At 54.9% G+C, this 142,031-nt stretch overlaps 5 protein-coding genes and 1 non-coding gene across 10 annotated transcripts in view; 5 read left to right on the plus strand and 1 right to left on the minus strand.

Moving 5' to 3' along the window:
- Positions 1 to 14,248: 14,248 nt before the first annotated feature.
- MYO19 (myosin XIX) lies at positions 14,249 to 55,749 on the plus strand (the record flags this gene model as incomplete). Its single annotated transcript, XM_078873963.1, has 23 exons — positions 14,249 to 14,406; positions 15,031 to 15,179; positions 22,738 to 22,851; positions 25,645 to 25,683; positions 25,786 to 25,876; positions 35,210 to 35,279; positions 35,713 to 35,815; positions 36,880 to 36,976; positions 37,405 to 37,481; positions 37,957 to 38,044; positions 39,280 to 39,457; positions 39,969 to 40,042; positions 45,751 to 45,872; positions 46,749 to 46,889; positions 48,270 to 48,446; positions 49,025 to 49,195; positions 49,566 to 49,673; positions 50,223 to 50,293; positions 50,971 to 51,152; positions 51,943 to 52,109; positions 52,353 to 53,097; positions 54,205 to 54,290; positions 55,189 to 55,749. Coding segments are annotated over exons 1-23 (3,744 nt in total), but the record flags the coding sequence as incomplete, so codon positions are not given.
- Positions 55,750 to 56,152: 403 nt separating this feature from the next.
- On the plus strand, positions 56,153 to 59,739 carry LOC144945398 (uncharacterized). Its single transcript, XM_078873918.1, has 2 exons — positions 56,153 to 57,444; positions 58,515 to 59,739. Exons 1-2 carry the CDS (start codon positions 56,401 to 56,403, stop codon positions 58,626 to 58,628), a joined length of 1,158 nt encoding a protein of 385 aa, XP_078730044.1. The 5' UTR covers positions 56,153 to 56,400; the 3' UTR covers positions 58,629 to 59,739.
- A 13,519-nt stretch (positions 59,740 to 73,258) lies between these two features.
- TRNAL-CAG (transfer RNA leucine (anticodon CAG)) lies at positions 73,259 to 73,341 on the plus strand. Its single transcript has one exon. It is a non-coding gene; the product is annotated as a tRNA-Leu (tRNA).
- Positions 73,342 to 73,661: 320 nt separating this feature from the next.
- Positions 73,662 to 80,393, plus strand: MTFP1 (mitochondrial fission process 1). Its single transcript, XM_078873515.1, has 4 exons — positions 73,662 to 73,845; positions 78,381 to 78,508; positions 79,023 to 79,252; positions 80,276 to 80,393. The coding sequence occupies exons 1-4, from the start codon at positions 73,704 to 73,706 to the stop codon at positions 80,367 to 80,369; spliced, it is 594 nt and encodes a 197-aa protein (XP_078729641.1). The 5' UTR covers positions 73,662 to 73,703; the 3' UTR covers positions 80,370 to 80,393.
- Positions 80,394 to 90,754: 10,361 nt separating this feature from the next.
- On the plus strand, positions 90,755 to 106,039 carry LOC144945208 (dual specificity protein kinase shkA-like). Of its 5 annotated transcripts, none has more exons than XM_078873520.1 (10): positions 90,755 to 91,124; positions 92,179 to 92,267; positions 97,280 to 97,319; positions 97,662 to 97,749; positions 100,004 to 100,092; positions 100,364 to 100,463; positions 100,610 to 100,722; positions 101,321 to 101,373; positions 102,178 to 102,343; positions 104,007 to 106,039. In XM_078873520.1, the coding sequence occupies exons 3-10, from the start codon at positions 97,281 to 97,283 to the stop codon at positions 104,238 to 104,240; spliced, it is 882 nt and encodes a 293-aa protein (XP_078729646.1). In that variant the 5' UTR covers positions 90,755 to 91,124; positions 92,179 to 92,267; position 97,280; the 3' UTR covers positions 104,241 to 106,039. The 5 variants fall into 5 exon arrangements, with proteins under 5 accessions (XP_078729646.1, XP_078729645.1, XP_078729647.1 ...); XM_078873519.1 differs by having other exon boundaries at positions 90,755 to 91,112; XM_078873521.1 differs by lacking the exon at positions 92,179 to 92,267.
- A 22,223-nt stretch (positions 106,040 to 128,262) lies between these two features.
- Positions 128,263 to 142,031, minus strand: part of LOC144945207 (uncharacterized) — a 17,568-nt gene continuing 3,799 nt past the window's right edge. The window contains exons 4-9 of the mRNA XM_078873517.1: positions 140,988 to 141,076; positions 140,329 to 140,428; positions 138,406 to 138,518; positions 137,737 to 137,789; positions 136,192 to 136,357; positions 128,263 to 133,508 (exon numbers count right to left, since the gene is read on the minus strand). Of these exons, the coding sequence (XP_078729643.1) occupies positions 133,275 to 133,508; positions 136,192 to 136,357; positions 137,737 to 137,789; positions 138,406 to 138,518; positions 140,329 to 140,428; positions 140,988 to 141,076 (755 nt within the window). The 3' untranslated portion in view covers positions 128,263 to 133,274. The remainder of the gene's footprint in view (positions 133,509 to 136,191; positions 136,358 to 137,736; positions 137,790 to 138,405; positions 138,519 to 140,328; positions 140,429 to 140,987; positions 141,077 to 142,031) is intronic.

A 142,031-nucleotide genomic window follows, 5' to 3' on the forward strand; every position in this document is an offset into this window, starting at 1 on the left:
GACATTTTAGTGAATTATATACAAAATATAAAACATTTATTTATCATCTTCCGAATGTTGTAAACCGAATTGCGAGATGAAGATGAAATCGTTCGGGTCGCCAGCACAGCAGTGGAACGCGTAACCAGCCTCGCGACTGACCAGAGCGGTGAAGTATGGTCAAACTAACAACCCCACCCGTCTCCCCCCCCCCCCATTATAATCAGGCGTTCGCTGCTGTTGGCAGGAACCTCATCCAGCAGTGGATTGACAAAGGGCTGTGCGCAGAGTACGCGTGCAAATGCGGGCGGGTTGTGGGCGATGAACAGATTAGCGGCGAGGGCGAGGGTGGGTGGGCAGGAACTTCGTCCGAGTCTCGAGGCAGGTAACAGGTCAGTCTGGTACCGGGTGCTGATATATGTCTGTGTGTGTCTGTCTGTGTGTGTCTATGTGTCTGTGTGTGTGTGTCTGTGTGTGTCTATGTGTCTGTGTGTCTGTGTGTGTCTACGTGTCTGTGTGTGTGTGTCTGTGTGTGTCTGTCTGTGTGTGTCTATGTGTCTGTGTGTGTGTGTCTGTGTATGTCTATGTGTCTGTGTGTGTCTGTCTGTGTGTTTCTATGTGTCTGTGTGTGGGGGGGGGGGGGAGCGGTGGCGCAGTGGTTGACGCGCTGCGCCGCGATGCGAACCCGGCGACCCGAGTTCGATTTCCGATCATTGCAAACAGTGACGATTACCGAACGTGCTGCTGCCTGGCTACCCCCCCCCCCCTCTCGCGTGCCACAGTGCCGGCCTTCATAGGTGCTCCTCACTCCTCACGGAACTTGCCCCATGAGTCTGGCCAGGCTATACGGGGGACCTTTGGATGGCAGCGCTGCTGCGCCTGCCTGCTCCGTGACAGCAATGGACGCGCGTCGAGTTTCTCGTCACGAGTCCTCAGCCTCCACGTGTGAGGGAGCTGTAGCCAAGGGCTCGCGTCTGCAATCATCATTATTGATGATCTCAATACTTCAGCGTCAGCGGTCGCCGTGCTCAGTCCACTGCTGGATGAAGGCATCAAACTCGAGTCGTCACCCCCCCCCCCCACACCGCATCTCGCGCCCCCCCCCGTTCGTGTCGCGCCCACGTGGTCTTAGTGGGGTTAATTGGCGTGAATATTCAATGTTGTGTCGTTAGACCCGCCACCACCCGGCACAGGCAATTCGTCACGGGTGTGTCTCGTGAACAAAAAAGCGTTCCAATTCGTTACTAGTTCGTCACTAGCCGGTACTCGGATTGTAAATGTGTGTGGGTATCCCTCTCCCACACACCTTGTGTGCCGAACCAGTGACGAATTGTCACGTTTCGTTGACGTGACGAACCTTACGAACTGGCTGCATCGAGTGCTGGCGGGTGTAACGACACCACATTGATATTTTTACGCGATCTAACTCAACAAAACCCCCTCTATGATGGATATTGGTCGCGAAAGCCTCCTGTTACTTCGTGTTAAACTGACGGCCGATTCTGCGAACATCAGACGCGGGGGGTGGGGGTAAAGGCGCAGCCCTGCAATTGCGTGTTCACGCCACTGCTGCCAGACGCACTTTCACGAGAGGGAGCCCTTCCCTACTCGCGGGCCCTTGGCCTCGCCTTCCACGCTGAGCCAGACGTCTCGGAATCAGAAGATTGATTTCATACTGGAGGAATCCGATGAGCTATAAAGCTCTTGTTCACAGATGCCCAGTGGGGGCACGGGGTCAGGACGTGACAGCGACGAAGCAACACAAAAACACGACAGGAGGGCAAAGCGTAGGAGTAGTGTGAGTGTCCACACTTTACCCCACGACGCGCAGCCGACCGATTGATTCACGGTGGTGGACACTTTTATAGTGCTGGGTAGAGGAAGGTTTGTGTATGTGTGGAGGGTGATTTGGGGAAATTGCCGCGCCGGGAGATCGAATGGAACCGGTGCCGTCTGGATCGCAAGTCCAGTTCGCGGACAATTCCACCACGGGGATGTTGAGTGGGCGGTGAATTATGGCCAACCCAACCCCCACCCCCCATACCCCCCCCCCCACCGACACGGCGTGGAAGAGGGAGGCCCTTCGTCTAGCAGTGGATAGAGGAAGGTTGTCGCCGTGCCGCTGCTGCTACCTGTGCGCGCCGGGGGTCACGTGGTGGGGCTGAGTCGCGCTCCCATTGGCTGAGCCCGCGAGTGTTGATCGGAGCAGATTCGAGCGTGAGAAACAATGACCTTCACGTGTTCCTCCATCCAAGGTCACGACCCCCCCCCCCAAACCCCCCCCCCCACAGTGGGCGGGTGGGTGGGTGGGAGGGAGTTGTGGTTCGCGCAGGTGATCAGGTGAGCAGCTGTCGCTGAGTCATTCACATCACCTGTCCCTCTCACCGTCTTTAGATTTAGAGGGGGGAGGAGGGGGGGCATTGTTGGGGAGGGGGGCGGGTGTCAGCTGGTCCAGACCGGTGAATACCAAACTGTGTGTTGGTGTGCGCGAGTAGCACTTGGCCCAGCAGCCCGTGTGGCCTTTACGGGGGATCTTTGTTTTGTTTGTCTGTAGTACAGCGTTCGCGCGCTGTGTTGCGGCTGCACCGCGCACAGGTGAGCGAGTGGGTGAGCTAGTGAGTGAGTGGGTGAGCGAGTGAGTGGGTGGGTGAGTAGGTGGGTAAGTGAGTGAGTGGGTGAGTGAGTAGGTGGGTGAGTGAGTGGGTGGGTGAGTGGGTTAGGTGAGTGGGTGAGCTAGTGAGTGCGTGGGTGAGTGAGTGGGTTAGGTGAGTGGTTGAGCTCGTGAGTGCGTGGGTGAGGGAGTGGGTTAGCTGAGTGGGTGAGTAAGTAGGTGAGTGGGTTCGGTGAGTAGGTGAGTGAGTGAGTGGGCAGGTGAGTGGGCTAGGTGAGTAGGTGAGTGAGTGGGTGAGTGGGTGGGTGAGTAAATCGGTTAGGTGAGTGGGTGAGTGAGTGGGTGAGTGGGTTAAATGAGTTTGTGAGGTAGTGAGTGCGTGATTGAGTGGACGAGTGGGTTAGGTGAGTGAGTGGGTGGGTGATGGAGTGAGTGAGTGAGTGGGTGAGTGGGTTAGGTGAGTGGGTGAGCTAGTGATTGAGTGGGGGATTGAGTGGGTGAGTGGGTTAGGTGAGTTTGTAACTAGTGAGTGGGTGATGGAGTGAGTGAGTGAGTGGGTGGGTGGTGGAGTGAGTGAGTAGTTGGGTGATGAAGTGAGTGAGTGTGTGAGTGTGTGAGTGAGTGTGTGGGTAGGTGATGGAGTGAGTGAGTGGGTGGGTGATGGAGTGAGTGAGTGTGTGAGTGTGTGAGTGAGTGAGTGGGTGGGTGATGGAGTGAGTGAGTGGGTGAGTGTGTGAGTGTGTGGGTAGGTGATGGAGTGAGTGAGTGGGTGGGTGATGGAGTGAGTGAGTGGGTGAGTGTGTGAGTGAGTGGGTGAGTGGGTTAGGTGAGTGGGTGAGTGTGTGAGTGATTGGATGAGTGTGTGAGTGAGTGAGTGAGTGGGTGAGTGTGTGAGTGAGTGTGTGAGTGTGTGAATGAGTGAGTGGGTGAGTGTGTGAGTGAGTGGGTGGGTGATGGAGTGAGTGAGTGACTGAGTGGGTGATTGTGTGAGTGAGTGGGTGATTGTGTGAGTCAGTGGTTGAGTGGGTTAAGTGAGTGAGTGGGTGGGTGATGGAGTGAATAAGTGAGTGTGTGAGTGAATGAGTGGGTGATGGAGTGAGTGAGTGGGTGGGTGATGGAGTGAGTGGGTGAGTGGGTTAGGTGAGTGAGTGGGTGGGTGATGGAGTGAGTGTGTGTGTGAGTGAGTGGGTGAGTAATGAAGTGAGTGAGTGGGTGAGTGAGTGAGTGGGTGAGTGTGCGAGTGAGTGGGTGGGTGATGGAGTGAGTGAGTGGGTGGGTGATGGAGTGAGTGGGTTAGGTGAGTGAGTGGGTGAGTGAGTGTGTGAGTGAGTGGGTGATGGAGTGAGTGAGTGTGTGAGTGAGTGAGTGGGTGATGGAGTGAGTGAGTGGGTGAGTGGGTTAGGTGAGTGAGTGGGTGGGTGATGGAGTGAGTGAGTGAGTGTGTGAGTGGGTGGGTGATAAAATGAGTGAGTGGGTGGGTGAGTGAGTGAGTGGGTGAGTGTGTGAGTGGGTGGGTGATGGAGTGAGTGAGTGTATGAGTGAGTGAGTGGGTGGGTGATGAAGTGAGTGAGTGGGTGGGTGAGTGGGTGAGTGTGAGTGAGTGGGTGGGTGATGGAGTGTGTGAGTGAGTGAGTGGGTGAGTGAGTGGGTGAGTGAGTGGGTGGGTGATGGAGTGAGTGAGTGAGTGTGTGAGTGAGTGAGTGGGTGGGTGGGTGGGTGATGGAGTGTGTGAGTGAGTGAGTGGGTGAGTCGATGAGTGAGTGGGTGATGGAATGAGTGAGTGGGTGAGTGGGTGAGTGAGTGGGTGGGTGATGGAGTGGGTGAGTGAGTGTGTGAGTGAGTGAGTGGGTGGGTGATGGAGTGTGTGAGTGAGTGAGTGGGTGAGTCGATGAGTGAGTGGGTGATGGAATGAGTGAGTGGGTGAGTGGGTGAGTGAGTGGGTGGGTGATGGAGTGGGTGAGTGAGTGTGTGAGTGAGTGAGTGGGTGGGTGATGGAGTGGGTGAGTGGGTGGGTGATGGAGTGAGTGAGTGGGTGAGTCGATGAGTGGGTGGGTGATGGAGTGAGTGGGTGGGTGATGGAGTGGGTGAGTGAGTGTGTGAGTGAGTGAGTGAGTGGGTGGGTGATGGAGTGGGTGAGTGGGTGAGTCGATGAGTGACCGCTATTCACTGTCCTTATTTATTGCTTCATGCATCTCGTGTTCGAGAAGCACTTTGGTCCTAGCCGGTAAACGATGAGTAAGGGCCACTGCCCGAAACGTCGCCTCTTGTATGTATTCCTTTGAAGTTCACACACGGTGTGGTTATTGGCATGGGACGTGTTGAGTTTGTTGTAACGTATCGAGCTCAGCATACGCAGCACTGCCGAATTAGTTCAACACGCAAAGTGCATCCGCAACTCCGATTAGCACGGTTGGCTACGTACGGTGCGAAAGAAGTTCAACATACTTAGGTAGAGGACGTACATGCACAGCGAGGGGGAGCGGTGGCGCAGTGGTTAGCGCACTGCGCTACACAACCCCGGTTAAACCTGAGTTCGATCACGGGTCACGGCTAACATCAGTGGTGAGTGATATTTGAACTGTCTCTGGCTACCACCCACTCGGCCCCAGTCCCTTCACCAACCCGCACTCACCAACGCGGTGAAGTATGGTCAAACAACCCCAGTGAACGATACGGCGTGGGGGGAACTCATCCAGCAGTGGATGAAGAGTCTGCAGGTTGTTGTTGTGAAAGTACAGAGTGTCTGGACGTCGGGCTCGGCTGTGTTTGTGTTGGCGCGTGCGTGTCCGTGTGGACACGCACGCGCGTGGGTGTGGGTGGTGCTGGTCCATAGGCGCTACTCGCTCACAGCTCTTGCCCTACACAGTCTGTTAAGGCTATACGGGGGATCTTTGTCTTTGTGTAGCTGGCCACCCACCCCTCGTGTGCCGTGCCGGCATTCATAGGTGATCGTTAACAACACTTGCCCCAAAAGTATATTAAGGCTGTACGGGGGATCTTTGCCTTTATTTGTGTTGCCACGTGCGTTGTTGTTGTTAATGATGAGCGCTCGACGCGACCCACGCGCCTCCGCGTTCGCCTGGAGAGCAGTGAGGGCCTCGTTCAGAGCACGAGGCACATTGCCACGTGCTACGAACCCGGCGACCTCGGCTCGATTCCCAGCCTAACATCAGTGGCGAGTGATATCTGAACTAGCCCCCCCCCCACCTGTCTGGAACTCTCGGGGGGGGGGCTCTTAGAGGCCGTCCATAAATGACGTCACGCACCTCTGGGTGGGGGTCAGACATTTGTGACGATGTGTGACGAGGGGGGGGGGTGTTGAGAAATGTGACGTCACATCAAAATGCGCAACTTTTAATAAATATAGAATTGTTATAACAACACTAATTTTAATAACAACACTGCTATAACATCAGAGTGCAGCACCACTTACGGCAGCTGTCTCTGTGCGGCGCAAGCTGCACACAGCCTGCACGTGGACATTAGTCTGCCAGTTTCCACTCCTCACTCAAATATCCCTCATTGTTCCCTAGCCCCCCTCCCCATCAATCTCACCCCTCGTAACCACCACCAACACCACCACCACCACCAAAAGAATGGACGATGCAGCTCCGATGACTTGTCTTGTAACTCCCCTCTGCCTCTGGCGCGACTTCTTCAGCGGCCCTCACGGTCGCCTGCAGAGCTTGCCGTGGGCTCCACTCGCACGACTGGGCCGTCTTGGTCTCCCTCCGACTCTCAACTCCCTTGTTGACTCCCTCCGTTCTCTCTCCGAGATGTTTTTATTTAGCTTCGTTCAACTCGCTCCGTGCCTTTGACGTGACCCCAAATAATACCAATTGATAATATAATTCCCAGTTCCTTGGCCGCGCGTGAAATTGCGCGAAGCACGCTCCGACCACAGAGCCGCACGTGGCGACACCCGCGATGGCATTCGCACGCTTGGATTGCGTTCGGGTGCGAAATATGTTCGACTTACACGCAGACATCCACACCGACACACAGACACCCACACAGACACACAGACACTCACACAGACACACAGACACACAGACACACATACACACAGACACTCACACCGACACACAGACATCCACAACGACACACACAGACACACACACAGACACACAGATACACACACAGACACACAGACACTCACATAGACACACAGATACTCACACAGACACACATACACACAGACACTCACACATACACTCAGACACTCACACAGACACTCACACAGACAGACACTCACACATACACACAGACACTCACACAGACACTCACACAGACAGACAGACACTCACACATACACACAGACAACAACAACAACAACCGCCATTCGCCACTAAATGGCGGTGACGTCACCACGACGCTTGTGCCAGGCCAAGTGCACCTTGAGGCCACGTGAAGTGTCGAACGCCCGCTGGCAGGAGGTCACGGGGCAGACCCAGCAGGTGCCACGGGTCGACTGACCGAGATGACCGAGATGACTGGCTGACAGACACACACAGACACACACACAGACGTCCACTCCGACACGCAGACATCCACACCGACACACAGACACTCACACAGACACACACACAGACACTCACACACTCACACAGATACTCACACAGACACACAGACACTCACACAGACACTCACACAGACACTCACACAGACACACACACAGACACACACACACCTACACACAGACACACAAACCTACACACAGACACACACACAGACACACACACTTACACACAGACACACACACCTACACACAGACACACACACCTACACACAGACACTCACACAGACACACACACAGACACTCACACAGACACAAAGACACACACACAGACACTCACACACCTACACACAGACACACACATCTACACACAGACACACAGACACACACATACACACTGACGTTCACACCGACACACATACACTCACACAGACACTCACACAGACACACAGACACACACACACCTACACACAGACGTTCACACCGACACACAGACACACACACACCTACACACAGACACACACACCTAAACACAGACACTCACACACACACAGGCACTCACACAGACACACACAGACACACACACAGACACACACAGACACACAGACACAAACACACACCTACACACAGACACACTCACACACACACAGACACTCACACAGACACACACAGACACACACAGACACACAGACACACACACCTACACACAGACACACTCACACACACACAGACACACACAGACACACACAGACACACAGACACACACACACACCTACACAAGACACACACACAGACACACACACCTACACACATACATACACACAGACACACAGACACTCACACACACAGACACACACACAGACACACAGACACACACACAGACACACACAGACACACAGACACACACACACACCTACACACAGACACACTCACACACACACAGACTCACACAGACACACACAGATACACACACAGACACACACACCTACACACATACATACACACAGACACACAGACACTCACACACACAGACACACACACAGACACACACAGACACACACACAGACACACAGAGAGACACACACACACACCTACACACAGACATTCACACCGACACACGGGACGCCGGCTCAGAGTCGTCGTCAATCTGCCCGGGGACTCGGCAGAACGGCGAGGGGCGAGGTTGACGTCGGACGCCGCGCGTGACGATCGCAACGGCGAAGTTCGTGCCGGTGCCATCACCGCTGCAGCGAGCCGAGACCGCGAGATGGATGTTACTGTACGTTGAACTTCTTTTGCGCCGTACGTCACCAAGCGTGCTCATCGTAGATGCCGGGTGGGGTGGGGGGTAAACGACAGCAAACCATACTTTTTGGGGGTTTTCGGTAAAGTGACGTAGGTAAAAAAACTAAATAAATAAAAATGAAAACAACTAAATTAAATCACGACGTGTCGGAAGCAACACAAGCCTTCGTCTTCATGTGGAACCGCCACAGCAAAATTACTGTCGTGAATAATGAGAGCAAACCAACCACAAAAACAGCGATAAAGAGATAAATGTTCAATGTAGATGTTTTAAAATGCACAGATACATTGGCTTCCCAATAGCGGAATGAGGAAGAGCGTTCCAGACGGCCGCAGGAGCGCGTCTGGTTCATTCGAGGCAAGCACTGTGTGCGACGATGACGACAATAACTCAAACGAAACTGGACCACCACTCCTCTTTCGTTCTTTCGGTAAAGTCACGTAGGTAACAAATACAATAAATCACGACGTTTCGATTGCAACACAAGCAATCATCATCAGGTGGGAAGACCACAGCAAGAACATTTTCTTGAGTCGTGGTGTTCCAGATTCGTTTGAGTTATTGTCGTCATCGCCGTAATAAACCACAGCAAGAAAAACGTTCTTGCTGTGGTTTTCCCACCTGATGATGATTGCTTGATCGTCGTGATTTGATTTATTTTATTTTCTACCCACGTGACTTTACCGAAAGAACCAAAGAGGAGTGGTGGTCCAGTTTCGTTTGAGTTATTGTCGTCATCGTCGTAATAAACCACAGCAAGACAAACGTTCTTGCTGTGGTTTTCCCACCTGATGATGATTGCTTGATCGTCGTGATTTGATTAATTTTATTTTCTACCCACGTCACTTTACCGAAAGAACCAAGAGGAGTGGTGTTCCAGCTTCGTTTGAGTTATTGTCGTCATCGTCGCACACAGTGCTTGCCTCGAATGAACCAGAATAGCTCGCTGATCTCGTCAAGGAGAATAATCCCTGCAGTCACGAAAGCTTCAAATCGAGATTGGACCACCACTCTTGAAGCCCAGCGGTGGCGATGTCGGTACGTCATTCCGGCGCTTCTCGGAATGCCTTCCAACTCCAACACCGTGGCGTTTCCGAGAAGGGAAACGTCCGCGGTCGTGGGGACTCCCTGAGGTCAATTCAGCCTTCAAACGAGTACCTGGTGCGGTGCGTAGTGAACATCGCCGCGAGGGAGACCGCCGGCGGCCCGGCGTGGTGCTGGCCACCCACCTCGCTCGTGTTGCCGTGCCGGCCTTCACAGGTGCCGCTCGCCTACAGCACTTGCCCCAACAGTCTGCTCAGGCTATACGGGGGATCTTTGTCTTTGTTGTGGGGAGCTGTGTTAGAGCGCTGCGCTACGAACCCGGCAACACCGGTGACGATTATCTGAGCCGGTCGTGGGCCTCCCCTAGGTCGACTCAGCCTTAAAAGTAATGCCTGGCACGGTGTGTATACATCAACACTGGGGATAAAGATGCGGATGGGTGTGGTGCTCACCACCCCAGCCCCTCGTGCTGCGTGCCGGCCTTCATAGGCGCTACTCGCTGGCAATGCTGCGTTCCGTCAAATCACTGTTGGATGATAACCTCCCCAAGTGTGTGGGTCATGTGAGTACATTTGACCATACTTCGCCACGCTCGTGCGGGTCGTTGAATGAATAGGTCGAGGGTTCACAGGACCGGTTCAGGCATCACACGCCATTGATGTTAGCCGTGCCTGGGAATCGAACTTTGGCAGCCAGGCTCATCGCTCCGTACCAGGCTGGCGTTTACGATACCGTAGAAGCGAGGGTTGATGGATCACACACAGAGCGATGTTGGGTGAAATTCACTTCACGTGGGCGTTGATGAGGTGCCATACCCTGGATCGCCAGAAGGCAGTACAGCAAATGGACTAATCTGTAATGTCGCCATGTGTTTCCATCTGTGCGGGGATAGAGCGTTGCTCCCTCGCGCAAAGCGTGCATGGAGCATTCTCCGGGTGCTCCGGTTTTCCTCCCACACACTCGTCATTCATTGGCTGACAACGTATTTCACTTAAATACCCAAATGTGGCAGCGGCATCACCTGAAAAGGAGTCCCGTGACTCGGCTTGGCTGTCCCGGGTAGATGGGTAAACAGGTGAACAGGTGAACGGGTGAGCAGGTAAACAGGTAAACAGGTGAACAGGTAAACAGGTGAACAGGTGATCAGGTAAACAGGTGAGCAGGTGAGCAGGTAAACAAGTGAACAGGTGAGCAGGTGATCAGGTGATCAGGTAAACAGGTAAACATGTAAACAGGTAAACAGGTGAGCAGGTGAACAGGTAAACAGGTGAGCAGGTGAACAGGTAACAGGTGAACAGGTGAGCAGGTAAACAGGTGAACAGGTGAGCAGGTGAGCAGGTGAACAGGTGAACATGTGAACAGTTGAGCAGGTAAACAGGTAAACAGGTGAAAAGGTAAACAGGTGAGCAGGTGAACAGGTGAACAGGTGAACAGTTGAGCAGGTGAGCAGGTGAGCAGGTGAGCAGGTGAGCAGGTGAACAGGTGAACAGGTGAGCAGGTGAACAGGTGAACAGTTGAGCAGGTGAACAGGTAAACAGGTAAACAGGTGAGCAGGTGAGCAGGTAAACAGGTGAACAGGTGAGCAGGTGAACAAGTGAACAGGTGAACAGGTGAGCAGGTAAACAGGTGAACAGTTGAACAGGTGAACAGGTAAACAGGTGAGCAGGTGAACAGGTAAACAGGTGAGCAGGTGAACAGGTGAACAGTTGAGCAGGTGAACAGGTAAACAGGTGAGCAGGTGAGCAGGTAAACAGGTAAACAGGTGAGCAGGTGAGCAGGTGAACAGGTGAGCAGGTGAACAGGTGAGCAGGTGAACAGGTGAGCAGGTGAACAGGTGAGCAGGTGAACAGGTGAGCAGGTGAACAGGTGAGCAGGTGAACAGGTGAGCAGGTGAACAGGTGAGCAGGTGAACAGGTGAGCAGGTGAACAGGTGAGCAGGTGAACAGGTGAGCAGGTGAACAGGTGAGCAGGTGAACAGGTGAGCAGGTGAACAGGTGAGCAGGTGAAGTGTCACGCAGGGCCGGCAATCGGCGCACGGTGGTGACTCCGGTCTGGGTCGGGCCGGGTTCAGCAGGAGGAGGAGGAAATGACGCCGGGTGGCGAATTTCCTCGTTCATTGTTGACATGCTAGCAGGTAAAGCCTGCCGAGCCGTGAGTTCTTGTTCAGAGGCGACCTTGCCACACGTGACGATGGCTCATTGTCGCAGTGACTGCTAATATCATCATCATCACGACACGTGGGAATGTATAGGCTCAGGCGCGTCATCTTAACGCGTGTTGATTTCAAATGTGGAAGAGGAGGAGGAGGGTAAAACACGAAGGAATAACCCGGGGAAAGATCCACGCTCCGACCGCCGCGGGAGAGAGAGAGAACACGCGGCCGTACAGTCAGCGGCAGCAACGAATCGAGGTGGCCATTAGCCTCGGGTCATAGTCATGATACATTGCCAACCGCCTCACCGCTGGCGCAGAGGGAGATCTGTCGACGCGGATCTGGTCACATCGCCCTCGAACGGCCACGAGTCGACGCGTGGAGGAAGTGCGGCGACTCTCGCGACCCTGACGCGCCTCGAAGCACGGAGCCTCGCTCGAGTCTGTGTGCGCCTGTCGGGGACGGCGCCAGGGCTACAGGCCGGGCCACTTCACCACCACCACGGGCCATGGTCTATCCACTGCTGGCCACACCATCATCACCATCATCACCATCATCACCATCACGTGCCCGATAGTGGATACGCACGTGACTGTGGTAGCAGCTCACGAGAAGAGGATTGAGAGGCCTGCCGAGGGGGGATTGGGGCCCTGGTACCGTGGCCTGGTGGCCCAGTCCCGACTCACCACCCCGCATCTCCGTTGGTTGATGTGGGAGCTCTGCCCAGGCCCGGATGGTGCAGCCAGTGCTGTTGGCGCACAGTTTTAGAGAGAAAAAAATTGCCGGGGGGGGGGGGAGGCGAGATTGAAAATGTATGTTTTCGTAAACGAAACGGGGTGGCCTCGATATCAACAGCAAAATCACACGGCCACGCGCTCATATTCACTCAGCAAACTATCAAGTAACATTAAACTATACTCTTTGGTTAGACTGGTAGGAACCTCCTGGTTACACCAGCCCACAAGGGATTATTGTGTCCGTCCGTCCGTTCGTCGTGCATCCAAAAATGGGAGGGGTGGGGCTTGGTGGAGAGGGGAAGGTGGGGAGGGACTGGGTGGGGAGGGGCTGGTGGGGAGGGGAGGGTGGGGAGGGGCTGGGTGGGGAGGGTGGGGCTGGGTGGGGGGTGGGAGGGGTGGGGCTGGGTGGGGAGGGGCTGGTCACCCCGTGGTGCCCTTATAAAACTCAACGTTTAACCTACTCACGCCGGCTTGTGCCCGCCCTCACAGTCGGCTATTTGCGGAATACACCACGCCGCCGTTGACCCTGGCCAGTGACATAGCAACCCAACGTTCCTACCAGCTCCCTCCACATGAATGTGTTTTCGGTAAAGTCACGTAGGTAGAAAAATAATAGATCACGACGTTTCGATCGCAACACAAGCAATCGTCATCAGGTGGGACAACCACAGCAAGAAAAACTGCTAAACTAAACAATTTTATTTTGATTTACGAAGCAAGGACCATTGAGCTTTTTTCTCTTTTTCAGAAGCTACCTGGTCACACGTGATGATAGCTCAACGAAGTGGCTTCTTGCGTGGAAATGTGTTGCAGCCGAAATACTCGAAATGAATTTTTCTCGATGTGGAGGGGAAAACCCGGGCGACCCGGAGACAAATCTACGTGACCAGAGGGAGACAGAGACACGCAAACTCCAAATATACAGCAGCAGCAGCAGGCGTCAGGGTCGGGATCGAACCCACAACCTCCTGTATACCAGGCAAGGAAGTTAATATATCCTAGCCACCGTGATAATGATGAGAGAGAGACACACACACAAACTCCAAATATAAAGCAGCAGGCGTCAGGGTTGGGATCGATACCCACAACCTCCTGTAGACCAGGTGAGGTAGTTAACATCCCCTAGCCACCGTGATGATAATGAGAGAGAGACACGCAAACTCCAAATATACAACAGCAGGCGTCAGGGTCAGGATCGAACCCACAACCTCCTGTAGACCAGGCGAGGTAGTTAACATCCCCTAGCCACCGTGATGATAATGAGAGAGAGACACGCAAACTCCAAATATACAGCAGCAGGCGTCAGGGTCAGGATCGAACCCACAACCTCCTGTAGACCAGGCGAGGTAGTTAACATCTCCTAGCCACCGTGATGACGATGAGGGAGACACGCAAACTCCAAATATACAGCAGTAGGCGTCAGGGTTGGGATCGATACCCACAACTTCCTGTAGACCAGGCGAGGTAGTTGACTTCTTGAGGCACCTGGTAGTTATTTTTATTTACCCAGGAAAGCCTCGTTGAGTCTCAATGCAAATTTTCCGCAGTGTTCCTGCCAAGTTTTCGCAGTCGTGGGGGCGATGGCGCGATGCTGCCACTGCGTGTGATCCCAATCGAGTAATTTGCAGCTAATGGTACAGCAGTGGGATGTGGTTTTGGCCAACACCAGTTCCGTTGTGCGGGCTTTTGTCTATGGGAGGAAATCGGAGGACAGGAGGACAACATACAAACTCCTCACATCGAAGCGCCCGAGTCGGGAATCGAACCCAGGTGCTTGTTGCTGGGAAATCACAGCACTGCTTTCCCGTTGTAGCCCCTACATGCAGCCTTGATGTATTTGTCACATCTATGCCCGACGTTGCATTATCCGCTCGCTTGCTGCGTCTGCTGCCTTCTGCCCAAGGGTTGGCAGTCTCCCAGGGGCTGCCATGGCGTCGCACGGACACGGGCCCTCCTCGGGGGCCGCCTCGTCCCCCGAGGTGGCCGCCTTCCTCTCGGGGAGCGACTCCCTCGAGGACATCACGGACCTCGTCAAGGTCAATCCCGTCACCACGGAGACCGGTAAGTGCCCTCGCGGTCAGGATGCCTCGTCAAGGCCCGCCTACTTTTACATAGCCACGCCCACACACCCACTGGCCCCGCCCACTACTCAAGTAGCCCCGCCCACCGCTCAAGTAGCCACGCCCACTCACCCACTAGCCCCGCCCACTGCTTAAGTAGCCCCGCCCACTGCGCAGGTAGCCACGCCCACTGCTCAAGTAGCCCCGTCCACTACTCAAGTAGCTCCGCCCACTCACCCACTGGCCCCGCCCACTGCTCAAGTAGCCCCGCCCACTACTCGGGCCGTTTCCGGTGGCTTGTCATCCTCACCTCTCTGGATCTCGTCCCTGGACCCCATGACCTAATTTCTGACCCTTGACCTTCACGCTCTCGTCAGAGAAGCTCAGCAGGAGCAGCACCGCCCGATGCGCGTGTGCGAGCGCCGGGACTCCGCACGCGGTCAGACTGGACATGGGCTTGCGCACAGAGCTTCTTAGCTCATCGGATTCGTCCAGTATCAATACACATCGTGATTGCCGGCGTCGAGCGCTGGGACGACTCACCCACCCCGACGATTGCGTTCACTGTCACGATTTGGTCCCCCCCCCCACCCCCTGACCGCCCCCCGCCCCCCCCCCCCGGCAGTGCTGCGCTGCCTGTGCTTGCGCTACGAGCGAGGAGCGTTCTACACGCGCGCGGGCTGCACCCTGGTGGCGCTGAACCCCTTCCAGGCGGTGCCGCTCCTCTACGCCAGCCCCACCGTGCACGCCTACCACACCTGCCCTCGCCTGCAGGTGCCCACACACACCCCGTGGGGGGTGGGGGGGGAGTCGTGGGACCTGGCACGGAGTTTGTAGGCGCTGGTGGTGTCTGGTAGCGGCGACACGAAACTAAATTTAGACGTAAAACTTCCGTGACGGCAGGAATTCATATTCTTGGTTCTTTCGGTAAAGTCACGTAGATGGACAAGATAAATCTGAATTAAAAGCAAAAAACCCACGACGTTTGGACCGCAACCCACGACTCAACTATTTAGATGTCACCAGGGAAGGCGCCACTGAGCTGTGTAGTTCTTTTTTTTCAGAAGCGTCCTGGTCCCACAAATGATAGCTGCTCGACGGAGTGCGCTCATCACCGCGTGGACATTTACAGCAGCAGCCACCACATCCTCTCAGCGCGTGGTGATGTTGATTCTAAATTTGGAGGGAAAAAACCCGGAGGACCCGGAGAAAAATCCTCGCGACCACGGAGAGAGAGAGACACCGCAGACTTCACATATACAGCAGCAGGCGTCAGGGTTAAAATCGAACCCACGACCTCCTGTAGACCAGGCGAGGTAGTTAACATCTCCTAGCCACCGTGATGATAATGAGAGAGAGAGAGACACGCAAACTCCAAATATACAGCAGCAGGCGTCAGGGTCAGGATCGAACCCACGACCTCCTGCATACCAGGCGAGGTAGTTAACATCTCCTAGCCACCGTGATGATAATGAGAGAGAGAGAGAGACACGCAAACTCCAAATATACAGCAGCAGGCGTCAGGGTCAGGATCGAACCCACGACCTCCTGCATACCAGGCGAGGTAGTTAACATATCCTAGCCACCGTGATGATGAGAGAGAGAGAAACACGCAAACTCCAAATATACAGCAGCAGGCGTCAGGGTTGGAATCAAACCCACGACTTCCTGCATACCAGGCGAGGTAGTTAACATATCCTAGCCACCGTGATGATGATGAGAGAGAGAGAGACACGCAAACTCCAAATATACAGCAGCAGGCGTCAGAGTCGGGATCGAACCCAACAGCTGCTATAGACCATGCAAGGTACGAAGTGGCACTAGTGAGGGGTCTGTGAGTGCACGCATGTGCCTCTTCATTATTCAGGAGTATTCGTTCGTACGCGTGTGTTTACTATTCATGATTACACACCTGCGTGTTTAATATTCATGAGTAACCCTGAGTATGTGGGATCGAGTGGTGGCACTGTGGTTAGCACACCACGCGATAAACTCAGTCATCATCATCAGCATTATTTACGCGATCGAACCCAAAATCCTCGATTATGCATATTGGTCGCGAAAACCTACTACTGCGTGTTAAACTGATTGTCGGCCGCTACCCACAACATCAACCCGCATTGACCAGTACGGTGAAGTATGGTCAAACATGCCCTGTGACCGACACGGCGCGGGCTAGGCCCTGGATCGAGAATGCGCTGCAAACCCTGGTACCGTGTTCAGAAATCGAGAATCTTAATTCATCCCGGTGGAATCCGATGAGTTATGAAGCTCTTTTATACCACAGATGTTCAGGGGGGGGGAGGGGTCAGCGAGGCGCTGTCACCGAGAGCCGCTACGCGCGAGCGGCGCCACGATTCGTCAGTTTGCGTGAACATTCACCAACGAGGTGCGAGCAATAAAACAGTGACAGAAAGCTAAAGGGGGGGGGGGTCAGTGCCCCCCGCACCCCCCACGACGTTACGCAATCTTTAAACAGACACAGAGCCAAGCATCGAACCGAGAGAGTGCTTTCGCAAGCCGTGTCCGAGATTCCACCGTGGAGTTGAGTCCCATTCGCCATTCCCGTGACGGCTCGCGGGCTCTACCCGCTACTGAGTGAGAGTCTGATGGCTCTACCCGCTACTGAGTGAGAGTCTGATGGCTCTACCCGCTACTGAGTGAGAGTCTGAGGGCTCTACCCGCTACTGAGTGAGAGACTGCGGGCTCTACCCGCTACTGACTGAGAGTCTGATGGCTCTACCCGCTACTGAGTGAGAGTCTGTGGGCTCTACCCGCTGCTGAGTGAGAGTCTGATGGCTCTATCCGCTACTGAGTGAGAGTCTGATGGCTCTACCTGCTGCTGAGTGAGAGTCTGATGGCTCTACCCGCTACTGAGTGAGAGTCTGAGGGCTCTACCCGCTGCTGAGTGAGAGTCTGATGGCCCTACCCGCTACTGAGTGAGAGTCTGAGGGCTCTACCTGCTGCTGAGTGAGAGTCTGAGGGCTCTACCCGCTACTGAGTGAGAGTCTGAGGGCTCTACCCGCTACTGAGTGAGAGTCTGAGGGCTCTACCCGCTACTGAGTGAGAGTCTGATGGCTCTACCCGCTACTGAGTGAGAGTCTGAGGGCTCTACCCGCTACTGAGTGAGAGTCTGATGGCTCTACCCGCTACTGAGTGAGAGTCTGAGGGCTCTATCCGCTACTGAGTGAGAGTCTGAGGGCTCTACCCGCTACTGAGTGAGAGTCTGAGGGCTCTACCCGCTACTGAGTGAGAGTCTGATGGCTCTACCCGCTACTGAGTGAGAGTCTGAGGGCTCTACCCGCTACTGAGTGAGAGTCTGATGGCTCTACCCGCTACTGAGTGAGAGTCTGAGGGCTCTACCTGCTGCTGAGTGAGAGTCTGAGGGCTCTACCCGCTACTGAGTGAGAGTCTGAGGGCTCTACCCGCTACTGAGTGAGAGTCTGAGGGCTCTACCCGCTACTGAGTGAGAGTCTGATGGCTCTACCCGCTACTGAGTGAGAGTCTGAGGGCTCTACCCGCTACTGAGTGAGAGTCTGATGGCTCTACCCGCTACTGAGTGAGAGTCTGAGGGCTCTACCCGCTACTGAGTGAGAGTCTGAGGGCTCTACCCGCTACTGAGTGAGAGTCTGAGGGCTCTACCTGCTACTGAGTGAGAGTCTGAGGGCTCTACCCGCTACTGAGTGAGAGTCTGAGGGCTCTACCCGCTGCTGAGTGAGAGTCTGAGGGCTCTACCCGCTACTGAGTGAGAGTCTGAGGGCTCTACCCGCTACTGAGTGAGAGTCTGAGGGCTCTACCCGCTGCTGAGTGAGAGTCTGAGGGCTCTACCCGCTACTGAGTGAGAGTCTGAGGGCTCTACCCGCTACTGAGTGAGAGTCTGAGGGCTCTACCCGCTACTGAGTGAGAGTCTGAGGGCTCTACCCGCTACTGAGTGAGAGTCTGAGGGCTCTACCCGCTACTGAGTGAGGGTCTGAGGGCTCTACCCGCTACTGAGTGAGAGTCTGAGGGCTCTACCCGCTACTGAGTGAGAGTCTGATGGCTCTACCCGCTACTGAGTGAGAGTCTGATGGCTCTACCCGCTACTGAGTGAGAGTCTGAGGGCTCTACCCGCTACTGAGTGAGAGTCTGATGGCTCTACCCGCTACTGAGTGAGAGTCTGATGGCTCTACCCGCTACTGAGTGAGAGTCTGATGGCTCTACCCGCTACTGAGTGAGAGTCTGAGGGCTCTACCCGCTACTGAGTGAGAGACTGCGGGCTCTACCCGCTACTGACTGAGAGTCTGATGGCTCTACCCGCTACTGAGTGAGAGTCTGTGGGCTCTACCCGCTGCTGAGTGAGAGTCTGATGGCTCTACCCGCTACTGAGTGAGAGTCTGATGGCTCTACCCGCTACTGAGTGAGAGTCTGAGGGCTCTACCCGCTGCTGAGTGAGAGTCTGTGGGCTCTACCCGCTACTGAGTGAGAGTCTGAGGGCTCTACCCGCTGCTGAGTGAGAGTCTGAGGGCTCTACCCGCTACTGAGTGAGAGTCTGAGGGCTCTACCCGCTACTGAGTGAGAGTCTGTGGGCTCTACCCGCTACTGAGTGAGAGTCTGAGGGCTCTACCCGCTACTGAGTGAGAGTCTGAGGGCTCTACCCGCTACTGAGTGAGAGTCTGAGGGCTCTACCCGCTACTGAGTGAGAGTCTGAGGGCTCTACCTGCTACTGAGTGAGAGTCTGAGGGCTCTACCCGCTACTGAGTGAGAGTCTGAGGGCTCTACCCGCTACTGAGTGAGAGTCTGAGGGCTCTACCCGCTGCTGAGTGAGAGTCTGAGGGCTCTACCCGCTACTGAGTGAGAGTCTGAGGGCTCTACCCGCTGCTGAGTGAGAGTCTGAGGGCTCTACCCGCTACTGAGTGAGAGTCTGAGGGCTCTACCCGCTACTGAGTGAGAGTCTGAGGGCTCTACCCGCTACTGAGTGAGAGTCTGAGGGCTCTACCCGCTACTGAGTGAGAGTCTGAGGGCTCTACCCGCTACTGAGTGAGAGTCTGAGGGCTCTACCCGCTGCTGAGTGAGAGTCTGAGGGCTCTACCCGCTACTGAGTGAGAGTCTGAGGGCTCTACCTGCTACTGAGTGAGAGTCTGAGGGCTCTACCCGCTACTGAGTGAGAGTCTGAGGGCTCTACCTGCTACTGAGTGAGAGTCTGATGGCTCTACCTGCTGCTGAGTGAGAGTCTGATGCCTCTACCCGCTACTGAGTGAGAGTCTGATGGCTCTACCCGCTGCTGAGTGAGAGTCTGTGGGCTCTACCCGCTACTGAGTGAGAGTCTGAGGGCTCTACCCGCTACTGAGTGAGAGTCTGAGGGCTCTACCCGCTACTGAGTGAGAGTCTGAGGGCTCTACCCGCTACTGAGTGAGAGTCTGAGGGCTCTACCCGCTACTGAGTGAGAGACTGCGGGCTCTACCCGCTACTGAGTGAGAGTCTGATGGCTCTACCCGCTACTGAGTGAGAGTCTGATGGCTCTACCCGCTACTGAGTGAGAGTCTGAGGGCTCTACCCGCTACTGAGTGAGAGTCTGATGGCTCTACCCGCTACTGAGTGAGAGTCTGATGGCTCTACCCGCTGCTGAGTGAGAGTCTGATGGCTCTACCCGCTACTGAGTGAGAGTCTGAGGGCTCTACCCGCTACTGAGTGAGAGTCTGAGGGCTCTACCCGCTACTGAGTGAGAGTCTGAGGGCTCTACCCGCTACTGAGTGAGAGTCTGATGGCTCTACCCGCTACTGAGTGAGAGTCTGAGGGCTCTACCCGCTACTGAGTGAGAGTCTGAGGGCTCTACCCGCTACTGAGTGAGGGTCTGAGGGCTCTACCCGCTACTGAGTGAGAGTCTGAGGGCTCTACCCGCTACTGAGTGAGAGTCTGATGGCTCTACCCGCTACTGAGTGAGAGTCTGATGGCTCTACCCGCTACTGAGTGAGAGTCTGAGGGCTCTACCCGCTACTGAGTGAGAGTCTGATGGCTCTACCCGCTACTGAGTGAGAGTCTGATGGCTCTACCCGCTACTGAGTGAGAGTCTGATGGCTCTACCCGCTACTGAGTGAGAGTCTGAGGGCTCTACCCGCTACTGAGTGAGAGACTGCGGGCTCTACCCGCTACTGACTGAGAGTCTGATGGCTCTACCCGCTACTGAGTGAGAGTCTGTGGGCTCTACCCGCTGCTGAGTGAGAGTCTGATGGCTCTACCCGCTACTGAGTGAGAGTCTGATGGCTCTACCCGCTACTGAGTGAGAGTCTGAGGGCTCTACCCGCTGCTGAGTGAGAGTCTGTGGGCTCTACCCGCTACTGAGTGAGAGTCTGAGGGCTCTACCCGCTGCTGAGTGAGAGTCTGAGGGCTCTACCCGCTACTGAGTGAGAGTCTGAGGGCTCTACCCGCTACTGAGTGAGAGTCTGTGGGCTCTACCCGCTACTGAGTGAGAGTCTGAGGGCTCTACCCGCTACTGAGTGAGAGTCTGAGGGCTCTACCCGCTACTGAGTGAGAGTCTGAGGGCTCTACCCGCTACTGAGTGAGAGTCTGAGGGCTCTACCTGCTACTGAGTGAGAGTCTGAGGGCTCTACCCGCTACTGAGTGAGAGTCTGAGGGCTCTACCCGCTACTGAGTGAGAGTCTGAGGGCTCTACCCGCTGCTGAGTGAGAGTCTGAGGGCTCTACCCGCTACTGAGTGAGAGTCTGAGGGCTCTACCCGCTGCTGAGTGAGAGTCTGAGGGCTCTACCCGCTACTGAGTGAGAGTCTGAGGGCTCTACCCGCTACTGAGTGAGAGTCTGAGGGCTCTACCCGCTACTGAGTGAGAGTCTGAGGGCTCTACCCGCTACTGAGTGAGAGTCTGAGGGCTCTACCCGCTACTGAGTGAGAGTCTGAGGGCTCTACCCGCTGCTGAGTGAGAGTCTGAGGGCTCTACCCGCTACTGAGTGAGAGTCTGAGGGCTCTACCTGCTACTGAGTGAGAGTCTGAGGGCTCTACCCGCTACTGAGTGAGAGTCTGAGGGCTCTACCTGCTACTGAGTGAGAGTCTGATGGCTCTACCTGCTGCTGAGTGAGAGTCTGATGCCTCTACCCGCTACTGAGTGAGAGTCTGATGGCTCTACCCGCTGCTGAGTGAGAGTCTGTGGGCTCTACCCGCTACTGAGTGAGAGTCTGAGGGCTCTACCCGCTACTGAGTGAGAGTCTGAGGGCTCTACCCGCTACTGAGTGAGAGTCTGAGGGCTCTACCCGCTACTGAGTGAGAGTCTGAGGGCTCTACCCGCTACTGAGTGAGAGACTGCGGGCTCTACCCGCTACTGAGTGAGAGTCTGATGGCTCTACCCGCTACTGAGTGAGAGTCTGATGGCTCTACCCGCTACTGAGTGAGAGTCTGAGGGCTCTACCCGCTACTGAGTGAGAGTCTGATGGCTCTACCCGCTACTGAGTGAGAGTCTGATGGCTCTACCCGCTGCTGAGTGAGAGTCTGATGGCTCTACCCGCTACTGAGTGAGAGTCTGAGGGCTCTACCCGCTACTGAGTGAGAGTCTGAGGGCTCTACCCGCTACTGAGTGAGAGTCTGAGGGCTCTACCCGCTACTGAGTGAGAGTCTGATGGCTCTACCCGCTACTGAGTGAGAGTCTGAGGGCTCTACCCGCTACTGAGTGAGAGTCTGATGGCTCTACCCGCTACTGAGTGAGAGTCTGAGGGCTCTACCCGCTACTGAGTGAGAGTCTGAGGGCTCTACCCGCTACTGAGTGAGAGTCTGAGGGCTCTACCCGCTACTGAGTGAGAGTCTGAGGGCTCTACCCGCTACTGAGTGAGAGTCTGAGGGCTCTACCCGCTACTGAGTGAGAGTCTGAGGGCTCTACCCGCTACTGAGTGAGAGTCTGATGGCTCTACCCGCTACTGAGTGAGAGTCTGAGGGCTCTACCCGCTACTGAGTGAGAGTCTGAGAGCTCTGCCCGCTGCTGAGTGAGAGTCTGAGAGCTCTGCCCGCTACTGAGTGAGAGTCTGAGGGCTCTACCCGCTACTGAGTGAGAGTCTGAGGGCTCTACCCGCTACTGAGTGAGAGTCTGAGGGCTCTACCCGCTACTGAGTGAGAGTCTGAGGGCTCTACCCGCTACTGAGTGAGAGTCTGATGGCTCTACCCGCTACTGAGTGAGAGTCTGAGGGCTCTACCCGCTACTGAGTGAGAGTCTGAGAGCTCTACCCGCTGCTGAGTGAGAGTCTGAGAGCTCTGCCCGCTACTGAGTGAGAGTCTGAGGGCTCTACCCGCTACTGAGTGAGAGTCTGAGAGCTCTGCCCGCTGCTGAGTGAGAGCCGTCGGCGTGCTGCCCCCGCAGGAGCTGGGGCCGCACCTGTTTGCCGTGGCCGAGCTGGCGTTTCGCAGCGCCACCAGCGGGCCCGACCCCAGGGACCAGTCCGTGGTGGTCAGCGGGGAGAGCGGCGCTGGCAAGGTGCCGCACGCCGCCACGCGCAGCCGCACAGGCACCGGGAAACGGCACAACCGCACAACTTCCCAGCCGCACAGACACACGGCTGGGAAGGCACACAGCTACAGATCACAACAAATGGGAAACCGCACAACCACACAACCACACAGCCAAACAACTGGGAAACCACATAACCACATAACCACACACCTGGGAAACCACATAACCATACAACTAGGAAACCACACAACCACACAGCCAAACAACTGGGAAACCACAAAACCACATAACCACACAACTGGGAAACCACATAACCATACAACTAGGAAACCACACAACCACATAACCACACAACCGGGAAACCACATAACCACACAACTAGGAAACCACACAACCACATAACCACACAACCGGTAAACCACATAACCACACACCTGGGAAACCAGATAACCACACACCTGGGAAACCACACAACTAGGGAACCAGATAACCACAGACCACACAACCGGGAAAGCACACAACCACACAACTGGGAAACCACATAACCGCCACCACTTTGACCTCAGCAACTATCACGTGACCCAACCGCTACCCAATTACCACCCTCTCCACCATCACACTACCAGTATTTCACCACCACACCCAGCACCACCACCACCTGAGCACTCGAGTAAGATGGGAGGAGAGAGGAAGGAGGCGAGATCGTTGCAGGCAGGGATCAGCAACGAGAATAACAAGAACAGACATTTGTTTCTAATTCGGTAAAAAAAGAAGCGGTATTTTAAGAGCTGCAATGCACTGTGGTGAACACGAGACGGTGGTCCTGAATAAAAACTTTTTTTCACAAAACAGTCCCTAATGAGCCGCAGGCTGCCGACCCCTTCCCATAGTAAACTAGACTCCCATGGTAAACTGGACTTCGATGGTAAACTGAACTCCCATGGTAAACTGGACTTCCATGGTAAACTGGACTTCCATGGTAAACTGAACTTCCATGATAAACTGGGCTTGCATGGTAAACTGGACTTCCATGGTAAACTGGACTTCTATGGTAAACTGGGCTTCCATGGTAAACTAGGCTTCCATGGTAAACTGGACGTCCATGGTAAACTGGGCTTCCATGGTAAACTGGACTTCCATGGTAAATTCGACTTCCATGGTAAACTGGACTTCCATGGTAAACTGAACTTCCATGGTAAACTGGGCTTGCATGGTAAACTGGACTTCCATGGTAAACTGAACTTCTATGGTAAACTGGGCTTCCATGGTAAACTGGACTTCCATGGTAAACTGGACTACCATGGTAAACTGAACTTCCATGGTAAACTGGACTTCCATGGTAAACTGGACTTCCATGGTAAACTGGACTTCCATGGTAAACTGCACTTCCATGGTAAATGGGCTTGCATGGTAAACTGGACTTCCATGGTAAACTGGACTTTTATGGTAAACTGGGCTTCCATGGTGAACTGGACTTCCATGGTAAACTGGACTTCCATGGTGAACTGGACTTCCATGGTAAACTGGACTTCCATGGTGAACTGGACTTCCATGGTAAACTGAACTTCCATGGTAAACTGGACTTCCATGGTAAACTGGACTTCTATGGTAAACTGGACTTCCATGGTAAACTGGACTTCCACGGTGAACTGGACTTCCATGGTAAACTGGACTTCCATGGTGAACTGGACTTCCATGGTAAATTGGACTTCCATGGTGAACTGGACTTCCATGGTAAACTGGACTTCCATGGTAAACTGGGCTTCCATGGTAAACTGGACTTCCATGGTAAATTCGACTTCCATGGTAAACTGAACTTCCATGGTAAACTAGACTTCCATGGTAAACTGGACTTCCATGGTAAACTGGACTTCCATGGTAAACTGGACTTCCATGGTAAATTCTACTTCCATGGTAAACTGAACTTCCATGGTAAACTAGACTTCCATGGTAAACTGAACTCCCATGGTAAACTGAACTCCCATGGTAAACTGGACTCCTATGGTAAACTGGACTTCCATGGTAAACTGAACTTCCATAGTAAACTGGGCTTGTATGGTAAACTGGACTTCCATGGTAAACTGGACTTCTATGGTAAACTGGGCTTCCATGGTAAACTGGACTTCCATGGTAAATTCGACTTCCATGGTAAACTGAACTTCCATGGTAGACTGGACTTCTATGGTCAGGGGTCGGCAACCAAAATAACAAGAAGAAGATAACATTTTTTGTTCGATTTTGGTTTTGAAAATAAAATCCCCTCAATATATCAAGCGCCGCAATGCCGCTCCTTAAAGAGTCGCATGCGCCTCCGGAGCCGCCTGGTCGCAGGGGGAGTAGAACCGGGGGTGATGGGTGATGGGGGTTGGTGATGGGGGTGGGTGATGGGGGTGGGTGGCAGGGGGTGGGCGATGGGGGTGGGTGATGGGGGTGGGTGATGGGGGTGGGTGGTAGGGGGTGGGTGGCAGGGGGTGGGTGATGGGGGTGGGTGATGGGGGTGGGTGATGGGGGTGGGCGATGGGGGTGGGTGATGGGGGTGGGTGATGGGGGTGGGTGGTAGGGGGTGGGTGGCAGGGGGTGGGTGATGGGGGTGGGTGATGGGGGTGGGTGGCAGGGGGTGGGTGGTAGGGGGTGGGTGGCAGGGGGTGGGTGATGGGGGTGGGTGATGGGGGTGGGTGATGGGGGTGGGTGGCAGGGGGTGGGTGATGGGGGTGGGTGATGGGGGTGGGTGATGGGGGTGGGTGGCAGGGGGTGGACAGCCCAGCGGCTGGGGGCGTCAGGACCGGCCTCACGCGTGGTGCCCCCCCCCCCCCCTAGACGTGGTCGTCTCGCTGCCTCATGCGCTACCTCGCACTCGCCTCGCGCCCCGGCGGCGGCGGCGGCGGCTCGGCGCCTGGAGACGCCGGAGGAGCGATCAGTGACGTCAACGACCCCCACCAGCAGCTCCACCCCCAGCAGCTCCACCACCAGCAGCTCCACCAACAGCAGCTCCACCCCCAGGAGCACATCGAGCGCGTGCTCCACTCCAACCCCCTCATGGAGGCCTTCGGTGCGCACTCCCCTCCCCCCCGCTCCCCCGCCCCTCTCCCCCCACCGGTTGCACCCCTCCCCCCCCTCTCCATCACCTCCTCCGCCCCCTCTTCCTCCATCATCTTTCACCAACCCACCCCCTCCTACCCCTTCTGCCCCCCCCCGCCTCCTCTCCTATCCCCATAATCTGCCACCACCTCCTTAATCATATCGACCCCCCCATCCCCCACCAACTCCCCCTCTTCCCCCACCCCCCCAATCTCCCACCACCTCCCCTCCACGCTCCATTATAGTGCAGTGCACTGCACGTACGTAAGTGGGAAATACGTTCCCTTAACGTATTACATTTATCTGAAATGAAATGAGATGTCAAAAATATAAAAACATAAAGGCGCAGCCCTACAATTGCTCGCTCACGGCGCTGCTGGCGGAAGAGTCTGAGCCCGGGGGAGTTGTGGCGAGCCCCCGGCTGGCCAGGCGACATGAAAGACGTGGGAGTGCCCACACACTTTACGCCACCGGCGATGACCTGCCTGGTCGACAGCGGAGGCGGGAGTGGGGGGGGGGGATGTAAGAAACACGTCTCATTGTTTCAATAACCGGGACGGGAGATCGAACCGGCGACCTCTTGGTTCGCAAGTCGGCGGCGCGAGGCTGAACCCTTCGCGCCCGCGGCAGCGCCACCTCCAGGGGCCATCGTGGCCCGGCAGCTTCGCGAGCAGAGGGGCGCACGGCTCACGCGGCAGCTGCCCTCCGTGCGTGTCACATGTCCCCCATCATGCGTGTCACTTGTCCATAGGCCTCGGCAAGGTAAGGTAATTTACCCTTTTTACCGGGTAAAAGGGAAAAGGTGTCGACATGCCAAGGGGTAAGGTAAAGGGTAGGGTAAAGGTAGCTCGGAAGAATTACCCGGTAGGGTAAAGGAAGCGTGAAGTATTACCCGGTAAATACGGTGCCTTGTTTACCGCTAGAAGCTCCGTGGCGCAGTCTGTGGCTTCCATTTAATAAGTAATATTGAAAAAAATAATTAAACATGCTTTTATTAAATGTGTAGTGGTGATACGCGCTGGGTGTATATGTCGTGTGCCAGCGCGTATGTACGGGTGTGTGTGTGGTGACGCGCGCTGACGGGGAGGAGCAGGCGTCAGTGCGCGGGTGGGGGTAGTGCTGCTGATTGGCTGTGTGCCGGTGACGCGCCCAGAGGGAGTGATCGGGTAGCAGCGCGGTGTGATTGGTCGGGGAGTGGAAACACGCGCTGAGCGGAACCGGATCGTAGGGATAGCGCGTGGGGATTGGGTAACTGAGGAGCGGTGCCGACGTTGAGGTCCGCATCCGCTCCGTCTCCCGGGAAGAAGGGGTATATAAGGTGATGCACAGAGGAGCAGGGGGCAGAAGTGGAACCATCTAAGAATGAAGACGAAGGTGCAGAGATAGAGCCCGGAGAGGAGAGTAATGGAGAGTAGAGGAGAGTAAGGTATAGTGTGTAGCCAGCGAGAGAGAAAGGTCTACACGAGCTGAGTAATGTATAGTGTGTAGCCAGCGAGAGAGAAAGGTCTACACGAGCTGAGTAATGTATAGTGTGTAGCCAGCGAGAGAGAAAGGTCTACACGAGCTGAGTAATGTATAGTGTGTAGCCAGCGAGAGAGAAAGGTCTACACGAGCTGAGTAATGTATAGTGTGTAGCCAGCGAGAGAGAAAGGTCTACACGAGCTGAGTAATGTATAGTGTGTAGCCAGCGAGAGAGAAAGGTCTACACGAGCCGAGTATGCATACGGTGTAGCCAGCGAGAGAGAAAGGTCTACACGAGCCGAGTATGCATACGGTGTAGCCAGAGGGAGATGCAAAGTCTACACGAGGCGAGTGGAGAGTGTAGCAGAGGCGCAGAGTCTACACGAGGCGAGAGAGGAGTGTAGCCGAGGCGCGGAGTCTACACGAGGCACAGAGAGCCGGCAGCACAGAATCCAGAGTCAAGAGAAGCGCATTGTGAGAAGAGAGGCCACGCGTTGTATTGTTACGAGTCAAGATTTAATAAAAGAAGTGTGTTCCCGTCAAGGAGTTTCCTGCCGTCATTTTCCAATACTTCATCTGGCGTCAGAAGTGAAACGGGCTTCCAAGTATGGAGACGAGGAAGACCCGTAGGACCCACGGGATTGACCGCGAGGAAGACCTGGACGACTCGGGGCCGCTGGTGGCGGGGGGTGAGGAAGAGGACTTGCCCACGCTGCAGGGTCCGTCGACGGCGCCGGCCGAGCGACCGGGGACAGACGCCGGGCTTCGTGAGGCGCACTCCCGACTGGCGGAGCTGCTGCTCGCCGCCGCGTCCATCTTGGCGGAGATCAGCTCGTCGCGAGGAGCGGGGACGGTGGGGGACATTTTACAAGGTCGCCCCGCAGATTCCCGCCAAAACGAATGGGGGATTCCCGCCATTGCGCCTGGGCCTACTTTTGGCGGGAACGGCGAGCGCCACGTGGTGGTGGGTTCCCAAGCGCGCGCATCGACGTCATCAGCGCGCGAGGGGGTCCGCCATCTTACGTCTGCTGCTGGAGCCGCCATCTTAGACACCGACGGACAGGCGGAGAGGAACCACGAGGCGGATGACTTCATTTTTCAGCAGCGCCTGCCCACGTTGTCAGCCTTCAAGGCGGAAGGCGGAGACTGGGGCCAATTTCAGCGAAGGTTTTTGGCCCATCAAGAGATGTCAGCGTGGTCCGATGCTACGGCGCTGCGGGCATTGCCCGCCATGCTGGACGACGATGCGCTCGCGGCCTTCAGGGCTGCACGGAAGTCGGACCGCTCCACGCTGAAGGATGCGCTGGGGTTGTTGGCCAGGGTCTACGGGCCTCCCTCTACGTGCCGCCATCAGTTCTACGCAAGACGGAAAGCGGCCACGGAGACCGCGCTGGCCTATCGCATGGCGTTGCTGGCTCTTGCTGATGCTGCGTTCCCTCGGATGGACGAGGAGGGCCAAGACGCGATGGTTTTGGAGCAGCTGCTCAAGTTGGCGCAGGACCTGGGGGTCCCTATCAACACAGCTGACGAGATTGATATTTCTTCTTTGAGAGTCGCCACGAGTATTCAAGCGCACGAGGCCCTACAACGGAAGCAAGGCGTTGGTTGCAACGCTGCTGTCGTCGCAGCCCCGGGTTTGGTGGTCGCCGAACCCCAAGTCGTCAGCCCACGAGAGGAGGCGTTCGCCACGGGACGACCAGGGGACTGGAGGCCGGGGGCCCGGTCGCCTCTGCGATCGGGCCGAAAGTCGGAGCAACCAAGATCTACTCCGACCCTCGTCACGTGCTATAACTGCGGCCTCCGGGGCCACGTGGCGTCCGGGTGCCGCGCTCCGCGGCAGCGCGCCATGGGAGCTCGGCTGGACGACGACCGAGAGCCCAAGTCATCTCTACAATCCCCGGCAAGTCGCGGCACCTCACACGCTCGGCCTGTTTATTCGGCACACATGGGACGCCGCGTTGCGGCGGAGGAGGGCCGGTTAAGGTTCGGGGATTCGGTTCGGCGAGGGGGGTTCGGCCGGGACCAGGGAGACATTGAATGGGCGGAATTGGGGCATAGAATTGTGGCTGCTTCGGCGGGTTCGTCCGTTGTTACGGGATCTATTGATGGGGTTGAGATTAGGGTGTTAGTGGACACGGGGGCATCGGCAACTATTATATCGGACCTCATTTATAATATTCTTCCGGTCCAATGTCGTCCGCTGCTTCCAGTGGATGTGCCATTTTACGCCGCTAATGGGGGATCGTTGGGCATTATCGGTCAGGTTAGGGCGTCCATTTGCATTGGAGATATCAAATTGTCGGGACCCGTTTTCGTTTCGTCTTCTTTGGCAGTTCCGTGTCTTTTGGGCACTGACTTTTTGGCCAAAATGCCCATTAAAATTCTTATCGATCAACGATGCATTGAACTGCCATCGGGTCGCCGGATTTCATTTTTGACGGGCCCTACTGACATTCGGACGGCGTGCGCTACGATACAAGCGGTGGCGACGCAGACAGTGCAAGTGCCCCCGGGTTCACAGATGTTGATTCCCCTCCGGTTGCGGAAACCATGGGTGAGGGAGGCTTCGGGACAGAGTATGCTTTTGGGTCCTTCTAACAAGGCTGTCGGGGGTCTTGATTTATCGGTGGCTCACACTTTGGTGCGGGCTGACAGGGATCCGTTTGTGATGGTTTTGAACGCGGGGTCGCGACCAGCTGTCATTCCGCAGGGCACCGTGCTGGCTCACGCGGCGCAGGTCCCTGGGGATGATGGGTTGGTTGCGCAGGTGGGCTCGAGCCCCGCGCGGAACGTTGAGCCAAGGGAAGACCTTGAGTGGGTCCATTCGTTATGTGCCGCCTCGGACGATTTGTCGGCGGCGCAGTTGGGTGCGCTGCGCGAGTTGCTCATTGAATTCTCTGATGTATTCAGTAAACATAAGTATGACATTGGGTGCACGGATTTGTTGCACCATCACATTGAAACGGGCGATGCGGCGCCGGTCAGGCTAAATCCCTTCCGACTGAGTCCCGTGGAGAAGGAACATGTTCAGTCGGCTGTTAACGATATGCTAGAAGCCGATATTATTTCGCCCTCCTCTAGCCCGTGGGGAGCGCCTATTGTGCTGGTTAAGAAGCAGGACGGGTCCCTGCGATTCTGCGTTGATTTCCGTCGCCTGAATAAGATCTCTGTGGCTGACGCGTATCCGCTCCCCAGGATGGATGAGTCCCTCGATGCATTGTCTGGTGCGCGATATTTTTCGACTCTTGATTTGTTATCGGGGTTTTGGCAGTTGCCGCTCGACGAAGAGTCGAAACCTAAGACAGCATTTCGGACTCCAGGGGGGCTGTTCCAGTTTAACCGGTTACCCATGGGACTTCACTCCTCTCCAGCGACGTTTCAGCGACTTATGGAGCTGGTTTTGTCGGGCTTGCAGTGGGATACATGCTTGATTTATATGGACGATGTCATTGTTTTCAGTAAAACGTTTGAGGAACACCTCCGGCGATTGAGAGGGGTGTTCTTGCGAATGCGATCGGCTAAGTTGAAATTTAAACCGGCCAAATGTCACCTCCTTCGTAGGTCCGTTAGATACTTGGGTCACATTGTCGATTCTTCGGGGATCTCCACCGATCCCGCGAAGACGGATTGTGTCGGTTCGTGGCCGACACCTACGTCCGTTTCTGACGTGCGTAGTTTCATCGGGTTTGCTTCTTATTATCGGCGGTTCGTTGAGCACTTCGCCACTATTGCAAAACCCTTGCACGCTCTAACGGCGAAGGGAGGGAAGTTCAAATGGGGACCGGAGGAGGAGGCCGCGTTTCGCTCCCTCCGGGACGCCTTGGTGGGTGCCCCACCCTTGTGTTATCCCGATTTTGCCAGTCCCTTTTTGCTGGACACGGATGCTAGCAACACGGGCATTGGGGGGGTGCTATCCCAAGTCGTTGGGGGTGTCGAAAGAGTTGTCGCCTACGGTAGTAGGGTGTTGTCTCCGGCGGAGCAGCGCTACTGTGTCACCCGTCGCGAGCTGCTTGCCATTGTTTTTTTTGTGCAGCAGTTTAGGCCATATCTTTATGGTCGTCACTTTACAGTCCGAACGGACCACGCGGCGCTACAGTATTCATTGAGGGTCGCCCAGCCCTCCGGCCAGTTGTCGCGTTGGTTGGAAGTCCTCCAGGACTATCAGTTTACGACTACGTACCGTAAGGGGTTGCGACACACGAATGCCGATTGCTTGTCGCGGTTGTTGCCTTGTGATGAATGCGCGTGTTTGTCGGGATCGGCGCGCTGTAAACCGACGCTTGCGGGGGAGATGGGGGCACTGGCTGCGACAGCGGGCGCACCGATCGGGGATGATTCCACTGCCTCTCAGGGTCGGGACTCGCTGCTCTCGCTGTCGCTCAGCGAATGGGGCCGCCTCCAGATGGCGGACAGCTCGCTGCTAGCATTGCGCCGCAAGGTTGGGGGTCCCGAGGGGGACCAGGAGCGTACCGGCTCCTATGTACTTGAGCGGGGCGTGTTATTGAAATGGGACAGTTTGTCCCGGCGGAACGCACTCGTGGTGCCTTCCGCTGTGAGGGGGAGGGTTGTCTTGGCGGCACACGAACGCCTCTTGCACTTGGGGGTTAACAAGACGCTTGCCCTGCTTCAGCGTGACTATTACTGGCCGGGAATGGGAAGTGATGTGGTGCATATTCTGAAGGGGTGCGTTGAGTGCGCCAGGCGTAAACCACCGGCCGTGGCAGCTAATCCACCGCTGCAATCTATTCAGGTCTCGCGTACCAACGAGCTCGTTGCACTCGATATTTTGGGGCCCTTCCCAGTCACGCCGAGAGGGAATAAATATTTGTTAGTGGGGGTCGAATACTTTACCCGATGGCCTATGGCGTGGCCTCTCGCTAACCAGTCGGCAGCGGCTGTGACGGATGCCTTCGTCCAGGGCTATGTCCTGGACAAGGGGTCTCCCGAACGCCTGCTGACCGACCAAGGTAAAAATTTTTCGAGTAAATTGTTGCAAGAGGTGTGCGATCTGTTGGGTACCAAGAAGGTGCGTACCTCCCCGTACCACCCGCAGACTGACGGGATGGTGGAGAGACTCCACAAAACCTTGACTTCCATGCTGTGCCAGCAGGTGTGCGAGGCACATGTAGATTGGGACCTGCAGGTCCCGGGAGTCCTTGCCGCGTATAGAATGGCCCCCCATGCAGCTACGGGGTTTTCCCCATTCTATTTGATGTACGGTCGGGAAGCTGACCCGCCAATAGAAACGCAACTTGGCCTGTCCGCTCCACGAACTAATTCTAATTTGGCAGAACATATTAAGTTTAATATTCACAAGCTGACAGAGGCAAGGGAGGCCGCGCGGCTTAATTCGCGGGCTCGCCAAATTGCTAATGAACGGTTGCGGGCACGGAAGGTGTCCATGCACGAATGGAAACCAGGTGACAGGGCCTGGCTGCATTGCCCTCAGGCACCCTTGGCTACGTCGCCTAAATTGTTGAGACCGTGGAGGGGACCCGTGGAGGTCGTGCGCGTTGCACGGCCCCAGTGCGTTCAGATAAAGTGGGGAAAGCGCCGGTGGTACGTTCACCCCTCCCGACTGAAACCGTTCTCGCCTCCATATGGCCTCCCCTTGTGTCGTGATGGCCGGGCGTGTGACGTGACCGGCGACCCCGAGGGGGAAATGTCTCTGCCTGATCCACACGTATTTTCGCCTGATCTGCTCCCAGGTGTCTCGGAACTGACAGCTGCCGATCACCGGCGGCCGGATCTCCGCGGCGGGGCCGGCCCTTTCAGGCCCGTTCCGCGCCGTCTGGAGCAGCCGGAACCGCCGGACGGTCGTCAGTGTCCCGCCCCATATGATGGACCAGCCAGACGGACTCGCGCCAGGTCGTGCTACTTTGCATGACCTGCCTCGTGAGGAGTCGGGGCAGTTGGAGCGCCTCGTCACTGCGTGTAGTCGCAGGGACGTGGGGCGCGTTCGTTTCGAATTTGCTCGTATCGTGTTATTGTTGACTTTTCGGGTTCATTGTCAATCTGTACATAGTTATTCTTGTTGTTGTTGTTGTTGTGTTATGTTACGGGGCACACTCGGGGGGTTACGGGGTTTTTTTTTGTTGGTTGTCGTTTTATCGTCGCGGTTGGTTGTTGTTAGCAGCCGGGCCGGCTGCGAGCTATGTGGGAGGGGGTGATGTAGTGGTGATACGCGCTGGGTGTATATGTCGTGTGCCAGCGCGTATGTACGGGTGTGTGTGTGGTGACGCGCGCTGACGGGGAGGAGCAGGCGTCAGTGCGCGGGTGGGGGTAGTGCTGCTGATTGGCTGTGTGCCGGTGACGCGCCCAGAGGGAGTGATCGGGTAGCAGCGCGGTGTGATTGGTCGGGGAGTGGAAACACGCGCTGAGCGGAACCGGATCGTAGGGATAGCGCGTGGGGATTGGGTAACTGAGGAGCGGTGCCGACGTTGAGGTCCGCATCCGCTCCGTCTCCCGGGAAGAAGGGGTATATAAGGTGATGCACAGAGGAGCAGGGGGCAGAAGTGGAACCATCTAAGAATGAAGACGAAGGTGCAGAGATAGAGCCCGGAGAGGAGAGTAATGGAGAGTAGAGGAGAGTAAGGTATAGTGTGTAGCCAGCGAGAGAGAAAGGTCTACACGAGCTGAGTAATGTATAGTGTGTAGCCAGCGAGAGAGAAAGGTCTACACGAGCTGAGTAATGTATAGTGTGTAGCCAGCGAGAGAGAAAGGTCTACACGAGCTGAGTAATGTATAGTGTGTAGCCAGCGAGAGAGAAAGGTCTACACGAGCTGAGTAATGTATAGTGTGTAGCCAGCGAGAGAGAAAGGTCTACACGAGCTGAGTAATGTATAGTGTGTAGCCAGCGAGAGAGAAAGGTCTACACGAGCCGAGTATGCATACGGTGTAGCCAGCGAGAGAGAAAGGTCTACACGAGCCGAGTATGCATACGGTGTAGCCAGAGGGAGATGCAAAGTCTACACGAGGCGAGTGGAGAGTGTAGCAGAGGCGCAGAGTCTACACGAGGCGAGAGAGGAGTGTAGCCGAGGCGCGGAGTCTACACGAGGCACAGAGAGCCGGCAGCACAGAATCCAGAGTCAAGAGAAGCGCATTGTGAGAAGAGAGGCCACGCGTTGTATTGTTACGAGTCAAGATTTAATAAAAGAAGTGTGTTCCCGTCAAGGAGTTTCCTGCCGTCATTTTCCAATACTTCAAATGTACTAGTAATGACAGAACTCCACGACTCCAGGAATTGGCACCGAAGCTTGCCATAACATAAGGGGCCGTGGTCATTTTACAGCCAACGTGAGTTGACCGTGGACAATTAGACCCAAGCCGAAACATAACATATAAAAAATAATGTTTAAAATATATATATTTTAATGATAGAATATAGTATTGTCATCAGTATGACATAATTATGCCAGGTTTGCAGTCGATACCACATTGGGAAGTGGGTTAAAATTGAGTTACAAGATTTGAGGATACAACAACGATGACAACAACGACAACAACAAGCTTGTAACATTGTAATCATCAAGAGTATTCTATATGTATGAAGCGTTCTACCTATAGAATTTACCGTTATAAACCTTTTTCATGTGTAGTAGTACCCCAGTAATTACCCTGTAATCGGGTAATTTGTATGGACAAGTTGTCCATGTGTGTCACGTGTCCCCTGTGTGTGTCACGTGTCCATCCGTGTACCCCGTGCGTGTCACGTGTCCATCATGCGCGTTACGTGTCCATGCGTGTACCCCGCGCGTCACGTGTCCATCATGCGTGTCACGTGTCCCCCGTGCGTGTCACGTGTCAATCATGCGTGCCACGTGTCCCCCGTGCGTGTGCGTAGGTAACGCGTGCACGCTTCGCAACAACAACAGCTCGCGCTTCGGCAAATATGTGCAGCTGCAGTTGAACAGGTACACACAGACATGCAGCTGCAGTTGAACAGGTACACACAGACGTGAGCTGCACGTGAACAGTTGGTTGAGGATTCTGTTAATGATGAGTTTGGTAATACTGATGATTACCATCAGACTGGCGGTGATGAGTCTGGTAATGAAAATAATGGTGATGTTTATTCTGGTGATGATAACTCTGGTGATGATGCCGATTACTGTTGAAGACGAATCTGGTGATGATTCTGATGATGATCATGATGCACATTCGAGTGATGATGATGATTCTGGTGATGATGCTCGTTATTTTTGGTACTTGTTGTTGTAACTCGCTGACCCAGCCCTACTGGACACCTGTGTAAAAGAGCTTGATAGCTCATCGGATTTCTCCAGTCTGATTCGAATTGGAGTGACGGCGACGACGATGGTGACCATGATGACGATGTGCCTGCAGTGATCACGAGCTGGTGGGCGCCTCCATACAGACGTACCTGCTGGAGAAGACCCGCGTGGTCTTCCAGGCACCCCACGAGAGGAACTTCCACATTTTCTACCAGGTGCCACTTCACGCCGCCAGGGCCATCCACCACCTGCCCGCCAAGCCTCCCACTCTTCATCTGACCCAAGACCCCCCCCCACGCACCACAATGCTGACCTGACTGCCACCCTCGACATTAACCCTTGACCGCACCAGGACCCTGGCCGTATCCTACCGGGCGATAAACTAAACTATGTTCATTTTAACAGGTAAGGCCCACCGGGCTATGTAGCTCTTTTCTCGGAAGCGACCTGAACAGCACAAAGTACAGCTCCACCAAGTGGCTCGTCTTGTAGGAATGTACAGCAGCCAAATACAGGAAAGCTTTGAACATCGAGGGTTTATCGTTCGCGGTTTCGAAGTATCACGGGCAGCCTCTTTGTATGCCAATTTAGCTACAGCGGGGGTTAGTTGTGGCCTTTCGCGGGTTGCTGTAACCAGAAGTAGTGTCTCGTTGGCTGGAACCGTGGAGCGGGTCGAGTAGGGGACGCGAGGCATCTCGGGAACAAAGACCCCCCGTGTAGCCTGAACAGACTGTTGGGACGAGTGCTGTTAGCGATCACCTATGAAGGCCAGCACAGCACACGAGGGGGTGGGTTGCCAGCACCATGCCTGGACGCCTTTGTCTCCCCAGTGGCGATGTTTACACACCGCACCAGGATCTCATTTGAGGCTGAGTCTACCTATGGGAGACCCAGAAACTGTTCAGATAATCGTCACTGGTGTTGGCCGCGAGCGGGAATCGAACTCGGGTCGCCGGGTTCGTAGCGCAGCGTGCTAAACGCTGCACTACCGCTCCCCACTGGTCACACACACACACATAAGCACATGCACACAACTACCGAATTATAAGACGCACTCCCAACATTTTCTTTAAGCTTCGGTAGGGAGTGCCTCTTGTAATCCAGAGAATACGGTGCCATTAACCCTAGACCTGACCATGACCCCGAACACTAATCCCGGACCCTCATCAAAATCCCCGAATGATCAGCACTGACCTCACCGTGCATCGCGATCCTGCCCACGAGCATCGGCGAAAAGTTGACCACTGACCTGTGCACCACCCTCGCCCTTCCTCCCCAGATGGTGAAGGGTGCTAGCGAGCAGGAGAGGGAGGCGTGGGGCCTCCCCGTGGAGGCAACGTTCCCGTGGCTGCCCAACGCCGAGCAGCACCTCGAAGGTTCGACTCCCGATCCTGGTGGATCCAGCCAGCGGTGGCAGCGCCACTGCTGGGCTGGATTCTGAGTTGAATGTTCAAGTTCGTTTTGTGCAGCCAGGAGATAACTGAGCAGCGTCAGGGTCTCACCTGCATGGGCGACCTGGGTCACCACAATGACAATGAGATGAGGGTTCTGTATCAGATGAAATGAGGGTTTTGTACCGGATGGGACCAGGGTTTTGTACAGGGTGGCATGAGGGTTCTGTACCAGATGGGACAAGGGTTCTATATCGGATGGGACGAGGGTTTTGTACAGGGTGGCATGAGGGTTCTGTACCGGATGGGACGAGGGTTTTGTGTCAGATGAAATGAGGGTTCTGTCCCGTCTCGAGACGTCATCGTCGAGTCCATGCGTCCTTCTACCCCTCCCTCTCCCGCCCGTCACCCAGAGGACGACTTCGAGGTGACGAAGGTGGCCATGGTGAACCTGGGCATGGAGCCTGGCGAGCGAGACCTCGTCTTCCAGGTGAGGGCCCTGCGTCCCTCACGCCCCCCCCACCCACCGTTCCTCCCTCCGCTCCCCCGGTGCCCGCCCCCCCCAGTTCCTCCCTCCAGCTCCTCGCTCCGCGTCACCCCGCGGGAGTCCCTCGGGGTTCCCCGTCTTGTTTTCAGGAGAGGCATTGGACCCGAAGTCGCCACGACTATCGCGGCTTTCCCATCGGCCAAGACATTGTTACGAATGTTGATTTGAGTTATTTTCTGGGTGTGCTGTGTGCGCGCCGCTTGCATGCTGCGTGTGTGCGGCGTGCTGTGTGTGTGCTGCTTGCGTGTGTGCTGCGTGTGTCTGTGCTGCGTGTGTGCTGCATGCGTGCTGCTGCGTGTGTGCTGCGTTTGTGTGTGCTGCATGCGTGTGTACTGCGTTTGTGTGTGCTGCATGCGTGTGTACTGCGTGCGTGTGTGCGTGCTGCATGTGTGCTGCGTGCGTGCTGCGCATGCCGCAGGTGCTGTCGGCGCTGCTGCACCTGGGCACCGTGAGCTTCACGCAGCACGACGAGGCGAAGCCGTGCAGTGTGCAGCCTGCGGGCCACGGTGCGTGCTGCTGCACAAGCGTGTGTGTGCGTGTGTGCGCGTGTGAGCGCGTGTGTGCGCGTGTGTGCGCGTGTGAGCGCGTGTGAGCGCGTGTGAGCGCGTGTGTGCGCGTGTGTGCGCGTGTGAACGCGTGTGTGCGCGTGTGTGAGCGCGTGTGAGCGCGTGTGTGCGCGTGTGAGCGCGTGTGTGCGCGTGTGTGAGCGCGTGTATGCGCGTGTGAGCGCGTGTGTGTGCGTGTGTGCGCGTGTGAGCGCGTGTGTGCGCGTGTGTGCGCGTGTGAACGCGTGTGTGCGCGTGTGTGAGCGCGTGTGTGCGCGTGTGAGCGCGTGTGTGCGCGTGTGTGCGCGTGTGAACGCGTGTGTGCGCGTGTGAGCGCGTGTGTGCGCGTGTGAGCGCGTGTGTGTGCGTGTGTGCGCGTGTGAACGCGTGTGTGCGCGTGTGTGCGCGTGTGAACGCGTGTGTGCGCGTGTGTGTGCGTGTGAGCGCGTGTGTGTGCGTGTGTGCGCGTGTGAACGCGTGTGTGCGCGTGTGTGCGCGTGTGAACGCGTGTGTGTGCGTGTGTGCGTGTGAGCGCGTGCGTGCGTGTGTTCGCGTGAACATAGGGAGCGGAGGCACCACGATTCGCGCGGTGCGACTCAACCAAAGATCAAAGTAAAATTCACGTTCATGGCCACCAACACCAGTGACGACAATTTGAGGCGGCCCTGGGCCTCCACTAGGTCGACTGAGCCTCAAATTAATGCCTGGTGTGTTGTGCAGTAAACATCGCCACCGGGGAGACAAAGGCGGTCGGGCGGGGTGCCGGCTGACCACCCACCCCCTCGTGTGCCGTGTCGGTATTCATAGGCGCTTGCTAACAGCACTTGCCCCAACAGTCTGTTATAGGCTACATGGGGGATCTCTGTCCGTGTGTGCGCGTGGGGAGAGGTGATGTAGCGGTTAGCGTGCTACACTTTGAACCCGGCGACCCGAGTTCGATTCCCGCTCACGGCCACCAACACCAGTGACGATTATGGGAACTGGTACTGAGCCTCCACTAGGTCGACTCAGCCTCAAATGAGTACCTGGTGCGGTGTGTAAACATCGCCACCGGGGAGACAAAAGCAGCCGGGCGTGGTGCTGGCCAGTCACCCCCTCGTGTGCCGTTGCGGCCTTCATAGGCGCTCGCTAACAGCACTTGCCCCTACAGTCTGTCAAGGCTACACGGGGTATCTTTGTCTGTGCGTGGTGGGCAGGGAGCCTAGCGACGGCGTGCCGCCTGCTGCGGCTCTCGGAGGAGGCGGTGCGCGCGCGCCTCGCGCTGCGCGAGATCGCCACGACGCAGGGCGGGCGGCGCTCCGTGCTGCTCACGCCCTGCGCCCGGCGCGAGTGCAGCACGCGGCGCGACTGCCTCGCCAAGCTCGTGTACACGCGGTGAGCACGCGGGGTCACGGGGGGTCACGCGGGAGGGCTCAGGGTCGCGTGGGGTTAGGGTCGTGGGGCTTGAGTCGTGTGGGTGGGGTTAGGGTCGTGGGGTCAGGGTCGTGGGGTCAGGGTCGTGGGGTTAGGGTCGTGGGGTCAGGGTCGTGGGGTTAGGGCAGAGGTCGCAATCGGGTACCCGATACCCGGCTACTCGTACCCGGCTGGGTACGGGTACCCGTTTGCGACCCTGGTGCGGCCGGGTACGGGTAAGGAATCAAAACCCGTTTGCGACCTCTGGGTTAGGGTCGTGGGTTCAGGGTCATGGGGTTAGGCTCGTGGGGTTAGGGTCGTGGGGCTCAGCCTTAAATGAGTAACACTAGGGAGACAAAGGCGGCAGGGCGTGGTGCTGGCCACCCACCCCCTCGTGCGCCGGCCTTAACAAAGTGCTGCTCGCTGACAGCACTTCCCCAACAGGCTGTCAAAGGCTACACGGGGGACCTTTGCCTCGTGTCCGTGTGTGCAGGCTCTTTGAGTGGCTCGTGGCGCTGGTGAACACGAGGATTGGCGCCGGCTCCAGCACGTGGAGCCGGTTCATCGGTAAGAGTTGCCCAACGCGGAGTCGCCCCCCCCCCCATCCCCGGGGCTCGCTCCCTCCCCACGGGGGACTCGTACCTCCTCCTCCTCCCCCCTGCTCCCTCCTCCCACCCCCTCCCTCCGCCTCCCTCCGCCTCCCTCCGCCTCCCTCCTCCTCATACCCCTATCCCCCTCCCCCCTACCCCGTCCTCCCTCCCCCTGCTCCCTCCTCCTCCCGTCCACTCTTTCCCTCCCCCTTCCCCCTCCCTCCTCCTCCCCCCTCCCCCCTCCCTCCTCCCCCCTCCCCCTGCTCTACGTCTTATCTCCCCCGCCAACTCCCCTCGGGAGCCTCCCGTGTCGCCGGACAACGGCCCGCTGAAGCGGACGTCACAGAGCTACCTCGGAGATCCCCTCGAGCGGCCTGGCCCACGCGGTCGAGGGCGGCACTCTGCCAGCCGCTCCGCCGAACGAGAGCAAATGTTCGGCGCGCGGCGCTCCAGCCGATAATATTGGATACTCAGAGCTGGACCCTTAGGCAAATGAAGTGCCGAGCCAGATTGAATGAGACCGCGGTGTTTTTGTGTGTGGGGTCATCGGTGATCCGGCCATGAACTCACTGCATCTGAGAAGCCGGTTTCATCATAACCTTGTCCATGTGAGTCTCTGGGTCTCTGTGTGAGGCTATGGGTCTCTGTGTGAGTCTATGGGTCTCTGTGTGAGTCTATGGGTCTCTGTGTGAGTCTTTGGGTCTCTGTGTGAGTCTATGGGTCTCTGTGTGAGTCTATGGGTCTCTGTGTGAGTCTATGGGTCTATGTGTGAGTCTGTGGGTCTCTGTGTGAGTCTGTGGGTCTCTGTGTGAGTTTGTTGGTCTCTGTGCGAGTCTATGGGTCTCTGTGTGAGTCTGTGGGTCTCTGTGTGAGTCAATGGGTCTCTGTTTGAGTCTATGGGTCTCTGTGTGAGTCTATGAGTCTCTGTGTTAGTCTATGGGTGTCTGTGTGAGTCTATGGTACTCTGTGTGAGTCTATGGGTATCTGTGTGAGTCTATGGGTCTCTGTGTGAGTCTGTGGGTCTCTGTGTGAGTCTATGGGTCTCTGTGTGAGTCTACGGGTCTCTGTGTGAGTCTATGGGTCTCTGTGTGAGTCTATGTGTCTCTGTGTGAGTCTGTGGGTCTCTGTGTGAGTCTTTGGGTCTCTGTGTGAGCCTATGGGTCTCTGTGTGAGTCTATGAGTCTCTGTGTGAGTCTATGGGTCTCTGTGTGAGTCTATGGGTCTCTGTGTGAGTCTATGGGTGTCTGTGTGAGTCTATGGTACTCTGTGTGAGTCTATGGGTCTCTGTGTGAGTCTATGGGTCTCTGTGTGAGTCTATGGTTCTCTGTGTGAGTCTATGGGTCTCTGTGTGAGTCTATGGGTCTCTGTGTGAGTCTATGGGTCTCTGTGTGAGTCTGTCGGTCTCTGTGTGAGTCTATGGTTCTCTGTGGGAGTATATGGGTCTCTGTGTGAGTCTATGGGTCTCTGTGTGAGTCTATGGTTCTCTGTGTGAGTCTATGGGTCTCTGTGTGAGTCTATGGGTCTCTGTGTGAGTCTATCGGTCTCTGTGTGAGTCTATGGGTCTCTGTGTGAGTCTATGGGTCTCTGTGTGAGTCTGTGGGTCTCTGTGTGAGTCTATGGGTCTCTGTGTGAGTTTATGGGTCTCTGTGTGAGTCTATGAGTCTCTGTGTGAGTCTATGGGTCTCTGTGTGAGTCTATGGGTCTCTGTGTGAGTCTATGGTTCTCTGTGTGAGTCTATGGGTCTCTGTGTGAGTCTATGGGTCTCTGTGTGAGTCTATGGGTCTCTGTGTGAGTCTATGGGTCTCTATGTGAGTCTGTGGGTCTCTGTGTGAGTCTATGGGTCTCTATGTGAGTCTATGGGTCTCTGTGTGAGTCTATGGGTCTCTGTGTGAGTCTATGGTTCTCTGTGTGAGTCTATGGGTCTCTGTGTGAGTCTATGGGTCTCTGTGTGAGTCTATGGGTCTCTGTGTGAGTCTGTGGGTCTCTGTGTGAGTCTATGGGTCTCTGTGTGAGTCTATGGGTCTCTGTGTGAGTCTGTGGGTCTCTGTGTGAGTCTGTGGGTCTCTGTGTGAGTCTATGGGTCTCTGTGTGAGTCTATGGGTCTCTGTGTGAGTATATGAGTCTCTGTGTGAGTCTATGGGTCTCTGTGTGAGTCTATGGGTCTCTGTGTGAGTCTATGGGTCTCAGTGTGAGTCTATGGGTCTCTGTGTGAGTCTATGGGTCTCTGTGTGAGTCTATGGGTCTCTGTGTGAGTCTGTGGGTCTCTGTGTGAGTCTATATATCTCTATGTGAGTCTATGGGTCTCTGTGTGAGACTATGGGTCTCTGTGTGAGTCTATGGGTCTCTGTGTGAGTCTGTGGGTCTCTGTGTGAGTCTGTGGGTCTCTGTGTGAGTCTATGGGTCTCTGTGTGAGTCTATGGGTCTCTGTGTGAGTATATGAGTCTCTGTGTGAGTCTATGGGTCTCTGTGTGAGTCTATGGGTCTCTGTGTGAGTCTATGGGTCTCAGTGTGAGTCTATGGGTCTCTGTGTGAGTCTATGGGTCTCTGTGTGAGTCTATGGGTCTCTGTGTGAGTCTGTGGGTCTCTGTGTGAGTATATAGATCTTTATGTGAGTCTATGGGTCTCTGTGTGAGACTATGGGTCTCTGTGTGAGTATATGGGTCTCTGTGTGAGTCTATGAGGCTCTGTGTGAGTCTATGGGTCTCTGTGTGAGTCTATTGGTCTCTGTGTGAGTCAATGGGTCTCTGTGTGAGTCTATGGGTCTCTGTGTGAGTCTATGGGTCTCTGTGTGAGTCTATGGGTCTCTGTGTGAGTCTATGAGTCTCTTTGTGAGTCTATGAGTCTCTGTGTGAGTCTATGGGTCTCTGTGTGAGTCTATGGGTCTCTGTGTGAGTCTATGGGTCTCTGTGTGAGTCTATGGTACTCTGTGTGAGTCTATGGGTCTCTGTGTGAGTCTATGGGTCTCTGTGTGAGTCTATGGTTCTCTGTGTGAGTCTATGGGTCTCTGTGTGAGTCTATGGGTCTCTGTGTGAGTCTATGGGTCTATGTGTGAGTCTGTGGGTCTCTGTGTGAGTCTATGGTTCTTTGTGGGAGTATATGGGTCTCTGTGTGAGTCTATGGGTCTCTGTGTGAGTCTATGGTTCTCTGTGTGAGTCTATGGGTCTCTGTGTGAGTCTATGGGTCTCTGTGTGAGTCTATCGGTCTCTGTGTGAGTCTATGGGTCTCTGTGTGAGTCTATGGGTCTCTGTGTGAGTCTGTGGGTCTCTGTGTGAGTCTATGGGTCTCTGTGTGAGTTTATGGGTCTCTGTGTGAGTCTATGAGTCTCTGTGTGAGTCTATGGGTCTCTGTGTGAGTCTATGGGTCTCTGTGTGAGTCTATGGTTCTCTGTGTGAGTCTATGGGTCTCTGTGTGAGTCTATGGGTCTCTGTGTGAGTCTATGGGTCTCTGTGTGAGTCTATGGGTCTCTATGTGAGTCTGTGGGTCTCTGTGTGAGTCTATGGGTCTCTATGTGAGTCTATGGGTCTCTGTGTGAGTCTATGGGTCTCTGTGTGAGTCTATGGTTCTCTGTGTGAGTCTATGGGTCTCTGTGTGAGTCTATGGGTCTCTGTGTGAGTCTATGGGTCTCTGTGTGAGTCTGTGGGTCTCTGTGTGAGTCTATGGGTCTCTGTGTGAGTCTATGGGTCTCTGTGTGAGTCTGTGGGTCTCTGTGTGAGTCTGTGGGTCTCTGTGTGAGTCTATGGGTCTCTGTGTGAGTCTATGGGTCTCTGTGTGAGTATATGAGTCTCTGTGTGAGTCTATGGGTCTCTGTGTGAGTCTATGGGTCTCTGTGTGAGTCTATGGGTCTCAGTGTGAGTCTTTGGGTCTCTGTGTGAGTCTATGGGTCTCTGTGTGAGTCTATGGGTCTCTGTGTGAGTCTGTGGGTCTCTGTGTGAGTCTATAGATCTCTATGTGAGTCTATGGGTCTCTGTGTGAGACTATGGGTCTCTGTGTGAGTCTATGGGTCTCTGTGTGAGTCTGTGGGTCTCTGTGTGAGTCTGTGGGTCTCTGTGTGAGTCTATGGGTCTCTGTGTGAGTCTATGGGTCTCTGTGTGAGTATATGAGTCTCTGTGTGAGTCTATGGGTCTCTGTGTGAGTCTATGGGTCTCTGTGTGAGTCTATGGGTCTCAGTGTGAGTCTATGGGTCTCTGTGTGAGTCTATGGGTCTCTGTGTGAGTCTATGGGTCTCTGTGTGAGTCTGTGGGTCTCTGTGTGAGTCTATAGATCTCTATGTGAGTCTATGGGTCTCTGTGTGAGACTATGGGTCTCTGTGTGAGTATATGGGTCTCTGTGTGAGTCTATGAGGCTCTGTGTGAGTCTATGGGTCTCTGTGTGAGTCTATTGGTCTCTGTGTGAGTTAATGGGTCTCTGTGTGAGTCTCTGGGTCTCTGTGTGAGTCTATGGGTCTCTGTGTGAGTCTATGGGTCTCTGTGTGAGTCTATGAGTCTCTTTGTGAGTCTATGAGTCTCTGTGTGAGTCTATGGGTCTCTGTGTGAGTCTATGGGTCTCTGTGTGAGTCTATGGGTCTCTGTGTGAGTCTATGGGTCTCTGTGTGAGTCTATGGGTCTCTGTGTGAGTCTATGAGTCTCTGTGTGAGTCTATGCAGTCCCTCCAGAAAAACGCGGAGTTTTTTGGTGATTGTTGCGGGCAAAAATCGTTGATTATGCGGCACGTTTTCTTAAAAAATGCGATGGAATATGCGGGATATTTATGCAATTTTATGCGATTAAATTGCGGGAACTTGCAAAAACTGCGGTTTGATGAAAAAGAGAAAAAAAAGTGATTCCCCCAACACCCTATTCACTAGGCTACTACTTTAATGTAAAGAGTCATTTCTTATTACTTCCTATGATAAGCAAGCATACTACATCACAGAAAGTGCTGGGAATATTTAAGTTCTCATCTTGTTTTATTTCAGACCTTAACAAACAGATGGCTCAAACTTACAAAACATTGAGTCGAACAAGTTCTGTAGCTTTACAAAATGAATATGCTACAACTTCTGTAAAAATGAATAAGTAAAATATTAAAAAATAAAATGTGTGCTTCCTGTTTTACAGAGGTAGCTATGCAAAATAATTTGCCCCCACTGTCATGTAACACACTGGGGAACTGCTTTGCGCGGTCTTTTGCGCTGATGTTTGTTGGCAAATGAGAAAGATTTGCGGGCTTCATCATGGTTTCATTGGCATCGCGGGGTTTGCAGCTTTTTAATGATGTCGCGTAATGAGTGACGTCACTTCATAACGTTCCCATGGCAACAGGGGAAATGGCTGCGCTTGTGTGAAGTAAACGCAACATTTTTCAACTTTCTGCTAAGATATATGTGACTTTTTGCAACGAAAATGCGGGGATTATGAAATCATGCAAGCCCGCATATTTTGCGCGCGGAAATCTGCAATTTATGCGGCGAAAGTGCGGCGTATTTGAAAAAACGCGCCCCCCGCATAAATATGCGGACTTTGGCTGATTTTGCGTGAAATCTTGCGATCGCATAATCGCGTTTTTCTGGAGGGACTGTCTATGAGTCTCTGTGTGAGTCTATGGAGACGCTGCGGCAGAGGCCTCCTCCACAGCGAAAATGGGAGCCCCCATCCCCCGGCCCCCCACTCACCCCTCCCCCTGCCCCCCCTTCCTCTCCCCCCGCAGGGCTCCTGGACGTGTACGGGTTCGAGTCGTTCCCCATGAACAGCCTGGAGCAGCTGTGCATCAACTACGCCAACGAGAAGCTGCAGCAGCACTTTGTCGCGCACTTCCTGCGGGCGCAGCAGGTGAGTGGATCGGGGGGAGGGGGCCGCGGGCGGCAGTGGGGAGCCGGGGGGCGGGGGCACGGGTGAGGGGTGGGGGCTGTCGCGTTGTTGCTGAGCCGATGGAACGCGCCCGAGGTACGTGCGCTCCTTGGGAGTGCGTCCCGCACTGCGTGTCTGTGTGTGTACATGTGTTTGTGTATATGTGTGTGCATGTGTGTGTGTGCCTGCATGTGTGCGTGTGTGCGTGTGTGTGTGCATCTGTGTGTGTGTGCGTGTGTGTGTGTGTGCATGTGTGTGTGTGTGCATGTGTGTGTATGTGTGTGTGTATGTGTGTGCATGTGTGTGTGTGTGCATGTGCGTGTGTGCCTGCATATGTGCGTGTGTGTGTGCGTCTGTGTGTGTACATGTGTTTGTGTGTATATGTGTGCATTTGTGTGTGTGCATGTGTGCGCACGTGTGTGTATGTGTGTGCATGTATGTGTGTGTGCATGTGTGTGTGTGCGTGTGTGTGTGTGCATGTGTGTGTGTGCATGTGTGTGTGTGTGCATGTGTGTGTGTGCGTGTGTGTGCATGTGTGTGGGGAGCATGTGGGGAGCGGTAGTGTAGCGGTTAGCGCGCTGCGCTATTAACCCAACGACCCAAGTTCGATTCCCGCTCACGGCCATCACCAGTGACGATTATCTGAACCGGTCCTGGGCCTCCCCTAGGTCGACACAGCCTCAAATGAGTACCTGGTGCGGTGTGTAGTAAACATCGCCACTGTGGAGACAAAGGCGGCCGGGCGTGGACACCCACCCCCTTCGTGTGCCGTGCCGGCCTCCGCAGGCGCTCGCTCACGGCACTTGCCCCAGCAGTCTGCTGAGGCTTCCCGGGGGATCTGTGTCTGTGTGTGCGCAGGAGGAGTACGCGCAGGAGGGGCTGCAGTGGTCGTTCATCGACTACGAGGACAACTCGAGCTGCCTGGAGCTCATCGAGGGCCCCGGCAGCGTCGCCACCCCCGTGGGGCCCGCGCCCAGCCTCTTCTCCCTCCTCAACGAGGTGACGGCGGCGGCGACCGCGATGGAGCTGGGTGGTGGTGTGGTTGTGATGCTGTGGTGTTGGTTTTGATGCTGTGGTGTTGATGTTGTTGTTAGTGGTGGTGGTGGTGTGGCGATAGTGTGGTCGTGGTGGTGATGAAGATGATGGAGTGGGGATGGTGGTTGCGGTGGTGGCGGCAGTGGTGATAGTGGTTTAGGCAGTGGTGGTTTCAGTAACTGCAGTTGCGATGAAACGTCATCGAGTCTCAAGACTTTTTCAGGAGGTTCCAGCCAGGTTGCCGCAGTATGTCCGGCACTCACTCAATCACTAGCTCACCCACTCACTCACTCACTCACCCACTCAATCACCCAATCACTCACTCACTCACTCACCCACTCTCTCACTCACTCACCCACTCACTCACTCACCCACTCTCTCAATCACCCACTCTCTCACTCTCTCACTCACTCACTCACCCACTCACCCACTCAATCACTCACTCACCCACTCACTCACTCACCCACTCACTCACTCACCCACTCACTCACCCACTCACTCACTCACTCACCCACTCACCCACTCAATCACTCACCCACTCACTCACTCACCCACTCACTCACCCACTCACTCACCCACTCACTCACTCACCCACTCACCCACTCAATCACTCACTCACCCACTCACTCACTCACCCACTCACTCACTCACCCACTCACTCTCTCACTCACTCACTCACCCACTCACCCACTCAATCACTCACTCACCCACTCACTCACTCACCCACTCACTCACCCACTCACTCTCTCACTCACTCACTCACCCACTCACCCACTCAATCACTCACTCACCCACTCACTCACTCACCCACTCACTCACTCACCCACTCACTCACCCACTCACTCACTCACTCTGGAGAAGAGTGGGAGAAGTTACCAACCGCACGCAGAGAGAAGTTCGCCCCAATCGGGAGTCGAACCGAGGTGCTTCCCGCTTTGGGGCTCGAGCGTCACTGACCATGAGGGTGCGAGCGTGCGGTGTGCGAGCGAGCGAGTGTGCGTGTACGCGCACGTGTATGTGTGCGCGTGAGCACATGCGAACTGTACTTACGAACCTGGCGGCCTGAGTTAGATTCCCCACTCACGACCAATAACAGTGGCGAATATTTGAACCGGTGCTGGACCTCCCCTAGGTCAACTCAGCCTCAATTGGGTGCCTGGTGCAGTGTGTAAACATCAGCACTGGGGAGACAAAGGCGGCTGGGCGTGGTGCTAGCGACCCACCCCCTCGTGTGCTGTGCCGGCCTTCATAGGTGCTACTACTCGCTAACAGCACTTTCCCCAACAGTATGTTAAAGCTATGCGGGGAATCTTTGTCTTTGTGTGTGTGTGCGTGCGCTCGCAGGCTTGCCGCGCAAACCGCGAGTCCAACGCGGCGGCGCTGGACACGCACCTGCGGCGCACGCTGGCCGGCCGGCGCTGCGTGTCGTGGCCACGCTTCTCGGACGCGCCTGAGTTCGTGGTGGAGCACTACGCCGGCTACGTCCCCTACCGCATCGACGGCCTCACGCAGAAGAACGAGGTCCGTTCACCGCCGCCGCCGCCGGACGTCATGACGCCGTCACGGCGACACGGGCGGGGGGGGGGGGCGGGGGGGGTCGAGAGGTCGTGGCGAGCGTCATCACCGGACGACGAAATCTCCCGATGGGGTTTTCGGGTCGTGCCACGTGCTGTTTCGTCGCGACGTCCGACGTTCCGGTCCGTGCGAATCGTCTGAAGTCGACGGCGATCGACGACCCGGGATGGCCTCGGAGATAGCCAGCGCCGGCGCTAGCGCGCAATGCCGCATCAGCGCCGGCGTGCGCCTACGTCGCCCGTAACGTGCCCGATCCCATCGGATCTCGGAGAGCGAGGCAAGGTTTGGGCCTGGATGAATACCTGGGCGGGCGACCGTGGGCGACACGGCCACAAGGCGTCGCAAGACAACTCGAGAAACGGGACCTTCGGCCACGGCTGGCGGTCAGAGTGGCCATTGGGGAGTGCGCACGTGGAGCTCGTGCTCCCCGTGACGCCGTCTCGTCAAACTCTCAAACTCGCGTCACGGAATCCACGCACGCGATCGTCATTCCCTGCCGCTCTTCTGCTGTGTTTTCGGTGCAGGATCCGGTCCCCCCCGAGCTGATCACCCTGCTGGAGGGCTCCCACAATCCCCTCCTGCAGCAGCTGTTTCCCGTGTCGCCGGCGGGCGGCGGGGAGCCTCCGTCTCCATCCCCGCCAGGTCCTGCGCCACGCGGCAAGGCCAGGGTCATGACCGTCGTGTCAAAGTTCAAGGTTCGCCCCACACCGCTCGCAGTCGCGAATTCGCATCGCCCGTTCAGTTCTGCACTCGGTTTGGCAAAAAATTCGACCTCTGAAAATGACAAGCACTGGGTCTCGCCATGGAGCCCGGTGGAGCGGGCAGAGTTACGCCGCTCCGGGAGAGTTCCGTCTCCTGATCGCAACGCCGCGCTACGCAGTGGAGGCTCGGCGCAGCCGGCGGCGTGTCGCTGTGTGTGTCACTGCGTGTGTCACTGTGCGTGTCGCTGCGCATATCGCTGCGCGTGTCGCTGTGTGATCTGAGCGCTGCGCGTGTCACTGTGCGTGTCACTGCGTGTGTCGCTGTGTGATCTGAGCCCTGCGCGTGTCGCTGTGTGTGTTGCAGGCGTCGCTCGACAGCCTCATGAGGCTGCTGCAGTCGTCGACGCCGCACTACGTGCGCTGCATCAAGCCCAACGCGGCGTGCCGGCCTCACACTTTCATCCCTGAAGAGGTGAGGTCGAGACCAGGTGAGGCTGAGACCAGGTGAGGCCGAGACCAGGTGAGGCCGAGACCAGGTGAGGCCGAGACCAGGTGAGGCCGAGACCAGGTGAGGCCGGGACCAAGTGAGGCCGGCACCAGGTGAGGCCGGGACCAGGTGAGGCCGAGACCAGATGAGGCTGGGACCAGGTGAGGCCGGCACCAGGTGAGGCCGGGACCAGGTGAGGCCGAGACCAGATGAGGCTGGGACCAGGTGAGGCCGGCACCAGGTGAGGCCGGGACCAGGTGAGGCCGAGACCAGATGAGGCTGGGACCAGGTGAGGCCGGGACCATGTGAGGCCGAGACCAGGTGAGGCCGGGACCAGGTGAGGCCGGCACCAGGTGACGCATGGGTCAGGTGAGGCCGGGTCCCACCGGGGCAAGTGGCAGGCGGCAGCACTCTGGGTGTGCTGGCTCCGTGGTGGCGGTGGAAGCGGTGATTGTGGTATTGGTTGTGGTTTCTCACGATGGTGACGGTGGTGGTGGTGGTGGTCGTGGTGATGTGTCGTTGCCGGGCGACCAGGTTCTGCCGCAGCTGGAGGCGTGCGGCATCGTCGAGACGATCAACATCAGTGCCGCGGGGTTCCCAGTGAGGTGCGGGGTGAACATACACACATACACACACACGTGCACACACACACACACGTGCACACACAAACACGTGCACACACACGTACACAAAGACAAAGACCCCCCGTATAGCCTAAACAGACTGTAGGGGCAAATACTGTTAGCGAGCACCTTCGAAGGCCGGAACGGTACACGAGGGGGTGGGTGGCCAGCACCACGCCCGACCGCCTTTGTCTCTCCAGTGGTGATGTTTACACACCGCACTAGGTACTAATTTTGAGGCTGAGTCGACCTAGGGGAGGCCCAGTACCGGCTCAGATAATCGTCACTGGTGTTGGCCGTGAGCGAGAATCGGAACTCGGGTCGTCGGGTTCGTAGCGCAGTGCGCTCACCACTGCGCCACCTTCCCATATCGGTTCTCATACATTTTATTTGAATTTTTTTACCCATCCCATCAGCCACACGGCCTTTGGGGAGTTACTCATTTCAGCAACATTGGTTCAACGCAGGTGCAGCAGCCGCAGCAGCATCACGAGCCCGTCCTGACCAGCGTGGCGAAGTACGGTCAAATAACTCCCACGACCCGGACGCCGTGGGGAGGCGAGTGGATTGACCCCAGGGGGGTGGGGCTCGGCGCGCCGTCTGCAGGTGTGGATCGTGAGTCCGCTTTGTCCGTGCTCTAATCCGCTCCGGCGTCGCAGGGTCCCGTACCAGAGTTTTGTGGACCGCTACGGCGTGCTGCTGGGATCGGCCCACGACTCCGCGGGCGGGCCGGCGGCGGCGAGCGGCCACGAAGGGCCGGGCGGGGACGGAGGGCCCAGTGGCCACAGCAGGCCAGACGACCCCGACGGAGGGAACGCGAGTGCGCGCCAGCGCAGACGACGTGAGGCCCGGACGGTCGTTTGGTTTATTTACTTTTTTTGCTTAAACTATAAACTAAACTATTCAACAATTTTTACTTTACCAGGTAAGGCCCGCGTGGAAATTTATAGCAGCAGCCAAAGACTCTAAACGCGTGATGTGGATTCTAGACGTGGAGGGATAAACCGGAGGTCCCAGAGAAAAATCCACACGACCAAGGGGAGAGAGACACGCAAACTCCAAATATACAGCAGCAGGCGTCAGGGTCGAACCGACGACCCCCTGTATACCAGGCATGGTAGTTAGCATCTCCTAGCCACCGTGGTACAGCACACTTGCTCATGTGCTGTGATGGAGGGCCATTGCCCAAATGTCGCCTATTGTCTACTTTGCCTTTTCAAGGCAACACACGCTCGCAGTGTTCTTGACGCGGACCGCATTGAGCCGAGCTGCTGCTCGTTGCTAGTGCCCACCGCAAAAAGCAGCTGCGGGCGCAGCGGCATTGCCAAACTAAAATTTTCCTGTAAAAAAGCGCATTGTGACGTCGTAAAAGGGGAGACCGCCTCTACCGAGCCGGCTAGAGCCTGGATAGCGCTTCGTCGGGCACCCACCACGCGCAGCGGGTTGCTATTGGCTACCGCCGCCGCCGCTGCTAGAGGGTTAGAGGCTGCAGAGGGATCAGCGCAGCGGGAATGCGTCGCTGCGTTGTGCTTCCGCGCTCCCACGAGGGTTGCTCCCAGCGCGCGCTCGTGGGGTGCGCGACGCGGGGAGCGACGGGGCGCTCCGCTCTGCTGCCGTCGGCATGCCCACAGGCCGCGTCGCTCTGGGACGAGGCGACGCTTCAGAGCGCATCCTGGAGCTGGCGGTGGCCGTCGGCCGCAAGCCTCCATCACCGCCGTCGTCGACATCGTCGGCGCCTCCTCGTCGCTCCGCCGCCGCGCACTGCGGCAAGACCAAGATCTTCCTGGCGCAGGAGACGGTGAGAGCGGCGCGCTCGGTTTGCCCGCACTCAAAGCTGTCCCCCCTCACCCACCCAACCCCCGGTGCTCGCCCCCCCCCCCCCCCCGACCGGTCCCCGCGGTGATCGCGGTGCGGCTACAAGAATGGCGCGAATGGCGAGCGCGCCGATGGTTGTGAATCCCCATTTGATTCGGTCGACAAGCGCCAGGCACGGGCACGCGGCGTGACCCGAGAACTCGCCCCTGCGACCTGGCGCGCGCAGCTCGAGAGCCTGGAGCAGGCCCGGCACTGGGCGCTGGATCTGCGGGCGAAGCGGATCCAGGCTTGCTGGCGCCGCCTGCTGGCGCGGAGACTGGCGCGGCGCCACCAGGCGGCCCGCACCATCCAGGCCTACTGGCACGGGATGCTGGCACGGAGACTGGCGCGGAGCCATCGGGCGGCCCGCACCATCCAGGCGAGCTGGCACGGGACGCTGGCACGAAGGCTGGCGCGGCGCCACCGGGCGGCAGTTCGTACCATCCAGGCGTGCTGGCGTGGGACGCTGGCACGCAGATTTGTGCGGAGACACAGGGCGGCAGTACGCACCATCCAGGCCTACTGGCGTGGGACGCTGGCACGAAGGCTGGCGCGGAGCCACCGGGCGGCAGTACGCACCATCCAGGCCTACTGGCGTGGGACGCTGGCACGGAGGCTGGCACGGAGCCACCGGGTGGCAGTATGCACCATCCAGGCCTATTGGCGCGGGACACTGGCACGGAGGCTGGCACGGAGCCGCCGGGCGGCAGTACGCACCATCCAGGCCTACTGGCGTGGGACGCTGGCACGGAGGCTGGCACGGAGCCACCGGGTGGCAGTATGCACCATCCAGGCCTACTGGCGCGGGACGCTGGCACGGAGGCTGGCACGGAGCCACCGGGCAGCAGTACGCACCATCCAGGCGTGCTGGCGCGGAACGCTGGCACGCAGATTTGTGCGGAGACACAGGGCGGCTCGCGCCATCCAGGCCGGTAAGGGATAGACGCCTTGCGGGTTCACCTACGGGCACCAGCACACGTTGAGGAACAGCACACGGTGAGAAGCGGTGTATCATGAGCAACAGCATACGACGAACCTTGGAGCACAAGGCGGCTGCTGCTGCTGGAAAATGCAGCCCTACTGCAGGGAGCACTTAGAGCAGGGGTGGGGAACGTCCGGCCCGCGAGCCGTATGAGGCCCGCGAAATCATTTGGTGTGGCCCTGCCAAGGCAACCGCAGGCGGGACTCGAAATTCAATAAATCTAGGAGCAAACCTGGAAAAGCAGTTGCGAGTAGCAACGTCATCAATACCAGCTAACATCATCACACGCTTCGCCAAAGAGAAGCAGTTATAGCCATAACATTAGGGGTGAGTTAATTAAATGTTTGACCAAATATAACGGGCTAATTTTTAAGTTGATAATTTTGTGTGGCCCGCGAATGATGTTACAAATATCCAAATGGCCCTTGGCAGGTAAAAGGTTCCCCAGCCCTGACTTAGAGGAACCCCTTCAGGGGCTGCTGTTATTGGCCTACTCTTCCATGTCTTGAAACGGGTTAGGGGGGCTAGCCACACTTTGCCTGCAGGAGTGCCAGGAAGTGGTTGTGATACTTTACCAAGGCTTAGCCCGCGCACGTGAGGAGTGTGCGAGATGAGAGGCCTCCATTATTACACTTCAGTTTGGTCCAAAAGTTGCACAAAGTGGCGATGCACGCGGGGCGGCGTGCGCGTTTAGAGTTTGTGTTCACATTCCGTCGCTTTCTGACCTTTGCTACACTTCGCACTGCTGTCGTGTTAGTCATTGTTACCTTGCCCCCCCCTCCCACCCCCGTTGCCCCTTACTGGACATCTGTGAAAAAGAACGTCATCGCTCAATTGGATTCCTCCAGTCTGAATAAAAAAAGATTCTCCGATTCGGCACGCGACCCGCCGATCGATGACGTGAGCGTGCGACGAGCCCATTTGTACCGCTGGGTCGACGTGGGCAGCGTGGGATGAGGTGGGGGCGGGGGGGTGGTTTCAGAAACTGCCCCGTTGTTTCAGCTGCCGCGCCGGGAGATTGAACCGACTGCGTGTTCCCCTTCCCCGCGCGGCGCAGGCTTCAGGGGCTGCCGGGCGCGCAGGGAGACGGCGCGGGCGCAGGGCGCCGCCTCCACTCTGCAGCGCGCGTGGAGGACGCGGAAGGTGCGGCCGTCACGAGAACACTCACGTGAACCGAGACACTCACGTGAACACTCACGTGAACACTCACGTGAACCGAGACACTCACGTGAACACTCACGTGAACCGAAACACTCACGTGAACAATCACGTAAACACTCACATGAACACTCATGTGAACCTAAACACTCACATAAACAATCACGTGAACACTCACATGAACCGAGGCACTCACATGAACAATCACGTGACCACTCAAGTGAACACTCGCGTAAATTGAAACACTCCCGTGAACACTCGTGAACACTCACTTGAACACTCACGTGAACCGAGACACTCACATGAACAATAACGTGACCACTCAAGTGAACACTCGTGAGCACTCACTTGAACACTCACATGAATCGAGGCACTCACGTGAACCGACTGTCGGGGCCAAGTGCCGTTTGCGAGCAGCGTGGGGGGTGACGCCCGCGGCCCCACCCAGGCCCGACCTACACTGGTGTCCCCACAGTGCGGATGTTTTACGCACCGCACCAGGTACTCACTTCTAAGGTAGCTTTGACCTAAGGGAGGCCCAGGACCGCTGTTATTGTCCGTGAGTGGGAATCGAACTCGGGTCGCCGTCAATGCTGTGCTCGTCTGCACGCGTTCACGCAGGCCGCGTGTCGAAGCGCGCGCCCGCGTGAACGTGTGAACGCGGGCCGCGTGTCAAAGTGCAAGCCGGCGTGAACGTGTGAACGCGTGCTGGCGTGAACGTGTGCTGGCGTCCGCAGAGCATCGGGGCGTGCGAGTTGCCCGCTGCATTTGCTGACGTCGCTTCATTAACTTGTAACGTAAATCGCCTCTCCTCCATCCCTCCCTCTCCCTCTATCTGCCCCTCTCTCATTTCCTGTCTCCCCGTCGCTCTCTCGGAGTGCAGCGCAGGACGGAGGAGTCGGCGCTGGATGAGCTGGACGCGGCGTCGTCTCCTCCGCTATCGGCGGTCGGCGACACAAACTCTCCCGGTGGCCTCGTCCACCAATCAGCCTCCTCCGCCATCACCGTCGCTGCCCCCCCATCCTCCTCCATCAACCCCATCTCCTCCCCATCCTCCTCCACCATCGCCACCGTCACCTCCCCATCCTCCACCATCACCTCCCCATCCTCCACCATCGCCACCATCACCTCCCCATCCTCCACCATCACCACCATCACCTCTCCATCCTCCTCCACCATCAATGCCACCACCTCCTTATCATCCACCATGGCCACAATCACCTCCCCATCCTCCTCCGCCATCACCGTCACCGCCTCCCCATCCTCCTCCATCAACCCCATCTCCTCCCCATCCTCCACCACCATCGCTACCATCACCTCCCTATCCTCCAACATTGCCAGCATCACCGCCCCATCCTCCTCTGCCATCACCGCCATCACCTCCCCATCCTCCACCATTTCTACCATCATCTCTCCATCATCCTCTGCCATCATCAACGCCATCACCTCCCCATCCTCCACCATTGCCACCATCATCTCACCATCCTCCTCCATCACCACTATCACCTCCCCATCCTCCACCGCCATCGCCACCATAACCTCGCCATCCTCCTCCACCATCGCTGCCATCACCTCCCCATCCTCCAACATTGCCAGAATCACCGCCCCATCCTCCTCTGCCATCACCGCCATCACCTCCCCATCCTCCACCATTTCTACCATCATCTCTCCATCATCCTCTGCCATCATCAACGCCATCACCTCCCCATCCTCCACCATCGCCACCATCATCTCACCATCCTCCTCCATCACCACCATCACCTCCCCATCCTCCACCATCGCCACCATCATCTCACCATCCTCCTCCATCGCCACCATCATCTCACCATCCTCCTCCATCGCCACCATAACCTCGCCATCCTCTTCCACCATCGCTGCCATCACCTCCCCATCCTCCAACATTGCCAGCATCACCGTCCCATCCTCCTCTGCCATCACCGCCATCACCTCCCCATCCTCCACCATTACTACCATCATCTGCCCATCCTCCTCCTCCACCTTCAACGCCACCACCTCCCCATCCTCCACCATCGCCACCCCATCCTCCACCATCATCACCATCACCTCCCCATCCTCCTCCTTCGCCATCAACACCATGACCTCCCAATCCTCCACCATGACCACCACCACCTCCCCATCACCCTCCTCCTCTGCCATCATGAACGCCATCACCTCCCCATCCTCCACCATCACTACCAGCACCTCCCCATCCTCCGCCATCACCACCATCAGATCCCAATCATCCTCCTTCTCCACCATCAATGCAACCACCTCCCAATCCTCCACCATGGCCACAATCACCTCCCCATCCTCCTCTGCCATCACCGCCATCACCTCCCCATCCTCCACCATCGCCACCATCACCTCCCCATCCTCCACCATCACCACCATCACCTCCCCATCCTCCTCTGCCATCACCGCCATCACCTCCCCATCCTCCACCATTGCCTCCCCATCATCCTCCTCCTCTGCCATCATCAACGCCATCACCTCCCCATCCTCCACCATCACCACCATCACCTCCCCATCATCCTCCTCCTCTGCCATCATCAATGCCATCACCTCCCTATCCTCCACCATCGCCACTATCACCTCCCCATCCTCCTCCTCCGCCATCAACACCATGACCTCCCCATCAGCCACCATCAACACCACCTCCCCATCCTCCACCATCACCTCCCCATCCTCCACCATTGCCTCCCCATCACCCTCCTCCTCTGCCATCATCAACGCCATCACCTCCCTATCCTCCGCCATCGCGACCATGACCTCTCCGTCCTCCTCCGCTATCACCACCATCACCTCCCCATCCTCCACCGTCACCACCACCATCGCCACCATCGGCTGCCCATCATCATCATCCTCCTCCTCCTCCACCATCACCACCTCCCCACCCCCCCCATCCTCCGGCATCGCGGCCACCGGCCCCCCCTCGTGGCCTCACCGCCGCTCGGCGTCGTTGGGTGACCACGGTTGGCCGGGGACGCTGCCGGACGTCGACTCCGGGGGTGGTGGCGCCGCCGGCGCCGTGACCGCGGTGGTGCCGTGGCCGCGCCGGCGCTTCAGCCACTGGGGCCACGGGGCCCCCACCATCAAGATGTCCGCCCAGGGCATCGCGACCATCCGAGCGCTGCCCAGGGTGAGGGAAGGGGGTGGGGGGGGGGGGGGCAAGGGGAGCGGAGGGTGAGGGACGACCCCCGTCATGGTAGTGAGATGTTAACTACCTCGCCTGGTATACAGGAGGTTGTGGGATCGATCCCTACCGCTGCTGTTTATTTGTAGTCTGTGTGTTTCTCTCCCCATATTCGCGTGGATTTTTCTCCGGGTTCTCCGGTTTTTCTCTCCGCATTTATAATCACCACGCGTTTTGAGTTTTTGGCTGCCATAAATGTCAACGTGATGAGCCAAGTGGCCACTTCTGAAAAGAGCTACATAGCTCAGTGGGCCTTCCTTGGTAAAATAATGGCCCCCAGTCAACCTTTGCTCAGTGGGAGGTCGCTCATTCTCCTCTGCTGCACCCATAGTCTGGAACTCTCCTCCCAGCCGTGTGTGCTGCCAGCTCCCTGCCCCGGTTCGAGGCCACACTCAAGGCCGTGCCCTTGCGCTCTGCCCGTGAGTGACTGTGTGCCTCTTGCTACTAAGTGAATAGAAAATTAACGTGGCCACTGATTCTGTACCGCGCCTTGAGGCGCTTTGCTGTCCTCAGTGGGTGTTCGCTTACAGCACTCGCCCCGGCAGTCTGATGAAAGCTACATGGGGATCGAGCGTGCCTCTCTTTGTCTTGTGAGCGTGCTCATGGGGAGCGGTAGAGTCGCGGTAAGCACGCTGCGCTACGAACCCGGCACTCCGGGTTCGATTCCCGCTCACGGCCCACACCAGTGACGATTATCTGAATCGGTCCTGGGCCTCTCCTAAGTAGACTCAGCATCAAATGAGTACCTGGTGCGATGTGTAAACATCGCCACTGGGAAGCCAAAGGTGGCCGGGCATGGTGCTAGCTGGCCACCCATCCCCTCGTGTGTCGTGGTTGCCTACGTAGGTACTCGCTGACAGCACTTGCCCCAGCATTCTGTTACAGGCTATACGGGGGATCTTTGCCTTGTCTGTTGCATGTGTGTGTGTGGCCTTCATAGTGCCCAGCCCAATAGTCAGCTCAGGTTATACGGGGGATCAATGTCTTTGTGTGTGCGCGCGTGTGCGTTCGTGCAGGCCAGGATCCACCTGCGGGTCTCCCGCTCGCCCCTGATGCACGCCGACCGCTGCCCCAACTCCCTGGCCTCTCCGGGCGGCGAGGGCCTCAACGACCTCGCTTTCGTCTGCTAGCGCCGCCGTCTCCTCGATCCTGGCCCTGCGTGTCCTCGCTTGGCCCGACGTGACCCCACGTGATCTTACGTGACCCTGGCCGCGCGTGACCTCGCGCGATCCCGGCTCTACGAGACCTCGTGCGACCTCGCACAACCTCTCGCGACCTCACGTAACCCCCGGCCCCGCGCCATTCCGCGTGGCTGCAGGGGCTGCCAGGACGGCAGAAGAGGAGAGGCACCACGAGTAGCTCCATCGTCGGGACTCCTCACGTCCTCCGGGAAAACAGACTGAAATTCCCGCAACTGCCGTTGCCTCCTCGATGGGTGTCGACCCCCCGATTGTTCCATGCGAAGCCGGCGTTCCGCTGGGAGCTGCCCTGCGCCCGTCCCTGTCCCGACGATTGTGCCGACTCCACCGGGCACACGCGCTTAATGGACGGAAGACTCGGATGCTGCGTCGTGCTGCGCTGCGAGAGTATCGATCTGCGACCGAGCGCCGTTTAATTTCCTAGTTTCTCGTCAGGGCGAGCACGCGAATGACCGCGAGCTCCAGACTACAACTAAACTATAAACCAATTTTTTTTTATTTTACCAAGTAAGGTCCACTGAACTACATAGATATTTTTCAGAAGCGAGCTGGCCATCACAAATGATAGCTCAACGAAGTGGCTTATCACGTGGAAATTTATAGCAGCAGCCAAATGCTCTTAATGCGTGATGTCGATTCTAAATGTGGAGGGAAAACCGGAGGACCCGGATAAAAATAATCCACGTGACCACGGGGAGAGAGAGACACCGCAAATTTACGAGACCTCCTGTATACAAGGCGAGGTAGTTAACATCTCGGCCTAGTTAACGCCGAACTGCCCAGGGGACCCATCTCGCTCACTAGCGGTTCCTGGCGATTCTTGGCGGGTTCATGGGCAAGACATCTGTCGCTTCGCTGGGAGCTTCCTCTGAATTCCAGTTCCTGTACGGGCGTGCATTCCGGGTGATTTGGTCATGCCTTAAGTATTTATATACAGTATATATTAAGTAATCATGGATTTTGTTACACGGCAATGAACGCTACGCGGCGCGTCGCTGCATAAGCGTTTTGATTGCCATTCGCTAACTGTGACCTGATTGTGTTCGCGTTCTAACGAGATCCTCCGCCGGGTGATTTGTGTTCGTGGCCACCACGAGCGGAGGTAGAACACGGCTCTGGTGACGCGTGATTCAGACCGTGTGTCATCACACTTTACTTTGGTTACTTGAACAAATACTTTCAGGTCACTTTGACAGCAGGGGAGCCTGAATTTACTTCTCTGCATTGCGTTTGCTTCATTGTTTCATGCTATATACAGGGTGTTTGAAAATGATGGACCCAATTTCAAAGCAGTTACTTTCACGATGGCAACATGTTACAATTACACAAAAAGTTACAAACGGTTTAATGGGTTATCAAGTTTTACTAACCATTTTATAAATGCTCTATGTGCCCTCCACCTGCTGTACGGACAACATCGAGACGATAATTGAATTAGTCCCAAACGCCTCTCAAAGTGTCTTCTTCCACTGAAGTCAGCGCTGCCGTGATTCTGTTTTTGAGGTCATCCAGATTAGTCGCTACTGGTGGCACAATAACACGGTCTTTGACGTATCCCCACAAAAAAAGTCGCAGGGTGTGATGATGTCTGGGGATCTTGGGGGCCAGGAGTGTAGCGCCAAGTCTTGGGGTCCCCTGCGACCTATCCAACGTTGAGGCAGTGCGTCTTGCGAATGACTGAGGCTAGGGGCTGTTTGTGCACTGGGAGAGGCATCTAGCGGTAATCATTTGAAACTCTATGCCCCGCCCTCTCTATGCCCCGCCCTTTCAAGTGGTAAGAGTTGCATTCATGGGCGGTTCGTGGTTGCAGAGATATAGCGATTTCAAATTGGGTCCATCTTTTTTAATCACCCGATATTATATTTAAAAAAAAAGTTTTGCTGGCTGGCTGGCTTCCTGCGTCGCTGTCTGACTGGTGCACAACTGCGGGTGTGCGGTGGCGATGTCGCCGTGCACATCTACGTGATGACGTCACCTGCATCCCAAAGCGTTGAACTGGGTTTGTGCATTGCACCGACGTCTTGCCTCTCTCACCCTCCCTTCTAACCACTCTCCACCATAGCCGTGTATCCCGCACAAACGTGGCGGATGTGCTATCATGCAAGCATATCATATGCTATAATCAACAAACGTTTTTCTGGCTGGCTGGCTGAAGGGAGGGGGGGATGGACGGACGGTCACATCCAAAAGGAGGTGTGGGCTGCCCGTTATTATTTTAAACGATGCAATTATTTACAGCACTTTGTCAATCCGCTGCGGAATGAAGGCCTCTGCCCGCGCCGCACAGTACGAGTTGGTGAAGGGAGGGGGGGCGCGGGACTTGTGTAAGGTATCACCAGCCACTGATGTTAGCCGTGGCGGCGCCGGGAACTGAACTCGGGTTGCCGTATGTTCCTCAAGCAGAACGGACTGCAAGGAACCCGTTGTCCCCTAATCCAGGGGGGACCGGCAACCAAAATAACAAGAGTACTTTTATATTTAGAATTGGGTTCCTTGATGAGCCCGCACAATGCTGCGGAGCCGCAGGTTTGCCAACCCTCGTCCTTGCTCCGGTGACGGTTTGCCCGATTCTCAAGTGGTGCGTCACCTTTGCACAAGTCAACACACTGCACGATCCATTTAGAGACACCTCACTAAATCAATGATCGGGGGACGCAACGTGTACCGTGCTGGCCTTCACAGGTGCTCGCGAACAGCACTTGCCCCCACAGTCTGTTAAGGCTATGACGGGGGACCTTTGTCTTTGTATCCTTGCAATATAACGTTTTAAAGAGTTGTCGGCAATGCAGTTTGATACTGAGATAAAATCGCAACCCTATTATTATTACTACGACTACTGGATATGCGGACATTGCATTGTGCGATGAACGGCACTGACAGTTTTACCCTGGCACTGGCGCTTGAGAATTATCTTGGCGAATGCACGTCGCCTTGCCTGACCGATGCATAGTGTCGGGCTGCTGTGGCGCTGTTCAAGTTGGGTTTGTGTAACAAGGAGGCCAGGATAGAGTCTCATTTAGCAACGGTGACCTGGGGGGGCATTGGTCTGCTGCCAGAAGGCGGGCGATGATCGCTGCTCTGTGTGTGATCCCACTGGGGTAACTTGGCGGCATGAATCCTGGAATGGAGTAAATTGTGGAGCCTGACGGAGGCACACAGTGGCCGTCCACTCTTGCCAATGACGTGAATGGGATCTGTAAAACGTCGATGGTGGAGTGGACGGCGCGTGGCGTCATTAGGGCCAATACACCGGCAGTATTAATCGGGACGGCCACTCGATATCGAAACCGCGAGCGTCTGCAACAAAGCGACTTCAAGCCCCCCGTCTCTCGCGACTGCCATGACCGCTGCCTGCGCCCGTCCATCCCCAATGTTGCCGCAACGTCATTTATCTCGTGCCTTTCTCTGGGAGTTGTGTGCCTCGACGGCCTCTGTGCTGTGATGAAAATAAATGAAGTGTACGGAGCCTCGTGTGTGTGTGTAGTGCCCCGTTTGCCGAAGTTGTAACTGTTCCCGGTGGAACGAGGCGTTTTGGTGAGGCACGGTTAAAGCCGTTCGGAACGGGAGAATCGCAACGTCTGTACGGTGATTCGTAAATTTGGTTTGTGTGTCGTAAACCCTCCTCCACCCGACGCAGCCAATTAATAAAAGTGTCGCGTAAATCAAACGTGGCCAGATGTATGTGTTGGGGCCGCTGGCCCCTGCGGTCCCTCCTTGCTGCTCGCCGACGTCAGGGGTTCCGTCGTTTACCGACCCCTCGCTGGTCTGCGACCAGCTGCTGCCGTCGCTGGGCTCATCGCCCGATGGCTCCCTTCCCTGGTCCGCCCCTCCGCGAGCTCGCGTGAGAGGCATAGCTCGTCGCCCGCTCTCGTTCACCTGTTAACGCTGCGTTGTCTCTCCTTCAAGCACACGCTCTGAACGGGGTCAGGGGTCGGAGGGCGAACGACGCTGTCCTCACACCACGTGAGTCCCTGCGGCGATAGACGGAACGGATACCTGCGGACGCACCGACCCCCCCCCCCCCCCCACGCTACGAGCGCAAACACCTGCACACAGCACCACGTGCTTTCACTCACTCGTAAGACCACTCGAGGCTGCGCTGGGTTATTAATGGTTTATTCTCGGCGACTGCGCTTTACTGTTGGGTCGGTATCGATCGGCGTGGCAGGCCTACGTTATTGTCCCTGGATCTGTACCCGATCTATCAGAGGGATATGTTCTAGGCGGCTCTGGACTCTCTAGTCTCTTTCCCAATACCCCCTTTCCACTTACGATTAGGTGCCCACGGCGTTCCGCTGATCCCGTCCTCACTGCGTACCTCGATGCGTCGCACGGACGTCCGAGTCGCTGGGCTGGAGAGCGTCTCGTGGCCTGATTCCGGAGCAAGAGAACCTCCACCTCGCTACATCCGCTTTTCATGCTATCTCCCCGTCCCCAGGGCTCCGCCTCCCCAGCCCTCTTCGCTCTTGCGGCCCTTACGCGCGGCGCGCATTCTAAATTAGTCCCATTCTCATGCTCCTCTATAACAATGCTTATGCGTGGCGCTTATTCTAATTATGCTCCTCCATAACAATGCTTATGCGTGGCGCTTATTCTAATTATGCTCCTCCATAACACTGGTTATGCGCGGCGTGTATTCAAATTAGTCCTATTCTTATGCCCCTTCATAATAATAGGTGGTCGGTTTGACCGCGCCGGTGCACGCCGCCTTTGTCATGCCAATTAGCCGTCTCGCTCCTCCTCTGCCTGCCTCGTCGATACGTGTGTGTGTGGGGTGCGTTTCAACCGCGGTGGCCGAGTGGCCCCTCGCCGCGACCATGCAATCTTAATGCCGGTCACAGCGCCGCGGTGCGAATTAGCATCGGGGGAGGTCGTCCAATTCCCTGGCCGCAGGAAACCGTGAAGATTATCCCGGTAAGGGCTTCTCGGGTGAAAATCGGTCAGCCAGGTGACCTCCCCTCGGAGCTCTATGGGGGGGAAATGCGTGCGGGTGTGTTTATGTGAGGTGAGGTGAGGGGGAAGCGGGGTTGGCTCCGTCGCTTGGTGGTGGCGAGGTCGTAGATGGGGCGCCCGCCGAGCGGCTTCATGGCGGCGGCATCACATAGCCCCCCGAGGTGCCGGTCCCCGTCTCGGGTTGACTGGAGCACCTTGCTTGGGCCGCGCCCACGAGGAAATGCTGCGGGGTCCGGGGGATCCGTCCGGACCTCGTGGCTGGTCTCGGGGTGGGTGGCTCCGTCCTCTGTAGCTCCTGCGGCGGCCTCCTCCTCCACTCCAGCGGCTCTCCCCGTCCTCCGGCACCTGTGGGCTGGGGCACAAACTCAGCAGCGGAAGGGTTTAGGGGCTGTCGTCTGCGCCGTCTCCTGACTGGATCAGGGCGTCTCGGGGTCGGGGGCCCGGCGGGGCCCATGTAGTGTGCGAGGCCCCCAAACACGGGGGGTGCGGGTACCCCGGGATTTCGGGGCCTTCGGGTGACGGGGTTCTCTCTCGCCGGGGCCGCTTTCCATGGTTTTAAGCGGCGGACGTTGACCACCGTCTCCCGACCCCTCTCCCCGCCATAGATTAGTACCGTCCAGGGGGAGATCTGCCGCACCACGGTCCAGGGTCCTCGCCAATAGGTCGTCAGTTTCCCCACCTGCCCGGCCCCGACGCGAGGGGTGTGTAGCCACACCTTAGCGCCGGTCAGGAATAAGGGGGGTTCCATGCGGGGTCGGGTGCCCTGTTCTTGCCGCCGATGCGCGGCTTCCCCTTGCAGGTATGCTCGGCCTCGGGCTTCTCGCAGGGTCTCCATCAGGTGTTCCACGGGGCAGCTTCCCTCCTCCGGCTGGGGGGAAGGAACGCCGAACAGCAGGTCTGAGGGTAAACGAGACTCACGGCCGAACATCATTAAAAACGGGGTTTGTCCCGTCGACGTGTGTACGGTGGTGGCATAGGCGAAAAGGGCGTAGGGGAGGTGTTCGTCCCAATCCCGTTGATTTGCGGCCGCCATACGTTTGAATTTCCCCGCTAAGGTCTGATTCATGCGCTCCACCATACCGTTCGCTTGGGGGTGGTACGCTGTGGTTCGGTCCTTCTGGATTCCGAACTCTCGGCACAGTGCCTGGAACAGCTCGGCCTCGAACTCGCTACCCTGGTCGGTGAGGACTCGTTCTGGGATCCCATGCTTAAGTACATAATGCTCCACTAATGCCCGGGCCACCACCAGGGCCGTTTTATCAGGGATGGCCACTGCCACGGGGTAGCGGGTGAAATACTCTACTGCGACTAGGATATACCGGTTGCCTCGATGGGACCATGGGAATGGCCCCTGTAGGTCGATCCCGACCAGCTGGTTCGTGCGGCTGACGCGGAACGGCCTTAGGGGTACCTGATAGCGGTTCGGTTTCGGCCCACACTGTTGACAGGTGCAGCAACCCTGTACCCAGGCGGCCACGTCTTGAGTCAATTTGGGCCAGAGATACTGGCGACGTAGGGTCTCTCGTGTGCGCCGTTCCCCGTCATGGCCCCCGAGCGGGTGGTCATGCACCAGCCGTAGCAGCTGGGGTCGCACCTGGGCAAGAACACAGATGCACCCCGGCTGGCTGGCCTCGGTTAACTCCCGTACTACCCCTTTCTGCACACACAACCGGGCATACAAACCGCTCCAGGGTCCTAGTAGGGCGCTCTTTTCCTCCCGCAGTGCCGCCTCCACCGCCGCCAGATCCGGATTTCGCTGTTGGGTCTGTCTCAGCTGCTCGTCGTTCAGGCCCGGGAAGGCGCAGCCGACGTCCTCCTGGATCCGTCCGATCGGGGCGGGGTGGTCCACCGGGCCCCGAGCCGTGGGTCCCGCGCTTGCCGGGCGGTCGACGGGATCCTCGGTGCCACCTGTGAAGGTCTCTGTGGCGCACACTGCACTCTCTCTCGCTGGGGGGGGATCAGTGGCCGCGGCCTCTCGGGGGTCCGTTGCCTGCCGGCAGCGTCCCCCCGTGAAACACGGGCAGGCCTCCTCCGGCCTTGTCTCGGCGTACACCGTGGGCCACCTCGATAAGGCGTCCGCGTTTGCATGCGTCCGGCCAGCCCGATACTCGATTTGCAGGTTGTACTCCTGCAACTGCGCCAGCCACCGGGCCATCTGCCCCCGCGGCTCCTTGAATGTAAGAAGAAACTGCAGAGCATAATGGTCAGTGCGTACGCGACATCTCCTGCCATACAAATACGGCCGGAACTGCTTACATGCGAAAATCACGGCGTACAACTCTTGGCGGGTCACGCAATAGTTCAGCTCGGCCCCACTCAAGGTCCGGCTGGCGTACGCGATGACTCGTTCCGTCCCATCCTGCACCTGTGATAACACCGCGCCCAGCCCGCTGCTGCAGGCGTCGGTGTCCAAAATAAAATCGGTGGTAAAATCGGGGAAAGCGAGGGTGGGGGCGTGGGTGAGGTGGTTTTTGAGAGCGGTGAAGGCCGTCTGGCAGGCCCCCGTCCACTGATAGGGGTGCTTAGGTGAAGTGAGTTGGGTGAGGGGGCGTGCAATCTCGCTGAATCCCTTTACAAATCGATGATAATAGGTGGCGAAAATAGGTGGCGAGCCGTGGCCACTCCACTACGACGCGTACCTTTTCCGGGTCGGAGCGCACGCCTGCCTCGCTGACGCGATGTCCGAGGTCCCCCACCTTGCGTTGTGCGATGTAACACTTACGTGGCTTGAGCTTGAGATGAGCTGCTCGCAGTCGCTGGAACACCTCTCGTAACCTGGACCAATGCTCAGACAAAGATCTACTGAACACTATCACATCATCCAGGTAAATCAAGCACTGTTCCCATTGCAAGCCCCGCATCACCAACTCCATCAGCCGCTGGAACGTCGCAGGCGCGTTGGTGAGTCCGAACGGGAGTACTCGAAACTCGAATAGTCCCATCGGAGTGGTGAATGCGGTTTTCGACCGATCCTCCTCCGCCATCTCCACCTGCCAGTACCCGGACGCGAGATCGAGGGTGGAAAAATATCGCGCTCCGGCGAGGCTGTCAAAAGTGTCGTCGATGCGGGGTATGGGGATGGCGTCGCCGAGCGTGACTGCATTCAATTTACGGTAATCGACGCAGAACCGGGTTGACCCATCCTTTTTCGTTACTAGTACCACCGGGGCTGACCAGGGGCTCGCCGAGGGCTGAATTATGTTATCGCAAAGCATGTGCCCAACCGCCTCTTTGATCTGGGCGCGTTCGGGTGTGCCCACTCGGTACGCAGGCAGTTTGATGGGTCGGGCTGCACCGGTGTCAATTTGGTGCTTAACAAGGTCGGTCCGACCCACGTCTGAGTCGTGTTCACTGAACACGTCGGCATACTCCTGCAGTAACTCGCGCAGCCGATCGGCCTCTCCCTGAGGTAAATCCACCCATGGTGCATGTAACGCGTCGAGCAGGGGAACGACCTCGGCTCGGGGAGTCGGGCCGACTCGCCAGGCCAGGTCCTGGTCACCCTCGGGACGACCGGTGTCCTCAGCCCAGAGTGCGAACACCGAGTCGTCAGAGTGGCGTGCGTGCAGGGGGTGTACGGTGGCTATCGGGGTGCGCCGTCGCAGCATCGCCGGGATACTGTGAGGGTTAAACATCCGCATAAACAATCGGTCCCCATCTGCGTTTACCAACGTGGCGGATCCCACGACCCCATACCGTTTTGCCAGCTCCGGGTGAGGAGTTAGCATTACCTCCCCTGATGGTCGGAGCGCGGGGTCGGTGGGGGATGTTGCCACCGGCACCAGCATCTCGGTGAGCGGCCCGATGGTGACTGCCGTCGCCAGGATAGCGGCCACAGGTGCGAAGCGGGGGTGCGTCGGCTCTTGTCCCAGGAACGGAATCCGCTCGCCGCTGCTCTCCATGGTGGCGCATCGCTGGCGGGGTTGCACGTTGAGTCCCAGCTTTTATAGGAGGTCGGTACCTGCAATACACTCGTGACACAACACACTCGACACGTAGAACTCCTGGGTGCACATCTGGCTGCCTATGCGGACCTCAAGGGTGGCTCTCCCCAGTAGCCCCATTCCGGCTCCGCTCGCTGTGTGCAGTGCGCGGTCTGGGGCCTGCAGGCGGCTCACATCAACCCCGATCATGCTGCAGTGCGCTGCGCTTACGAGCGAGGCCACCACCCCCATGTCCAGCAGGATTCGGGTACGCTTTCCATTTACCTTCCCTTCCACCAGCGACGTGGCCCCCGTGATCCCCGCCACCAGCTCCCGTAGCCAGTCGCCCGGAGTCGCCGTTTCCGTGGGCGTTATTGCTGGAACCTGTGTGGAGATCACTCGCTCGCCATTATTCTCATTATCGTCTATTTGTATCGGGACCACGTCGATTGCACCCCTAGATGGTCCACGCTCTAGGGGCATTGGAGTTTAACCCCCGCGTCTGCCTCGCCCGGGTGAGTTCAGGGCAGTCTCTCATTAGATGCCCTCGGCGATCGCACATATAACATGTCCGGGGAGGGGGGGCGGCTCCGTAGCGGGTCCCCTGCCCGCTCCCTCTCCCTCCCCCAGTACGCAGTTGTCCCACATCGGACTCTAATTGGGCTACCCTCCCGGCCAGCCCCCCTACTGTCGAGCGTAGTTCCCCCATCTCAGACTGGAGGGTCTTCATATTTTTATTCGCTTCCTCGCGTACTAGGGTTACCTTACTGTCCATTTGGTTTACCCGGCCAGCAATATCTCCCATGCCGGTCTGTAACCTGGCTACCCACCCCGGGGTTGTCTCGCTGGGTCTCTGGGGCTCCCTTGCCCGTCTCCTTACTGCGCTGGCGGACTCCTCCTCGTCCTCCTCCTCCTCGTCTGGGATCAGGCTCGCCACGGTGCACTCCTGTCCCGACCCCCGGAGCTGCGCGCGTTCGCTGGAGAGCTCCTCACACTCAAGTGCGCGCTCGACCAGGGTATCGAAGGGGAGGCCTGCACTACCCCTTTTGGGCTGCCACCACGCGGTGCGAGCTAGGTACCTGAGCAGCTTGTCTGCAGCTAGCACGTCAATGACCTCCTTCGCGAACTCTGGCCGGGCGATCCGGGTTAGTGATCGCACGTCCTCGGCGTAGTCTCGGAAGTCATCGCCGGGTTGGCGTCGGCGCGCCTCTAAGGCCGTCTTTGCCCGTATCGCGTTGCGCGTGCCGAAACGCAGGTCTAATCTACGCATTAGTTCCTCTAGTTGGGTTTGCGCGCTTTCGGGTAGTGCCTCTACAAAGTCGGCTGCCCGCTCATCCAGGTTCAACGTACGTTGTCGTAACGCCTGCGCGTCCGACCAGCCATTAAGCTCTTTAGCCCCTATGATATTGCGGGAAAACGCTTTCCATGTAGGGGTCCCCTGGCCGGTGAACACATGCCTTACCTTTGCGTGGAGTAGTGCGCCACCTTCCCGTGAAGATGTGAGGGTTCATCCCACTTCTGACACCAAGTTGTTGGGGCCGCTGGCCCCCGCGGTCTCTCCTTGCTGCTCGCCGATGGCAGGGGTTCCGTCGTTTGCCGACCCCTCGCTGGTCTGCGACCAGCTGCTGCCATCGCTGGGCTCATCGCCCGATGGCTCCCTTCCCTGGTCCGCCCCTCCGCGAGCTCGCGTGAGAGGCATAGCTCGTCGCCCGCTCTCGTTCACCTGTAAACGCTGCGTTGTCTCTCCTTCAAGCACACGCTCTGAACGGGGTCAGGGGTCGGAGGGCGAACGACGCTGTCCTCACACCGCGTGAGTCCCTGCGGCGATAGACGGAGCGGGTACCTGTGGACGCACCGACCCACCCCCCCACGCTATGAGCGCACACACCTGCACACAGCACCACGTGCTTTCACTCACTCGTAAGACTACTCGAGGCTGCGCTGGGTTATTAATGGTTTATTCTCGGCGACTGCACTTTACTGTTGGGTCGGTATCGATCGGCGTGGCAGGCCTACGTTATTGTCCCTGGGTCTGTACCTGATCTATCGGAGGGATATGTTCTAGGCGGCTCTGGACTCTCTAGTCTCTTTCCCAATACCCCCTTTCCACTTACTCACGATTAGGTGCCCACGGCGTTCCACTGATCCTGTCCTCACTGCGTACCTCGATGCGTCGCACGGACGTCCGAGTCGCTGGGCTGGAGAGCGTCTCGTGGCCTGATTCTGGAGCAAGAGAACCTCCACCTCGCTACATCCGCTTTTCATGCTATCTCCCCATCCCCAGGGCTCCGCCTCCCCAGCCCTCTTCGCTCTTGCGGCCCTTACGCGCGGCGCGCATTCTAAATTAGTCCCATTCTCTTGCTCCTCCATAACAATGCTTATGCGCGGAGCTTATTCTAATTATGCTCCTCCATAACAATGCTTATGCGCGGCGTGTATTCAAATTAGTCCTATTCTTATGCCCCTCCATAATAATGGGTGATCGGTTTGACCGCGCCGGTGCACGGCGCCTTTGTCATGCCAATTAGCCGTCTCGCTCCTCCTCTGCCTGCCTCATCAATACGTGTGTGTGTGGGGTGTGTTTCAACGGCGGTGGCCGAGTGGCCCCTCGCCGCGACCATTCAATCTTAATGCCGGTCACAGCGCCGCGGTGCGAATTAGCATCGGGGGAGGTCGTCCAATTCCCTGGCCGCAGGAAACCTTGAAGATTATCCCGGTAAGGGCTTCTCGGGTGAAAACCGGTCAGCCAGGTGACCTCCCCTCGGAGCTCTATGGGGGGGAAATGCGTGCGGGTGTGTTTATGTGAGGTGAGGTGAGGGGGAAGCGGGGTTGGCTCCGTCGCTTGGTGGTGGCGAGGTCGTAGATGGGGCGCCCGCCGAGCGGCTTTGTGACGGCGGCATCACATATGACTGGATCAGCAGCACAGCGGGTGTTGTTGCTGGAGAAAAATCTGATAACATCTAAATGGGTACTGATGTATCGCTGGAGATCACATCCAGCATCATCAGGTTGCTAAACAGGAGCTCAGCTCTATGGATTAAAGCACTTCCTGATCCGGGTCCTGAAGTAGATGCCATGACGTCATCGACAGTCAATCACGTGCTCTAATTTAATCATTATTTGATTGCTAGTTGATAGGTTGTGACTGGCAATGTGGCTCTTGATAATATTGAGGTTTTTTTTACCGAATTCGGAAAAAATCTCTTCTTGTTATTTTAGTTGCCGACCCCTGGGTTGGTGTATTAATGTGAATAATCACTTTAACGTCATTATCCGTGTAAATGTCGCGTGATTCCTCTCCAACAACAACACGGGGTGGTGCTCCTGAAGCAGTGACACATGTGGCCACGTTTCATTCACGTGACAACGTTTATGAATTGGCTGTGTCGGGTGAGGAGGGTGTGTACGACACAGATTTTTTTACACGACGACCGAAACCCAAAAGAATCATAATATTGGTCGTGAAAGTCTGCGTATAAACGTTAGCGTCATTTGTGGAAAAGAGTGACGAACAGATGCTTACAGTCACGTGATGTTCGTTTGTGGCTGTTTACCTGAAAGCAGATGTCATAGAACTACTTTTTAGAGCCATTTAAGTGACCTCTGATTTAAACAAGAGAGCGAAACAATTTCCCCACACAAAGTGAATGCTCATCACGTAACGGTCAATCCCCTAGTTTTCATCCTCACAGCTGTAATTCATCCGCGATAAACGGCAGAGCCAAATTTAACACTGTACATGAGAACCTGGTTTAATCACAACTCAGTCTGTGTGAGTCCATCGGTCTCTAGGTGAGTCTTTGGAACTCCATGTGAGTCTATAGGTCTCTATGTAAGTCATTGGTGACCGGGCTGAGACAATCAACTCGGTGCTCTGGTTTAATCACAATTATTTGAGTCTATGGGTCTCTGTGTGATTCTTCGGCTCTCTACGTGAGTCTATAGGTCTCTATGTAAGTCATTGTGACTGGGCTGAGGCCATTAACTCGATGCCCTTGGGAACTCAGTGGTTTAATCACAACTTTTGAGGCTTTGGGTCTCTATGTGAGTCTGTGTGTCTCTTTGGATCTCGATGTGAGTCTATGGGTCTCTATGTGGCTCTATTGGTATTTATATGAATCGTTGATGGCCGGGATTAGACCATAAACTCACTGCCCTTGAGAACCCCGTGGATTAATCGCAAGCGGGTGGGTGGCTGCCTGGAGTCGAATCCAGGTTCTCAGCGGGCTCGGCCCTCTGCCCTCTGAGCCATCTCATCAGCATGCTCTTCAGCAACAGAAACAAAACAACCCACACGGCTTCAATTTTCTGAGTGTCATCAGCAGTGGCGGCTCCTGCAAAATCTCTCAGGGGGGGCAAATGTCTGGATGATTGATAAGGATAAGGTCCACCCATGCAAAGGATAAATTAACAGCTTAAGCATGTAAAGGCAACTTCACTTCTTTAATATTAATGAAAAATAAAGTGACTCTTACAATACATCTTGTTTGTTTCTATACTCACTCTTAATACAATCCACTCACTTTTCTTTTATTAAAGATTCCACTAGGTGGCGACAAATAATTTTGTTGGATGGAACGTGCTTACGTATGATGACGTAAGCACGTTAGTGCGAGCCCTCCCGGAAGCCATAGAGAATGCATTGCAGCGCCCCCCGTTCGAAAAAAAACATCTTTGAATGTAAGTCTATGGGACCACACGGGGCGATTCTCAGCCGGAGGGAAATCGCCCAAAAAGAGGCGGTACTCCACAGAACGTAGCATGACGCTGATTGGACTATATCCAGAGGCACAGTGACGGCTAGCGTGACTCTGTGGTTGAATGACATTGGTGGTGCGTCGCCCAATCGCCCTAATGAAGAAACCTCCCCTGGTCATCAGCAGGGGACGGCTACGCAACGTGCCGCATTGCTTTAACGCTCGAAACGGTTGTGGTGGGTTACAGCGAACGTAGAGAATTTACCAGGCCTTCGTTGGCTTTCACGATCGTGCTCCTCCTCCTCCTGGAAGGCACAGCAGTGTCCACCGCATCGCCTTCGTGAATGAAAAATGAAAGACACAAGCCACGGATAGCAGTGCAAATGTGGCCATGCAACCCAACACAATGGGTCACATTGTAAACCCACAGAGATACGGATAGGCAATCAATGATGAGTGTCTTTGTAATGCGGAGCGCCCGGAGAAAACCCACACGTAACGTTCTGGCCCCCCCCCCCGTACAGACGGAAACAGATGGATATTAGCTTGCTGTACTGCCATCTCCTGGCGAGCCGGGGCATGGCGCTCTTCCTCAACGTCTACGTTGAAGGGAATTTCACAACCCATCTGTGCGTGACCCACCAACCCACGCTGCTGCCTCCACAGGCGCTGTCTCACGGGCAGCTAATCCTTTGTTGTCAATCCACTGCTGGATGAGAGCCTCGCCACGCCACGTGGGATTTCACTTGGCCATACTTCACCGCGCTGGTCAGTGCGGGTTGGTGAAGGCAGGGAGCGTCGGAGTAGAGTACAACGATGAATTGTGTTGTACTGCCCGCGGCCTCCTGCCATTGCATGCGTGCGGTGATCCAACAACCCTCGTGGCAGCTGCTACTGCTGCTGCTGACCTCCACACTGCTGGCTTCCAGGGGCCACGTGCGTGTAGTCACCACCGATGAGTGGGTCTGGAACGCTGTGGCTGCCGTGAGTCAGGATGGCCGAGCGGTCTAAGGCGCTGCGTTCAGGTCGCAGTCTCCCCTGGAGGCGTGGGTTCGAATCCCACTTCTGACAGTACTTTTAATATTTTTTTTATATTTCCACTAAAATGTGATAACCGTGCTCACTTAACATTTAAAAACAAAAGTCTAAATTTACAGCAGTCCTCACGGAAATAATTCCAATGTCACTCTTCGTCGAGTACAATAACCGTAGTTCTTAACTAACTTTATCCTGTAAATCATCTCACAAAGTGGCCCAGCTAGGGGAAGCCCCCTCGGGCGGGAGGTCGCGGGCGGGGGTGCATTGAAGCGTGATGACGTCAGACGCGCGGGCTCAGCCAATGGGGGAGCCCGAGGGGGGTCGGTGGGAATTCCTTTCCGGGTGCGCGCCGCCACTCCACGTGGTTGTTGTTGGAAGCGGCGGCGGTGGAGGGGATGGCGGCCGATGCAGGAGGAGCGGTAGGGGCGGTCGGGGCGACAGGCGGCCGGCAGGAGCAGACGGGGCCGGGAGGCCAACCGGGAGACGCGGCTCTCAAGCCCAAGGACCTCTACCGAGACACGTGGGTGCGCTTCCTGGGTAGGTGGAGCGGCTTCTCCACACACACAGTGGCTCCCAACACCGCGCCTCCACTGTGACCTTCATGCGCTCGGAATGCAAAGGGCCGACGGCCCGAAACGTCGTCGCCTGTGTATGGGCTTTAGCCGTGTCAGGCGCGGCAGGCTCGTTGCCGAGTGTGTTGAGTTCGTGTGTGTTCCGTTGTGCCCTTGGCGCCGCTGCCAACGCTGTGCGGCCAACTCGGTGCGCACTGGCCTTGTGCAGGAGGGCAACTTCAACGCACTCTTCGTCAAAAGTGTGTAAAGCCTTGACACTCTCAAGATATATATGTAAATAATAGGTGACGTTTCTGGCAATGGGCCTTCTTCATTGTGCAGGATATCCATCGAGCACACCCTCGACTCCGGAGCGCGTCCGTGTGCTGTGCCGGGCGAGAAACGCCGCCCTGTTGTTCTACTTCAACTGTTTGAGGGCCGAGTGTTCGCCGAGTCTGTGCCTTACAGTGCTGGACAAAGAAAGACAAAGGCGCGCGTGGTACACAACGAGTTAGGGTTGTACTGTACAGGGTGGTCCAGATGTCTTGTGACCCCCCCCCCCATTTGGTGACCCCTAACATTGTTTTCTGCTTCCATATTCATTTCTGCTTTTAAATCAGACCATACTGTACTGGAAGAACCCGATGAGCTGTAAAGCTCTTTTTCACGGATGCCCAACAAATAAACCTTAACTTAGCCCAGCCACTGCGCTCCCCTCGCCATACTTCACCGCGCTCGTCACTGCGCCACGAAGAAGGCTGCGCTGGGGGTCGGGGGGGGCATCATAGAAGTTACCGTCTTCACGTCTGCCTTTTGACTGTCGCTTGATGATAATGGGTCTACTTGTGACAATGTGCGGAGTTGGTGCGAGCACGTGGTTCTCGAGCCGTGGGGGGCACCGTGGCAATGTCCCAGGTGGTAACAACGTGAGGTGCTTTATAAATGTGTGAAGTTATGTCACGTATGAAGCTGCCAATATGAAATAACTACCGCGTCTATACTCTCTGGTTCTTTCAGTAAAGTCACGTAGATAGAAACATTTATAAAAGAACACGTCGTGAATTCTTACAGCCACGGACTCTACAAACCCCCCCCCCCGTGCCTGTATAAAGCCACAACAGCAAATCATTATTTCTCACCTGATGACGGACGCTTGTGTTGCGACCGAAACGTCGTGTTCTTTTATGATTTTTTTCTACTCACGTGACTTTACCGAAAGAACCAGAGAGTATATGTATTCCTGCAGTCACGAAAGCTTCAAATCAAGAACTGCAGTGACGTTTTAATCTACATGGTAGCCTAGAACGATATAACATCCATCTCATCATTAAACCTCCTTTGCCAGTACCAAAATATAATAATAGGGGTTTTCCCATTTTTTCTGGCAATAAAAAAAAGGTTTCAGTTTTGTTGCCAGAAAAAAGGGGAAAATCCTATTTTTATATAACATCCATTTATAAACTCACTGATCGTGAACAATGTAGTTTCCAAAACTAAGCAGGGAGCACCAACAAATTCCGTCACGCGTGCAGAACGTCCATTGAATGTTCGTTTTATTCGCTTGCAGTTACTAGCTAGTTAGGATATGCCTCACAGTGCTTGAGGATAATGAACATACTGTAATGAACAATGTACAGAGTTGCTTAGAGCAGTGATTCTCAACCGGGGAGGTGACGGGTACCGTGGGAATGTCCCAGGTGGTAACAACGTGAGCTCATTTTTAAATGTGTTAAATTGTGCCATACGTGTGAGTCATCGGTGAATAATCAGTATGAAGCTGCCAATATTAAATAACTACCATAACATTTAAATCCCTATGGTTACTTACAACGATATAAAAGTCCTTTCTAAACTCACTGATCGTAAACAATCTGGTTTTCAAGAGTAACCAGCGAGCGCCAACAAATTCCGTCACGTGTGCAGAGCGTCCGTTGATTTTTAGTTTTTATTCGCTTGCGGCTACTTAGCTACTTAGCTAGTTTGGATGCGGTCCTCGAGTGGCTCGGTGAGCGCTGATCGATAGCGCTGGATGGCACCACGCTCGGCGTGCAGTGCCGGCCCCTACAGGATGGGGTGTGGGAGTGCCGGCCATGGGAATGGGGTTACTCGAGGCCGTGGCACTCTGGTTGACCCCACAGGGCCCCCAGGTGGGGGCTAGGGGTGGTCACGTGTCAGGGTCGAGATCCTGCTCGAGGATTATGGAAGGTGGGTGTGGCCAACGGCGGAGCCAGCCACGCCACAGAGGATATAAGCCGGGTCCCCCAGAGGGACCGGCGCTGCTGTTCATCCTTAAAAAATCTCCGTCTACGTTCTACAGAGTCTCCAACACGTGGACCTGGACCCAAGCTGTGGTCCGGTTCGTAGTAGCTAGTTATGTTGTAATTAGTGCAGTTAGCCTGGTGGTCACCACCATAGGTTGTTATTCTGTTAAGGGGCAGTTACCCCGTGTGTTGGTGTTACTAAATGTGTTGCCTCCAAAGAGTACGTCTGTGACTCAGCTGAACTCACTCCACAGGCACTATCCAGGATAACCCCGCTTACCTTTCGTGACCTGGCGAACTGGGGGGTCCGTTGCGCGTGATTTGCCTGTGGTACGGATGCCACCGATGCTGCGCACCCGGGTGCTACGCGCTTCCTTTCGCCTCGATTCTCTAACACAGCCTGGCGTGGCGGAGCGCTGCCGCGGCCGTCCAACGTGCAGCGGCGCCAACCCGGCCGCCTAAGTTCGATTCCTGAACGCGGATAATGTCGGTGGCGAGTGATGTCCGAAGTGTGGTTCTGCCACACGGGGTGGACAAATGGTTTCAGTCACCCCCCCCCCTCCCCAGTGGGTCACGTGGTTCGACCCATCAGTGGATTGACCCAAGGCTGTGTCGGTGACTGACGCCGATGACCGGATTGTAAACTGCAGTGGAAGCTGCTGTGGCGATGCGTGCCTTCAGTTATCCAGTGTAGACTATCAACGCTTACAATCTGAAGCCTCTTAGGAACACACATGTCTGGCATGACGACCCCCCTGGGTGACAGATGAACACAGCACCGGTGTCAAGACGATACCCACACAGCCGAAGGTATATGAACATATGAAGGGCACTGTCCAGCTGTTGGGATAGTCACACAAGGCAAGCCTACAAAGGCTGTTGGGGCAAGTGCTGTTATCGAGCACCAATGAAGGCCGGAAAATGGCGCACAAAGCGGGTGGTTGTGGCTAGCACCGCTCCCGGCCACCTTTGTCTCTCCAGTGCACACGCCGCACCATGTGCTCATTTAAGGCTGAGTCGACCGACGGAGAAGTCTGGGACCGGTCCAGATGTTTGCCACTGAGGTTGGCTGCGGGCGGGAATCTTAACTCGTGTCGCTGGGTTCGTAGTTCAATGTGGTGCTAACCACTGTGCCACCGCTCTCCCCACACGTGGTCTCGCCCTCGCGCCTGTGACATTGCGAAAGGGCAAGGCTTGGATTGCTCGCGTTGCACGGTGCCTGTTGTGGATTGCGCAAGAGACCAGCTGGATTGCGCAAGAGTCCAGCTCGTTATGGGCAACCTGGGGCCGGCTTCACATGCAACGTGCACTGCAGTGCAAGAGCTCTCGGCCTCGTCTCGACCACCAGCTCAACGAGATGAGATAATGTGACCATTCCGAATGGGCAGTCGTGAAACAAAGACACAACTGTAGACTGGTTTTGTTCTCATTAGGAGTAATCTGTACTGATAGGGGACTATGCTGATGAGTCCTAAAGAGGATGAAGCCGGTCTAGAGTTATGTCTTTGTATCGCTGCTGACTGTTGGGACGGCCACACTTATCTCGTCTCTTAGAGCTGGTGGCCCAAACGACAGCATTGACACACACGCTCAGTTCTCTGGAACTGGTGGTCTGGACAAGGCTTGTGTTTGTGTGCAATGCTGGACACCTGTGTTCGTTTCTGAATGAGATGGGGTTTCCCGTCATTTACCCATGGAGACTCACACTTGGAATTACCCAGAATGCACCAGAGTTCGCCAGGCCTCGCAATCTAAGCGGTGCCGAGATGTTAACTACCTCGCCTGGTATGTAGAATATCGTGGGTTCGATCTCGACCCTGACGCCTGTTGTATATTTGGAGTGTGTGTGTCTCTCTCTTCCTGTGGTCACGTGGATTTTTCTGCGAGTCCTCCGGTTCTTCCACCCCACATTTAGAATCAACATCCCACGTTTAGAAGAATTTGGTGCTGTAAATTTCCACACAATGATAGGCCACTTGGTTGAGCTACCAGGCCGCTTCTGAAACAGAGCTACATAGCTCAGTGGGTCTTACCTGGTAAAAATAAAAAGTTTAGTTTATTGTCCGGACGATTCGGCCAGAGTCGTCCTGGTGCGATCATGGGTTAACGTCGAGGGTCGCTTGCAGTTGACCTGGTGCAATGGGGGGGGGGCCCCACAGACCCGCGGGCTCCGTGTGCGGTTGGTTGCACCACCTGCGCGCTCCTCGCCGGCTACGCCACTGGCGCTCTGCTCTCTCTCCTCCCGTTCCCTCGTGCGCAGGGTACGCCAATGAGGTGGGCGAGTCGTTCCGCGCGCTGGTGCCCGTGTCCCTGGTGTGGGCCACGTACGGCGTCTCCATGGCCTACGTGACGGCCGACGCCATCGACAAGGGGAAGAAGGCGGCCCAGGTGGGTGAGGACGGTGGTGTTGGCGGTGGTGGCGGCGACGCAATGGGTTTGGTTCTGTGACTCGGGTGGAGTGTTTGCCCGCCGCTCACCACCACCTGCAGTCGCACATGTAAACTAAAACTAAGCTAAACTATTTTACCAGATGAGGCCCACTGAGCTACATAGCTTTTTCTCAGAAGTGACCTGGCCACAAATGACAGCTCAATTAAGTGGTTTATCACGCGGACATTTATAGCAGCCAAATACTCTAAACTCGTGATGTGGATTCTAAATGTGGAGGGAAAAACCAGAGGACCCAGAGAAAAATCCACGTGACGACGGGGAGAGAACATGCAAACTCCAAATATACAGCAGGCGTCAGGGTCGGGATCATACCCACGACCTTCTGTGTACAAGGAAAGGTAGCTAACATCTCGCACCGTGGCCACCATGGTCACCCAGCACCCGCGCCGATCACCGTGTCGATCGCCGCGTCGCATCCGCCGCTGCAAAGCGTTGCCGCGCTGTGTTGCAGAGGCACCCGGAGGGCGGCAGGAAGGGCCCAGTGACGGTGGCCGTGGTGGACACCTTTGTGTGGCAGGCCCTCGCCTCGGTGGCCGTCCCCGGCTTCACCATCAACCGGCTGTGCGCGGCGTCGCTCGCGGTGCTCAGCCGCACCACGCGCTGGCCCGCGCCCACACGCAAGTGGGTCACCACGGCCATCGGCCTCTCCGCCATCCCCTTCATCATCACGCCCATCGACAGGTTGGTGGGTCGGTCAGTAACGAATAACTGGGTTGGTTGATCGGTTAGTTGAGTGGTCGGTCGGTGGGTTGGTCATTTGTCCGGTTAGTGGGTGGGTTTGTTGGTTGGGTAGTCGGTTAATTGATCGGTTGGTCGGTCAGAGAGTTGTTTGGTCAGTGGGTTGGTTAATCAGTCGGTTGTTCAGTGGGCAGGATGATAGTCCGGTTGTTTGGTCAGTGAGAGTCAGTCACTTGGTGAGTTGGCCGAGCTCTTGGTCCATCGGTCGGTCCATCTCTATCAACTTTATTTACAACTGGCCGAGTGCCCATGATTGAAACACAAGTAAGTATATACTTCTCATGCACTGTACATAGCCAACCGTGCTAATCGGTGGTGCGGGGGAAGGACAGCAAACTTAACACAAAAAGCCGTTAGAAAGAAATGAGTTTTCTATTTAGATTTAAACGTGTTCGGTTTAATGACGATTGCTCAGTAAATGCCGTGACCGAGCGAGAGACATGGTGCATAGGGGGGAGCCCCTTAACCCAACTTAATCTGCCACGGGCACGATTGCAATTATATTTGGCGGTAAAATTACAAAATAACCCGAAACATCGCGTGTGCTTTATTAATAATTATCGACAGCCTCTTTCCAACGGAGCGGCGGTCGTTTCAAATCGGCCGTACACCGTTCGGAACGGCGCAGATCTTGCTGAGAGAGAGAGAGCGCGAGAGGGTTCCACGCGCGATGCAGAGCGGAACAAACGGTGGAGCGCGCGGTCACCCGCCCATCGCGACGACTGAACGGGGTCACCTGAGCGATCCGCCGGCTTCTCAGCCAGCGCCGTCGGACGGCTCAAGAACCCGAACGCCGATTAAATAAATAAATAAAAATTTGCTGCTCTTCCAAAAATCGGACGCTTTGTCCCTTGTGACACGCGCGGGGGTAGCGGACTGTCGAATCGACGGGGAGGTCATTATCCAGCAGCGCGTGGAACACGGCTGCCACTCTCTAAGGCGCCGGACGTGTTTGTTCCGTTGCAGGTCCGTGGACTACGTTCTGGACTCTACCGTCCGGAAGCTGTACGGCGGAGGGGAGCACGGGGGAGAGGAGAAGTCGCAGCACAAGGACGACTAAGGGACAGCCTGGTGTGCGGTGCGGGGGTGGGGGTGAGGGGCGGGGGTGGGGGCGGGGCTTGTGATCGCAGGAGGACAGAAATTCTCGAGCAGTTCACGATTTGTACCGAGGTGGAAACTGCTAATTTCCCTTTAAGAAAAAAATATTCCTCCCAAAAGTGAAAATTGGCAGTGATTGCAGAAATGTGGTGAAGGTCGCCTTTCTGCCAGTGCGTGGTTTATGTCGCGTTACACTGGGGACAAAGCCTCCTCATTGGCGCCAAAGCCTTCGTTTGTGAATGCCAGATGCATGGCCGTGTTCTCAGTCACGGCTTGGCTCAGCCTCTCAACGCCACCCAGCTCGGGCTCCAGCCGCTCGGCCGTGCATCCAATGTCGCACGAGGAAGCGGCTCAGCCGTGGCTCAGGACTCGGGGCTCCGGCTCAGCCGTAGCTCGGGGCTACGGCTCAGCTCATGGAAAATCCTGAGCGTGGTTGAGACCATGGCTCAAAGGTGGCTCAAGTCGAGTGCGGCGGCAGCTTTGAGCCAGGGTGGTGACTAAGGACACGGGTTCGCATATCAAGAGTTGCCTTTTGTTACTTACGATGGCAAATAATGTTACAAGCACTTAAGACGTAACTCTAAGCAATTTAAACACTAAATATTCGCAAGAAGGCAATTTTTTGTATAAATTCGTGGAGCTTTTTTTGTGAAGACGACAGCTGGTTAGACTTGTGGGTTTACACGGGGTGCTCGGAGTAGCCACGTGACTTGCACCGCGTCGTGTGAGCACAGCTACGATCGAGCGGCTCTGATACCAGGACCAGCAGTGGCTGCAGTTACTGCACATCGCAGGGTTGGAAATCTCTCCAAACTGACAGCAATAGTGAACGTTGACAACTGATACACGACTACAACTGCACTGCGAGATGAGCAGCAACTAAAGGCACAATCCACATTTACGCGTCAGTCCTTGCCACGGTGGCGAGGAGATGTTTTCTCCCTCGCCTGGCGAGCATGAGGTCGTGGATTCAATCCCGGACTCTGGCGATGCCTGCTGTTGTATTATTGGGAGTCTGCGTGTTTTCTCTCTTTCCCCGTGGTGGTCGTAGTGTGGATCGTTCTCCAGTTTCCTCTGGTTTTGCCCTCCACATTCAGAATCATCGTGTGTCTAGATTATTTGGCTGCAACTATAAATTCCCGCGTGCGATGATGATATCATCCACTGCGACGATGAAAGATATCCTCGCGTTGTGGCCAGGTCGCCTCTCAACAAGAGCTACTTAAATGTCGATTTAAAGCTTTCGTGACTGCAGGGATTCATATTCTTGGTTCTTTCGGTAAAGTCACGTAGAAGGGAAAAACAATACAATAATAAAAATAAAACAATAAAATTCTCACGACGTTTCGATTGCAACACAAGCAATCATCATCAGGTGTGAAAACTACGGCAAGAAAATTTGAAAAAAGTGGCGAGAATTTTATTGTTTTATTTTTATTATTTAATTGTTTTTCCCTTCTACGTGACTTTACCGAAAGAACCAGGAATAAGAGCCCCATGGCTCGGTGGGCTTTACCTGCTGAATGTCAATAAAATAGTTCAGGGTTTGCCAGCTTTTGTGATCGGCTGTCAAAACGTCCGCAGGTGGAACCTCGATGGTCGAAGTGGGGAGCTCTTTTCACAGTCCTAATAATGTGTTGGGATATCAACACCGGTCAAGGTTTTTCCATTCCAGCTGACAATAAGAATTGGAAGTTTTATTTCCTGAGTAAGCCCATTGAGCTGAGGAGCTCTTTTTTCGAGGGCGACCCTGAGCCAGTGGTGGCAATTCCACATTACTATGGCTGGGGGAAAGTCTATCCATAGGAATAGCAATAGTAACTCCTCCATAACCCTGTATCTATTTTATCGACCCACGAAGAATGATGGGCTGAGTCAGCTCGCTAATTACGATTTGAACTCCCAACATGCTGATTGCTGCGAGCCACATAGTCAGAAAATCCAGCACTCTTTTGCCGTGCAACATTGCATTATGGAACAAATATGGAATAAAAAACCACGCATATGCAAGGATTCTAGGTCCCGGGGCAAATTCAGATCCCAATTGGCGATGTTGTGCATGTTGTACTGCAGAGTGCCAGTACATGCACAATGTGATTTATAGACAGCAATTATTGCGGTTAAGTCCATAGGATTAATCCTCCCATCATGCTTTGCATGACGAGCGGTGGTGGCCACTCACGTGGCTGCCTGTGATCCGGCACTGGAGGTGGCCGCGCGAGGGTTGGTGGATCACCACGCAGATGCTGTGTGACATCCGCTTCCCGTGGGCTCGCCAAGGAGAAGGCGGTACAGCAAAACTGCGGACTCCCATCTGCCACCTGCACGCAATCAGTGTTGCCCCCCCCCTCGCCCACATCGGTTTTGCTCTGGGTGCTCCCACGTATAAACGCTAAATATATAGAGGACCACAGAGCTTGCAAAATCATTGGCAGTGCCGGCTCAACATCTGGCCACTACTTTCCCCGCTTGTCCGCGGTTCCTACTCGCGCCTCCGAGTCGTCCTCTCTCTTTCCGAGAGCGAGCGATTGCTGTGGGGCGCTGCCACCTTACAAGTTGACGTGATCACGATTAACACGATGTGTCCCCGTACTGCGCGTGTGTAATACACACACGCATCGTCTTAGACCACCAAACTGGTCATTTGTGGCCACACAGTTTGTTCTATGACGTGGTAGTTGCGTTCTTGAAGAACATCGCGTTGTGGAAAAATCACGTTATAATGAATAATGTATAAAACAAGGTGAAGCACAGTCCGCAATAACACGTGATATGCGTGTGTGACGCTACGCCGAGGCATCTGTCACAACGGCTTATTCCTACTCACGCGACGTAGATCTGTTAACTCAGTCGCGTTATATCCATTTCGCATCGGCATTATAAAAGTGTTCCCTAATACATTCATCGCGTTATATACAATCAGCATCATGAAAACTGCACGCGTTACAGCAGAACCTGTTGTGTCACACGGCGGACGTGGACTGTACACGCTTCCCTCCTGTCCGATGCGGTTTGTCATCGTTGGCACAGCGGTGGCCATCGGACCGGTTCAACGCACTACATCGCCTTTCAACCACAGCCGGGCGTATTGAGGCCGTGACCCCTTTCTTTGAGCGGCCACTGACAAAAGGCGGCTTTTACTTGGTCCATATCAGGGGGTCGGCAACCACTATAACAAGAATGGCCATTTTTTTTCTCCGAATTTGGTCAAAAACTCTTATTTCGAGAGGCGCAATCCACGTGGTGTATATGACACGGAGGTCCTTAATCGATAACTGTCACGAGGCAGTTCCTTCAAGAGCCGCACGTGGCTCCGGAGCCGCAGCTTGCCGACCCTTGGTCCATAGTAATCTGCGTGCAGCCCCTTGTCCATCCACTGCTGGATGGACGACTGCCCACGCCGCGTCGCCCGTGGTGGAGGTGTGGCCGTACTTCACTCCGTAGGCTTCGCTGGGCCTGCTGTGCTACTGGGGCATGCTCTCCGTGCAGTGCCCTCTCTCCGCCTCTCTCTCCGCCCCACTCGCTCTGTCCGCTCCTCGCTCTGTCCATCATCGCGTTTCTCATCTGACAGCTTCCGCCCTGTCCAGTGTTTGATGACCGTGTTTGTGACACAAAAGGCAAAGGCCCCCCATGTAGCCTGGACATACTATTGGGGCAGGTGCTGTTAGCGAGTAGCGCCTATGAAAGCTGGCACGGCACAGTGCTGATGTTTAATGCACACGGCACCAGATCTAATTCAAGGGTCTCCGTGTTCGTATTGCAGCGTGCTAACCACTGTGCCACCAGCTCCCCACACACACGCGTGTTCATGTTGCAGCGCGCTAACCACTGCGCCACCAGATCCCCACACACGCGCGTGTTTTATGCAAAGTTCATGCAAGCTCTTGCTGCCGCTGTATGTTTTTACTGCTGCCATCCGCAAGATTGCACAATATTTTTACTCGTGAGTGACAATGCTGTGGGTGTGTGCTTTTAAAAAAAAAATATATAAAGTTTATACACTATGCTAAAGTGAGTTATGCTGATGAGGATGCTGCCACTGTGGTGGTGTAACGCTGAGCAGCGTCACTGGACTCGCAATCCACAGGTCGCCGGCTCGACTCCACCTCCCGGCGCAGCAGTTGAGAGACTCCGCTGTCCACGCAGCAGCAGCAGCAGAATCCATGGGGAGGTCACCACAGCAGGGCGCGTGTGGTGGGGTCACATGTGGGTGCTTCTGCCTCTTCCAAGATGCCTGGCCAGCATGGAATAGTAGGCCAAATACCCCCCCCCCCCCCAGAGGTGACTCTAGACTCGAGAGAGCTTCCACTAGGTGAGGCACTTCCACAAGCAGTGATGCGAGCGAGCAATTGCACGGCTGCGCCTTTGCCTGTTTTACCTAGCAACGTTTTGATGTTATTCACCGTGCGGGTTTTACATTTATATTTTTGGGACTTTTGTGCCGTGCTATTTTACCTTAAACTGTATTCGTAGTTTATATTCGTAGTTTACATCTGTTGGGACTTTGTAATTGGTGCAAAAGGAGATGGTGGGAGTGTGATTGTGGTTGGTGTGTTTACACAAAGCGTAAATAACAAGCGGATCTAAAGTTGGTGTATAGATTGAGCAGTGGTGCAGACCACCAAAGACACAGACTGTTGGGGCAAGTGCTGTGATCGACCACCTATGAAGGCCGGCACGGCACACGAGGCTTGTGCAGTCGGTACCACGCCCGGCCCCCCTTTGCCTCCCGAGTTGCGGTGTCTACACAGCGCACCAGGTACTAATTTGACAAAGTCGACCTAGGGGAGGCCTAGGACCGGGCTCGGATATCCGTCGCTGATGCTGGTGGTGAGCCGGAATCGGGTCGCCGAGTTCCTATCGCAGTGCGCTAACCGCTGTGCTACCGCTCCCCGCACACGCGCCTGTTGGCAACACGTGTGCACGCGTGTGTTCATTGCAGTGCACGCGTGTGTTTCATGCAGGGCACGCGTGTGTGTTCATGCAGTTCACGCGTGTGTTTCATGCAGGGCACGCGTGTGTTTCATGCAGGGCACGCGTGTCTTCCATGCAGGGCACGCGTGTGTTCCATGCAGGGCACGCGTGTCTTCCATGCAGGGCACGCGTGTGTTTCATGCAGGGCACGCGTGTCTTCCATGCAGGGCACGCGTGTCTTCCATGCAGGGCACGCGTGTCTTCCATGCAGGGCACGCGTGTGTTTCATGCAGGGCACGCGTGTGTGTTCATGCAGTGCATGCGTGTGTGTTCATGCATGGCACGCGTGTGTTCATGCATGGCACGCGTGTGTTCATGCAGTGCACACGTGTGTGTTCATGCAGTGCACGCGTGTGTGTTCATGCAGTGCACGCGTGTGTGTCCATGCAGTGCACACGTGTGTGTTCATGCAGGGCACACGTGTGTGTTCATGCAGTGCACGCGTGTGTGTTCATGCAGTGCACGCGTGTGTGTTCATGCAGTGCACGTGTGTGTGTTCATGCAGGGCACGTGTGTGTGTTCATGCAGTGCACGTGTGTGTGTTCATGCAGGGCACGTGTGTGTGTTCATGCAGTGCACACGTGTGTGTTCATGCAGGGCACGTGTGTGTGTTCATTGAGTGCACACGTGTGTGTTCATGCAGTGCACACGTGTGTGTTCATGCAGGGCACGTGTGTGTGTTCATGCAGTGCACACGTGTGTGTTCATGCAGTGCACGTGTGTGTGTTCATGCAGGGCACGTGTGTGTGTTCATGCAGTGCACGCTATTGCTGGTGTTGTACTGCTGCCATGCACAAGATCGCACGGGTGTTTTTTTTTATTCGCGAGGGACAATCCTGTGCGAGTGTGCTTTTCAAAATATAAAGTTTATACACTATATATTCTAGAGTAAGTTATGCTGATGAGAATTATGGCACTGCTGGTGTGACGTTTAGAAGCGTCACTGGACTCGCAATCCACAGCCCAACGGTTCGACTCCACCTCCAGGCGCAGCAGCAGAATCCATGGGGGCGTCACCACATCAGAATCCATGGGGTCACCACAGCAGAATCCATGGGGTCACCGCAGCAGAATCCATGGGGTCACCGCAGCAGAATCCATGGGGTCACCGCAGCAGAATCCATGGGGGGGTCACCACATCAGAATCCATGGGGTCACCACAGCAGAATCCATGGGGTCACCACATCAGAATCCATGGGGTCACCACATCAGAATCCATGGGGTCACCACATCAGAATCCATGGGGTCACCACAGCAGAATCCATGGGGGGGTCACCGCAGCAGAATCCATGGGGGGGTCACCACAGCAGAATCCATGGGGGGGTCACCACAGCAGGGCGCGTGTGGTGGGGTCACGTGTGGGTGCTTCCGTCTCTTCCAAGATGTCTGGCCAGCATGGAAGAGTAGGCCAAATACTCCTCAGAGGTGACTCTAGACTCGAGAGAGCTACTGCTTAGGTGAGGCGCTTCCTCCAGCAGTGACGCGAGCGAGCAATTTCAGTGCTGCGCCTTTACCTGTTTTACCTGGCAACGTTTTGATGGTATACACCGTGCGGGTTTTACACTTATGCTTTTGAGACTTGTGCCATGCTATTTTACCTTAAAATGTATTCGTAGTTTATATTCGTAGTTTACTTCTGTTGGGGATTGTAATTGGTGCAAAAGGAGATGGTGGGAGTGTGATTGTGTGTTGGTGTGTTTACACAAAGCGTGCGTCTTCAGGTGGTGGGAAGGGATGAATGGAAACCTTGGTTCATAAACAAAACCGATGTTATGACAATGAAGGTGCTGTGATTTGACGAACATTAAACCTGGGATCTTTGGAGATGTCACTGCTGCTGTTTCATTGATGGTTAATCGAAAGCTTTCTATAAGTCCACAGCTGCATTAAGGCCTCCACTCACCGTGTCGTTCCTAGAGCTTGTATGACCATGGTAAAGGAGGGAGAGGGACCGTTTCGGGGATCTCACCTCGCCACTTCGTTGGCTGAGGGAGGGAATTGAACTCGGGTGACCCAGGTTCATGCTTTGCGCTAACCACTGCACCACCACTCCAACCCACAAATGTTTAAAAGAATAAAGGAATATCAAGTTGGTGCAGACCACCACATACAAAGAACCCTCGTTTGGCCACTAGAGAGACAAAGCCGGCCGGGCGTGGTGCTGGCCACCCACCCCCTCGTGTTCCGTGCCGGCCTTCATAGGTGCTCGCTAACGGCACTTGTCCCAACAGTCTGTTAAGGGGCCGTCCATAAATGACGTCACGTGATTTTGGATGAATTTTGACCCCCCCCCCCCCTTCGTCACGCGGCGTCACAAAACGTCAGACCCCCCCTCAAATATGACGTCACAAAGCTTCCCCCCCCCCAAAAAATATATAAAACATGCTTCAAATCGCCTTAAACTATTGTCATTGTAGTTCGTATTTAATGTGGCGCTGCAATCTGATGTAGGGGAAAACATTTATAAAAAAGTCTATTTAAACACATTCCTGCGGAGGGAGCTGGTAGGAACGTTGGGTTGCTCGGTCAATGGCCAGGGTCAACGGCGGCGTGGTGTATTCCGCAAATATGCCCGACTGTGAGGGCGGAAGCCGGCGTGAGTAGGTTAAACGTTGAGTATAGCCCCACCCTCCCCACCCAGCCCCTCCCCACCCAGCCCTCCCCACCCTCCCCTCCCCACCCAGCCCCTCCCTGCACGACGGACGGACGGACAGAATAATCCCCTGTGGGCTGGTGGAACCAGGAGAGGTTCCTACCAGTATTAAGTAGAACGTGTTGTCTATTTATTTAAAGTTGCGCATTTTGATGTGACGTCACGTTTCTCCCCCCCCCCCCCCCATCATCACACATCGTCACAAATGTCTGACCACCCCCCCCCCAGGTGCGTGACGTCATTTATGGACGGCCCCCAAGGCTAAACGGGGGGGGGGGGGTCTCTGTGGAGCTGTCGGGCAGCGGTTAGCACGCTGCGCTACAAAACCAGCGACCCAAGTTCGATTCCTGCCCACGGTCACCAACAGCAGTGACGATTACGCAGAAATACAGACTAGTCTGGGCCTCGCCTAGGTCGACTCGGCCTATCCAGGCGATATGTACAGTGAGGGAAAAAAGTATTTGATCCCCTGCTGATTTTGTACGTTTGCCCACTGACAAATAAATGATCAGTCTATAATTTTAATGGTTTATTTGAACAGTGAGAGACAGAATAATAAAAACTAAATCCAGAAAAACGCATGTCAAAAATGTTATAAATTGATTAGCATTTTAATGAGGGAAATAAGTATTTGACCCACTCTCAATCAGAAAGATATCTGGCTCCCAGGTGTCTTTTATACATGGAACAAGCTGAGATTAGGAGCACTCCCTTTAAGAGTGTGCTCCTAATCTCAGCTCGTGACCTGTATAAAAGACACCTGTTCACAGAAGCAATCAATCAGATTCCAAACTCTCCACCATGGCCAAGACCAAAGAGCTCTCCAAGGATGTCAGGGACAAGATTGTAGACCTACACAAGGCTGGAATGGGCTACAAGACCATCGCCAAGCAGCTTGGTGAGAAGGTGAAAACGGTGCGATTATTCGCAAATAGAAGAAACACAAAAGAACTGTCAATCTCCCTCGGCCTGGGCCTCCATGCAAGATATCACCTCGTGGAGTTGCAATGAATCAGCCCAGAACTACACGGGATGATCTTGTCAATTATCTTAAGGCAGCTGGGACCATAGTCACCAAGAAAACAGTTGGTAACACACTACTCCGTGAAGGACTGAAATTCTGCAGCGCCCGCAGGTCCCCCTGCTCAAGAAAGCACATATACATGCCCGTCTGAAGTTTGCCATTGAACATCTGAATGATTCAGAGGACAACTGGGTGAAAGTGTTGTGGTCAGATGAGACCAAAATGGAGCTCTTTGGCATCAACTCAACTCGCCGTGTTTGGAGGAGGAGGAATGCTGCCTATGACCCTAAGAACACCATCCCCACCGTCAGACACGGAGGTGGAAACATTATGCTTTGGGGGTGTTTTTCTGCTAAGGGGACAGGACAACTTCACCGCATCAAAGGGACAATGGACGGGGCCATGTACCGTCAAATCTTGGGTGAGAACCTCCTTCCCTCAGCCAGGGCATTGAAAATGGGTCGTGGATGGGTATTCCAGCATGACAATGACCCAAAACACACGGCCAAGGCAACAAAGGAGTAGCTCAAGAAGAAGCACATTAAGGTGCTGGAGTGGCCTAGCCAGTCTCCAGACCTTAATCCCATAGAGAATCTGTGGAGGGAGCTGCAGGTTCGAGTTGCCAAACGTCAGCCTCGAAACCTTAATGACTTGGAGAAGATCTGCAAAGAGGAGTGGGACAAAATCCCTCCTGAGATGTGTGCAAACCTGGTGGCCAACTACAAGAAACGTCTGACCTCTGTGATTGCCAACAAGGGTTTTGCCACCAAGTACTAAGTCATGTTTTGCAGAGGGGTCAAATACTTATTTCCCTCATTAAAATGCAAATCAATTTATAACATTTTTGACATGCGTTTTTCTGGATTATGTTGTTATTCTGTCTCTTACTGTTCAAATAAACCTACCATTAAAATGATAGACTGATCATTTCTTTGTCAGTGGGCAAACGTACAAAATCAGCAGGGGATCAAATACTTTTTTCCCTCACTGTATATTCCACTAAAGTCGTGGCAACATGCAGGAGGATTAGGCTCGTTTATTGTGGGGCAAATCCAACGGGATGTCAAGTAAAGTGACGTTCCCATCCAGCCACGGGAGACCGCTACACTCGCCACCAAGTAAAAATACCGTCATCGATCATTGAATAGAATCCCATCAGTCCGCATTATCAGCAGGCTTTGGGATTACATTGAGAGGGACAGAGATCACACGCAGGCGAGAGGCTTTCATTCACAACCTGTGATGATGGAATGTCAGTGTGGGGCTGGGGGTCAAATCATGATAACGGAGTGGTGGATAACGGAGTGGTGGATAATGGAGTGGTGGATAACGGAGTGGTGGATAAAGGAGTGGTGGATAACGGAGTGGTGGATAAAGGAGTGGTGGATAACGGAGTGGTGGATAACGGAGTGGTGGAGCGTGAACTTCCTCAAGCGTGTCGCCAGCGAAGGCGGCTCCAGGCAAGTCAACGATTCGCGAGACTAATTAACATAGCGCTGGCAACATTAACATAATATATTCGCGAGTATCGGGGCAAGTTTTGCCCTCATTAGCATAATGCGAGCGTGGGCATAATATATATCATTAACATAATGTATGCGGAACGTCATAACCATACGTATCATTAACATAATATATGCGTGCGTTGATAGTTTTAGGCATCATTAACATAATTTATGCATTTCCCGCGTGGATATCGGTTCTTCCGCGGGTCCCGTCACTTCCAGAAAGAGCGACGCTTGGAAGAATCTCTCGGCCCTCTGCATCGCTTATTAATGTTTCAGTCGGTACACAGATATATATCTTTACATACGCAGTGTGTCTGTATCGTCCAATTTCCTTAGAGCGACCGGCTATCGACCGCTGCTTGGCACTCGCGCTAACGGTCTGCTGAAGAAGGCTCCACGCCGAGTCGACGGGGACCGCTTGTTGTGACAGTCGGAGGGGGCGAGGGGGTTACCGCCACTCAGCGGTCAGCAGCGTCGGTCATCAGGGTCGCGAGTGTCCCTCTCAGTGGGGAGGTCGGTGACCTGCGGGTGACCGGACGGACACACGTGAGTGTACAGGTGATACACGTGTGTGTGTGTGTGTCAGTGTGTACAGACACGTGTGTGTGTGAGTGTACAGGTGATACACGTGTGTGTGTGTCAGTGTGTGTTGGCACAGGGGAGCGGTAGTGTAGCACAGGGGAGCGGTAGTGTAGTGGTTAGCGCGCTGCACTATGAACCTGGCGACCCCAGTGACGATTATTTGAACCGGTCCTGGGCCTCCCCAAGGTCGACTCAGCCTCAAATGAGTACCTGGTGCGGTGTGTAAACATCGCCGCTAGGGAGACAAAGGCGGTCGGGCGTGGTGCTGGCCACCCACCCCCTCGTGTACCGTTCCGGCCTTCATAGGTGCTCGCTAACAGCACTTGCCCCTACAGTCTGTTAAGGCTATACGGGGGATCTTTATCTTTTTGTTGGCACAGTAGGGGGCACAGGTGGCGCATCAGCCACTCATCTCGGTCATCTCAGTCAGTCGACCCGTGGCACCTGCTGGGTCTGCCCCGTGACCTCCTGCCACGTGGCCTCAAGGTGCACCTAGCCTGGCACAAGCGTCGTGGTGACATCACCGCCACTTAGTGGCGAATTGCGCTTGTTGTTGTGTTTACACCCACTGCATGTGTAGCGGTTAGCGCGCTCGCTAACAGCACTTGCCCCTACAGTCTGTTAAGGCTATACGGGGGATCTTTGTCTTTGTACAGGTGAGACACGTGTGTGTGGGCAGGTGAGTGACAAAGACAAAGGTCCCCCGTATAGCCTTAAACTATTGGCGGGAAAGTGAAGGCCGGCACGGCACACGAGGAGGTGGGTGACCAGCACCTGCCCGGCCGCCTTTGTCTCCCTAGTGGGGATGTTTACAACACACCGCATTCTGTACCCATTTGAGGCCGAGTCGACCTAGGGGAGGCCTACGACCGGTCCAGACAATCGTCGCCGGTGTTGGCCGCAGCGCACGAACCGCAACTACAACCACACAGAGCAGAGTGGCTACACGGCTTGTTGTTGATGTCACTAACGCGTCTAAACGTATCAACTGATGGGACCCCCCCCACTCCATCTCTCTTCTTATTCTTAGACACCGGCAGGCCCGGGCTCGATTCGGGAAGTCCCCTCGGCTCACGCAAATTCCCGCGACCCAACACTCGCTCGGTTCCACCGCTCTCGGTAGGCAAAGGAGGCAACCCACACGGTGGCAGAACGTGTTTAACAGTACCGCTTTCTTTTATTTTCATTATCAGCTAACACCATGGGTGGAAAAAAAAAAATATTTTTCCAGCGGCAGGCATCGGGTTTTTTCTTTAATACAATTAAACCCGATTTCGGGGAATTAAAACCTGGTTTAATGAATACGAAACTCTGATCCAAGGCTTAGGCTGCTTCCTCGTCGGTGCTGCTATCGTACTCGGGGCCGTCGGGCACGGGGTAGTCGTAGAATGCGGCGGGCACGTTGGTCTTGATGAACACGAGCTTCTCCTCCACAATCGTGGGCATCGCCAGTGAGTTCCTTCGCTTGGAATGGATGAAGCCCATCGTTGAGAAGTGCGGTTCTGCAATTAGAACCAATTAAACCGGATTTTCTCCCAATCTCAGATGATCGGGTTTAATATAAAAGACAATTAAACCCGATTGTAAAAAACCCGACTGTGCCACCCTTGGCTAACACCGGCCACAACCCCGAGTCGATGTGCACCATTGTTCTCTTTTAGCCCCGCCCCTTCCCTACCGTTCCATTCATTGGCTACCACATTCAGATAAGCCCCTCCCCCCCCGTCCCCCCTTGTATTTAAGATCTTGTCTCTTGGAATTGTTCCTCACTTGATACAGTAAATCTAGCTGTGACGGTCCCACCCGATGACGGAGACTTGTGTTGCCTCCGAAACGTCGTGATTTATTATTTTATTTCTATTATTATTTCTATTAGTAGTATTATTTATTTATTATTATTATTTCCCCCCTACGTGACTTTACCGAAAAAAGAGTGTGAACAAACAACTCTAGCAACAACTCTAGCAACAACTCTAGCAACAACTCTAGCAACAACTCTAACAACAACTCTAACAACAACTCTAGCAACAACTCTAGCAACAACTCTAGCAACAACTCTAACAACAACTCTAACAACAACTCTAACAACAACTCTAGCAACAACTCTAGCAACAACTCTAGCAACAACTCTAGCAACAACTCTAACAACAACTCTAACAACAACTCTAACAACAACTCTAGCAACAACTCTAGCAACAACTCTAACAACAACTCTAACAACAACTCTAACAACAACTCTAGCAACAACTCTAACAACAACTCTAGCAACAACTCTAACAACAACTCTAACAACAACTCTAGCAACAACTCTAGCAACAACTCTAACAACAACTCTAACAACAACTCTAGCAACAACTCTAGCAACAACTCTAACAACAACTCTAACAACAACTCTAACAACAACTCTAGCAACAACTCTAGCAACAACTCTAACAACAACTCTAACAACAACTCTAACAACAACTCTAACAACAACTCTAGCAACAACTCTAACAACAACTCTAACAACAACTCTAGCAACAACTCTAGCAACAACTCTAGCAACAACTCTAGCAACAACTCTAACAACAACTCTAACAACAACTCTAACAACAACTCTAACAACAACTCTAGCAACAACTCTAACAACAACTCTAACAACAACTCTAACAACAACTCTAGCAACAACTCTAGCAACAACTCTAGCAACAACTCTAACAACAACTCTAACAACAACTCTAACAACAACTCTAACAACAACTCTAGCAACAACTCTAACAACAACTCTAACAACAACTCTAACAACAACTCTAGCAACAACTCTAACAACAACTCTAGCAACAACTCTAACAACAACTCTAACAACAACTCTAGCAACAACTCTAACAACAACTCTAGCAACAACTCTAACAACAACTCTAGCAACAACTCTAACAACAACTCTAGCAACAACTCTAGCAACAACTCTAACAACAACTCTAACAACAACTCTAACAACAACTCTAGCAACAACTCTAGCAACAACTCTAACAACAACTCTAACAACAACTCTAGCAACAACTCTAACAACAACTCTAACAACAACTCTAGCAACAACTCTAACAACAACTCTAACAACAACTCTAACAACAACTCTAACAACAACTCTAACAACAACTCTAGCAACAACTCTAGCAACAACTCTAGCAACAACTCTAGCAACAACTCTAACAACAACTCTAGCAACAACTCTAACAACAAACTCTAACAACAACTCTAACAACAACTCTAGCAACAACTCTAGCAACAACTCTAGCAACAACTCTAGCAACAACTCTAGCAACAACTCTAGCAACAACTCTAACAACAACTCTAACAACAACTCTAACAACAACTCTAACAACAACTCTAGCAACAACTCTAGCAACAACTCTAACAACAACTCTAACAACAACTCTAGCAACAACTCTAGCAACAACTCTAACAACAACTCTAGCAACAACTCTAGCAACAACTCTAGCAACAACTCTAGCAACAACTCTAGCAACAACTCTAGCAACAACTCTAACAACAACTCTAGCAACAACTCTAACAACAACTCTAGCAACAACTCTAGCAACAACTCTAACAACAACTCTAACAACAACTCTAGCAACAACTCTAACAACAACTCTAACAACAACTCTAGCAACAACTCTAGCAACAACTCTAGCAACAACTCTAACAACAACTCTAACAACAACTCTAGCAACAACTCTAGCAACAACTCTAACAACAACTCTAACAACAACTCTAACAACAACTCTAACAACAACTCTAGCAACAACTCTAGCAACAACTCTAACAACAACTCTAGCAACAACTCTAGCAACAACTCTAGCAACAACTCTAGCAACAACTCTAGCAACAACTCTAACAACAACTCTAACAACAACTCTAGCAACAACTCTAGCAACAACTCTAACAACAACTCTAACAACAACTCTAGCAACAACTCTAGCAACAACTCTAACAACAACTCTAACAACAACTCTAACAACAACTCTAACAACAACTCTAGCAACAACTCTAGCAACAACTCTAACAACAACTCTAACAACAACTCTAGCAACAACTCTAGCAACAACTCTAACAACAACTCTAGCAACAACTCTAACAACAACTCTAACAACAACTCTAACAACAACTCTAGCAACAACTCTAGCAACAACTCTAACAACAACTCTAGCAACAACAGCAGCAACTCAAGTACAGCTCGCCACACGCGGCGCTGGGCTGATACATCACGAGGGCTCTCTTACCCGGAGCCCTGAGGGGTGGTGAACAACGTGAAGTGGTTTATAAATGTGTGAATTTGTGCCATACGTGGGGGAATACTCACGTATGAAGCTGCCGATATTAAATAACTGCAGTGACGTTTTAATCCATATGGTAGCCTAGAACGATATAACATCCATCTCATCATTAGACCTCCTTTGCCAGTACCAAAAATAGGGTTTTTCCCCTTCTTTCTGGCAACATAAAAAAGGTTTCAGTTTTGTTGCCAGAAAAAAGGGGAAAATCCCTATTATTATATAACATCCATTTGTAAACTCACTGATGGTGAACAATGTGGTCTCCAAAACTAAGCAGGGAGCACCAACAAATTCCGTCACGCGTGCAGAACGTCCATTGAATGTTCGTTTTATTTGCTTGCAGTTACTAGCTAGTTAGAATATGCCTCACAGTGCTTGAGGATAATGAACATAATGTAATTAACAATGTACAGAGTTGCTTAGAGTAGTGATTCTCAACACTGGAGGGTACACGGACCCCTGGGGTGGACGTGGCAATGTGAGGTGATTTATAAATGTGTGAAATTTTACCATAGTCACGTATGAATCTGCCAATATGAAATAACTCACCACAACATTTACCGTATTTTCCCGCATATAACCTGCGGGGTAGACCACTTTACAAACAAAACAAGACCCTGCGGGGTATATGGAGGTGCGGGCTATCTGAAATTTGTTTTACACAAAACGCTATTTTTGCGGGGTATATGCATCTGCGGGTTATATGCATGTGGGCTATATGCGGGAAAATAGGTAAATATATTTAGTATCCTAGAACGATATAAAATAGCTTCCCAAACTGATCGCAAACAATCTGGTTACCAAGAGTATCCAGCGAGAGCGAACAAATTCCGTCGCGCGTGCAAAGCGTCCGTTGAAATTTAGTTTTATTCGCTTGCAAGTTACTTAGCTAGTTTGGATACACCTATTTTGACGTCACCTGTCGTGATTATGAAACCACAACGGACCAGGTATCTAGCACTTGAGCGGGGGTCTCATCAATGAAACGGCGACGTTTGTCCATGAAGCTAGGCTGTGATTCACAATTTATTTGTGGGTCAGATGGCGTGAGTAAGTCAAGACGGCCGCCCACCACGCCGCGAGGTTTACTCGTTTGACCACAGGTGATTTGCCACGGCCGATGTTTGGGTGATCGTGCCGGCCAGGTATGAGAGTCAACGCGATGTCGTGAGGCCTGTTTAGCCAGGAAAGCCTCACTGAGCCTCGGAAGGGCCGACCAGGTTTGGGCTTCATTCAAGAAGTATCCCTCTGGGACCTACAGCATAACGACCAGTCTGTGGAAACACAGCAGGGTCCTATAATTTATGGAGATATTTTCCACGCTTTCGGCAATAAAGTGTCGGAGCTCGGGCTGTTTCTGTCCTTTGCCTTCAGACTTGGGACGCTCTCTGCCTGTAGAACTCGCACCTGGCTCCCGGAGCCGCATGCTGATCGTTAAGGACTGTTGCTTCTAAAAAAATAGCTCTTCTGTTATTTTGGTTGCAGACGCCTGATCTAGGATATATTAGACAAACTGTAGATGCGCGTGTATTTTTGTATTTATTTTACTGTACCGTGCACCTGAAGCCCTTTGCTGCGCCTTATAAAACGTCAATAAATAAATGAATGGACTGAGGATCGAATGCAACTTTCAAACTCCCTCTCCGTGACCAATCGCACGCGGACACCTGCCGGAGCGTTGTCCCTGCGTAGCGTGAGCAGGAAGCGGCGTGTCGACTGGGCAGAGAGCCACGAACGCCCGGTGGGTAACCGAGTGCCCACGGCAGGCCCGTCAACGTGGGCAGGATAAACTCGCGGTCCCGTTTGTGTCTTCCTCAGGATGGCTTCCAGCAAAGAGGAAGAGAAATTGACAACGTCCGTGAGTGGACACCAAATGCACCCCCCCCTCCCCGTTTCTCACTTCACCATTTTCAATCCACTGCTGGATGAGGCCCAGCCCGTGGGTTATTTCACCGCGCTGCTGAGTGGATGTGGGTCGGTACAAGAGCCGTGTTTACATGCACCAATGTGACATTCAAACAGAGCGCCCCGTATACATTCAGCGGGCCTATGACCGACTCAGCGTGGGGCCTGGATAGTGCTTGGGCGGGCGACCGCGACCGTGCGCAGGTCGCCATGTCGTGGTGGAGGGCCCTCATCCGGCAGTGGATCCACGGCAAGCGCCGTACATGTTTAATATTCACCACGCCACTGTTTGCAGGTGTCGCCCGAGCACGACCCAGACAACGAAAGCTTTCCCTTCCAGAGCGACTTCCCTCCAAACCCGCAGCAACGCGGCACCGTGCTGGGTGAGCATTGCAAAGACAAAGACCCTCCCTATAGTCTCAACAGACTGTTGGGGCAAGTGCTGTTAGTGTGTAGCACCTATGAAGGCCGGCACGGCACACGAGAGGGTGGGTGGCCAACACCACGCCCGGCCGCCTTTGTCTCCTCAGTGGCAATGTTTACACATCGCACCAGGTACTCATTTGAGGCTGAGTCGACTTAGGGGAGGCCCAGGACCGGTTCACATAATCGTCACTGGTGATTTCCGTGAACGGGAATTGAACCGGGTGGTCAGGTTCGTAGCGCAGCGTAGCGCTAACCGCTACACTACCGCTTTCACAGACACACCGCACCCTCTTGCCATAGCCCACACTCGCACCTCCACGTCACGCAAAGCCACTCTGCGTCACCACAAAGGTCGCCTGCTGCACAGGCCAATAAGGAGCTGGCATTTTATTTTTGATCTTACCAGGTAAAGGCCACTGAGCTGTTAGCTTCTTTTTCAGAAGCAGCCACAAATTATAGCTCAACAAAGTGGCTTATCATGTGTAAATTTACAGCATCAATCAAATACTCTGAACGAGTGATGTTGATTCTAAATATGGAGGAAAAACCTGGAGAAAAGTCCACGCAACCATGCAGAGAGAGACACAAACTCCAACTATACATATCCAACATGTGTCGGGGTCAGGATCGAACACACGACCTCCTGGATACCAGGCGAGGGAGTTAACATCTCGCCTCTGCTGGCTATTGCAGGTGAATGTGTTCAGGGAACAGACCCAATGTTTAACTCATGCGGGTTGTGAAATTACAGCACGCAAACAGCAGGAAGGCAAGACACCCATAATGCCTTGCGTGCAACGTCATGCTGCCACCACGTTGCATGCTCATTGACGGGGCTGGGAGAATTGTAAATGCTGTGTAGCGGTCACATGACATACATGCAAGGGATGATGGGAGTCATGCCTTCCTGCCATTTGTGAGCAGCAGCACACGTTTGCGTGCTCTTATTTGTAATTGTTTCCAGCCCGCACATAGTTTATTCTACAGGATGTTTCAAATAGATGGACCCAATTTCAAAGCAGTATATTTCACGACGGCAACATGTTACAATTACACAAAAAGTTACAAACAGTTTAATGAGTTATCAAGTTTTACTAACCATTTTATAAATGCTCTATGTGCCCTCCACCTGCTGTACGGACAACAACGAGACGATAGTTGAATTCGTTCCAAACGCCTCTCAAAGTGTCTTCTTCGTGGTCGCCCTGTGCTCTTCCCCTTACATCAACAGCCTGTTTCCTCAAATTGTCGGTACCAACGACGAATGCTCTTTGACATTGGCGGATCAATGCCAAAGCGCCGTTGAAACGCACTCTGCACCGCAATTACGGATTCAGTCTTGCTGAACTGCAGAACGCAAAACGCCTCTTGTGTGTTACGGGGTCACCGTCTTGCGAATGACTGAGGCTAGGGGCTGTTTGTGCGCTGGGAGAGGCATCTAGCGGTCATCATTTGAAACTCTATGCCCCGCCCTCTCTATGCCCCGCCCTTTCAAGTGGTAAGAGTTGCATTCATGGGCGGTTCGTGGTTCCAGAGATATAGCGATTTCAAATCGGGTCCATCTTTTTTAATCACCCGATATTATATAAAAAAAAAAGTTTTGCTGGCTGGCTGGCTTCCTGCGTCGCTGTCTGACTGGTGCACAACTGCGGGTGTGCGGTGGCGATGTCGCCGTGCACATTTGCGTGATGACGTCACCTGCATCCCAAAGCGTTGAACTGGGTTCGTGCATTGCGCTGACGTCTTGCCCCTCTCACCCTCCCACCCACCCTTCTTACCACTTCCACCATAGCCGTGTATCCCGCACAAACGTGGGGGATGTGCTATCATGCAAGCATATCATATGCTATATTCGACGAAAGTTTTGCTGGCTGGCTGGATGGAGGGAGGGGGGGGATGGACGGACGGTCACATCCGGAAGGAGGTGTGGGCTGCCCGTTATTATTTTTAACGATGCAATTATTTACAGCACTTTGTCAATCCGCTGCGGAATGAAAGCCTCTCCCCACGCCGCACAGTACGAGTTGGTGAAGGGAGGGGATGGAGGGCGCGGGACTTGTGTAAGGTATCACCAGCCACTGATGTTAGCCGTAACGGCGCCATCTTTTTGAAACACCCTGTATTGTATGATGGGTTTTCTCGTTGCTCTGAGAATGGGTTTCCGATCGAGCGTGCGGTTTACTGACCCTCAAATGTCCACGCTGGCTGCAGCATTCCTGTCGGGTGAGGAGTGCGACTTGTACAGCGAGCACAACGTCAGATTCTGGATGAACTCGGGAACCGCTCCCCACGACAGCCGGGTAACTCGCACAAGGCATCCGCAATCCGTCCGCCGCCCGCCTGCCCGCTCACTCACTCTCACCCACAAATCACTAACTTGCGTAAAGACCACGCGCGGCAATGTCGCCCCCACTGGCAGACTATACCCATCCGCGAGGCATCGCACCTTCGGGATGCAATTGGGCGATGATGATGATGATGCAAATACCAAATACAGCGCGATTGGGTGTTTGAAAGTTCGTAACCTGGCTAAGAGGATCTCTGTGTTTTTGTTCATGTTTCTTGTGCCAGACTTTCGGGAATATTTTGAAACACCTGGAGGAATTGTTTCCTGGTACCAGCCGTAAGACGTCCATCATGAAGTTCCTCGCACACGTGGTCCGCATCGAATGTGAGTGGCAGCACTAACCACTACACAGGGTGGAGCACTAACCACTACACTGTTAGAGTGGAGCGCTAACTGCTACACCGTGGTATAATCGCGCCACTCATTCTGCGTAACGCGTTTGTTTTCACGCCTTCCGCCGTGGCCCACAGACCACACGGAGAGCATCGTTCGTCTGTCGGGCTTCTGCGACGTGGTGCGCTGGTTCGGGCCCTTCAGGGAAATCGTCTACAATCAGAAGAAGACCTGCGTGTGCCTGTGCAACGTGAGTTCCGCTCGTGCAGCCACGCGGGGATGGGCCGCCGGGCGTGCAACCGAACGGACGGCCCGGTGGGAATTGCGAAATTAGCGACGGAAACATTCGTCAACCAAGCATGTTTATCTTAGTCACCGTGAGTGGATGATAGTTGTCGAGCGTGACGATGACTCCCGCTGCCCACTAATACCACCACCACGACCATCAACTATCACCATAATGATTACAGCCATCATCACCACCATCATCTACTCACCAGAGACCAGAGTGCGACTGTGACGAGGTGAAACTAACGAGTCTAAATGAAGACGGAGACTGAGGTAACTTAGTAACGTCATCGGAGACCTCGGTGCCCTGAGGAAGACTGATGATGGTAACTGGCTGTGGATGCATTGACAAAAATTTACCTGGTTCACTGGCTGGGAAGGAAATTGTGTGCCCCTCTCACCAACATTTAAACTCTCATCGCCGAGGCGAGGCTCAACATCCCCACACTGAGACAAGACTAAACCTCCCCACACAGAGACTGAGATTGATACTAACACAATCCTCGCCGATGAACAAAGTGATTCTGTGTTGTCCTCTTGATGTTGTCTTCCCGCACTAGCTGGAGTTGCTCATGACGGAGTCACAGGTGCTCGTGTCGAAGCAGAAAATGAGGTATGGGCAGTGGAAGGAGCACACAGATCGGAGGTCAGAGGTTAGCGATGCAGAAGCACTGGAGTTGGGCGGCTGAGAGCAAGTGACATGGCCGAGCGGCACCACGTTTTTCACCGTAGTTCATGCCCAGCGGCCGCCCTGGTTAATACCGTTCACCATAAATACTACGCGCTGTGCACTTCACAGTGCACGTTAAAGATTCCGCGACATTTTACGAAAACATAGGAGGCCGTGTGTGCCGGCGTCGTGGTCCACATTTGCCAAATTAGACAAATGACCTCGACAATTAAGTGGGAAAAGCCACGCGGCAACATCGCCCTCTGCCGTGAAACGAACGCAGACAAATACCGAAGCACGGCCTTCCATGTTGGCCTCGCGCTGTGCGAGCGGCGCAACTACGATGTGCTCATGGTCTGATTTAATTTTGAGTGCCATTAGCCGGCACTTATTTCATCAATTTGAGGGTCGCACGATGTATTGTTTATGAAGCACAGGTCGCATGTCTGACCACCACGTATCCGCCCCCACCCAGTGCAGTACTTGTACACGCTGGAACTGGCATCGTCCGTTGATGTTCACATACTTGACCTCTTCACAAATTTGACTCGGCCTTTCCTGGTAATTATAATAAAAATATAGTTTAGTTTATTCCAATATTCCCTCTCGAGGGGCTCTCTAGTGCTCGCTCTGGAGTGGATGGTGGATGTCCCTCTGCCACACCTTCCGCCAGCGGTGGCACGAGCGAGCAATTGCAGGGGCTGCGCCTTCACCTTTACGCCTTTGCCCCCCCCCTTTTCCTCTTAGCTGGTTCGCGGGTCACATGAGCAGCGCGGCGGCGGAGGAGAAGCTGCGGGGGCAACCGAGCGGCACCTACCTGGTGCGCTTCTCCGAGTCGGAGCGCAAAACGGGCAGCTTCGCACTGTCCATCAATGTCGCTGACGGTGGTGGCACGGAGCACGTGACCATCCAGGTGAGCCGACTCCACCGCCCCACCTCCACCTCCTCTTCCGCCACGGTGACCGGGGTCCCTCCTGCCGCGGACCGTTTCCCACCCCCGGCTTGTGGCAGAGGCTCCCGGTTCGAGCCCCGCGACCGCCCTGGTTAACGCTGCCCCGGGCTATTAATGGTTAATGCTGCGCGCTGTCTGCTTCACAGTGGATGCCACGGTGGCGAGATGTTAACTACCTCACCTGGTAAACAGGAAGTCGTGGGTTCGATCCAAACCCTAATGCCCTCATGGTCGTGTGGATTTTTTTTCTGGGTTCTCTGGTTTTTCCCTCCACATTTAGAATCAATATTATTAGTTTTTATTATTTGCCTGCTATACATTTCCACGTGATGAGCCACTAATTTCAGCTATCATTTGTGGCCAGGTTGCTTCTGAAAAAGAGCTATATCGCTCAGTGGGCCTTACCTGATAAAATAAAAAATAGTTTAGTAAATAGTTTTTACATAGTTTGTAATAAAAATAGTATAAAGTCGGAGTAAATATCCCGAATGAGAGGAGGCCACGTGTACTGGCGTCGTGGTTGAAATTTGCTCAATTATGAAAATTGTCTGCAAAATAATTATAATGATACGAATAAATCATTAATTAGGCAAAACCCCACATCACCACAGAGCCCCCCGATTATCAGAGGAATGTATTTGTAGGCCGGTGCTGCCTGCAATTTGTGCCACACGGGGACCGCTGCCACGAGGGGTCCCCTTGGCGAGACCGCAGCAGGGCACTGGAAGTCTTGCGATGAGAGGTGACGTGAGGTGCTCGTGGGTTGCCGAGGCATCTTAGCCTCCTCACAAATGCAGTTCCTTATCCTTACCGTAAACATCGGCGTGGGAGTGGTGGTGCAGTGGTTAGCGAAATTTGCCATGGCTGATGATGAGATGACTGCTCCCAACTGTCAACTTTCTGTATTTTAGCCACCTGGTGTTCCACTCATTGTTGTGAGCATCGCTCCTCTGCGCTCCATTGTTGTTTGTATGTATATATGTATGTATGTTGAACTTCTTTCGCACCGTACGTAGCCAATCGTGCTAATCAAAGGATTGAGGACAACTGCCTCCCAACTGCCTCCTGCATAGAGGCCGATCTTGACACCGCTGGTACCAGACATCGGCAAATTCACTCACGTGTACATCCTTCTGTATCACATCAGCCCATCTCTTCTTTAGCCCATGCCGTGCCCTGTTAGCCCCTTCGATCTAGCCAAACAGAAGCTGCATGGGCATACACTGGCTGGTAATTCAGACGACATGACCCGGCCAACAGCGTCACCTGCCGGAGGAGCTCACCGATGATGGTACTGTGTCCAGACCTATCAAGGATCTGTGAGCTCCTCACAAATTCAGGTTAAACCCAGGATGCATCGTAGGCAGGCCAGCCTGAATGTTTCAAACCGACGCAGCGTCATCACCGGCATAGCGCGTCATCACCGGCATCCTTCCATCCTTCCTTCCACAATGTCAATCCGTCAAGCGGTCACCTGTTGAGAATGCGTCCGATCGTTTGCCCTTCCCTGGATTGTTTTGTCGAGACTTCTCTCCTCGGGAAACGCCTCTCTAGAACCTCCCCGCGTTACTCGTTGGTCTCCCCTCCCTCCCCTCCCCGCGCACGCCGTCTCGCTCGCTCGCAGGGCGACCCCAAGATGGTGAACTCTGAGGTGGCGGCGAAGAGAGACGATCCCAACCTGTGGCTGCAGTACTGCGCGGACAGCGACGGGCGCACGTACCCCAGCCTGCCCGTGCTGATGAACAAGCGGCTCATGGAAGACTCCTTCCACGATGACCACGAGGACACCGCCTGCGAGACAGCGTGCCCCGACCTGCCGCTCAACGCCATATTCAGGCCCTATCGGAACAATTCCTGAGTTTCCGACGATCAGAGATTGGGGGAGTTTACATCACGCGTGGGCACCTGCGTGTTTTTTAGAGAGTTTTCCATGTATCACTTGTAAACGTCTATCATCAAGTGAGGCTATCCTGGTCTCCCGAGTTCTCGCCTAATCAAACAAATCAAACCTGACTTGATTCTGCCACGCTCACTCTTCCTGAGGTGATCCTCACCGGCAATGTCTGCCTCACCCCACGCTACCGCTCCATGACTTGCACTCATTGATCTCTGGCTGTGCCCTCACCAGCTTCATTGGATCCTCACCCAGTCTCACCTTTTCTGGCGTTACCTGCATTCTTTTCCTGGCATCCCTCAGAACTGGAAAACATCAGGCCTACCCTGCCCCCTTCCCCCATGCCCTCTTTGCTAATCTTATCCACCAATTGGACTTTTGATTACAGGCAGTCCTCAACTCACGAACATCTGCACTTACGAACCAGCTTCCATGAGATATGTATTTTTTTAACATCGCCTTGCGAACGTAAATTTACACTTACGAACTGAACCGCGGAACTATTTTGTTTTCAGCGGAGCAATCTTCCTCGAGATTTAATGAGTCGCAACCTCCCGCTGCCTGTGCGTGCGCGCATGTGTGTGTGCGCGCGTTTGTGCGTGCGCGCATGTCTGTGTGTGCATGCACGCGTGTGCGAGTGTGCATGCGCGCGTGTGCGAGTGTGCATACGCGCGTGTGTGCATGCGTGACCCGCTCACGACCAACACCAGTGACGATTATCCGAATGGGTCCTGGGCCTACTGTAGGTTGACTCAGCCTCAAATGAGTACCTGGTGTGTATACATCCTCACTGGGGAGTCAAAGGCGTCCGGGTGTGGTACTGGCCACCCACCCCCTCGTGTGCCATGGCAGCCTTCATAGACGCTCGCTAACAGCATTTGCCTGTCAAGGCAATAGCACTGTTGTGAATGTGTGTGCGCGCATGCCCTGAGTGTGTGTGTGTAATTGTGGGGACTCATTGCGCCCCTTCTGACAAACAAGCCATCGTTAGGACTCAAGGTAAATGAAAATAAAACAGATTTTTTTTTTCCTGTTTATGTTACTTTATTTTGTGTTTTATTTACTATACAGTATTACAGTATGAAATGCAAATTTACACTTTCTTAACGAGTTTAACAATGCTTCCTTTTTTTTTAGTTAAACCGTAACACATTTGATAACACTGACCGTATGTGCATTTAAATACGGTACGTTAGTCTGTTCCGACTTACGAAGCGTTCCCCGAAGTCGAGGACTGTCCGTACAGAAATTCCAGTCGGCTATTTTATTTTACACGCTTTTATTTAACTGTTGTCGTTGTTGTCGTATCCTCAAATCTTGTAACTCAATTTTAACCCACTTCCCAATGTGGTATCGACTGTAAACTTGGTATACTTATGTCATAATGATGACAATACTATATTCTATCATAAAAATGTTTAATTTTAAACCATCTTTTTTTTATATGTTATGTTTCGCCTTGGGTCTAATTGTTCACGCTCAACTGACATTGGCTGTAAATCACCACGGTCCCTTACACATTCCTGCGGAGGTAGCTGGTAGGAACGTTGGGTTGCTCAGTCAATGGCCAGGGTCAACGGCGGCGTGGTGTATTCCACAAATATGGCCGACTGTGAGGGCGGGCACAAGCCGGCTTGAGTAGGTTAAACGTTGAGTTTTATAAGGGCACCACGGGGTGACCAGCCCCTCCCCACCCAGCCCCACCCCTCCCACCCTTCACCCAGCCCCACCCTCCCCACCCAGCCCCTCCCCAAAACAAATAAAACATGCTTCAAATCACTTGAAACTATTGTCATTGTGCGTTTTTAATGTGGCGCTGCACTCTGATGTTGTAGGAGAAAACATTAAAAAGTATATTTAAGTAGAACGTGTTGTCTATATTTATTTAAAGTTGCACATTTTGGTGAACTTTGTGCAGCGGTAGCAGCAGCCACAGGAGCTGTCGATGTATTCTTAAACTGCATTCTAAGATTGAGTCCATACTAGAGGCAGACCGAAACTGAATTCTGAAAGTTAAATATTGACCTTCGACCGAAACAGAAAGGTATATAACTGAAGTTACCGAACACAAGATTTATGAAATATGTCATGATGCAATGCTACTTTAATAAAAAAAGAAATCTAGAACTAATCATTCAGAGCCTGTAGTAAGAGTCTTTAAATATAAAATCTTTAGGTGTTACTTAGTCATTATATCCAAACAAAGGAATGTTGTAGTTAAGAAACAACAGTTTTTCCGCCTTCTCGCCCAGCAGGTTGCTCCTGCGTCTTGCTTGCACCAGAATCGACTTTGGTGAAGTGATCCCACACCACGTGTTTCCACACTCTTCACGGTGATTAACCGCTCCGTTTATTAACTTAAATTTTCTACTTCACTCAGATTCGTAATTTCGTTATCACTAATTCGCTACGGAACTATTAACTTAATATCAATATTGTCAGATTTCGAATCTCGGTATCAACACGTGTGTAGTCTGAAGCGAACGCGACACATCAGCCAAGGCGGGCAGGCGGCTGGGGACAGACAACAGAGGCACTTCGTTGCCATCCCGCAAAAGAGACTCCACCCACGGATGCAGATGCAGACTGCCGTCTGTTGACATTAGCAGACCATCGTTGCGGCTGTAATCTCGTTCCCAAGCTGCTGCTGATGTGTGTGTTTGCAGCCTATCGCATAGGATTGCCTAGCGCCGACTCACCGGCCGATAGGCAGAGAGATAGACGTAGCACTAGCGTTATACTGGTGTAATAAAGCTCTGAGACGACTTCTGGAATCCGTCTTTTATTCACTTTGGGCTACAGCTACTTCACGCTGCTGATAGGCATCGTGAAGGGACAGATAGACTGAGAGAGACGCACTGCCACGTGGCAACTCGGAGCCCCGCTGTCGCGTGGCCCCTTCCTCCGTTCCCGTTCTGACCACGTGTCGTTCCTCTCTACCCCTATTTAATACCCGGGTCACGTGGTACGCTTCAGCCAATCCTCGTTAGCCTGCATCGAATCTTCCAGGCTCCCTCGTCAGCTCCCGGGACCACGCCCCTGACTCATCTCCCCATTGGCTGAGGCCAAAGCCAGCAGAACCAATCTCCATAGCTGTCACCCTCCATCACGTCAGGGCCATGCCCCCAGGCTTCCCCCCATTGGCTGTAAACCAGGACCGGCAGAGCCAATCACCATGACAAGTTGTGATACGTCAGTGAGCCGGATATATTCTCATATTACACTGGTAGGAACCTCCTGGTTCCACCAGCCCACAGGGGATTATTGTGTCTGTCCATCGTGCATCCCAAATGGGAGGGGTGGGGCTGGGTGGAGAGGGGAGGGTGGGGAGGGGCAGGGTGGGGAGGGGCTGGGTGGGGAGGGTGAGGAGGGGCTGGGAGGGGAGGGTGGGGCTAGGTGGGGGGTGGGGCTGGGTGGGGAGGGGCTGGTCACCCCGTGGTGCCCTTATAAAACTCAACGTTTAACCTACTCACGCTGGCTTGTGCCCGCCCTCACAGTCGGGCATATTTGCGGAATACACCACGCCGCCGTTGACCCTGGCCATTGACCGAGCAACCCAACGTTCCTACCAGCTCCCTCCGCAGGGGGGAGCTGGTAGGGACGACCGAAAGTCAATATCAGTTTCGGCCGAAACCCAAATTAGACCGAAAGTAAAAAATTAACTTTCGGCCGAAACCGAAAGTATGCCGAAAGTGGCCATTTGCCAACATTCGGCGCCGAAACCAAAACCGAATTTCGGTCGGCCTCTAGTCCACACACACTGTCTCGGCCTCGCTGTGCGCTACGTTGCACCTCACATTCAATACACTTTCAGAGCCAGGGTGAACATCCGTGGCGATGGCCGGCCCGGGGTGGCCCCCACCTGGGGAGGTCCCTCGCGCGCGATCTTCGCGAGACTCGCTGCTCGGATCATTCCACTCGCTGCCATGCCTCCTGGCCGGGCCGCGGCCCAAAGGTACTGCCCCCGGCCTGATCTCGCTCTCTCCCTTGGTGCCCTCTCCTACCAGCGAGGACGGCCCTTCTCCTGATCGGGCACAGCCGGGCCAGCTTGGTGGCCGGGGGTCGACTCCCGGCGGCTCACCCCGAGGGGTAGCCCCACCGCTCGGACTCTCATCCACCTGGTTCTCGGCCCCAGACAGCTCGGCTGACTCCACGTCCGAGTCCCGGAGCGAAGCGTGGGGGGTGGGCTGGAGGAGCTGCTCCGAGTCACACTTGCCCCGAGCGCAGCCCCCCTGAAGGTTGCTCCCCCTCCAAGTGCACCGGCGTACGCCACACGCTCGTGATCCTGCACCTCAGCTGGGCAACCACTCAACAACTCCCAACCTCACTCCGGGGTTAATACCCCACACCCCCCGATTTGTTGAGTCAGAGCTGCCCGTGCGTGCCTCTATGCGTGTGTAATAAAGGACTTCGCCGCACTTTGCTTGGTCTCCGTCACTCTTTATTTAGGTCAACACCCGCACCCCGCTGGTCCCGACACCAGAACAGCTGTTCCTCGCGACGCGCCCCGCACGCGCTCTTCCGTCAGTCTTTCCAGCTCCCCCGCTCCGCACACCGCTGGCCGACAGTGTGCTGAGCCTGTGCAGCCACGTGGCTGATGGCGCGGAATCCCTCCGTCCACCCAACATGGTCCCGCTTCTTCACTCCAACAACTGACCCGGAGCCCTTCCGGGCTCCCACCTATATCCCCTTTACCACGTGACCCTGTCTCCTCCCTCACACCACGTGCCTTCGAACCTTCCAGATCTCGCCTCTCCATCGCGCCCTGCTGGCTCCGCCCCTAGGTTCCGCCCCCCACTCACCTCGCTTCCGATTGGACCCGAGGTGAGCGGGGACCTTCACATACGCCCCCATACTGGCTCCGCCCCTCAATACCCCGGCCCATGTGATTGGCCCAAAGGCCAGCAGCGAACCCCGCTTGTGCTCGCATTACACGTGTATCTATAGGTGGCCTAGTCCATGGGTGTGTACGTATCTTTGTGTATCTCCCCACAAGGAGTTGCATGAACATAACCCGAGGTCGGCCCCTTGCGCTCACGGCTAATCTACACTGTTCCCGCATTTTCACGTGCTCTGGCGGCACGGGGCGTAGGTATATGGGGGCAGGCCTGATCCCACCTGATAGAGGGGGGACCGCTTTATGCACGATATAAATTACTCAGCGGTGGCCCCTCACCACGTGAGCGTGGCCTAACGTTGGCTCCTCGCCCCACGTAGACGGCGTTCCCACGGCTCAGAGAGACGGCTCCTCTGGGTGGCCACCCTGTACACGCCTCGCTGGTGGCAGGGAGGGTTTTCTAAAACTGAGGGCCTTCAGGTTGGGCCGAGCCGTCTCGTAGATTTGGCTACCTGCCTAACCACAACAGTCCCTTGAGCAACCGCACCGCAGCACCAACAATATTAAAACCAAGACGACACGAACTGTGCAGCGTTTAATCTCACCTCGGGTTTGGCTGGGCTTGGACGGACTATCTGGGCTGTCTCGACCCGGTGTGCACGGCGCAGTGACACTGGAACCCAGTAGCAGGAACTCGACGTTTTCACGGTCGTCCACACGCGACCACTCTCCAGTTCGCTCAGACGCCAGAGTGGCCTCTCCCCTGTCTCGGCCATTTCCTTACTTCTGCTGGGGGCCACCACGTATTTGATGAACAGAACCTCGTACATTAGGAACAACAACAACAACATAGTCGGGCCTCCAACTTGGAGTAACTTGGCTTAAAAACCTCGACCTGAGGGTCATGGCCACTGCCAGAGTAGTGGCCAAGGAAGCCGAGCAGCTAGGGGCTGGCGGCCCACCCGGAGGAGGAGGAGGTGGTGGAGGTGTTCGTCACGCGCGTTGCTGGAGGCGCTGTGGAGGCTGCTCGTCTCTGTCTCCATCGTCCCCTCCGTATCATTACCCCCTGGCTGTCTGGTGGGGTCCGGACTTTCGTCCCCCATCTGCTCCCTATCCTGTACCCCCGTGAGTGCTGCGGATCGTGTGTGCATGCTCCCCCTGCGCTGAGGTTGGCCGCGGAGCGCAAGTTGCCGCCGCCGTGCGCGCGAGATAAACAGTACAGCAATGCGCAGCCGATTACGCGCTCGAGCCGCGGGGTTGGGGGTCAGGGGCTCACCACCGCGCCGCACTTACGCAAGTAACGAGCACACGCAAGCGGGGCACACGCCGACACAACGACTCAAGTTGCCGCCGCTGTGCGCGCGAGATAAACCGTACAACAATGCGCAGCCGATTACGCGCTCGAGCCGCGGGGTTGGGGGTCAGGGGCCCACCACCGCGCCGCACTTACGCAAGTAACGAGCACACGCAAGCGGGGCACACGCCGACACAACGACTCAAGTTGCCGCCGCCGTGCGCGCGAGATAAACCGTACAACAATGCGCAGCCGATTACGCGCTCGAGCCGCGGGGTTGGGGGTCAGGGGCCCACCACCGCGCCGCACTTACGCAAGTAACAAGCACACGCACGATCGCACAAAGCTAACAGTTTCAATGCGCACAGCGGTTTCGCACACGTGAGCGGGGCACACGCCGACACAACGACTCGTCCCCTCCCGCACTCGCGCGTGTACGTCAACACAAGTATCGTACAAGGACGATTCTCCTCTCACACGGCTGCGTAGGCACGCAAACACACAAAAGTACTCTCCCTCCTCCTCTTCTCGCTCCCCCCGGCCGTGCAATCACAGCGCGCTCCGGCGCCGCGGCTCGCGGGTTCACCGTGTGCGGCTTGCGGGTTTTACCGAGCGTGGCGTGCACACACGCGAGCGACGCCCACGCTCGAGCGAGAGCACGTAAAACCCCCTCTTGCGCGGCCGCGCGTTTATACAAATACACTGTGCGCTCCCCGGGCGTTAACACACACACCTCCGTACCCGCACCATCGTACAGAGACCACGGCCTTTACGCATACAACGACCACACACCCACGAATCCAGTGCACGCTAATACCACGTGCAAAAATACCCAACAACACGGTTTTATTACTACGCTCGAGATTTTATTAGCCCTTGTTAACCAACCGAGCCACCCGTGTGTGTGTGCGGGCCAACAAGGCGCTTCTAACCCACACTCTGGTGGTGTGCAGCCCTATTCTATGCTGCGCTCTCTGTTAAACCGCTTTCCTCTCGTCCTTACCCCGAACTAACCCTCTCCTACGGATCCTACTCTCCGCTCTGAGGTGTTGTAAGGCGCGTAATACGATACCGTCTGTAGACCTTGGTGACCTTGCGGCGCTCAGATCGTCCTGCAGACAATCTAGCGGCTCGCCCGATGACTCCTTCGTCGCTGACTCCGTGTCAAAACTCCAGAAGAAGAGAGTTCCCTACTGCCCCTGCGTTTTCTTTTAAACTATTCACATCGAAGGCTAGGTGCCCCCGTCCCGACCGCCTTGGTCTCTCGACCAATCCTGAGCCTAGGATTTCCCGCTCTTTTGCGATCCCGCCGGCCTTTGACCTTTCGACCAATCAGTCGCCCCGGGTCCTGATCCCAGCTATCTGCCCTGCTGACCCGTGTTTGTGTTTGTATGCGTTTCTAACTGCGGGGCTCTCTGAGCTCGCCGTGGTCGTGCGATCTCAAATCCGCCCACGGCGCCGCAGTGTTACTTGGCCTGGGAAGGGTCCTGTCCAATTCCCTGGCCCTGAGAAACCGTGGGGTAACCCCCCGAGGGGGCCCTCGGGTGAAAACTCAGGGTAGGTGACCCGACCACGAGGCCCTACGTGGGTGCGGGTGCGTGCTTATGTGGGGGGGGTGATGGGGGGCAGTGCGGTGGTGGAAGCCGGGCGGCTCCCTGGCTCGGCAGAGCGGCCCCGTCGCTGTGGCACCACATAGCCCCCCGGGGTGCCAGTCCCTGTCCCGGGTTGACTGGAGCACCTCGCCTGGGTTGCCCCCACGAGGTATCGCCGCGGGGTCCGCGGGATTCGCCCGGCCCTTGTGGCTGGCCTCGGGGGTGGCGGCTCCGTCTCCTGGGGCTCCAGCGGTGGTCTCCTCCTCCATTCCAACGGCTCCCCTCGGCCTCTGGCACCTGCGGGCTGGGGAACAAACTCAGAGGCGGTGGGGTTTAAGGGTCGCCGTCCTCGTCGCCCCCGGCTCCGCCCGGGGCCCCTCGGAGCCCGGGGCTCCGTGGGGCCCATATACTGCACGAGGCCCCCGGGCACGGGGGGTGGGGGGACCCCGGGGTTTCAGGGTACTTGGACGGCGGGGCTCCCCCCCTCGGGGGCTGCTCGCCACGGCTTCAGTCGGCGGATGTTGACCACCATCTCCCGGCCCCTCTCTCCTCCCTGAATCAGCACCGTCCATGGTGAGATCTGCCGTCTCACAATCCAGGGTCCTCGCCAGTAGGTGGTCAGCTTCCCCACCTGTCCGGCACCGACGCGGGGAGTGTACAGCCACACCTCGGAGCCCGCAGTGTAGAAGGGGGGCTCCATACGGGGTCGGGCGCCCTGTTCTTGCCGCTGGTGCGCGGCCTCTCCGTGCGGGTAGGCTCGGCCCCTGGCCCCTCGCAGGGTCTCCAGCAAGTGCTCCACGGGGTGGCTCCCTTCCTCCCGTTGCGGCGGAGGGACACCGAACAGCAGATCTGCGGGCAGGCGAGACTCGCGACCAAACATCATTAGGAACGGGGTCTGTCCTGTAGATGTGTGAACGGCGGTGGTGTAGGCGAACAGGGCATAGGGGAGGTGTTCGTCCCAGTCCTGTTGATTCGCGGCCGCCATGCGTTTAAGCTTCCCGGCCAGAGTCTGGTTCATCCTCTCTACCATCCCGTTCGCCTGGGGGTGATACGCCGTGGTTCGGTCCTTCTGGATCCCGAACTCTCGGCACAGCGCCTGGAATAGTTCGGCCTCGAATTCACTACCCTGGTCGGTAATGACTCGTTCGGGGATCCCGCACTTAAGTACGTAGTTTTCCACGAAGGCCCGGGCCACTACGAGGGCTGTTTTATCCGGGATAGCCACCGCCACGGGGTAGCGGGTGAAGTACTCCACCGCTACGAGAATATATCGGTTGCCCCGGTGGGATCGTGGAAAGGGCCCCTGCAGGTCGATTCTGACCAACTGATTCGTCCGACTGACTCGGAACGGCCTCAGGGGTACCTGGTACCTCGCCGGCTTTTGCCCACACTGCTGACAGGCTCGGCAGCCCTGCACCCAGGCGGCCACATCTTGCGCCAATTTAGGCCAGAGATACTGGCGACGCAGAGTCTCCCGGGTGCGCCGTTCCTCGTCATGGCCCCCGAGCGGGTGGTCGTGTACCAGTCGTAGTAGTTGGGGTCGCACATGGGCGGGAACGCAGATGCACCCCGGCTGCCCAGCGTCGGCCAGTTCCCTCACCACCCCGTTTTCTACACACAACCGGGCATACAAACCGCTCCAGGGCCCTGGTAGTGCATCCTTCTTCTCTCGCAGTGCCGCCTCCACCGCCGCCAGATCCGGATCCCGCTGCTGGGTTTGTCGCAGCTGCTCGTCGTCCAAGCCCGGGAAGGCACAGCCGACATCCTCTTGGATCCGCCCAGTTGGGGTGGGATGATTCGTCTGTCCCCGGGCTCCTTCTGCAGGGGTTCCTGCGGCGCACACCGCATTCTCTCTTGGGGGGGGAAGTTTAGTTTCCGCGCGCTCCTTGGGTTCTGCTGCCTGGCGGCAGCGTCCCCCCGTGAAGCACGGGCAGGCGTCTCCCTCCCTCGTCTCAGCGCGCACCGCGGGCCGTCTTGACAAGGCGTCCGCGTTCGCGTGTGTCCGCCCCGCTCGGTACTCGATCTGCAGGTTGTACTCCTGCAGCTGCGCCAGCCATCGAGCCATCTGCCCCCGCGGTTCCTTGAATGTAAGGAGGAACTGCAGTGCATAATGATCGGTGCGCACACGACATCTCCTGCCGTACAAGTACGGTCGGAACTGTTTACACGCGAAAATCACGGCATACAGTTCCTGACGGGTTACGCAATAGTTCAGCTCGGCCCCGCTCAGGGTCCGACTGGCGTACGCGATGACCCGCTCCGTCCCACCCTGCACTTGCGACAGCACCGCGCCCAGCCCACTGCTGCAGGCGTCAGTGTCCAAAATAAAATCGGTGGTGAAATCTGGGAAAGCCAAGGTGGGGGTGTGGGTGAGGTGGTCTTTGAGTGTGGTGAAAGCCGTCTGGCAGGCCTCCGACCACTGATAGGGGTTCTTAGGGGAGGTGAGTTGGGTGAGGGGGCGTGCAATCTCACTGAATCCCTTTACAAATCGACGGTAATAAGTGGCGAGTCCCAAGAATGACCTGATCTCCGTCAGGTTTCTCGGCCGCGGCCAATCCACTACGGCACGCACCTTCTCGGGATCGGTGCTCACCCCTGCCTCGCTGACTCGGTGTCCGAGGTACCCTACCTCGCGCTGCGCAATGTAACACTTACGCGGCTTGAGCTTGAGATGGGCTGCTCGCAGTCGCTGGAATACTTCCCGCAGCCTGGACCAGTGTTCGGACAGCGACCTACTGAACACTATTACGTCGTCCAGGTAAATCAGGCACTGTTCCCACTGCAAGCCCCGCATCACCAACTCCATCAACCGCTGGAACGTCGCGGGCGCGTTAGTGAGTCCGAACGGCAACACTCGAAACTCAAACAGGCCCATCGGGGTGGTGAATGCTGTTTTTGGCCGATCCTCCTCCGTCATCTCCACCTGCCAGTAACCGGACGCCAGATCGAGGGTGGAAAAATACCGCGCTCCTGCGAAACTGTCGAAGGTGTCGTCGATGCGTGGGATGGGAAAAGCGTCGCCGAGGGTGACTGCGTTCAATTTTCGGTAATCAACGCAGAACCGAGTCGATCCGTCCTTTTTCGTTACCAGTACCACCGGGGCAGACCAAGGGCTCGCGGAGGGCTGGATTATGTTATCGCGTAGCATATCCGTGACTGCCTCTTTGATCTGGGTCCGTTCAGGCGCGCCCACTCGGTATGCGGGGAGTTTGATGGGTCGGGCTGCACCTGTGTCAATTTGGTGCTTGACCAGGTCGGTCCGGCCCACGTCCGAATCGTGCTCACTGAACACGTCGGCGTACTCCCGCAATAACCCGCGCAGCTGATCGGCCCCCCCCTTAGGTAAGGCTGCCCAAGGCACATGTAACGCATCCTGCAGTGGAACAATCTCGGCTCGGGGGGTCGGTTCGACCCGCCAGGCCAGATCCTGGCTGTCCTCGGGGCGGCCAGGGTCCTCCGCCCAGAGTGCGAACACCGAGTCGTTCGAGTGGCGAGCGTGCAGGGGGTGTACGGTGGCTACCGGGGTGCGTCGTCGTATCATTGCCGGGGTACTGTGTGGGTTAAACACACGTATAAACAGCCGGCCTCCATCTGCGTTTACCAGTGTGGCTGACCCTACCACCCCGTATCGCGATGCCAACTCCGGGTGAGGAGTCAGCATTACCTCGCCCGATGGTCGGTGGGTTGGGTCGGTGGAGAGGGTTGCCACTGGCACCAGCATCTCGGCGAGAGGCCCGATGGTGACGGCCGACACCAGCGTAGCGTCCATGGGTGTGAAGCGTGGGCGATTCGGCTCCTGTCCTAGGAACGGAATCCGCTCCCCGCTGCCCTCCACCGTAGCGCATCGTTGCCGGGGCTGTACGTTAAGTCCCAACTTTTCCAGGAGGTCCGTTCCTGCAATGCACTCGTGGCACAACACACTCGAAACGTAGAATTCCTGTGTGCACACCTGGTTTCCTAGACGGACCTCGAGGGAGACCTTCCCCAGCAACCCCATCCCGGCTCCGCTTGCCGTGTGCAGCGCGCGATCCGGGGCCTGCAGACAGCCCACGTCCACCCCGAGCATGCTGCAGTGCGCGGCGCTCATGAGAGAGGCCACGGCGCCCGTGTCCAGCAGGATCCGGGTGCGCTGCCCGTTCACCTGGCCTTCCACCAGCGACATGGCTCCCGTTATCCCTGCCACCAGCTCCCGCAGCCAATCGCCCGAGGTCCCCGCGCCCTTGAGTGTTGTCGTTGTAACCTGTTTATGGATCACTCGCTCGCCATTATCTTTTTGCATCGGGACCGCTTCGATTGCACCCCCAGATGGTCCACTCTCTAGGGGGCGTTGGAGTTTAACCCCCGCGTCTGCCTAGCTCGGGTGATTTCAGGACAGTCCCTCACTAGATGCCCTCGGCGATCGCACATATAACATGCCCGGGGAGGGGGGGCGGTTCCGTAGCGGGTCCCCTGTCCGCTCCCTCTCCCTCCCCCAGTACGCAGTTGCCCCACATCGGACTCTAATTGGGACACCCTCCCGGCTAGCCCCCCTACTGTCGAGCGTAGTTCCCCCATCTCAGACTGGAGTGCCTTCATATTTTTATTTGCTTCCTCGCGTGCTTGGGTTACCTTACCGTCCATTTGGTCTACCCGGCCAGCAATATCTCCCATGCCGGTCTGTAACCCGGCTACCCACCCCGGGGTGGTCTCGCTGGGTCTCTGGGGCTCCCTTGCCCGTCCCCTTACTGTGAATGCGGGCTCTTCCTCCTCGTCGGAGAGTAGGCTCGCTACGGCGCACTCTCGTCCCAGCCCCCGGAGCTGCGCGCGTTCGCTGTGAATTCTTTCACACTTACGTGCGCGCTCGACAAGGGTGTTAAAGGGAAGACGTGGGCAGCTCATGTCTGGCTGCCACCACGCCGTGCGAGACAGGTACCGCTGGATTTTCTCGGCGGCCAGTTCCTCAATAACATCAGTTGCGTACCCCGGGCGTGCGATCTTTGTTAACTCGCGCACATCCTCGGCGTAATCACGTAGATCTTCGCCAGGTTGGCGACGGCGCGCCTCTAAGGCCGATTTTGCTTCCTCCTCGTCACGCGTGCCAAAACGCTGATCGAGTCGGCGCATCAGCTCCTCTAGCTGTGTCTGTGCGCTCGCGGGTAACGCTTCTACAAAATCGGCTGCCCGCCCATCAAGATTCATATTAAGTTGACGTACTGCCTGCGCGTCCGTCGATCCATTAATTTCCTTGGCCCCTAAGAGATTGCGGGCGAATGCCTTCCACGAAGGGGCCCCCCGGCCGGTAAATATTAGTCTTATTTTAGCGTGAGGTAACGCGGGGGTCCGTACCGCTTCTGACACCAATTTGTGGAGGCTGCTCGCCTCTGTCTCCATCGTCCCCTCCGTATCATTACCCCCTGGCTGTCTGGTGGGGTCCGGACTTTCGTCCCCCATCTGCTCCCTATCCTGTACCCCCGTGAGTGCTGCGGATCGTGTGTGCATGCTCCCCCTGCGCTGAGGTTGGCCGCGGAGCGCAAGTTGCCGCCGCCGTGCGCGCGAGATAAACAGTACAGCAATGCGCAGCCGATTACGCGCTCGAGCCGCGGGGTTGGGGGTCAGGGGCTCACCACCGTGCCGCACTTACGCAAGTAACGAGCACACGCAAGCGGGGCACACGCCGACACAACGACTCAAGTTGCCGCCGCTGTGCGCGTGAGATAAACCGTACAACAATGCGCAGCCGATTACGCGCTCGAGCCGCGGGGTTGGGGGTCAGGGGCCCACCACCGCGCCGCACTTACGCAAGTAACGAGCACACGCAAGCGGGGCACACGCCGACACAACGACTCAAGTTGCCGCCGCCGTGCGCGCGAGATAAACAGTACAACAATGCGCAGCCGATTACGCGCTCGAGCCGCGGGGTTGGGGGTCAGGGGCCCACCACCGCGCCGCACTTACGCAAGTAACGAGCACACGCAAGCGGGGCACACGCCGACACAACGACTCAAGTTGCCGCCGCCGTGCGCGCGAGATAAACCGTACAACAATGCGCAGCCGATTACGTGCTCGAGCCGCGGGGTTGGGGGTCAGGGGCCCACCACCGCGCCGCACTTACGCAAGTAACGAGCACACGCACGATCGCACAAAGCTAACAGCTTCAATGCGCACAGCGGTTTCGCACACGCGAGCGGGGCACACGCCGACACAACGACTCGTCCCCTCCCGCACTCGCGCGTGTACGTCAACACAAGTATCGTACAAGGACGATTCTCCTCTCGCTCCCCCCGGCCGTGCGATCACAGCGCGCTCCGGCGCCGCGGCTCGCGGGTTCACCGTGTGCGGCTTGCGGGTTTTACCGAGCGTGGCGTGCACACACGCCCACGCTCGAGCGAGAGCACGTAAAACCCCCCTCTTGCGCGGCCGCGCGTTTATACAAATACACTGTGCGCTCCCCGGGCGTTAACACACACACCTCCGTACCCGCACCATCGTACAGAGACCACGGCCTTTACGCATACAACGACCACACACCCGCGAATGCAGTGCACGCTAATACCACGTGCAAAAATACCCAACAACACGGTTTTATTACTACGCTCGAGATTTTATTAGCCCTTGTTAACCAACCGAGCCACCCGTGTGTGTGTGCGGGCCAGCAAGGCGCTTCTAACCCACACTCTGGTGGCGTGCAGCCCTATTCTATGCTGCGCTCTCTGTTAAACCGCTTTCCTCTCGTCCTTAACCCGAACTAACCCTCTCCTACGGATCCTACTCTCCGCTCTGAGGTGTTGTAAGGCGCGTAATACGATACCGTCTGTAGACCTTGGTGACCTTGCGGCGCTCAGATCGTCCTGCAGACAATCTAGCGGCTCGCCCGATGACTCCTTTGTCGCTGACTCCGTGTCAAAACTCCAGAAGAAGAGAGTTCCCTACTGCCCCTGCGTTTTCTTTTAAACTATTCACATCAAAGGCTAGGCGCCCCCGTCCCGACCGCCTTGGTCTCTCGACCAATCCTGAGCCTAGGATTTCCCGCTCTTTTGCGATCCCGCCGGCCTTTGACCTTTCGACCAATCAGTCGCCCCGGGTCCTGATCCCAGCTATCTGCCCTGCTGACCCGTGTTTGTGTTTGTATGCGTTTCTAACTGCGGGGCTCTCTGAGCTCGCCGTGGTCGTGCGATCTCAAATCCGCCCACGGCGCCGCAGTGTTACTTGGCCTGGGAAGGGTCCTGTCCAATTCCCTGGCCCTGAGAAACCGTGGGGTAACCCCCCGAGGGGGCCCTCGGGTGAAAACTCATGGTAGGTGACCCGACCACGAGGCCCTACGTGGGTGCGGGTGCGTGCTTATGTGGGGGGGGTGATGGGGGGCAGTGCAGTGGTGGAAGCCGGGCGGCTCCCTGGCTCGGCAGAGCGGCCCCGTCGCTGTGGCACCACAGCGCACGGTGCGCAATTCGGCTCCGTGCGCTTCACGGGTGTTCTCCACGCACGGGGAGGTGGGGTCCCTGATGGTGGAACTCGGCTCCCTGGCCGAGCTGAACGGAGTGTCGCTCTTCGTCGACGAGTGCCACGTCGCGGGCGCTGTCGCTGGCGCCGAGGGGCAGTGCCCGGATCCGCGTGCAGCTCCCCGCAGCCCCACTCCGCCGCCCACCTCCAGCGCCGCGTGCCGGCCTCCGTGTTCACGCAGGGAGCACGGATCGGGCTCCTCCTCGACTCGCTCTCGAGAGTCCGGGGTGGGGGGGGGGCCAGAGTCCCCGACGCTGAGTGACGACGGTGATTCGGGGCAGAGCTTCTTGGTGCCAGCTGCCGGGTGCCGCTCCGCGTGGTTCTGTGAACTTGCTGATCTCATGAAGGGCAGCAGCCGCGTGTGTGCGTTGTCAAGAGGCCACTGGTGTCAGTGGCGGTCGTGAGCGGAGGCCAGTGCATTGACCAGCTAATCAGCCATCAGTGGATTAATCATGGCTGCTGCTGCTGCTGATGTATTAGTGAAGGCTTGGGGAGGCCTTAATCCAGGAGTGCATAGACCCTGGCTGATGATGCTGATGGTGGTGAATTAGAGGAGGGGGCGAAGGCCAAGTGAGGCCTTCATCCAGCAGTAGATTGACTAAAGGCTCGTGTTTAGAATAAATGCATACGCAGAATTGTATTTATAAGTGCTGGAGAGCGAAGGAATGAACCCCTAATTGTGTCTACACTTACAGAAGCAAGTGTCATATTCAATCGGACGTAAGAATACCTTTGCTTTGTATACACCCACTGAATAAAGTTTAACACAAAATCGGATACTCAAAATCAAGCTTAAGACAAAAACAAACACCAGAATACAATGGTCGTCATTTTAATACAAAATCTGACGTAAGGATATAATAAACATCATACTTTTCGGGTTAATCACTGTTGATTCACTGCCAATCGATCCATGGATCGAGTAATCCCATTGGTTGGTATAGCGTCATGAGAAACACCTCCTCTCTTTTGACTTAAAGCTTTCGTGACTGCAGGAATTCATATTCTTTGGGTCTTTCGGTAAAGACACGTAGATAGGTTCAAAGAAAATAACCAAAAACTACGACGTTTCGATCGCAACACAAGCGGTCGTCATCAGGAAAAGGGGGTTAGCTTCTAAAGGCAAACTAGTTATAAAGGTTTAAAATGGGCCTAGCCCAAATGTTAGATTGGTGAGCGGCCTCCACAGCGAGCGCGCTGAGGTGGCTATGTTAATGTGAGAGATTAGCGTGTTAATGTGAGAGATTAGCATGTTAATGTGAGAGATGAGCGTGTTAATGTGAGAGATTAGCGTGTTAATGTGAGAAATTAGCATGTTAATGTGAGAGATTAGCATGTTAATGTGAGATCACAGAGCCACCGCCACGGCCAGGTACAGCGGGCGAAGGTGGCTGTGTCGAACAGCGGAGTGGCTTATCATGACCGTGTGGAAATTTATAGCAGCCGAATACTCTCAACGCGTGATGTTCATTGTAAATGTGGAGGGGAAAACCGGAGGGCCGTTTCCATCCACAGGCGCGGCAGTTGATGCAAGCGGCACGTTTATTTAACTCCCCGACGCCTCTGTCCGCCCAGCGAGGAGGTACGCCGCAGTCGATGGGCGTGTCACGCGGTGGTGGTGGTGGGGCAGAGTGTGGCTACTCACACCTCCTCCGAGACGTCTGGCCAGCGTGTGGAAGAGGAGACCAAAAACAACCGCTCGAGGAGCTCTCGAGGGCGTCTTCTGCCAGCAGCGGCGTGGGCAAGAAGTTGCCTTTAGCTTGTTTACCATTCACGATGGAGCCTCGAATTCAAAACGTGACAGATGCAACACTGTCAAGCGAGACACAATGGATCTTGAAGGCAAAGCGTACGTAAAAGTTTATTTTTAAGGATATCTATTATAAAAATACGTCAATGACTACGACAAACGCAGGCCCACAACTTGGCAACGCACGCACCAACACCAGGCGGCACCACTCCGTTTCACTTCGCTAACACTGGTCAACAAAAAATAAACATGTTTTTTCTGGCCTGGACTTTTGCAGCTGTTTTAGATTAATTTCAGGGTGCTGATTCCAAATCTCATCTCATTTTTATGCTATCGGCATACCCCATTTTCATTGATTTTACCCGAAATTAACTCTGTCACTTATGATTGCAAGTTGCTGCGAGTCCGTGACTGCTTTAGCGTTAAAATATGGTGCTGTATTTTTAGGATAGTGTGTTTATAATATAATTTTATGTAGATATCCACATTTATTTAATATTTTTCTTATGCAGTTTTTATTGAAAATGCAATATTTGATATCTCAAAAACCTGATGTGATAAACAAAAACTGATGCCAGATTTGGAATCAGCACCCCAAAATTACGTTAAAACCGTTGGAATACCTTATGCCAGAACAAGTGTGTTGACCAATGTAATCAACGTTGCGAAACTTAATACAAAAAAACCACGGAGTGGATACGGCCAAGGCAAGATAAGCGGAGGAAGACGTCGGAAGCGAGACGCCAGGAATATGAAGTACAAACACTCAGGACAGCTCCTGTGGCTGCTGCCGCCGCACAAGATGAGCCAAGGGAGACAAAGGGGGCAGGGCGTTGCTCCAGCAGTGGCAAGTCACACGATGATTACGACGGTACGCGGAATGTTATGCACAGGTACAAAAATACACACTTGCACTGGACATTTTTTGATTAAAAAAAAGATGATAACAATAATGACGATTTTATGGACCCTGAGTACTGTTCTTGGTTCTCACAGCTTTGCTAACTGCCAGTCACATACGCTACCACGAGGTCAAACCGACCCACCTAAGTGCAACATCAAGCATGTACAGTGAGGGAAAAAAGTATTTGATCCCCTGCTGATTTTGTACGTCTGCCCACTGACAAAGAAATGATCAGTCTATTATTTTAATGGTAGGTTTATTTAAACAGTGAGAGACAGAAGAACAAAAAAATCCAGAAAAACGCATGTCAAAAAATGTAATAAATTGATTTGCATTTTAATGAGGAAAATAAGTATTTGACCCCCTCTCAATCAGAAAGATTTCTGGCTCCCAGGTGTCTTTTATACAGGTGTAGGGGTCTTACGGAGGGAATATGTGTCGAGCTGATATGTATGGGATCCAACGGGAAACTAGCACAGTGGGCGGGGCTACGTCAGTGCACGGGCAGGTGCCCTCTACGACGTCCGCGCTTCGGACGTTACGATCCCCCGGGGCCCCACCCCTCAGGGAGGGGGATGTATAAAAGGGGAATGTATCGGGGGGCTAGAGAGAGTTGGGTTAGCTAAGAAGAGAAGACGGAAGACGTCCCAGATAGAGCCCTGGTCTCCCCCTGCTACGCCGTCCTTGTCAGGACCGCGCAGGCTCGAGCCAGTGGCGTGGTGCCAGAGCCAGAGCCAGGGTTGGTCTGGACTCTGAGTACCGGGCCCGACTGACCAGTGTCGGGCCAAGATAGCCTCCCCTAGTCCACGAGAGGAGGACTCTGAGGCAGGCTAGGGTTAGCTAGGAGAGGTGTCCCCAGAAAGACGGGTGAGGGGGCCGATACCCCCTCAAGTGTGTATGTCACGACGGTTGTTGTAATAAAACTCAGTGTGCCTCAACCCCGGGTGTCGACCTGTATTCGACGGTACTACATCTGGCGTCAGAAGTAAACAACGAACATGGACACGCGCCGAACAGCTCGGGCCGGGGTGCAGGAGGCGGAGGACACCGCGGGAAGTGCGGTACCAGAGACGGCTGAGGGGGCCAACGAGCAGCCGGGACCGAATGCGTCCTTACCGGGCCATCGGGAGGAAGGGGAGTCGCTGTCCGACGGGCTGCGGCTGGCGCACGCGAGGTTGGCGGAGCTGCTATACGCTGCTGCCGCCACACTCGAGACCATCACTCGGCTGGGGGCTGCTGGACCACCGCGAGGCGAGGACAGCCGACGGCCGTTGCACCTTCCCGCCATTTCTAACGACGGCACTTTTGAAAGTCCCGCCATCGCCGCAGCAGCTGCCGAGGGCGTGGCCAACCTCAACTTGGGGTCCGACATCGACTCCGCTGGAGCTGCCGCGTCACCGCCTTCGGACGGAGCGTCACTATCTGCGCGACAGGCGATTACAGCTGCCGTTCGTGCTGACGCTCGGCCGAGTCGCGGGGACATCAAAGTGCGGCCCTCCACGGCGGTCGCGGCACTACACCAAAGACTACCCCCGCTGAAGGAGTTCGTGGCTGAGGAGGGCGACTGGGGGGGATTTCAGCGGCGCTTCCTCGCGCATCAAGAGATGGCGGGGTGGTCAGACGACGAAGCCCTCTGCGCACTACCGGCGCTCCTTGACGGCGACGCCCTCGCCGCTCTTACGTCCGCATCGAGGGACAAGCGCTCTACTCTTCAGATGGCGCTGCAATTGCTGGCTGGGGTTTACGGACCATCGGCCGAGTGTAGGCAGCGATTCTACGACCGCCAGCGGGGTGCGAAGGAGTCGCCCCTCGCCTACCGTACCAGCCTTCTGGCGCTCGCAAAGACGGCCTTCCCTCGTATGGATGACCAAGGCGTCGACGCCATGGTCACCGAGAAGATCCTTCTGCTGGCGGACGACCTGGACGTCGCCATCGTCGCGCAGGAGGACGTGGAGATGGGTTCCCTCCAAGCGGCGCGCCTCCTCCACGCCAACCTCCTGTCGCAGCGAAGGAAGGCCAGCAGGGCAGCTGCCGGCCGTACGGTGGCTGCCGTCACCTCACCGACGGAGGAGGTCTACGCCGCCGACTTCCGACAGCAGCAACGGATGGGAGCGCGGGCGGACCGGGATGGCCCGACCCGCCCCGACCGCCCGTCTTCACCACCTGCGCTCCCGCACTGCTATAACTGCGGCGTCCGGGGCCACGTCGCCTTGGGGTGCCGTTCCCCTCGACAGCGGGGGACGACGCCTCGCCGGGACGCCGGCCCTCCTCCTCCTCCTCCCAAGCTCCACCGACATGACCCGGCGAGTCGCGGCACCCCACATGTTTGGCCAAAGCACACACCCGTTACACATGTACACACCGCAACGAACGGGGGGCCAACATTGCACACCATGGGGCCAACACGAACCACTATGGGGACCAAATTCGAACCAGCCCAGTGGTCCGTGTTGGCCCATCGCGTTCTAGCTGCGCCGTCGGGCTCGTCGGCCGTAGTAGGGTATATTGACGGGGTCGAAGTGCGTATCCTCGTCGATACAGGTGCGTCGACAACCATCATTTCGGAACTAATATACAACATTCTCCCTGTCCAAAGTCGTCCCTTGCTACCGGTTAATGTGCCATTCTACGCTGCTAATGGGGGCTCACTGGGTATCATGGGGCAGATTCGCGCGCAAATTTCGATCGGTGATATTAAATTGTCCGGCCCTATTTTTGTGTCCTCCTCGCTGGCGGTTCCGTGCCTGCTGGGGACGGATTTCTTGGGCAAGATGCCGATTCGGATCATGATTAATCAGGGTTGCATTGAACTCCCGTCGGGACGGCGGATGGCGTTTTTGCCTTCCCCTACTACGGATCGTTCGGCGCTCGCGACGGTACCCGCGTTTGTAGTTCAGACGGTTCGCGTGCCGCCAGGGGCACAAATGTTGGTACCCCTGAAGCTTCGTAGGCCCTTCGCTAAGGGTGTTGGGGACCAGGGTGTCCTGCTCGGCCCATCTAGGGCTGGGGTTAGCGGGCCGCATTTGATTCCCGCTCAGACCATTGTAAGGGGGGACGGGGACCCCTTCATCGCGGTCCTCAATGTGGGGTCGCAGGCCGTGGTAATTCCCCAGGGGACCGTGCTTGCTCACGCAACGCCGGTGCCCTGTGAGGAGTCTGTCGCAAATCACGTGCATGCTGCCACTCTGCCGACTCCACATTCGGACACCGATGAAGGGTGGCTTGAGGCGCTTTGTGCGGGATCGACGGACCTGTCGGATGTAGAGCGTCAAAAACTTAGGACACTATTGCGCGAATTCGCCGATGTGTTTAGTCAAAACAAATTCGATCTGGGCTGCACCCAATTGCTGCGTCACCATATTGATACTGGTGACAGCGCGCCCATACGCCAAAATCCCTTCCGGCTGAGTCCCGCCGAGAAGGACCATGTCAAATCGGCTGTTGATGACATGTTAGCCGCCGATATCATTTCTCCCTCTACCAGCCCGTGGGGAGCACCGATCGTTCTGGTAAAGAAACAGGATGGATCGTTGCGGTTTTGCGTCGATTTTCGCCGCCTCAACAAAATTTCCGTTGCTGACGCATACCCGCTTCCCCGTATTGATGAATCACTCGACGCCTTGGCGGGGGCGCGATTCTTCTCCACATTGGATTTGCTTTCGGGATTCTGGCAGCTTCCTCTGGATGATGAATCTAAGCCTAAAACCGCTTTCCGTACGCCACATGGTCTCTTCCAATTTAACCGGTTGCCGATGGGATTACACTCGGCGCCGGCGACTTTCCAGCGATTGATGGAATTGGTTTTGGCTGGATTGCAGTGGGATTCGTGTTTAATCTATTTGGACGACGTTATCGTCTTTAGCAGAACATTCGACGAGCATCTCCAGAGGTTGCGGGCCGTTTTCCTCAAAATGCGGGCTGCTAATTTGAAATTTAAACCCCAAAAGTGTCATTTGTTGCGCGAATCGGTACGTTATTTGGGGCACATCGTAGGGCGCTCGGGTATTGCTACCGATCCCGCCAAAACGCAGTGCGTCAGCTCCTGGCCGACTCCCACCTCGGTGGGAGAGGTCAGGAGCTTTGTGGGTTTCGCGTCATACTACCGACGTTTTGTCGCGGACTTTGCCACCATTGCTAAACCCCTGCACGCTTTGACGTCAAAGGGGGTCCGTTTCTATTGGGGACAGGAGGAGGAGGCTGCGTTTCGCTCACTTCGGGACGCTCTGGTTAATGCCCCTCCCCTGGTTTATCCAGATTTCTCAAAACCCTTTGTGCTCGATACTGACGCGAGCAACACAGGTATTGGGGGCGTGCTGTCCCAGGTGGTCGAGGGCGTCGAACGGGTGGTCGCGTACGGTAGCCGAGTGTTGTCTCCGGCGGAGCAACGATATTGTGTCACGCGTCGGGAACTGCTGGCAATTGTCTACTTCATCCAGCAGTACCGGCCGTATCTGTACGGACAGTGTTTCACCGTCCGTACAGACCATGCAGCGCTACAGTACGCCCTGCGAGTCCAACAACCATCGGGACAATTGTCTCGATGGCTGGAGGTTCTCCAGGATTTTGATTTTCAGACCACGTACCGTAAGGGCGTTCGCCACACCAACGCGGACGCCCTGTCACGCATGCCGACCACCCCCGAATGCGCATGCCTCCTGGGGTCGGGTCGGTGCAGGCATCCTGCTGAATTGCCTGTCCCGGTCTTGGCGGCTGCTGATGACGCAGCATCAATGACTAATTCTATCGCACAACAGGGTTCTGATTCCCTGTTGGGGTTGCCTGCTACGGAATGGGGCCGGTTGCAAATGGAAGATACTTCCCTCCTTGCGTTGCGCCGCCGCGTCAGGGACCGGGGGCGGGGGAGGGGTGATGCCGACGCATGGGAAATGCTCGGTGGGTTGTTAATGCATTGGGACGGGAAATCCCATCGCCACCGGCTAGTGGTCCCTTCGGGGTTACGGGGTAGGGTGGTGTGGGCCGCTCACGAGCGCCTCCTCCACCTGGGTACCCAAAAGACCCTGGCCTTGCTCCAACTTGATTTCTTTTGGCCGGGCATGACAAGGGATGTCGGGGATCTGTTAGCATCGTGCCCTAGATGTGCGCAGCGCAAACCACCAGCGAAGGAGTCGAACCCGCCCCTGCAATCTATCAGGGTTTCCCGGGTGAACGAACTCGTCGCGCTGGACATTCTAGGACCGTTCCCCGCCACCCCTAGGGGAAATAGGTATTTGCTAACCGGGGTTGAATATTTCACGCGCTGGCCTATGGCCTGGCCCCTGGCCAACCAGTCGGCGGCAGCCATCGTGGAGGCCTTTGTCCAGGGATACGTCCTTGACAAAGGTGCTCCCGAGAGGCTGCTGACCGACCAGGGTAAACATTTTTCAAGCAAATTGCTCAAACAGGTCTGTGACATCCTTGGCACTAAAAAGATTCGCACCTCTCCATATCACCCACAAACCGACGGGATGGTCGAGCGGTTGCATCGTACCATCACGTCGATGCTGTCGCAGCACGTTTCTGACTCACAGACGGATTGGGATTTGAAAATTCAGGGGGTCCTGTCAGCATACCGGTTGGCCCCCCATACTGCGACGGGATTTTCCCCCTTTTTCCTTATGTATGGCCGCGAACCGGAGCCACCTGTTCAGGCCCAACTGCAGATCCCGGCGCCGCAAGGAAAAACTCAATTGGCCGAACACGTTAAATTCAACCTGGAAAAATTAACGGAGGCTCGGGATGCTGCCATGCAAAATTCTGCCAGGCGGCAGAGGGCTAATGAGCGCCTCAGAATGGGTCGCGCGCATGTAATACAGTGGAAGCCGGGGGACAGGGCGTGGTTGCACTGTCCCCAGGTACCGCTCGCGTCCTCCTCTAAACTGCTGCGACCGTGGCGGGGTCCCGTCGAGGTGGTTGAGGTCCTGAGACCTCAGTGCGTGCGCATTCAATGGGGGAGGCGCCGGTGGTTTGTACACCCTGCCAGGCTAAAACCCTTCGTTGCGGTGCGAGATCCCACTACACACGCGCGTGGCCAAGCATGTGGGGGGGCGTCCGACTCAGAGGGGTCTTCTCCGTTGCTCCCGCCTAACGTGCTGCCGGCTGTCCCACCCCCAGGCGCACCGGGAGTGACGGGCTCACGCCCGACGACCCCTGCAGGTGATGCTGAGGGTCTTGCGACGTCGGCAACAGACTCGCTCTGTGATGAACACCTGCCGGCCAACGACCTGCAGGCCGACGACCTGCCGGCCGCGCCTGTCCCGTGTGACGGGCCGGCGGCGAGGACGCGCGCAAAAATGCGCAGACTCTTGTGAAAAAAAAAGAGAGAAGAAAAAAAATTTTTTTTGAGTCTTTTGTGGTTTCTCCTTCCGGTGTACATTCGCATGTTGTGCTCACGGTGTGGGGCGTCCGTGCTGTGTTCCCGGCACGTGCCGCGCTGCGTTGTACGATTATTGTGTTGTGTGTGTTGTGTGTGTTGTGTGTGTTGTGTGTGTTGTGCGTCGTCTGTGGGGGGCTGGAGGGGGACTCCAGGTAAAGATACACGTGTATATACGCTCGTCCTACGGTTTTCGTATTTATTCGCGGGGGGGGTTCGTCGGATTATTTTTTTTCTTTCTTCCTGTTGTTCTGCTCGTTGCGTTATTGTTGAAAAAAAATGAGGCACACGCTGGGGTATCGAGGGCTGAATAAACTTTTATTGTCGATGTTGCAGCCGGGACGGCTGCGAGCTGTACAGGGGGGGGTGATGTAGGGGTCTTACGGAGGGAATATGTGTCGAGCTGATATGTATGGGATCCAACGGGAAACTAGCACAGTGGGCGGGGCTACGTCAGTGCACGGGCAGGTGCCCTCTACGACGTCCGCGCTTCGGACGTTACGATCCCCCGGGGCCCCACCCCTCAGGGAGGGGGATGTATAAAAGGGGAATGTATCGGGGGGCTAGAGAGAGTTGGGTTAGCTAAGAAGAGAAGACGGAAGACGTCCCAGATAGAGCCCTGGTCTCCCCCTGCTACGCCGTCCTTGTCAGGACCGCGCAGGCTCGAGCCAGTGGCGTGGTGCCAGAGCCAGAGCCAGGGTTGGTCTGGACTCTGAGTACCGGGCCCGACTGACCAGTGTCGGGCCAAGATAGCCTCCCCTAGTCCACGAGAGGAGGACTCTGAGGCAGGCTAGGGTTAGCTAGGAGAGGTGTCCCCAGAAAGACGGGTGAGGGGGCCGATACCCCCTCAAGTGTGTATGTCACGACGGTTGTTGTAATAAAACTCAGTGTGCCTCAACCCCGGGTGTCGACCTGTATTCGACGGTACTACACAGGTAACGAGCTGAGATTAGGAGCACACTCTGAAAGGGAGTGCTCCTAATCTCAGCTTGTTACCTGTATAAAAGACACCTGTTCACAGAAGCGTTCAATCAATCAGATTCCAAACTCTCCACCATGGCCAAGACCAAAGAGCTCTCCAAGGATGTCAGGGACAAGATTGTAGACCTACACAAGGCTGGAATGGGCTACAAGACCATCGCCAAGCAGCTTGGTGAGAAGGTGACAACAGTTGGTGCGATTATTCGCAAATGGAAGAAACACAAAAGAACTGTCAATCTCCCTCGGGCTGGGGCTCCATGCAAGATCTCACCTCGTGGAGTTGCAATGATCATGAGAACGGTGAGGAATCAGCCCAGAACTACACGGGAGGATCTTGTCAATGATATCAAGGCAGCTGGGACCTTAGTCACCAAGAAAACAGTTGGTAACACACTACGCCAGGAAGGACTGAAATCCTGCAGCGCCCGCAAGGTCCCCCTGCTCAAGAAAGCACATATACATGCCCGACTGAAGTTTGCCAATGAACATCTGAATGATTAAAAGGACAACTGGGTGAAAGTGTTGTGGTCAGATGAGACCAAAATGGAGCTCTTTGGCATCAACTCAACTCGCCGTGTTTGGAGGTGGAGGAATGCTGCCTATGACCCCAAGAACACCATCCCCACCGTCAAACATGGAGGTGGAAACATTATGCTTTGGGGGTGTTTTTCTGCTAAGGGGACAGGACAACTTCACCGCATCAAAGGGAAGATGGACGGGGCCATGTACCGTCAAATCTTGGGTGATAACCTCCTTCCCTCAGCCAGGGCATTGAGAATGGGTCGTGGATAGGTATTCCAGCATGACAATGACCTAAAACACACGGCCAAGGCAACAAAGGAGTGGCTCAAGAAGAAGCACATTAAGGTCCTGGAGTGGCCTAGCCAGTCTCCAGACCTTAATCCCATAGACAATCTGTGGAGGGAGCTGAAGGTTCGAGTTGCCAAACGTCAGCCTCGAAACCTGAATGACTTGGAGAAGATCTGCAAAGAGGAGTGGGACAAAATCCCTCCTGAGATGTGTGCGAACCTGGTGACCAACTACAAAAAACGTCTGACCTCTGTGATTGCCAACAAGGATTTTGCCACCAAGTACTAAGTCATGTTTTGCAGAGGGGTCAAATACTTATTTCCCTCATTAAAATGCAAATCAATTAATAACATTTTTTACATGCGTTTTTCTGGATTTTTTGTTGTTGTTATTCTGTCTCTCACTGTTCAAATAAATATACCATTAAAATTATAGACTGATCATTTCTTTGTCAGTGGGCAAACGTACAAAGTCAGCAGGGGATCAAATACGTTTTTCCCTCACTGTACATCATATTAACGGGATAAACCTGGAAACATTACACTCACCAATAAGCAAAATCAAGAACCGGCTATCTGGACCGTGACGTCATTCAATACTTCGTAGAAAGTGAACTCAAAATGTATTTTTAAAACTCCAGACGTTCGTCAATAACACCGCGACCTTAAAAAGTATATGTTGGGCAATGTCACTCAACCTCTCTGTGCTCTGAAGAAGGGTCATTGCCCAAAACGTCACCGGTTAAATGTCTTGTTCCTAACGAATGTGTTACTGGAGGAATCCGATGAGCTATAAAGCTCTTCCTCGAATATGTCCAGTATCAGCACCAGTATCACAAAATACTGAACTCAAAAAAGCCGACTTGAATTTCTGTTATAAAATAAACTCCTTAAAAAAAGTAAAAAAAAACGGTTTTATAAACAACTTCGTTTGACTCACGATCGAAAAGTACGTCTATGCTTTTTGTGCGAGCCGATTCCACAGTTTAGGGACAACGGTGTTTTTGACCTACACAAAAATATATCATTAATAAGCCGTCCATACAAAAATTGTAATTGCTTGAAAGGAGGCAATTAATTGATGAATTGTCACCGGATCTGAGTTCGTGTGCAACATGTGGAATTGATTGGACAACAGGAAGTAGACTAACTTTTGATTACAAGATTTGACCACGACAAACACAGGTGAAGTTGAATAGAACCGTTGAAAAAGCATGCCTTGGATAAGATTAGCAAAGTTGTTTGTTGACATTAGCAAGGAAGTTAGGCCCGAATGCATAAGGTGGCTTCTAAAAGAATGAGTGAATCCCTCAGTGGGCTTTGCCTGGTAGGATGTGTTGTATTTGTTTGTGTTTGGTTGATTTGTTTACCTTTCTTGTACTTTTCACTGATATCGTGCTTCAGCATTGTTTGTTGTAGTAACATTATAACCCGCCCCTACTGGAGATCTGTGAAAAAGAGCTTTATATTATAGCTCATCGAATGGCAGTCTAAATACATATTCTGATTTTAATTCTGCTTACAGGTTCTGAGGGATGAAAGCAAAGTAATGCAGGCAACGCTGGAAAAGGTGAGACTGGGTGAGGATCAAATGAAGCTGGTGAGGGCACAGCCAGAGATCAACGAGTGCAAGTGATGGCAGGGGTAGCGTGCGGCGAGGCAGATACGTTGCCGGTGAGGACCACCTCCGGTAGGGGTGAGCGTGGCAGAATCAAGTCGGGTTTGTTTCGTTTGACCAGGCGAGAGCTCAAGAGGCGAGGAGAAGTCTCGCTTGCAAGCGTGGCCTGGGTACGTACGGTGCGAAAGAAGTTCAACGTGCATGCATATGTGGAAAGGGCAGGTGAGCGGGAAGTAAGAGTGAGTGAGGTTCAGTGAGGGTGACGTCGGTTGAGAGTGAGTGAAGTGGAATGGCACGGGCACAACTCCCTATTTCAATGTGGTGGGGGGGGGCTATGCAAGGTCCAACTGTGACCCCCCCTCCTCTCTCCCGACTCACTTTTACTGAAATGGCTACGGATCGTTGTTAACCCAGTATACAATAGCATGTAGGCTAGGACTATATGTTGTTGTGAGGTATCTCACAACACCAGTCTCACGGTGACGGTCTTAATAACAAAAAGATGTAAATGTTTCAATACTCACAATTAAGTAATCGTTGCGTCTTTCATGCCAGCCCATCACTCGAGGATTTCCTCAAAGAGGTGGATCAAACAACTCGATGCTGCTCTATTGATACGGGCTTGGTCCACGGTAGATCGCAGGTAATTTTGTATTCATATTTTTCTAAATACGTTTTCTTCACATTTTGTTACTTGTTTATCTGTTGCTTCGGGGCCCCCTTGTGGCCAACTGTGCCCCGATGCGTCGCATTCGCTGCCATGCCCCATAGCTGCGCCCCTGTTGAATGGGTCCAGTTCAGTGTTGGCAAGAGGCGTGAGAGGTGTAAGCAAGGAGTGGGGAACCTATTCCTTACCGAGAGCCAAAGAGGAAATAAAAAAAATAACTTTGGTGGTCAAATAAACGTTAACATTCACACCTCTGCCACTTCTGCCTCGGTAATATGCCCCTGGCAGTGGGAGAAGTGACGGGAGCGTGGCGCTAAAACTACAAACGCAGTGGCTGTGAGGTCGAAAATACTCCCCTCCGGTACTCGATCAGTGCAGTTACGGACGCTTGCAGAGCCGGACGAAACGTCTGACTGCGAGTCGGGCGCTCACAGCCCGGCAAGGAGGGAGACCGGCAAGGAGGACACCGCCGCAGAGATGGAGCGACGCTGCCGGCTCCGTGCAGACTGAGACGGTGAGAGACGGCGACGGCTTAGGGAGACCTTCATGCAGTGTACGGACGACGGCTGACTACGACGGAGATGACGGGTACAAAAAAGTGATCGTTTTACAACCGGTACGCGGGGCAAAAATGCTCCCGAAGCACGCAGACGGCCCCACGTGATGCAGGCCTCACCCCCACCGCCGATCGCCGTGAGACTCAGGTCTTGTTCTTGTAGGCCTTGAATATGGCGTTGAGCGGCAGGTCGGGGCACGCTGTCTCGCAGGCGGTGTCCTCGTGGTCATCGTGGAAGGAGTCTTCCATGAGCCGCTTGTTCATCAGCACGGGCAGGCTGGGGTACGTGCGCCCGTCGCTGTCCGCACAGTACTGCAGCCACAGGTTGGGATCGTCTCTCTTCGCCGCCACCTCAGAGTTCACCATCTTGGGGTCGCCCTGCGAGCGAGCGAGACGGCGTGCGCGGGGAGGGGAGGGAGGGGAGACCAACGAGTAACGCGGGGAGGTTCTAGAGAGGCGTTTCCCGAGGAGAGAAGTCTCGACAAAACAATCCAGGGAAGGGCAAACGATCGGACGCATTCTCAACAGGTGACCGCTTGACGGATTGACATTGTGGAAGGAAGGATGGAAGGATGCCGGTGATGACGCGCGATGCCGGTGATGACGCTGCGTCGGTTTGAAACATTCAGGCTGGCCTGCCTACGATGCATCCTGGGTTTAACCTGCAGACTGGAATTTGTGAGGAGCTCACAGATCTTTGACAGGTCTGGACACAGTACCATCATCGGTGAGCTCCTCCGGCAGGTAAGGCGTTGGCTGGGTCACGCGGCCTACATGCCCAGCCAGCGCATGCCCAAGCAGCTTCTGTATAGCCAGATAGAGGGGGCTCAAGAAAAGATGGACTGATCTGGTACAGAAGGATGAGTGGACTTGGCAATGACGGGTACCAGAGGTGTCAAGATCAACCTCTATGGAGGAGGCTTGTGAAGGATGCTACTGGGCAGATGGAGGCAGTTGCTCTCCAACAACGACGGAGAGCAGAGGAGCAATGCTCACAATAACGTACAGAATACTGGGTGGCTAAAACACAGCAAGTTGACATGGTGGGGGACACAGCTGATGGATCTGCCAGTCATCTCAGCCAGTCAACCCATGGCAGCTGCGTCTGTCCCGTGATCACCTGTCAGCGAGCCTTCAACACTTCAAGTGATCTCAAAGTGCACATAGCCTGGCACAAGCGCAGTGTTGACATCACCGCAAGTTAGTAGCGAACGGCGGCTGTTGATGTTAATGATGATGCTGTGTTTGATGAGGCTGATGATGATGTGTATGATTCATACACACCACGTAATGATGAGGAAAAATATCTGTCGTGAAACCTTCCACCCCCCTGCACAGCCAAACAAATCAGATGGCCAAGCGGTGTACAAACAGTCACCGACGCGGCAGTTATTATTGTTAATGGCAGTGAGAATAATTCTCACGCAAACGAATGTAGCATTTAGACACGGCGGAGGACGGCTTGAGGATAGGTGAAGATCCATGAAGTCCGAATGAAATCTATAACCCAATAATGAGTGATGAATCACAATATTGGCGGTGAGCATCTACTACAAGTTGATGATCAGATTCAAAATCTTTATTGATGCTGGATAAATCCGATGATCTATGAAGCACTTTTTAACGGGTCAGACAGTTATAACAAACTTTACAAACAATGACTGGAGTGCAAAGTATAGGAAATGTAAAAATAGATCAAGTATATGAATACACGTGGCAAAAGTAAATCAGTTCCTGCCGATCACCCAGACGAGGCAAGCTAAACGTGTGGATTGGGCACATTCCTAACAGGCGTGAAGCCTGGCAGTCGTCGAGTTATGAAAGATAAGAATGTTGGCAAAATCACCAAGAGGCAGAGACAGGAGAATGCTGCTTGACGACTTCAAGGACGCAAGGGGGGCGTTCAGTGAACCGAAGAAGAACGTTCAAGAATGAAACAGGATGGAGAGAGCTTGAGAGGAAGTGATCAGCGGAATGGCTCGCGGGGAAGACAACGGTGGAAATGATTACAGAGCGCACGAGCCCACGGTACACGAGCCCACGGTACACGAACCCACGGTACACGAACCCACGGTACACGAGCCCAGAGTACACGAGCCCATGGTACACGAAACCACGGTACACGAACCCACGGAAGTTGAGTTGTCTGCGATGGTGAGGCCCACATCAGAGTTAATGTTGATGATGGCAGAAACAATGGCAGAGATGTACACAATACCGTTTAACACGCAGGCACGGTACCGTTTAACACGTAGACACGATACCGTTTAACACGTAGGCATGCTACCGATGCCTTAATTTACTCGTGCCACTGCACTGCTTCCCCACGCTTTTATTAACCATACTTCACCACAATGGTCGGTGTAGGTTGGTGAAGCAGGGGTTGGGGTCTAGGACCGGCACGGATGTCACCTCTGGCCACCGATGTTAGTCGCTGCCGGGAATCGAACCCAGCCAGTTGGGCTCATCGTAAAGTTGCGCTAACCACTGCACCACCACTCCCACGCCGATGTTTACGTTAAAAATAAGGAACTGCATTTGTGAGGAGGCTAAGATGCCTCGGCAATTCACGAGCACCTCACGTCACCTCTCATCGCAAGACTTCCAGTGCCTTGCTGCGGTCTCGCCAAGGGGACCCCTCATGGCAGCTGTCGCCGTGTGCCACAAATTGCAGGCAGCACCGGCCTACAAATCGGGGGGCTCTATTATCATCATTATTTTGCAGACAAGTATTATAATTTGGCAAATGTGGACCACGACATCAGTACACTTGGCTTCCTCTCACTCGTGATTGCACCTCCGATTGGCAGTTGGCTGCGTACGGCGCGGAAGCAGTTCAACATACATACGTAACATCGTGGTATCTTTAACATCCGCCGCGAAGCAGACAACGTGCAGCATTAACGGTTAATAGCCCGGGGCAGTATTAACCAGGGCGGCCGCGGGGATCGAACCGCGAACCTCTGCAACGAACCAGTGGGGGAAAACGGTCCGCGGCAGGATGGACCCCGGTCGCCGTGGCAGAAGAGGAGGTGGAGGTGGGGCGGTGGAGTGGGCTCACCTGGATGGTCACGTGCTCCGTGCCACCACCGTCAGCGACATTGATGGACAGCGCGAAGCTGCCCGTTTCGCGCTCCGACTCGGAGAAGCGCACCAGGTAGGTGCCGCTCGGTTGCCCCCGCAGCTTCTCCTCCGCCGCCGCGCTGCTCATGTGACCCGCGAACCAGCTAAGGGGAAAGGGGGCGTGGCAAAGGCGCAAAGGTGAAGGCGCAGCCCCTGCAATTGCTCACTCGTGCCACCGCTGGCGGACGGTGTGGCAGAGGGACATCCACCGTCCACTCCAGAGGAAGCACTAGAGAGCCCCTCGAGGGGGAATTTTGGAATAAACTAAACTATATTTTTATTTGTATTACCAGTTAAGGCCCACTGAGCTAGAAAGTTATTTTTCAGAAGCGGCCTGGGCACAATTGATAGCTCAACGAAGTGGCTTATCACGTGCAAATTTATAGGAGCCAAATACTCTAAACGCATGTTTCTAAATGTGGAGGGAAAAACTGGATCCAGAGAAAAATCCATGCAACCTCCAAATATAGAGTTGTCAGGGTCGGGATTGAACCCACAACCTCCTGTATACCAGGCGGGGGGGATAACATCTCGCCACCGGGGAATTTTTGAATACTTTTCCACGCTGAGCAGAAATCCTGAAAGGTATGGGAGCACCTACACTTTACCCCACCACATGCCGCCTTACAATCAACTGACTGCAGTGAAGTAATTTGTACTGCTGGGTGGACAGAGGTGGTGGGACCTAATAAACGTGTCCATTGTTTTAACTGGCACGCCGGGAGATCAAATCTAACCGGCGATCCCTACACTGCAAGTCCAGTGTGATCACGATGGCACGTTGGCAACATCCCATGGCACAGGGTACAATACGACGTCGCGTATTCGATATCCTAATCGCTGGGGACTCAGGTACAGTCGGATTTGTGAAGAAGTCAAATATGTGAACATCTATGGACGATGCCAGTTCCAGCGTGTACAAGTACTGCACTGGGTGGGGGTGGTTCATTGGTCAGGGCGGATACGTGGTGGTCAGACATGTGACCTGTGCTTCATAAACAATCCATCGTGCGACCGTCAAATTGATGAAAGAAATAAGTGCCGGCTAATGGCACTAAAAATTAAATCAGACCATGAGCACATCGTAATTGCGCCGCTCGCACAGCGCGAGGCCAACACGGAGGGCCGTGCTTCGGTATTTGTCTGCATTCGTTTCACGGTAGAGGGCGATGTTGCCGCGTGGCTTTTCCCACTTAATCGTCGAGGTCATTTTACTAATTTGGCAAATGTGGACCACGATGCTGGCACACACGGCCTCCTGTGTTTTCGTAAAATGTCGCGGAATCTTTAACGTGTACTGTGAAGTGCATGGCGCGTAGTATTTATGGTGAACGGTATTAACCAGGGCGGCCGCTGGGCATGAACTACGGTGAAAAACGTGGTGCCGCTTGGCCATGTCACTTGCCCTCAGCCGCCCAACTCCAGTGCTTCTGCATCGCTAACCTCTGACCTCCGATCTGTGTGCTCCTTCCTCTGCCCATACCTCATTTTCTGCTTCGACACGAGCACCTGTGACTCCGTCATGAGCAACTCCAGCTAGTGCGGGAAGACAACATCAAGAGGACAACACAGAATCACTTTGTTCATCGGCGAGGATTGTGTTAGTCTCAATCTCAGTCTCTGTGTGGGGAGGTTTAGTCTTGTCTCAGTGTGGTGAGGTTGAGCCTCGCCTCGGCGTTGAGAGATTAAATGTTGGTGAGAGGGGCGCACAATTTCCTTCCCAGCCAGTGAACCAGGTAAATCTTTGTCAATGCATCCACAGCCAGTTACCATCGTCGGTCTTCCTCAGGGCACCGAGGTCTCCGATGACGTTACTAAGTTACCTCAGTCTCCGTCTTCATTCAGACTCGTTAGTTTCACCTCGTCCCAGTCGCACTCTGGTCTCTGGTGAGTAGATGATGGTGGTGATGATGGCAGTGATTATTATGGTGATAGTGATAGTGATGATGATGGTCGTGGTGGTGGTATTAGTGGGCAGCGGGAGTCATCGTCACGCTCGACAACTATCATCCACTCACGGTCATCGTTGACCAAGATAAACACGCTTGGTTGACGAATGTTTCTGTCGCTAATTTCGTAATTCCCACCGGGCCGTCTGTTCGGTCGCACGCCCGGCGTCCCATCCCCACGTGGCTGCACGAGCGGAACTCACGTTGCACAGGCACACGCAGGTCTTCTTCTGATTGTAGACGATTTCCCTGAAGGGCCCGAACCAGCGCACCAGGTCGCAGAAGCTCGACAGACGAACGATGCTCTCCGTGTGATCTGCGGACCACCGACAGCGAGGCACGGCGGAGGGCGTGATGACAAACGCGTTACGCGGAGCGCGTGCCGGAATTATGCAGCGGTGTGGCAGTTAGCGGTCCGCGAGTACGACAACCAGTTTGAAGATGTCTGGCCAGTAGCGTCGAAGAGCAGGCCTCAATAACCCGTAGAGGCGCTCTGTATAGCGGGGCTGCACCTCTACCTTTGTATCCAGGTTGCAAGTTAACTGTGCTTACGGAAAAAAAGAAACCTCGACGGAGCATGCTGGTTTGAGTCATTATTATCTGCTCCCCACTCGTCGACTGCTGTGACAAGCGAGGGAAACGGACGACGCCTTCTCCGTCTTATCTTCACCCCCTTGCCCCCGTTATCCGAAGAGTGTTGAACTCGAAACTCTCTACCGTAGGTACGCGCTCGTAGATTATCTCCCGCGTTTGGCATTATCCGTGTTGTTTGTTCTATCCGGGCCACCTATCCCCACAATCGCCTCTCATAATCGAGTGTTGACCGTGGATAACACAGCCCACGTAAAACGTGGCCCGTACTTAGCGGCCTCTAGGGTCCACACGCCACACTCCATTCCGTTCCCCCGTGCAAACGCAGCCTATCGCTTGGGAAAGGCCAAGAGAGATATCGTATTAACGGAAGGAAGCTTCCCCGAGGCTTTCTCCTGGGCAAGGTTTGGAGGCATCGACGGCTTTGGCTACGATGACAAATTTTTTGTTTTGGTTTATTCTCAAACATTCAGTGACGTTCGGCACTTCCCTACTGAGTGGTTTGTGTTAAACCCGGAGCAGGGGTCTGGTGAGCTGGTTCAAACATTCGGGCCAAACCGGATCCCACAGCGGACCGGCGAAAAACCAAACAGAGGGGAAGAAAAAATAATTCTCTTTTATCGACAAACAAGCGCTGAGGAGTGCAGATAACAGGATGCCTTTGCTTACCCTTCTGGGTAACTTTTATCCTTACCCGTGTATTGACAGTTACATTTGTAAGTGCAATTGTATTGAGGTGTAGTGACATGGAATGGGTCACTATGGAACATAGCGCTGGTTGCTGGCAGAAAAGGGGATCTGCGGTTGCAGCAGCCCTGCCTGTCAGCAAATCGCGTGATAAGCAGAGAGAGATGTAGGGCAAAGGTGATAGAGGGGGCATGTGAGGTAAGCGGGGAACCCACGAGCAGGTTCTGGAAGGGGGGCGTGGCCGGGGGAGTAACGAGGCCGCACCGGGAGGATAAAAGGGGACCCCGAGCGAACGTTTGGGGCTGTTGCGTGGAGTGGAATCCCGTCGGGCTGCTGGAGTCTTCGTCACCGTCTTCACCTTCTCGGCGTTGACAGTCAGCCAAGTCTGTCGGCTGTCCTGACTGAAAGTGTAGTTCCCTCTTGTACCCTGTGAAGGCTGTGATAAATAGAGTGCCTCCTTCTCCTCGTGTCTCTGAGTGCATCACTATAGAGACGCTGTGTGGTGTTGTCTTAGTGGGATCTGGGACTGTTATTACTACATTATCTATTTAACGTATTTATCTTAGTAATTTGCTTACCTTTCCTATACTTTGCAGTCCTATAATTTTTTTTTATTGTTTGTTGTTGTAACTTTCTGACCCGCCCCCACCAGACATTCATGAAAAAGAGCTTCATAGCTCATCGGATTTCTCCAGTAGAAATAAACATTCCGATTCTGATAAAGATTCTGATACTTAAACCTGCGACGCTGCCTACTGACCCCCCCCCCCCCCCGCTCGCCTAGAGGCCCTGCCAGGCTTTGACTGCGTCGAATAATCCCGGAAAAAGATGAACGTCGAGTCACTCACATTCGATGCGGACCACGTGTGCGAGGAACTTCATGATGGACGTGCTATGGCTGGCGCCAGGAAACAATTCCTTCAGGTGTTTCATAATATTCCCGAAAGGCTGGCACAAGAAACACGAACAAAAACACAGAGATTATTTTATTATTTGTAACGATTTTTATTTTACCAGGTAAGGCCCACTGAGCTATGTAGCTCTTTTTTAGAAGCGACCTGGCCACAAATGACAGCACAACGAAGTGGCTCATCATGTGGATATTTATAGCAGCCAAATACTCTAAACGCTTGTTTATAAATGTGGAGGGAAAAGCTGGAGGACGATCACAGGGAGAACATGCAAACTCCAAATATATACAACAGGCATCAGGGCCAGGTTGGAACCCACGACCTCCTGTATACCAGGCGAGGTAGTTAACATCTCGCCACCGTGGCGAGTTGAGGTTACAAACTTTTAAACACCCAATCGCGCCGTATTTGGTATTTGCACCATCCTCATCACCCAATGGCATCCCGAAGGTGCGATGCCTAACGGATGGGTATAGTCTGCCAGTGGGGGCGACATTGCCGCGCGTGGTCTTTACGCAAGTTAGTGATTTGTGGGTGAGAGTGAGTGAGCGGGCAGGCGGGCGGCGGACGGATTGCGGATGCCTTGTGCGAGTTACCCGGCTGTCGTGGGGAGCGGTTCCCGAGTTCATCCAGAATCTGACGTTGTGCTCACTGTACAAGTCGCGCTCTTCACCCGACAGGAATGCTGCAGCCAGCGTGGACATTGAGGGTCAGTAAACCGCATGCTCGATCGGAAACCCGTTCCATAAGCGACAACAAAACCCATCAACACAACAGAATAATCTATGTGCGGGCTGTAAACAATAACAAGTAACAGCACGTAAGAAACGTGTGCTGCTACCGCTGCTCACAAACGGCAGGAAGGCATGACTCCCATCATCCCTTGCATGTATGTCATGTGACCACTACACGGCATGTACTAAAATTCTCCCAGCCCCATCAATGAGCAGGCAAAGCGGTGTCAGCATGACATTGCGCGCAAGGCATGATGGGAGTCTTGCCTTCTTGCTGCTTGTGAGCGGTAGCAGCAGAAGCGCACCTTTGCGTGCTGTAATTTCACAACCCGCATGAGGAGAACATTGGGTCTGTTCCCTGAACACATTCACCCACGACGTCACTCGGCTTGCAATAGCCAGTGGTGGCGAGATGTTAACTCCTTCGCCTGGTATGCAGGAGGTCGTGGGTTCATTTCTGAAACCTGACGCCTGTATAATTGAAGTTTACATGGCCTCCCTAAAGTTGCATGGATTTTTCTCCGGGTCCTCTGGTTTTTCCTTTCAAGTTTAGAATCAACTTGCATTTAGAGTATTTGGCTACTATAACTGTCCACGCGATGCGCCACTTTGGTAAGCTATTATTTTTGGACAGGTCGCTTCTGAAAAAAAGCTATATAGCTCAGTGGGCTTCCCAGGTGAATAAATACTTAAATGGTAGCTCCTGATTGGCCTGTGAAGCAGGCGACCTTTGTGATGACACAGCGGCTTCGCGTGAAGTTGAGGCTCGCGGCGTTGGCCGTGAGCGGGAATCGAACTATCGGTCGACTCAAATTAGTACCTGTTGCGGTGTGTAAACATCGCCACGAGGGAGCAAAAAAAAGGCGGCCGGGCGTGATGCTGTGTGCCGTGCCAGCCTTCATAGGC

Source organism: Lampetra fluviatilis, chromosome 37 (genome assembly GCF_964198595.1).
Source record: "Lampetra fluviatilis chromosome 37, kcLamFluv1.1, whole genome shotgun sequence".
Lineage (NCBI taxonomy): Eukaryota > Metazoa > Chordata > Hyperoartia > Petromyzontiformes > Petromyzontidae > Lampetra > Lampetra fluviatilis.

Excerpts from the sequence above, each read along its gene's own strand:
- LOC144945398 (XM_078873918.1), top strand. The coding sequence starts at position 56,401 with ATGACCTCCCAATCCTCCACCATGACCACCACCACCTCCCCATCACCC. Across the intron at positions 57,445-58,514 it reads CCATCCGAGCGCTGCCCAGG|GCCAGGATCCACCTGCGGGT; the intron begins GTGAGGGAAGGG and ends GCGTTCGTGCAG.
- MTFP1 (XM_078873515.1), top strand. The coding sequence starts at position 73,704 with ATGGCGGCCGATGCAGGAGGAGCGGTAGGGGCGGTCGGGGCGACAGGC. Across the intron at positions 78,509-79,022 it reads AGGGGAAGAAGGCGGCCCAG|AGGCACCCGGAGGGCGGCAG; the intron begins GTGGGTGAGGAC and ends GCTGTGTTGCAG. Across the intron at positions 79,253-80,275 it reads ATCATCACGCCCATCGACAG|GTCCGTGGACTACGTTCTGG; the intron begins GTTGGTGGGTCG and ends GTTCCGTTGCAG.
- LOC144945208 (XM_078873520.1), top strand. The coding sequence starts at position 97,281 with ATGGCTTCCAGCAAAGAGGAAGAGAAATTGACAACGTCC. Across the intron at positions 97,320-97,661 it reads AAGAGAAATTGACAACGTCC|GTGTCGCCCGAGCACGACCC; the intron begins GTGAGTGGACAC and ends CACTGTTTGCAG. Across the intron at positions 101,374-102,177 it reads GTGTCGAAGCAGAAAATGAG|CTGGTTCGCGGGTCACATGA; the intron begins GTATGGGCAGTG and ends TTTTCCTCTTAG.